This window comes from Mixophyes fleayi, chromosome 5, assembly GCF_038048845.1.
Source record: "Mixophyes fleayi isolate aMixFle1 chromosome 5, aMixFle1.hap1, whole genome shotgun sequence".
Taxonomy (NCBI): Eukaryota; Metazoa; Chordata; class Amphibia; order Anura; family Limnodynastidae; genus Mixophyes; species Mixophyes fleayi.
This window is the reverse complement of record NC_134406.1, coordinates 226,141,129-226,285,307: the sequence shown is the minus strand read 5'-3', so window position 1 is coordinate 226,285,307 and position 144,179 is coordinate 226,141,129. Positions and strand designations below refer to the sequence as shown.

General features: G+C 39.3%; 2 protein-coding genes, 1 long non-coding RNA gene and 1 pseudogene across 5 annotated transcripts; 1 reads left to right on the top strand and 3 right to left on the bottom strand.

Moving 5' to 3' along the window:
* Window positions 1-35,091: 35,091 nt before the first annotated feature.
* On the bottom strand, window positions 35,092-35,210 carry LOC142159613 (5S ribosomal RNA; annotated as a pseudogene).
* An 8,192-nt stretch (window positions 35,211-43,402) lies between these two features.
* NSMAF (neutral sphingomyelinase activation associated factor) lies at window positions 43,403-97,159 on the top strand. Its single transcript, XM_075213559.1, has 31 exons — window positions 43,403-43,644; window positions 46,379-46,468; window positions 51,366-51,444; window positions 51,541-51,599; window positions 51,689-51,725; window positions 52,283-52,333; window positions 56,089-56,157; window positions 56,484-56,531; window positions 56,642-56,694; window positions 59,734-59,863; window positions 63,324-63,395; window positions 64,629-64,737; window positions 72,652-72,828; window positions 76,333-76,412; window positions 76,944-77,034; window positions 78,890-78,953; window positions 79,102-79,153; window positions 79,234-79,354; window positions 79,477-79,608; window positions 80,070-80,112; window positions 80,507-80,670; window positions 81,232-81,340; window positions 82,193-82,251; window positions 83,537-83,604; window positions 85,261-85,328; window positions 85,425-85,548; window positions 86,167-86,250; window positions 88,370-88,520; window positions 89,288-89,390; window positions 94,326-94,435; window positions 95,239-97,159. Exons 1-31 carry the CDS (start codon window positions 43,595-43,597, stop codon window positions 95,331-95,333), a joined length of 2,742 nt encoding a protein of 913 aa, XP_075069660.1. The 5' UTR covers window positions 43,403-43,594; the 3' UTR covers window positions 95,334-97,159.
* LOC142159031 (uncharacterized) lies at window positions 65,127-72,572 on the bottom strand. Of its 2 annotated transcripts, none has more exons than XR_012692897.1 (2): window positions 71,081-72,572; window positions 65,127-66,638 (listed from the first exon to the last, which is right to left on the bottom strand). It is a non-coding gene; the product is annotated as an uncharacterized LOC142159031 (long non-coding RNA). The 2 variants fall into 2 exon arrangements; XR_012692896.1 differs by lacking the exon at window positions 65,127-66,638 and adding an exon at window positions 67,905-69,771.
* Window positions 97,160-112,361: 15,202 nt separating the features above from the next.
* SDCBP (syndecan binding protein) lies at window positions 112,362-130,464 on the bottom strand. 2 transcript variants are annotated; one of them, XM_075213557.1, is made up of 10 exons: window positions 130,293-130,464; window positions 127,607-127,717; window positions 124,736-124,797; window positions 123,184-123,268; window positions 121,262-121,362; window positions 119,984-120,139; window positions 119,424-119,599; window positions 118,525-118,696; window positions 117,457-117,548; window positions 112,362-113,036 (listed from the first exon to the last, which is right to left on the bottom strand). In XM_075213557.1, the coding sequence occupies exons 3-10, from the start codon at window positions 124,784-124,786 to the stop codon at window positions 112,982-112,984; spliced, it is 888 nt and encodes a 295-aa protein (XP_075069658.1). In that variant the 5' UTR covers window positions 124,787-124,797; window positions 127,607-127,717; window positions 130,293-130,464; the 3' UTR covers window positions 112,362-112,981. The 2 variants fall into 2 exon arrangements, with proteins under 2 accessions (XP_075069658.1, XP_075069657.1); XM_075213556.1 differs by lacking the exon at window positions 127,607-127,717.
* Between the last annotated feature and the right edge of the window lie 13,715 nt (window positions 130,465-144,179).

Below are 144,179 nucleotides of genomic sequence, written 5' to 3'. Positions count from 1 at the left end.
AGGGTAGCTCTTATTGGTGGACAGTGGATTAGACGGTCAGAACAGCTAACCGCCATCAGAAACCGTGAGCAGCGTCCTCATTGCTAAGCAGCGATAGTCCGCACATGCGCCCAGACGCCTAGCCGCAGGAAGAAGAAGTGCCGTTGCCTAGCAATGGGACAAGTGGCTCAGGGAATGCAACCATTCCTGGTAGCCAGAGAGTGAGCAGAGACGGTGCCTGACAGAGGAGCACTGGTAGTGGGTGTCAGAGGCAAAGAGGTTGACTGTTCAGTTTCATTTAACAGATGGCATCAGTTGCACTCATAGAGGGAGTTCCCAGCTTGAACAATAGAGCTGCTTGGTTTGTTGTATTCAGTTTGGGCGTTAGCCAACATTTCATACTTGCAAGTAGTCTGCCTTTGAACAGTTTGGCCAGTAATGCAGACTTGTTTAACATGCTTTACCAGACAGCTTTTTGAGTGAGTGTTGTTTCCATTTGTGTTTTAACTTTTTGTTTTAGTAACTGCTTTGTCATGGGTATGAGTGTTATTGCTCATCATAAGAGCAGTCTTTGGGAAGAGGATAGTAGGCCATTCCTTGGTGTGTTACCCAGGTTGAGTAGTGCTGTAAATATGTCTGTGCCATCGCATAAAAGGTGTATGGCTAAGCACATTGGATTTAGGTAGTGGGGGCTGCTGGTGCCATATTTAAAGTCCTATGTGTTGGCAAAGTTTTTGAATTCCCTGCTCATGAAGTGCATAGTGTTATCAGTGATAAGTTGCATGGGATGCTATATACAATAAAATGTCTCTTCGGTTTAAAAATGACCATTGTGTTTGTGAGGTGGAGAAGGTGGTCAATTTCAAACCAGCCAGAGCACGAGTCCACCAAGAGCAGGTGTGCCTTCCCTCTCGAATCAAACATGTTGACGGCAAGAGTGGATCAGGGCAGGTCAGGAATGTCATGTAGATGCATTGGTTCCTTAACTTGATGAACCCTGAAAGCACTACACAACACACACACACACACACACAGACTTTGCATTCAATATCACCATAGATAGACAACTAGAAGCGGGCCTCTCTTGCTCTGTGATTTGTGGCCTCCATGCCAGGGTGACTGTGATCAGTTGTGTGTGATATATCTGTAGGACATAAATAGTCATGAATTGCTGACCTCGTAGTACGATTCCAGCAGACAGCATGAGTTCATCTCTCATGGCAAAGTAGAGGTGTAAATCCTGTGGAAGCTCACTAGAGGAGGAGCATGTTACACAGATCGTCTGCTAGAGATGCATGCTTGAGTTCCTCTATCCATTGCGATGATAGCACTTTTACGGACATAACTTCATATTCATTTGCACTGGAAGCACGGATGAATTTGGACATGCTGTGTTTCACCTTTGTCGATGAGGAGGTGGCCTACATAGGATACTTCTGAATCTCTGAATTGGCACTTATCAGGATTGAGCTTGAGGTTAATTTGTTTGTACCCTGTCATCATCTATAGGCGTAGATGTTGTTGTGCTTGTGCATGGTGAGGCCCCATATTAGGATATCATCCACTATCATTTCACATGAGTATCCTATGAAGTGTTGCCCCATGCAATGCCTCTATAGTACATCAACTGGTGCCCAGGGCTGGTGCTACCACTAGGTAAACATAGATGCTAATATTTAGGGGTGGCCTAAAATACTGAATGAGTCACACAATGTCACCGATCCAGTGGTTTTCTTATCCCCACAGCGCTCCCATATGGACTGCCGGCCACTGACATGAAGGATACTGGCTGCTGCTCCTCCAAGTCAGTGTTATGCTAGAAGCAGTGTCGGACTGGGGCATGAAGGGCCCACCAGGGGACAGCAACGCTAGCGGCCCACCAGAGGGGGTGTGGCCAACCATCAAAGAGGCGAGACCAGACACTAGAGGGGGAGTGGTCAGCCCACAAAGGACAGCTAGCACAATAGTGTAGTATATAAAGAATGCAGTGTGTATAAAGAGTACACAGTCTTGAACTGCACCTTAGATTGGGCAGAACAGTCACCAAAAATCGGGATTATCCCACTAGACCAGGCTTGACTAACCTGTGGCACTCCAGGTGTTGTGAAACTACAAGCCTCAGCATGCTTTACCAATATATAGCAGCCTATTGCTGGAAGGGTATGCTGGGACTTGTAGTTTTACAAAACCTGGAGTGCCACAGGTTAGCCAAGCCTGCACTAGACTCAGAACATTTGACAGATTGTCCTACCTGTTCTTGTCACCACCTGTGGCTGCTGGTTTCTTTAGCTGCGGCTTGTCTGGATCCTGGAATGTTGAGGGGTCCTATTTGGAAAAAATAATGGGTACATTTAGAAAATTCCAACCAGCCCCGGCGTTAAATCAATAGGACCCACATTTAATACTTAGGACTTCCTCCAGCCCCAACATAAAAGTAATAGTATTCCCATTTAATAAACCTATTTCCCTCCCAACAGACAGCGCCTGCAATAAATTAATCACATTTACATATAATAAATATACCTATTTCCTGCAACCGTCACTGCCATTAAATAATTCATATTCACATTTAATAAATATACCTCATGCTCCTCAAACTCAGCCCCACATTCAATTAATAGCGCCCAAACCACCCCATCTTAAATTAATAGTCCCCACTATAAAATTAAATTGCCTCATCTTCACCCTACAAAGAAAATAGCACCCATTATTTAGCCACCACCTACCACACACACATTACATTGCCACAAGCCCGTTGTGCCATCACACACACATTACTGCGCCCCTTCATCACCATGATGTGCCTCCTTATAATCACACTGCACCCTCCATGCTGCTTTTGCTCCCCCCTTCTCCTGGCTCCCCTTCACACACTGCCATACTGTCTATGCTCCCCCTTCACACTGCCATGCTCCCCCTTCACTCTGCCATGCTCTCCCTTCTTTGTTCCATGTTCCCCCTTCTCTGTTCCATGTTCCCCCTTCTCTGTTCCATACTTCTATTTCTGTTCCATGCTCCCCCTTCTCTGTTCCATGTTCCCCCTTCTCTGTTCCATACTCCTATTTCTGTTCCATGCTCCCCCTTCTCTGTTCCATGCTCCCCCTTCTCTGTTCCATACTCCTATTTCTGTTCCATGCTCCCCCTTCTCTGTTCCATACTCCTATTTCTGTTCCATACTCCTATTTCTGTTCCATGCTCCTATTTCTGTTCCATGCTCCCCCTTCTCTGTTCCATGCTCCCCCTTCTCTGTTCTATGCTCCTATTTCTGTTCCATGCTCCCCCTTCTCTGTTCCATGCTCCTATTTCTGTTCCATACTCCCCCTTCTTTGTTCCATGCTCCTATTTCTGTTCCATGCTCCCTCTTCTCTGTTCCATGCTCCCCCTTCTCTGTTCCATGCTCCCCCTTTTCTGTTCCATGCTCCCCCTTCTCTGTTCCATGCTCCCCCTTATCTGTTCCATACTCCTATTTCTGTTCCATGCTCCCCCTTCTCTGTTCCATGTTCCCCATTCTCTGTTCCATACTTCTATTTCTGTTCCATGCTCCCCCTTCTCTGTTCCATGTTCCCCCTTCTCTGTTCCATACTCCTATTTCTGTTCCATGCTCCCCTATCACTTACCTTTTCTATCTGCTTCTTCCTTTTCTTCTCCTCTGTCTTGCCGGCGCTCCTCACTGAACGTCGGGCGTGATGACGTCACGCCCGGCATTCAGTGCGAACGGAGCCAGCGCTGCGGTCACGTGAGTTGTTTTTTTTTCTATTAAAGTTTCTAGCTCCCCCCATAAACGAAGAGGGGAGCGATTCAGGGTCGGGGCCTACCGGTGGATAGTCCGGTCCACCGGCGGGCCAGTCCGACCCTGGCTAGAAGTATAGTGCTATAGTGCTAGTCACAGCCAAACAGCACACTCCCAGTCTGAGGAGCTGCGGATGGAAGGTCGGTGCCGCTTCTGATCCCGCACACGAGAGGGGTGGGGGTGCACTGCCTAGTCACTGGCTCTGTTGGTGCTATAAGGCTACTCTAAGTAATGAGTCCTAGCTATGTCAGTATCATATACATGCTATAACATGTGTCTGCAATCAGGAGCAACTGTAAAAAGGTCTTATGTACAGTAGACATTAAGGCCTAATAAATGTTTTTTTCAAGGGAAAAGAAATATATAATTATTTTTTTTTACTTTCCATGTAAAAATTACTATATTATTGAAAGGTAACATTATTTCATCATCATCATCATTTATTTATTTATATAGCGCCACTAATTCTGCAGCACTGTACAGAGAATACACTCACATCAGTCCCTGCCCCAATAGAGCTTGCAGTCTAAATTCCCTAACATACATAGACAAACTAGGGTCAATTTGATAGCAGCCAATTAACCCAACTGTATGTTTTTGGTTTTTGGGAGGAAACCAGAGCACCCAGAGGAAACCTATGCAAACACGAGGAGAACAAACAAACTCCACACAGATAAGGCCATGGTCGGGAATCGAACTCATGACTCCAGTGCTTTGAGGCTATGGCTTAATCATTTTTACTGTGAGTTCTTTTGAGATTTTATATTCCACATAGATATTGTACATAGTGGCGGACTGGCCACGATGTCAGCTTGCCCGATGGCAAGTAGGCCCTGTGGGTCCCTGATGAAGTGGGCCCCTTTAACATTAGACAATATATTAAAAATATTAATGAAAATATCTTGCAAATGTAATCAGGGCCGGATTAAGGGAATGGAGAAACCTGGGCTAAGGGGGACTCCATGCCCCCGTGAGGGCCCCCCCTCCCCCCGTGATCCGAGCTGCCCCCCCCCCCATGATCCGAGCTGCCCGCGCCCCCCTCCCCCCCCGGAACTTACCTCCTTCTGAGGAGATCTCGTGAGAGTGAGACTCACGAGATCGCCTCACTAAGGAGACTACAGCGCGCCGGAGAAGGACCGCAGTGAAAGTGCTCAGCAGCACTGATTGCGCCGGGGGCTCCCCCACCCCCGACCGATCAATACTGCTGCTGAGTACTTTCAAGGGCCTCCTGGATGCCATAGGCCCCTGGGCTGTAGCCCAGTTAGCCCTATGGTTAATTCAGCCCTGAATATAATAGAAGTTCCAATATTATTACTGTATGAAACTAATATTGTATTACTAGTTTAATAAAATAATTTTTCGAGGATACTATACATTTAAGAATATAATAAATAATTCTAAAAATATAATTCTGATTCGAATTATGCGAGGCTGACGCATACGTTATATAGGCTCGGATCTTTACTATTGCAACTGTGCAATAAAGCTTAGCTGGGAATCCCAGCCTTGGATCGTGACGTGCAGGTGGGGTCAACTTTGTATTGAGCTATTGCATACATTGCAAAGACAGCAAATATTTTTCATTGCCTCAGTTTGAGCGTGCTTCGACTGTTCAAGTTGACTCAACACAAGATAATTCATCCATCAATCATCATCCATCAATCATCATCCATCAATCAGTTTAGCATTATTATTCGGTATGTGCTTAAAGGTGTTATCTGGGAGCGACTACTTTCAATTGTGCCAAGTAATGATGATACAGGACAGGGATTTTTTGACCCATTAACTGAAACATTACAGCATCTTAAAATTGATCCCAAAAATGTTTATCTGATTGTATAGATGGAGCCGCAAGCTACCATGGCCAGTATAATGGTTTACAAAGTAAAATTACTGATGTGGCTGATCAACATGCTCATATATAGTGCTATGTTCATGAATTGAATTTGTTGATAACTGAAGGAACAAACTGCTGCGTGCCTGCAGTTTCTTCTTTCAAGTTGCTTCAGAATTTAGCAACATTTGTGAAAACATCATACAAGAGGATGGCTGTAGGGAAAGAAGTTGTTGGAAAACATCTAGGACAAGACATTGTTGATGATGCCACTGTCAGTACTTTTGAATCTATTGACATGCTAATGATTCAAGATTTAGAAAAGTTTGATTCAAAAACAAAACAAGAAGCAAATGTTTTATTTCAAAGTCTTCTAAAGTGTGAAACAATATTGACAGCACTTAGCTACTTGTATATATTTGAAACTACAGCCCTGTTATCAAGTTATTTACAGACAAGTGGAATATAATTGTTTACTGCATGGAGTTTAGTAGATTCAGCTACAACAAAGTTGAAGGAACAGACAGGAACATTTGATAATGTTCACAGCAAGGCATTGGAATTTGCAGATAAACATAATGACAAGATTTCACAGTTGAATATGGATAAAAATCAAACATTGGAAATTGAATTTTTGGAAACAACATTGCCAGTTAAGAGGCAAGGGAAGAAAAGACTGGCAGATAAGCTTATAGATGATGAAGGAAATTCCTCAGATTCTCTAGCTGATTTTCGAGTTAATGTGTTTAACCTAATAAAGGACCGCATTGTCCAGTCACTATACACTATACTTACGCTCTGTACAACCACAAAAAGATATATTAAGATTTATCCTGCTTGAACCCAGCAAGGTTTAATTATTGCAGAGAAGGGCCTTGAAGATGAAGCATTGGAAGGTATTATTAAGCTGTCTCTGCAAATCAGCAAAGATCAAGTAATAGTGGAATTGTTTTCTTTTGCTTCGAACTTTGATGTATTAAAGCTATTGCTTAATGATGGTGAGAATATGGATTCCAGTTGCAACAAGTGTAAAATTTTTAGCACTTGCCCATTGTGTGTTCTTTAAATTCTGCCACCCAACAGACTTCATGGCAAGGCATATGATAACCTTTATAAACTTTTTAAATAATTTGTACACTATCAGTTACTCAAGTCCAATGTGAGAAGACATTTTCAAAGCTAAAGATCATAAAGACAAGACTAAGAAATTCACTGTCTAAGGAGAACTTGGAATCATACTTGTTGTTATCCATTGATAAGCAATTGTTAGATTAATTGGATGCAGAAGCATTTAGTGACAGATTTGCACAATCATCTAGTGATATCAAACGATTGCTCTTAATATAGTGGATTGCATGAAATATGCTTTTAAACTACCTGTTAATATGTAAAATGTTCAGTACAAGCAAACTATTAAAACAAAATCCCACATATTTAAAATAAAAATTAAAATTAAAAATGAAATTATAACACTCTGTATTTACATTCAGTATCTACCGCCAGTATTATGTACAATATATGTACACTGTAATTACTAAAAAATATACATTTATTTTACAAAAAGTTTAATTGTACCTTTTTTAAACTTAGTTTTATGCCTGGATTGTTAAGAAAAAAACAATAAAATTACATTTCAAGCTGTTACAAAACAACTAAGGGAAAAAAAACACAAGTGAAATAATAATAATAATAATAATAATAATAATAATAATAACAATAGAGATTGTTAAACTCCCTATTTTTTGGAAAATGTGCGTCTGTTGATAATCATTATGCTTTGTTTTGCTTATATAATAGAATGCACACTTTGTATACAAATATGATTGCTGTGATACCAGTGTTCTGTTTACCTAGGAGAAGCTTGTTTTGTTACATATTCATTCTCCTCCTGACAAATGGTAAAATATAAAAATGAAGCTAGCCTAATAGGATATGTGATACTAATATGTGCTGACAAACAGAAGCCCAAACTTTCATTAAGGGCCAGAGGGATGGCTGTAACCGAACTCATAGTTATTCTGGTGTGATCTAATGAAAGAACAAAGCTGTATTGGAAGCAGTTTGAGGGTGCATTTTGCTTACACAGTTTAGAGCTCCCCAGACAGAAGCCCTAAAGAAAGAGACACAAAGTAACAAATCTAGTAAACAAGTTCAAAGGAGGTATGTGGTTTCAAGTCAGATATTGTATATATGCAGAATCATTTATAAAACAATCTATTACCATATTGTCTCATTTGAGGACACTGAGGGCATGAAAATCATGGCTCAACTTTCACATTGTTGAAGTCTAGTGTATAACTATGCTCAGCGTAAAAGTCAGTTCTTATATAAATATAAAAAGTTGAATATCCCACAACACAAGAAAATAGTACACACATTTAAAGTGCAATGATACCTAAGAAGCAATTTTTAATCAGTATCTCCTTTTACATAGCTTGAGGGCTGCCATTCCCAGGAACTTTGTAGCTCTCACCTCCAGCAAGACTCTTTGAAGCATCAACAGGGAAACAGAAATCCCAACTTAGCTCATGCAAAGCTGGGTAGGCGACAGGGCCTTGTAAAGGCTGCATACAGGTGAGGTCTCAGTCCTGTTTTTTTTTTTTTTCTTTCAGCAGAAGTGCTGAGTCTACAGTGTTATATAAGAGTGTTGCTGTTGATAGTGCATGCCACTGGCGTTCTTGCAATAGCTTTATACAAACACAGTTATTGGCCTTTAGTTCTCCAGCACCATACAGAAGAACGAGACACAGGAATGTGGTCAATAAGAAGGTTAAAATTTTTAAAACTGTTACTTGAAATATCATCTTTAATTAGCACTTATGGTTTTTAGTTGCTGCAAGTTAGTTAAATATCTACTGTAATGATTGTCTCATTACAACACGCAATAGTAGCAATAAACTGTTCAACATGTGCCCCTCTTACCTCAGGAGACAACTCTCACTTGGGGATCTCAGTCTCCCTCATTCTCAGCTCCTTCTAAACCTTGTCCTCTACTCTAATGGCTTCCTCACTCACAGTCTATGATGCTTCATTGCTTTGTCATAACCTCTGGCTGCCTCTCTGAGTGAGCACACATTTCCTCAAACATTTGGCTGTGGCGGCCAATGCCACCACCACTTGTGGGATCCCTCACTCTAAAAGCTGCCACCAGCCTTGGCATAGCCCATCAGTTATTAAGCATACTTGAAACTTCACAGAAATGTCATACTCACACCCTCATACCTCTTGAGATGTTAAACTTAGTTTTCATCAATTATCCCAGCAGAAGCATAATGAGTTTCACTGTCAGGAAGCTACAGGCCATGGCATCAAGAAAGCTAAAGAACAGATAGGAAACATAACAAAACTAGTAAACAGCCCCATGACTAGGCAAAGAAACAAAGTAAAAACAAGTAAACTATAATGTGAAACAAAGTATTAAAATCATACAAAATAGGCTACCAGTAAACTTAAAAATGTACAAACCAAACAAACCTTGGTAATAGCTTGAAAAATTAAAAGCAAACATATACGTAAATGCAGTAATACCAGCATACAGGGCGCATGGTGTAATCAGAGTTTTATAGTAGTATTGAATTGGCAGAGAGTATGCAGGTTATTGGGAGCATATGTCAGGATCACATGGCGATATGGAGTCCTAATTGTGTATGCTAGTGGTTTGGCACTGACAGATAATCTAGACCCCAAGCAGGAGCATACTATACTTAGATTGTACGCTCCTTTGAGCAGGATATTCTCTCCTCCTGTCTTCACCACTGTTAACTCTGCTCTCCAGCTACTTAGCCCTCCTCCTTGAGGACCCTCTTTCCCCCGTCCCCTCTCACTCCCTCCTCTCCCCTTGGGGGTCTCCCTGTCATCCGTGCCTTCCCTCTTGGACTCCGTCGTTGGCGGACCTTCCCCTCTCCCCTCCCCCGCCCCTCTAGCTGTGCTTTGAGCTCACTGAGTTACTGTGATTATTGTTTACTGTAATGTGCTGTCTCACCTCATATTGTAATTTTGTTTGTCCCTGTACGGCGCTGCGGACACCTAGTGGCGCCCTATAAATAAAAATTAATAATAATACGCCGAGAACCACGTGATTACATAAGTTCGACCAAGTCTGACTTTGACGTCCCTACACGGAAACGCCTTCATTATGAATTGACTACGGCACCAAGCCCTGTCACCACCCTTTTTTCGTCCCAAAAACGCAGACCGACGTAAGTGGCGATTGCGTTTGCAAGCGTGGAGGTTCTGCGTTCATGGCCGGTCGATCGCTTCTTTTCTGGGCATGCGCACAAGATTTTTGCGTACGATTCGCACAGGAAAAAAAAATATATCCCTTAATGACTCAGGCCCTTTGATGAAAACATTAACATACCTTGCTGGTCAGGTATCTTCTCTTCAAACAGCTAATCATATTCTACCTGAGGATGTCCAGAATTAGATACAATTTTACAGATTCAGCGTTGGATGCTAAATGGGATTATCTCCTAAAAAAAGAGCATGGAAAATGAGCGTACTTCTGAGTATTTCTGCCCATATCCAGAGCCTCGAAATGCATATTTCCCATATTTCCCATATCCATCTCAAAATGCGTCCACCTCTGCATCAGCAGCATATGTGTCTGGTTAATGATAAGTCATCATCATTATCACATACTTACACCTGTCCTATAGCAGGTGCAAAACATACTCCCGACAGGTATATATGCATGTTTCTGCAGGTCTGCATGAGCCACATTTTTGTGAATCATCATCATCATCATATCTTTAGTGTGTTTGGGATGCATTTGTCATGCCTCTGCCTTCCCCTGTCCTGCCATTCAAGGCGCAGCTGGGTGTAAGTGCCAGAAACACGCAAGTCTGCATAGGAGCATTTATAGGTGTCCACTTTATGTCCGACAATGAATCAGTCCCCATGTGATATACTTGGGGGACATGCCTGTAGTTTGTAAATTGTGTAAGAAAGTAATATGCTTGATAAAGAAAGCGCTGCAAGTTATGCTCATAGGCAATAAAGCCACAAGAGATCAAAATCCAACTCACTGCTCAATTTAAAATACCTACCTTGTGGCACCGATACATATAGCCATTTTTATTTGTATCCTTCTCAGTGTAGGTCTGTTAAGAGTGACAACATTTTTAAAGCGTAATACCTAAACCTGAATTAATAGATTTACATATGGTACATGGGTGACATCTTCTCAGGTAAAGCATATACTGTACACAGTTGTAAAGTTAAAAAAAATCTAAGGAAATCTATAAGATAACATCAGCATTGCTGAGATTTGTTTTGGTTTTTTTCAACACTTCAACATACTAAAGATAACGTAATTAGCATTATCCCTAACCTTCAACTCAATGTTTTTTAAGAATCATGTCTATGAGATTGCACCTATGTTGGCCCTTGACCTGCACTTTAATAGTGCCTTTAAATAATTGTATATTACATACTATTTATGATTTATGAAGTGTAAGCTGAATATCATACTGGAATTCTTTTTTTATAAGAATAAGTCTTATGCAGCTAAACAAGAATAACAATTCTCCCAATTCTGTTTAAAAAAAAATGTTTGCCTTTTGTTCCCGATACTAATAATAAAATAGTAATAAAACATTTTCATAATTTAATCGTTTTTAAATACCCTGTACATAAAAACATACCTACCAACATTAATGCTTCAAAGTCCAGAACAGTCATGCTAGACAGGGGTGCGCCATGTCACATTGGGATATAAAGCACTACGGAATTTTCTGGCGCTATATAAATAAATGTTGATGTGCCGCGGTCCCCTTCCCCAAAAATACCCTTTAAATGCCACAAACACCTGCAACTGGTAAATGCAAAAGTGAAGGGGTATCACACAGGGGGACATATTTCCCAACAGTCCCCGAATTCAGGCAAAATTGCTGATAGTCAGGTGGGACAGTCTCCTCAAATCGGGACAGTTGGGATGTAAGTAAAAACATTTTTACAAAGTTAGCTCCCATCCCCAACATTCCGTCTACTTTCTCTGTCTAGTTTAACTGAGCTGGGTGTGTCACAATCTGGCCCCTCCCTTTGTGTAAGGGCCAAATACTGTGAGTACACAATACACAAGACTAGGGCTGCTACACACTGAAGCTTTTCCATCCAAATTTAATCAGCCGACATACGACCGGTCAGATATCGCATTAGTGTGTATAAATACACGATGGTCGAAAGTCGTGCCCATCGTCGATTCTTTTGGTTGGTCATACCGTTTAATAATCTCGTTCCAATCACCAATCTATGACAAACTGACGATCGTTCCTCAAACTGTGACTCCTGTCGGGGTGCGCGTATGTAAATTTCTGATGTCTGCAGCTGTCCCACGTGGTGCGGTGTCCTCACGTCAGTCAATTGCCAATCATGTGCTTCTAATGGAAAAGCAATTGTAGCTGCCTGTTGCATTTATGTGTATAGCATATGTCTACTTGCCTAATTATACACCTTTATCTGCACAGTCTACAAGAAAAGTAAGTAGCTATGTTTTCTATAGATGTGTATTGGATATGTCTGCTTCCATAGTTATGTACCTTTGTCCATCTAGTATAGAATAAAGGCAAATACCTTTGAAATACTAAAGGTGTGTATTTGGTTTGTCTGCTAGCATTATTATACAGTTATAGGTTTATTGTATTACATAGTGTATAACATATTCATCACAATCAAGTGTACACAAATAGCATGCTTCTGTACATACATTACACAATGTCATTCTGCCATGGCACAGCACTCAGACCGCTAAAATATTGTAGGTATGTCTCCCTGTTTAATGTGGCCATGTAACTTGCATTTTTAAGCTGCCCTGAATCCAGTGGTGTCAACCCCGCAACTTCTGCTAGTTCAACATTGTTGTCCATATTGGAATGCGTACTGCGTACACAGGAGATTTTAGTTATGTAGTACACAAGAAACCATCACCACTTTGTCTACCTTGTCAAAAAAAACATTGATTTATTGATGAATGAAAGATTGTAAATCTGTTACTTAGAATTCCAAAAGCGTTTTTGCACAACACGCCTAGCTTGTTACAGCCTATAATTAAATATTGCCTCTCATTATTGTGTAAAGCAAAGCCTTCATCTGCCACAAATACAAATTTAAGTCCATATTTTTGTCACTTCCTGGCGGTAGAGTAAGTTAATTGTTTTTTAGTTTATCATGGAAGCGAGTCTGCGCCAATGCGTTTCCATTTGACACCATCCCATTTTTCCCAATGTCCACAAGCAGGAATTCATAGTTGGGTTCCACTATGGTCTTTAGAACGATGCTGAAAAAGCCTTTTAATTGTAATAACAAGATCCACTTTTAGAAGGTGGCATAATTCAAACATGTTTCCCATCAATGGCACCACCACAGTTCAGAAAATTCCATTGCCTTTCAAAATCTTCAACAATATTTTGCCGTTGCTCTATTGTTGCAGGGAACTGAAAGATACATAAGTTTGAAATTGTTAAATTGGTACATGCATAAAATGTTATACTAATTTATTTATTTTTTATTATACAGCCTGCTGTCAGGAGAAGTAATGTGTGATGTGGCAGCAGGAGATAACTCCAACTACAATGATAGAAGGAAGCCAGCTAACAGTTGACAGCCAAGGCGTAACAGAAGTTGCAACACAGCAACAAAGTGTGCAGAAGAAGAGAAAGAAAAGGCTCCATGAACTTGATCAAAGTGATACCATAAATGAAAAGATGGTGGAATGCGCAAACAATTTGATAGAAAAAAAAACACCACAAGACTCATTTGATCAGCTTGCTATAACACTAGTAAGCAAAATGAAAAGTGCATGTAGACCTATACAAATCCAAATGGAACGTTTGGTGTGTGATCTCATTTTTAGGTCCACTGCAGAGGATTTGTGGCCAGACAATTTTAACGCCATCCAACCACAGGCAGGCACCATCATACACATTCAGCATTCAAATATGGGAGGACAATGTCTTATGCCAAACCCTACATGACTTTAACACCCTTGCCCAGCACAAGTATGCAACACTTCACTGGGACTCCATCCCCAATGGATAACAGTGAACTGTTGCATGACGAACAGCTGTGAGCCCTTTATTTGGCTTTATTTATTGTATTGCACATTTTTTATATAATGTACAGTTTCTATTTTAATAAAATAATATATATATTTTTTTAAAAGAGTATTTGTTTAACCACCCTACATATACTGTTCATGCAGAACTTCAATTATAGCATCACAGGTCTCAGGTATGATCAAACCCAGAGCTTAAGGGTGAAATTCCTGTGCTGTATTTGAGGTCAGCCAGTGTCCTTCATGTGGCCAAAAATAATAGGGTAGCAACCAGTCTCTGCTCTACATATATGGGTCTCCTTACACGGGTGTCCTCCTTCTGGATGATAGGGGTGACTAGTTGGAGCAGTTCTTGGAATGTGGGTTCATCCATTCTCAGGATATTCCTGAAGTCATCGGGGTGGCTGTCCCGTATCTCCTGTAGCAGAGGCATATGAAAGAATGAGTCTCTTCTCTGGAACCATTCTTTGGTTCAACAAGACCGATTCTTACTCCTTCTTTCCCTCCGGGGCTGTACTTGCAGTCTTCTGGCCAGAGTGAGTAGCAAAAGACCAGTAGTTTGCTGTTCTTCAACAGTATCCATAATATTAGAATAAACGTTGCTGTGCAGTTGCAAATGAACATACACTGTACACAATGATGTGTTATAGCATAAATTAAGAAGATGTACTTCCTTTTCCTTTTAAGAGTTTTTGGGTGGTTATTAATGGAGATGTTCTGTTCTTTATTTAAATTTCTTGGGTATATCACTGCAGGGACCTCATATGTCCTTTCAGTGTGTATGAAATCAAAATCTTTTAACACGACAGTTGTCATCGCTTATCCTTTACACTGCATATCTGTGTGTATCTAGCAAAATGAAAACATGAGGTATTAGTTCATATTTTGATCAAAACATTTAAGCCTGCATCCCAGCATCAAGAGCACCTCATTATATGCAGGTCCTACACTGACTTATATGCTTTAAACACCATTAAAATGCAGTTAAAACCAGATGCACTCACCTCCCAGGTATAGGGGTTTACATCTAGTAAGGGCTGGCTTGTGAGCCACACCCAAATGTGCCTTAAATAGGCTTGATGGACACGACAATATGGCTTTGAAAAGTCGCTGCTCGGACAGTTGGTCTTTCGTTAATCATTTAGAACGTGTCTAGTGTGTACGCATGAATCTCCAAACGATTGGACCTTCAGTCATAGGTACAATCATTGTAGATAACACGTCGGTCAGAAAATTCTTTACTGTGTACCTAGCCTAACACATCCTCTAGACACTCTCTTATTAGAACAGAGCCTGGTGAGACATTTCCATATATTGCAATATATGTTAAGCTGACCAACTCACGCCAAAGTCTTCCCAATCTAGCCAGTCCTCACATTAGTGACAGAGAAGCTGCACAAATACATGGCATTTTAATAAAAGATACAATCATCATTTCTGCTTTCATTTTCTTCTAATTCAATTCCATATCTCACAGGTTAACATTTCAGTCCTACATTTGGACCTTTGTCAAGACAACCACATAGAACCACATAGAACAACAGAAAAGACAGATATAAACAAACACATGTTTTGCAATGTTCTGATATTGTCATTGTCTAGCTACATACTCTAAGGTATATGTCAGAGGATATATTTTTATATGCATTTTATGCTTTCTATGTAGCTTTGTATCCATTTTGTTGATTTTGTACTCAGACACTTTTCTCTCTAAAAAAAGAATTTATATTAAAAAAAACTAAAAAAAACACATGTATTTACCTGTTGTCTTATGCAATCCAAAATTGTCTTCAGCTGAACTCATGAGTCATCAAAAGTCTACTGGCCTGATTTAGTAAGGATCTTAATGAAGAGGATCCTTATTTCAATCTCCTGGACAAAACCATGTTACAATGCAGGGGGTGCAAATTAGTATTCTGTTTTGCATATTAGTTAAATACTGACTGTTTTTTCATGTAACACACAAATACTTGATAGTTTATTTGTACACTGAAACTTAAAGTTGATATGTGTGTGCTACATGAAAAAACAGTCAGTATTTAACTTATGTGCAAAACAGAACACTCATTTCTACCCCTTGCATTGTAACATGGTTTTATCCAGTAGACTGAAATAAGGATCCTCTTCACTTAAGATCCTTAATGAATCAGGCCCTACATATCAATGCAAAATATATGAGGCAATGACTCCCTTGCATTCTCTATGAGGCACGCCAAACACTGTGCATTCCACCCTGGAAAGCATAAACTGGAAGTACACAAACAGGTTTTTCACTATAACAACCAAACTCAGCGATTCTTAGGTGAGTTACTGGGGCATCTGCCTAGCAGTTGTGTATTCCCCATGAGTACCTAAGACATGTACCAAGGAGGTGTAATAACGCACCTCCACTATCAAATGCACACTTCATCAGTATGCGTTTCAGCTTGGAATGCACTTCATGTATAACAAGCGTTTGGGTTACATATTTTGATTTTGGCGCAAAGAATCAAGTCATGTTTTGCATCTACTCAAATCTGTCGGATTTCTCCTAATCAGGAACGCCCATCATATATATGTACACCTTTAAGGGAGAGACAGTCTGCAGGCTCCTGCTGCAGAGATAAGTCTCCACAATTTTCTACACACAGAGCACAGGATCACATGTAGACCACATGCGTGTAATTAATTAATGCTTCAGCTAGTTAGTGCTACGGAGGAAGCATAAATAGCTGGACCTGTCTTGTGGGCAGGGCGACCAATGCAAGCCAGTGGCCGGTGACTAGTGAGGGGACCATGTCTCTAGCTAGAAGCAGGGTCGCATGGAATTGTAAATACTTCTGTTTGTGCGATTGCCGGAACTACAAGGGTTGCTGTCTGTACCATCCTGACATCCCTGAATAAAACCAGTAAAGGGGTTCAGCAAACCTGTGTCAGCAGCATTTGTTTGATGGGCATATATATCATTTTTTTAACTGTATAAAATTTGTTTAAATTCTGGCTAATGACTGAAGATATAATAAAATGGTATAACATTTTACAAAAATATCAATGTTCCGTTTATCTATTGCACTGTTCAAGATATCAGTCACAGTTTACAAACAGTGTTATTTGTAGTTTTTCATATTCCCTGTCTGACAGATTTCTAACTTTTTTTCTTTGTCAAGTAAATATTAAATTACATTAAAACTAGTATGTGTATGTTCTGACATTTCTTTACCTAGATTAAGAATGTGATGATAGTGCCCTCTGCTGACTAAATCTATTACTGATAATTTTATAAATGGGAAAGATGACAATATAGCTAAATAAAATAAAAAAAAGAAAATGTATGCTAATTAGATAATGTATGAGTGGAAATAAAGTTATTATCGAGAGAGGGCCTCCAGAATTCTATACAGTACTTAAGGTGAAGTGACTTATAAAGTTGCAATGTAAACTCACTGTTTGTTTTACAAATAAAGTGCTAATACATCTTCCTGTGCAATCAAGTATTCTAATGGCTCCTCCCACTGATTGCCTACCTACTATTATTATTATCAACCATTATTTATATGGCACCGCAAATGGTCTGCAGTGCCATAGAGAGAGCATAGAACAAAAAAGTACTTAGCATTACAGTACAAAACAATAAAGACATGGCAGTACAATACACAACACAGCTACAAATAGCTGTACAGGGCAATGCGGGGTATAGCAACTCTGGATAGCTAGAAGAAGGAAGCAGGAGAGGTGGGAACTGGATAGGAGGCAAATAAGCACTAGCTGAACTTGTGCTAAGGATCAGAGCCACTTATTGAGGTAAGCAGAAAAGCGCTACGTAGAGACTAAAGGCAGATAGCTCAGGAAGGTGGTATAAAACAAAGCTGCTCTTCAGAAGGCATAGGTAATAAAAGAAGGAGGACATGAGGGAAGAGGGCCCTGCTCACGAGAGCATAAAATCTAGAGGAGAAGGGGCAGACAAATAGGGTGACACATTGGGTGAATCAGTGTCAGGGAAACTAGAAATCAAATAGGCTTGATTGAAACAAACGTGGGTGAGACAAAGAAGGGAAGGTGAGTTATATTTTGTGTGTGGCTTTTTTCAGGAGTGTTTGAAGAGTTACAATCTTGGGGATATTCTGATGGAACAAGGGATAGAACAAGGATGATTATTCCAGGGGTTGGGTAGCAGCATAGGAGAAATCTTGGATTTGGAAGTGAAATGTAGATACCAGAGGGCAAATGAGATGCTGGTCAATGGCCAAACAAAGAGGGCGAGAGGAAGTATCTATGGAGATGAGATTAGAGATGTAGGCAGCACAGGAGTTGAGGATAGATTGAAGAGGAGTAAGGCAGGCAAGGGGTAGACCTGTCAGAAGAAGGTTGCTTCACAGTGTCAAAGTCTGGAGAGAGTACCAGAAGAATATGAAGGGATAAGTGTCCCCGGACTTAGCAGATGTAAGGTCATTAGTGAGTTTGGTTAGGACACTTTGGGTGTCGAGGAGGGAGCAAAACCCACACTGGAAAGGATCGAGGAGGAAATTGTCAGTGAGGTAGCTGGTAAGGCAGTTGTCAAGTATTTCATAAGCAAAGGGGAGGAAAGGGATCGGGCTGTAGTTAGACAGGGAGGTGGGGTCAAGATTGTTTTTTTTGAGATTGGGTAAGACGAGTACATGTTTGAAGGATGAAGGGAACATTCCAGCATGTTCAAGATGTGGGCAAGGTGGTGGCAGGCATTGGGGAAGAGGGAGTGAAGGAGGTGAGTGCAGATGGGATCCAGGAGTCAAGTTGAAAGGGGGAAGGACAATAGAAAAGCATGGACTTCATTGTCCATGGTTGGGTGGAAAGAGCAGAAGGAGAGGGGTGGTGGTAAGGAGGCTGAACAGAGATAGAGATTTGTTGTCTGATGGTGTTAATTTTGAACGTGATAAAGGAGTCAAAGTCAGTGGCAGAGAGAAAGAAGGGTTGGAGGGGAGGGAAGAGGAGGGATTTGAATGGAGTGGAAGGTGGTAAAGAGGTGGCAGGGGTTGTATGACTTTTGAGATTTGAAGAAAGATTGTTTGGCAAGAGAGAGGATGAACTTCAAATGTAGGAATTCTGCCATTAATTGAGATTTTCCTCCAGTGGTGTAAATTACCATTTTTGAAGGAACTTTGTAAACTTTGTAAAGTGCCATGGTTGGGTTATGGAATGTGTAAACAGAGGTAGCGAGGTTAGCAGAGGCGACAGTGTGATTGTAGAGGGTGACCGCATGGTTGGGAGAGGCCAGAGTGGTCATAGGTGATAATAGAGATTCAAATAAGGAGGAGAAGATTTCAAGAATATGCCTAGTGACGGAGGATTTGTGTGAAGGCAATGGTGCAGAAGACAAGAAGAGTGTGAAGGAGAAGAGATGGTGGCCACAGACTGGTAATGGAGAGTTGGAGAATTCAGAAAGAGAGCAGAGGTGGGGCAAGACTACGGTAATGGAGTGACCATGACAGTTGGCGGGGGAAGCGGGCCATTGTGAGAGGCCCAAGGAGGAAGAAAAGGGTGAGAAGTTTAATGAATGCCAGTCAGAGGGATTATCAATTGGGATGTTAAAGGTGCCCAGGATGATGGATATAAGGTCTGAGGTGAGGTAGTGGGGCAGCCAAGCTATAAAATTATCAATGAATTGGGAAGTAGGGCAAGGGGGACGTAGATGACTGAGACACAGTTGGATATGGTAGAAGGGACGGATGGGGTAGACCTCAAAGGAGGAGTTTGTAAGGGAGGGCTCAAGGACAGATGACATGGAAGGCGTAATTGGGGAAAGGAAGGATGCCCACACCGCTGCTCAGAGGGTCACCAAGTCTGACTGAGTGGGTGATGCAGAGGTTTCCATAGAAGATAGCAGTGGAGGAAGAGGTGTCAATGGAGGAAAGCCAGGTTTAGGTGATGGCAAGTAGGTTAACATAGTTTGAGATAAAGAGATAATGCATAGAGGTTAGTTTATTGCAAATGGATCTGGCATTCCAGAGAGCTCAGGAGAGAGGTTGCGCAATGGGGTCTGGGTCTGTGACGTGAGTGAGTGAGGGCAGAAACTGAGGGTAGGTATAGGATGGAAGCAAGGGGACATATTGCGAGAATAAGGGAGGAGGGTGTAGAGAGAAAGAAGGGCAGAGAAAGTAGGTATAGAACCAAAAGTGGTAGGTACCGGAATAGGGATTTCTGGGTCTGTGGGTGGTGGACGCTGGGACTTAGCAGCACAATAGATCCAGGAAGACTAGACCGAAGTTAATAGTTGTAGGTCGGGACCTAGGGCAAAGTGAAAACCGGAGCAGGCTTACACAAGTTTTGCAGGTTGGTGGATAGTAGAGCAGGTAGAGAAGGCCCTGAGCTATTCAAGATGATTACAGGACCTAGAGACTGATAGATAATGGGCTACAATGGAGAGCTTGCCAGACAGGAGAACCCTGTATTTCAGTGGCAGGTGCCAGGAGAATAGTTGTGGAGGGCCCAGAGTGCTGAACAGCAGTATAAGTGAGGAATCAGTCCTCAGAGGAGAGGAGATCAGCTGGAGAGAAGGAGGGCAGAGCAAGAGCGGCCCACAGGGATGCTGGGACTTTAAGTAAGAGAAGGCATGGAGGATGCCAGGATACCAGTAGTTCAGCACAGAAGAAGGGTGCAAGGGCAGCACAGAGGGTACAGCTAGTTAATTTGGAGTAAGCATTGGGTCAGTGTAGATGGAAATCCAGAGCTTTAACTCCAAGGTCCCTTTACTCTGTTGTTATTGGCATTACATTACCATTCACTCTATATTCATGCATTATTTAACATTTTCATTAATACATTGAAGATTCCCAATTTAGTCCATTCCTCTATATTCTCTATATTGGATTTAATTTGCCCCTTTTTAGGTATCAAACCTGTTAAAATTATTCATCTTAAAAAAAATCATAGCTTCTCTTGTAGACCACAATGAATACATTAAATAAAAGAGGACCAAAGACTGATTCCTGAGTTATTCGACTGGTTACCAGCCCTTCCTCTGAGCATTCCCCATTGAGTACAACACTCTGTCTCCTGTTCTTTAGCCAAACCTTTACCTATTAAACTATCTTTAAAACATATCCAAGGATTTTCAGTTGCTAAATTAACAGTGGCATACCGTATTAAACGCATTGCTCAAATCTAAATAAGCTATATCCACTTATCAACCTCCATCTAGTTTTTGACTACAGAGTCAAAAACTACACTTGTTTGACATGATCTCCCAGCAGCATAGATATTGTAATTTATTTGACACTGAGGACCTGATTATTTCAGGAGCGTAAATGCCAATACATGCCATATTTTGCGTAAAATTGCTTTACACATGCCCAGAACCAGACCATACCAAAGTGAATGCAAGAACATCCAAGTCATTTTAGAGGACCCATACGAGAGCCTTCGAATTCAGGGGGAGAATGGGATAGGGAATGGGCATATGCACCTAGTCAATGTACAGTAAGGACGTTCCAAGCTTGATTGCATGCAACAGCAGACAGTTCAAGCTTTGGGCATCTGAAAGGTACGTGTTTTTCTGTTGTATCACTTGTACCAGCTACAGGGCAGGTGTGTGCCAGTGATAGTCATGACGGTCACGGAGAACATGTGTTTAAAATCAGCAGCAACTGTAAAAATGCATTTTATGTAGACATTAATAAAATGTTTTTTTTTTTTAATTAATTCAATAAATTGAATACTTTTCATCCTCTGTGCATTCTGCTGGGACGTCTGTATGGCAAATTACCTGCGTTTTCACAAAAATGCAATTTACATTTGTTTTTTTGTGCCTTAATAAATCAGGCCCTAAGTAGTCAACAATTATTTTCTTTTTCAAATGAGTTCATTAATTTTCCTATAGAATTAATAGTTCTATAGTAGGGATATTTTCTCTATCTTTTGTAGCGTGTGAAAATACATTTGCCGTACTCCAATCAATTGGAATCAGATCCGTTAGCAGAGATAGGTTAGTTTGCATGGGCAAGAGCTACTTTATATACTCTTGAATGTATATCATCTGAAACCCATTGACTTAACCACTTTTAATGTGGAGAGTTCAAATAACAACTCTTCTGTAGTAATTTTATGTGTGTCTTTAGTGCAGTAGGGTATATCTTTCCCCTTTATTGTAGGTGAGGCCTTTGAATTTCAAGAGTAAATATTTAATAATTATTTATGACATCTGCAATTTCTCTGTTTGGTTCAACATATCCACTCCCTTTCCTTTTTACCTTTCACTAGTGCATTTACAGAACATTATATCACCCTTTATTAATGTCTGTGCAGTTTTAAATTATAATACTAATAGTACTGAAGACTTATTATTATATACATTTAGGACTGAAATGTAAGATTTATGCAGGATTGTTTTATTAAATTATCAAAAGAATAGTTTACATTTGGGCCATAAAAACAACAGTCTTATGTAAAAAAAAAAAAAAGCCCAAATGTCCTGTTATTCTCCCCTCCAAGCAGTTAGGAATAAAATATAGGCCTGATACATCAAAGCAAGTATCTGTTGATTTTGAGCGTATCGTACGCAAAATCACTCTGCAGACCATAAGCCGGTAAATGCAGCCATGTCTGCTCCGTCTTCGTGCGCAAAGGGCACTTACTATAGCCTACAATTTAGGGGAGTGAACGGTGTGGGTAAGGGGTGTTTTTCCATAATCAATATACAGTAAGGGCATTCCAAGCTCAAGCGCATATAGCGCACATAGCAGACATAGCCATGTCCAAATCAGGCTCTGGACATTACAAAGTTACTTATTAGAGCACAGCAGACCTACACCCAAATTCATCAGCACACATATCTCCATATCCATTCCCTGTTGAATTCAGGAGTATGCATTTACGTGCATTTTTAAACAAACGCAGTTGCACACAGAACGCGTGCCTTGATGAATCAGACCCTATGTGCTTATTTGAAAAAAAAGTATTTTTTCAACTATGTATCCACTGAGTAGCTTCAATTAGGTCAATCTATGCTATGGCTATCCAAAGGGCCATTTGTGTCCCCTGCGCACCACTCGTCCAATTTCTTGGAAGCGGAACTTTGCCTAAAGAAGTCTTAGAGGGACATTTACTAAAATAAAACCCTTCCCTTGTGTAATAGCCCAGTGCTACTCAGCACTGGGTCCAGTTCTCTAGGACAGGGGGACCTAGAGATGCCCAGCGCAATGCTAAGTTGCTCTGGGCTCCTCCTTGTACTCCTGGACAGTGGGTTTTGTTAAAAGGTGACCAAAATAATAAATAAATAAATAAAACATAGTGCCTCAATTAATAAATAGATCTGTAATGTTGCCATTATTGAAGAAAGAAATCATAGTGCCCCTGAATAATAAGTAATGCCCTGGTATAATAATAATTAAATAATTATATAATGCCCCCTATTTAAAAATAATGAAATAAATAAATATTGCCCCCGTTTAATGAATAAATAAATATTGCCCCCGTTTACTACCACATGGGGAATGCATGGCTTGTAGCAGCTGTAGCGGTCAGAAGTGCAGCTGTAGCATTCTGACTTCTTTCTGCACTAAGTCCATACAGGTGCAGTACTGCATTTATACATAGATTTCCATTTACAACCATTTCTAGGAATAAAATTATTTTTGATAGACATCACAGACTTGATAAATAAATTAAAGAACATTAAGTGAGTAATTTTTAGTCACGCAGTTGTGAGTTCCCTGTACACTATTATAGGCCAAGAATCAGGATTGAAAGCCACAGACTATTTCCTGATTCAAAGATCATATGACACTGACCTTAAGGGATTTTTGCTGGAGGGAATTTGTTTTATACTTATCAATAATTACGTCCATTTTAGAGATATGTATTATGTGCAGCATGTCAGAACAGCAATAGGCACAAGATTCACTCCGAGTTATGCCAATATATTCATGGGTCACTGGGAGGATTCCTTTATCTGGGGTGACCATGAACTCTAGCTGAACCTGGCGTCCTAGTCCCATTACCATGTTGAAAATATTTTCATTTGAAGAGAGACAATAGAAGAAACTGATTATTTCTTTAGTTTTCTGAATAATAATTTGGTCAATATCCATTTAACCTACTAAATCACAAATGGATTATTTGGATATAAAAATATATAGAGAGGGAAATAACATCCATATGAAACACTTCATGTGTGAGCCATACCAACTGGGGAGTGTCAGGCGCCGTCCCCGCACACACACTAGGTGCCAGGCACAGTCGCTTCCGCTGCGGCCGGAGCTTCCCGTTGCTAAGGACGCTACTTCCAGCTCTCAGACGGAATTTCGGGCCCATGTATCCGAACGTCACGGCAGAGTATCTAGGCCCTTAGACTCCAGCACTTGTTTCCTGAGCATACCTGATTCCTTGGATTTTGACCCTGTTCTGTTGACTACTCTTTTGGATATCCCTTTGAACCTCTCTGATTCCCTGGTTTGAACTTTTGGCTTGCTGACTCTTCTTTTGCCTATTCTATCGGTGATTGATTTGCCCGCTCAATTTGACCTTTGGATTCCACAACTATGCTACTTCACCTATACCTCACTGGTAGCTAACTGGGACGGCTGCGACCTGCTCTTCTCTGCAGCGAACTCCAAACCCCCTTGCGGGGGTCCTTGGTGAAGACCTGAGGCGTGTTTAGAAGTTGCGCCTCCTAGCTTAGCAGCGCCAATACCGGCAGGCAAGACCATCAGAGCAAGTCTGTTCATGACAGGGAGTTAGTTAAAAAAGGTCAAAAGAAACTGTACCAATGAAGATATCTTTTAATGTAGGCCAATGAAATGAAAAAACAATATCTAACAAAATGTTATTCTGCTATGAAAGTAGATAAAGTGCTTTAGGATGTAAAAGCTTTAGATAAAGAAATGTTATTAACTTCAAAAAAGAAGAAAAATTAAAAAAGTAAATATTAATGACGTTTCTTAACTGAATATAAATACAACATAAACAAATTGAAAATAATTTTAAAAAAAAAACATTATTGAACAAAGATCCCATCTAATATAATTCCTGGAACACCAAGATTTTTATACCGAACAGCTCAAAATCTAAAAAGTCAATTGGCTAAAAGTGCCTTTTATGTTTGGGTATGTAGGAGAGGATAAAATAAACCAATGGGGAAGAAATAAGCATATCAATTCTATTTTATTAACTAGATGACAAAAGTATATTAATTTGATTAAAGCACTTGACATTAATTACCTAAAAATTAAAGAACAAGTATAATTTAAGGACAAATATAGCCCTGTTAATATGAGAGGTATTAGTTAATTCGGCAATACATTATTAGACATTTTAATATTTGTTCATTATCTAAGAAAAACAGGTAATGCCACCCCTGCGTGTTAATCATTGGTGCTTGCGACTTTTTAAGGGAGTGAAGGGAAAGGTTTAACGTGGTCATCTATAATAAAAAAAATGCTTTGGCATACATTTGTATTGCATTACACAACCTTCTATTTTATAATATCTACTGTAACAAAAGGAGGCATTTAGATGGCAATATGCAGAGAAAGCAGGGAAGTAAAACATTTGTGCAGCAATGCACCTAGATTGAATGTAAAGACCTATGTGTAACAAACAATAGTTTAAGTTTGGTTAACTTACATGCAGAGAAATCCTTCCTCTCAGCAAACAGACAGGGTGTGTCTCTTTAGTGCAAACAGAGCCAGTGATGGGGCGTTTCCTTTTAAAGAGAAGGTGGGTGTGTCACCTGTCCATCAAGCTAATGCTGGGGGAGGAGTATCAGGTATAAAAGCTTGTTTGTATCATTTGTGCACTGAGATCAATGCTGGGGAAGCTGGCTGGTCTTGAGAGAGCTGAGCTATGTCTAGCTAGCGTTTGGGGTCTCCAAGTATTGCTGTGAAATCTGTACGGTGTCAAAACATTTACCATCCTGACAATAAAACTACATAAAAAGGAAGAAGTTGTTCGCGTGTGCTTCAGCAGTAGTGGGCTCTTGCCACACTACATACAGTACTTTTTTTTAACTATACTTTTTATTTTACTTTTTTTTACTATACAATTATCTATACCATGACAAAACACATTAGTACATACATACTAGTACATACATACATACATACATACTAGTACATACATACATACATACATATATTAATTAGTGATTATTGTGTTTATTAATTTTATTAAAAAGAAAATTTTACATGCTTTTTGAAAAAAAATCACCTTTTCCATGTTATGCATTACTAAGAAACATATTTTTTTCTTTTTTTTTTACATAATTACATGATTTCAATAGTTTTCTTAAGTTTTTAATTTTCTGCACAGCCATGAGAGGTGTGAGATAAAACTGCCGATTTGACAGTTTACGTTAGCGTTAAAAAAGAATTGAATAGCTTATAACTTTTCTAACTCCCTCCCTATACTTTCAATGGATCATCTACTTGTCCGCGATGGTACCGTTTTCGCATTGCATTGCTTGTTAAAGGTACAATGGCTATGTAGAAACCAATTGTACAACAATAAGAAAGAAAGAAAGGAAAACTGAAGCACTGTGTATATCTCTCTTCACATAAAACATAAAAATGAAACTAATGTTGTTTGTAGATTTTCTGTTTTTCCAACAAATTTCTCAAGTGTGATATATGGAAAAAAAAAAAGAAAAAACAATAATAACGCAACACTGTTTTTACAATTAGTGTCCAAAATCCTTGACAAAGTGACTTTCGCTACAAAAAGTTCCTCATTTGAGATCCAACTTTCCAAACGTGATGTTCCCCTTAAGTGTTCGAAAACTAATTACAAGTTTTCTGTTTTTTCAGTGATAATCTTTGTGAGAACACTGTCCACATGTGCTCTGTTAGGAAATTCTCCTTTACTGTGACTTCTGTATAATGCTTTTTTATCCACTAAAGTTTTCTTAGTGGACTCCTTCTTTAAGGGTCAAAACCCCCTAGTCCCTCATCATCCAACATTCATATGAAATGCAAAAAAAAGCACCTGGTATAATATAGTTTTTAAAAACTGCAAAAGATTTTAATCATGCAAAAAATACACTCACATCTTATCAATCAGTAAGAAAGCAAATAAAATTAATATGTGCATGCACTCCTATCGGAATAGATGGGTAAACAGACACAGTGTATTCAGATCTGTCCAAATTTGCCCGAGGAAATAAATACACTGGAAGGTACTTCCAATCTTAGATGTTGTTTAAAGCCAGTAGGAAAATCTATTCCAAACGAAAACACTCAGAACTCTACTCCACGCGTTTTGACTGGGATACAATTTTTTTTCCCAAAGTGGATGGGAGCTAAGTGTTCAGAATCCTTTTTACAGTTCCATTGTCCAATCAAAAAATAATATCCAACATCCCATATAATGAAAGAATAGAGATAACAAATACCCAAATTGGTCCTGAAATCATTACCTATCTAATCAGCAAGCTCCTCTAAAGATATTTGCACTTAAAAATGTTTTAAATAAATAAACAAACAAAACACCAATAGTAGAAAATGCCGATAGCAGAAGTTGATGGTATCTTATCAGCATATTCCCAAACTCTGTGCAGCGGAACACACAAACTTCCGTCTGTGTGGTCTATATCTCATGTGGGAACTGCCTTTTGTTAAACCAAGCCTCACTTTCAACACAAAGGAGATCCTAAATACAATGGGATGCAAACAGACTTCCAGTCTTCCTGTTTGTGTGATTCATGTCTCTTATGGAGACATCCTGTTTCTAAATCCAAACCTCTCTTTCACTGCAGGGATGAGCGGACTCGGATTATCGCAATCCGAGCCCACCCGAACAGTGCGGATCCGAGGGCGATCCGAGCACTGTTCGGGTATTTCCGGCCCTGGGAAAAACTGAAAACGAGGCTATGAGTCCAAGGAGTCCAAGGAGTAGGAGTGAAAAAAAAAAAAAAAAAAACTGGTTTTTAGCACTTTTTATGCTTTTTTAAAATTGAGTGGAGTGTTTTGGCAAAACCAATCAGAACCCAAAACCTCAAGCTAATCAGAACCCAAAACCCAAAACACTAAAAGTGGCCGGTGCACACCCCTAGTAAGAATCACATAGTCACTGCAAGTGATGCAATCCGTGGACTATAAGGAATAATTGTATTGCGAATCCCAGTAATCAGTTGTCAATGGCTAGCAATTTATGTTCGTTCTGTGGAGATTGAAAAATAGTCTGTCTGGCCAGTATGGCTGTCAGGCCACGCCCCCTCTTGAGTTTTATTTTTCAAGTGTGTTCAGGGTGAAGTAAATAACACAAAGTCATTGATTAAAATTCACTGTAGAAGCACAAGGTATAGTGTTGAAAATAGCCACTAGGTGGCAGCAGTGTCAAACTGTAATAATAATAGCAATGAGCATCATGCAGCCAAGATATGGGATGGTGAAAAATCTGACAGAGTACAGAGCATGGAGAAAAAAAAGCATGGGCATACAGGTAACTGAAGTTGTAGCACAGACCTGATAAACTGTGGTGTAATGTATGGAACTCCAGCGATATCCCAGTCTGTCCTGAGGTGCAGAAGCGTTTAATCACACGATTATTGGTGTGCTTTATGTGGAAGAATATTGGAGCTGGCTGTCTTCTTCAGCAGCAGCAGCTGACTGTAGCTGCCCCTTGGAGCCAGAGAGAACCCCGATGAATATAATATCAATTTCTAATGCGTTTTGATGTGACCTTATATACATATGCCTGTACTGCAATCTGTTCTATCTGTTAACATACAGCAAGTAACGTATATGCAGAGCACACATACACCTAGATTCAAATTTAAACACATTTTGAGATCCTTACATGCAAGCTGCGTTCTGATTTCAATCAGGACCAGAATACACATCCAGTTTACTTGTTAAATATAGGCTTATTCTTCCCTTATTGAGCACATAGCTATTTAATTTGTGTATCTAACATTTCCCTAATATACTGTACTCTTAAATAATTGGACTGACCGCTAAGCTCCATTAAAAACTAAGTAATATTAACAGAATAAAGTAATGTTTTGTTGTATTTGCTTGTATTAAATTACTCGATTGTGCATATCTTTTATTTCATTAATGTTATATAGGAGGCACATAAAATGCACAGTATGGGCCAGATACATCAACAACTTGCGTTTCTTTTAAAACGTATGGAATTCTGCATGTGTATGTCCAAGTTCAACAAGGAGCAGATCTGAATCTGATTCTGTTAATAATATAGGGTCTGATTCATTAAGGAAAGTTAAGCAAAAAATTAAGTAAGTTTTCTTACTCAAACTTTCTGGACAAAACCATGTTGCAATGCAAGGGGTGAAAATTAGTTTATTATTTTGCACATAAGGAAAATATTGGCTGTTTTTCATGTAGCACACAAATACTTGTTTGTACATAGAAATGTAAAGTTGATTTAGGACATTCCCTACCCCCAATATAAATCTGCCATCACATTTTAAATTTACGTCCCCATGCCTGGCTTTGCCTTACTTACTTACCTTTGCTTAACTTTCCTTAATGAATCAGGCCCATAGACAATAATGATAAAACTGTTAAAAAAAAGTGTTTTTTTATATATTGTTTTCTATGAAATACATTAGGATGATCTTAATGTCTACTGAACATAAATATATTTTTACAGTTGCTCCTAATTGCAAACACATATTATAGCATGCATACGTGACTGTCATCACTAGTAATCGGGACTTAGACTAGCCCTGTAGCTGGAGCAAGAGATATGGTAGAAATTCAAGTACCTTTGAGATGCTCAAAGCTTGAATCGGTCATGGAGGCGTTTGGCTGTGTGCGCTTGAATTTGGCACCTTACTGTACAGTGACTACGGGCGAATGCCCCTTCCCCGCTCCGTTCCCTCCCAGGATTCGACATCTGCAGCAGTTGTTCTTTGCTGCGTTTAGTTGAGTATGGTTCTGTACTGGGCATGCGCAAAGCAAATTTGCGGATTATTTGCACAAAATCGACAATTACATTCCTTTATGAATCAGGCCCTGTATTCACAATCATAAGTAATTAAAGTTGTTGTCAGTGTATATGAAAATAACAATTTTAGCAATATTATTTTGATTTTTTTTTTTATTTATTCTAATTTGTGTGCCAGAAATTAAATTTGTATTAAAATTATATTTGACTAACAATGTTTTTTTATCTTCATTAAACTCATCCCATTTATTTAGTGGTGATTTGTATTTGTTATATTTGTATTTAAAACTTTTTTCCTTTAGATGTGGCTGACGGAGAAACATGTGAAATATTTCCATGATTTTAACACTCTTTAATTACCAAGGTTAATCTTTGCCGATGAGTGGTGAGATACAGAGCTGGATTAAGGCTCTGGGGGGCCCGGGGCACTTTAGGCAGGGGGGCCCCTATGATGTAACATGGTTATCATTTTAGGCAAATACACAGGCAATGCTGTGTGCACTACTGTTAGGTGCATGCAGCTCTGCCTTTACAAGCAGTACAGTGTGGAGGGGGACATACCTCCCAACTGTCCTTGATGTCGGCCCCAATCCTGACTATGTGAGACAGTCACCCAAATTCAGGACTGCCCGACCAGATTCAGGACAGTTGGCAGTCACTACCTGTGGCTGCTGGTTTCTTTAGTTGCTGCTTGTCTGGATCCTGGAATGTTGGGGGCCCTATTTGGAAAAAAACATGAGTAAATGAAATTTAGAAAATTTCAACCAACCCCAGCATTAAATCAATAGTATTCCCATTTAATATATAAACATATTTCCCTCCCTCGAAACAGCCCTATCAATAAATTAAATGGCATTTACATTTAAAAAATATAATCATTTTCCACAACCATCCACGGCATTAAATAATTCATATTTCACATTTAAGAAAAATATCTAATTTTCCCCAAACAGCCCCACATTCATTTATGAGCTTCCAAACCACCCCAGCATTAAATTTAAAGGTCCAATCACCCCATCTTAAACTGATAGCCCCCACTATTAAATTAAATTGCCCCACCATCACCCCACAAATAAAATAGCATCTATTAAATAATTAGCATCCACCTGCAATCCAAGATTAAATTAAGAACCCCCTTCCCTCACCCATTATATTAACATACTACCCCCCTCACACACACACACATTATATTAACATACTACCCCCCTCACACACACACACATTATATTAACATACTACCCCCCTCACACACACATTCTATTAACATACTAACCCCACTAACTTTGTTCTATCCGCTCGCTGTATGACCTTGTTTCTCTTCACACATGGGACGGCACCTGTCATGTGGTGCACGTCCCATGTAACACCAATAGCAGGCTACACATAGGGGAAGGGGAGGATGGATCATAAGAATCCGCTACCAATGATAGAAGGTGGCTGGTCTCAGAGGAGGGGCCAGCCACCAAGTAATAGAGATTTGGACCAGTGCAGGAACCGGACCAAAATAGTAATTTTTTCCTGCCCTGCCCAACGGGCATATGCCCCACAGCTCCCCGTCCCAGCCCGCCCCAGAAAATAGCATTGATACTGCACATTAAAATAAAAAAGAAACACTGATAAAATGACATCAGTCTTAACATATATATATATATATATATATATATATATATATATATATATATTTATTTATTTTTTTGACATGTTATCACTGTTTCTTTCTTTTTAATGTGCGGTATCATTGCCATATATGTGTGTGTGTGTGTGTGTGTGTGTGTGTGTATATATATATATATATATATATATATAATATAATATATATGTATATACATATACACACACACACAACAACTATGTTACGGGATCCTCTATTTTATTAGTAATTATTGAGGCCTGCCTCTTCTATTAAATATTAAAGGTTTAATTAGGATACACACATATACATACACACATACATATATATATATATATATATATATATAGATATATATATATATATATATATATATATATATATATATAATGATTAATATTTATTAATAAAATAGAGGTTTCTATAACTTATAAGTTATATGATCCTCTATTTTATTAAGGTAATTACTCAAGCCAATATATATATATATATATATTTTGCATCTAATATTCCATTATTCGTGAAAATGTAAAATGTCACATAAAAAAGATAAGATCCTGGTAAAAAAAAAAGTGGTAACACAAATAAAACAACTGTGATAGGTGAAGTCAGACTAAATAAATTACAAATTACCATGCAGTTTGTCTGCTCCTCTATTAAACTCCTGTTGCAAGTGTATATCTAAAATAAATCATAAGAAAAGGCCAAAGCACCAAACATGGTGTAGTATGCACATAAAATTTTTATACAGTAAATGGTGTCATTTCAAGCCACGTACCAAACTAAATATAGATGTGTAGCTTATCTGGGTATTAAAGGATTCCAAACGTCCTCTCCAGAAACAAGTACTTGATCTTCCAAAAAATCAAAAAACACAATAATATATGATAGTGGGTTGGGTACGTTTTTCCCAACTGTAATAAACACGACAGCAAGTATGCCTATAAACTAACATATATATACATATATAGATACATACATATACACACACACACACACATATATACATACATACATACATACATATACACACATAATACACACACACACTCCAAGTGACAATGTGACTTACATTGGAAGCCACATTCTGCACTGCAACCCCAGTCTCTTTTAGTATGGGAGGAGCTGCGCATGCGCAGCAGCTTAATTTCCGGCATCTTGGAATGGCCTGATGTATAGCAGCACCGCGGCTGCTGTACTTCAGGCCAGCTGTCAAATTTTGTTTGGGGGCGGAGCGTCTGTGTCAGGGGGGCCCCACAGCCGGAGAAGCACTCTAGAATCGGATCACCAACTGACAGGTGATCCGATCAGCGTGTAGCCGGCGGCGGGTGGTCGGCGGCGGGGGCCCTCAGAGAGAGGGGGGCCCGGGGCAGGTGCCCCCTGTGCCCCCTCCTTAATCCGGCCATGGTGAGATACATAACTTAATGGATATAAAACTGCTTTATATCAAGCTGTTATGGAGGGACTGTCTTTGCTCCATAACATATTCTCATCAGGCTCCGCACTATAACACACTAGCTCTCTCCTAAAAAGAACTGTCAGCATTTGCACCTTGTGACAATACTCCATATTGAGCTGATTGGGACATAACTAGCAAACCTAATATATGACCAGATTTAACTTAAGGACTGTTGTCTGGTAATGGCTTAAACTTCGGTGATAATTCAGAGATGTCTGTTGAAAACAAATCTGTTCTCATTATTCTGATCCCCTCCAAACTTCTCGAGAGAATTAAATACAAATAAAAAAGTGTCCAAATTCACCTGCGCACCTACCACATGCAGCAGAATGCTGTATAGAAATGTTACCCTAAAACATTGAATAGAAAACTCAACAATAACCAATAATAGTGCAAATCTGCGCTTGTGAAATTCCAATAGTATCAAAATATAATAATAAACTCATATGTGAATACCAATCGATAACTATTACAATATTAAAAGTACAGCAAAATAAATAATATCTTTGAAATAAAGTGTTGTCTCTGCAGGGGCGGGCTGGACCGGGGGGGGCACCCGGGTCGCTCAGTCTAACGGCTGTTCGGGCCGGCCACCCCCTCCCATCCCCCCCCCCCCCCTTCCTGGCCCGTGGATGGAATAATTTCTCAATATTGACGTGCAGTTGACGGTAATAGTCACCTGATACGGCCTCGCACAGGCGGCCGCATCATGTGATACACGCCGAAACCTGCCAGCCCGCGCCTGTGTCTCTGCATGTTGAAAATGTGATATTTGTCTTCTTTATGTCTCCATGATTAACATGTGGAAAAAAAAAAAAAAAAAAACATCATAGTGTAATCTGTATACCAAACACACGCATATCAGATGTGTTGACAATAGTAGTTTGGAAACAGAAGAATGTTCTCGTCCCCACCGATATTTAATCTGGGGGGATGATACAGCTCTGATATACATTATGTCTTAGGTGCTATATATTATGTTTTAATAAATTATTAATTTATTTCCAATTAACCACAATTACTATCCCAAATTGTATTTATTAATAATGTATGTGTTCAATTCTAATGACATATGTGAGAGTTAATTAAAGATCCGTTTTTTGATTGAATGCAATCTGTTTAAAAGGAAGTCCGGACTTTGAGAATAGTATCTCTGATGAAACCACATTTGTTGTGGAGAAACGCGTCAGAATATTATTATAAGGACCAGCGTGCTGTATATTATCTGTGATCATTTGGAGAAAGCAGTTAACATTTGAGGCTGTGGATCCGTTAATTACATATCTTTCACTTCGGAACAATCAACTTTACGTGAGTAAACGAAATAGCTTTTCTATCTGGAGATTGTAGTAGAGTGGATCATAAGGAGACAGAAGCACTTTTAGCTGATGAAGAGCTAGGTCATGGACTCAGTATGCCAAGTTCCCTCCATAAACCCTTCCCCTAGAAGCGGAATACTTATGTATAGCTTCAGCAATATACAGTTCCGGTTTGAGGCATTAAGTGGAATCTCGTGAAATTCCTGCTCATTTGCAATTGCTAATATGATCATGGTTTGATTTACTTGGATTATATGAATAATTCGCCCCCTACAAGTGCAATGTAGGTGAGCTGACAATTGAGCCACATTAGCACGCTGTGCCCTTGTTATTGGAGTAAATTGGACTTTTTTCTTTATATATATTTTATATATTTTTAGTTATATAATGTTTCAAATGTTTTTATTTTTTGGTGTGTATCCATTAAAAATTAATTTATATTAATCAGATCAATTTGTGATGGTATGATTCACTTGCTATAGGAGATTTGCGCCTCTCTTTATTATTTATATTCTCTTTATCTTGTCATTTGGGATTGATACACAATCCCACAGAGAGGCTGCAATCACTGTTATCAAGTTCATTATAAAGTGTTTTTTTCGACATACTGTTTTTACATAGTTTTATTTAATTCCCTATTGAGGTTTTACAGAAGTGCCCAATTTCTTATTCTTTCTGAGGATAAGATTTAGAAAATATATTTTAATATATATTATGTCCTTTCACTAAAAATACAAACAACATTAATATTTCACCAATGTTCATTCAACATGAATGATTCGAGGGCTCTGATGTATGCCTTAGGTGATATATAGTATATCCTTTTGCTTATACTACAAAAAACATTAGCATTTCACCAATGTTCATTCAGCATAAATAATTCATAGGCCATAAATATAGCTACTCTGATTCTAATACAAACATATTCTTTATTACCAGACTTTAGCTGGCTTGAAGCGTCTCAAAGATAACACTTGGATTTCCTTGTAAGTTGTGCGCTTACCCTGTACAGTTCGAAATATGAGCATGTATATTCTGACAGGTCTTAGTAGAGTATTATGTTAAGATGCCAGCATACAGTTTCTACAGCCCACAGATCTGAGTAGCACAGACAGTCTTGGATCCCCACTATTACCAACGCGTTTCAAATTAAATCTTTTTCAGGGTGTGGCATACAGCATCTGGTACTCCCAGGTGGTCTCCCATCCAAGTACTAACCAGGCCCGACCATACATGGCTTCCAAGATCAGATGAGATTGGGCTTGGTCAGGGTGGTGTGGCTGTAGACTCTTGAGAGAATTGCCTACACTCATCTCACACACATTCTTATAGAAAACAACCAATTGGATTCTCTGCAGTCAGGCTTTCACTCTCAGCACTCCACAAAGACTGCGCTGACCAAGGTTGTCAATGATTTGATCACAGCTAAAACTAAAGGTCTGTACTCTTTTCTAATTCTACTGGATCTCTCCTGCATTTGACATTGTTGACCACTCTCTTCTCATACAAACGCTACAATCCCTAGGTCTTCAAGACAATGTTCTATCCTGGTTCTCATCCTACCTATCTAATCACTCATTCAGTGTTTCTTTCTCTGGATCCACTTCCAGTCCACTTCCTTTATCAGTCAGAGTACCACAAGGCTCAGTCCTAGGTCCTCTGCTATTCTCTATCTACACCACTTCTCTTGGAAAACTAATAAGCTCCTTTGGATTTCAGTATCATCTCTTTACAGATGATACACAAATTTATCTATCCTCTCCTGATCTCTCACCATTTTTGTTGTCTCGCGTTACTGACTGTCTTTCTGCCATTTCATCTTGAATTTCCTCTTGCCAACTCAAATTCAATCTTTCAAAAACAGAATTAATTGACATTTCTATTTCTGTTGACAACAAGACCATAAATTCCACCCCACAATCTTGCTGCCAAGGTGTAATCCTTGACTCACAACTATCCTTTGTTCCCCACATCAACTCTATATCTAAATCATGTTACATACATCTAAAAAACATTTCCAGAATACATATATATCTCACACAAGACACTGCAAAAACTTTAATTCAAGCATTCATCATCTCCCGCATTGGCTATTGTAATTGCCTCCTTACCAGCCTTCCCAAAATCAGACTGTTACCCCTACAATCTATTTGCATGTAGCAGCTAGATTGATTTTCCTTGCAAATCATTCTTCCTCTGCTGAGTCACTCTGTCTCTATATTGGTTGCCTGTTTTTCATCGAATCCAATGTAAAATTCTCCTAACATACAGGGCCATCAACAAAATTGCACCAACATACATCTCCTCACTTGTCTCAGAATATATCCAAACTCGACACCTCCGTTCTGCACAAGATCTGCGTCTCTGCATCTCTCATCACATCTAACCTTTCCCAGTTAAAGGACTTTTTTGGGCTGCACCTACTCTGTGGAATTCCCTTCCTCACAGAATAAGACTCTGAAAACCCACCTATTTAGGGAAGCTTATAATATTCCTCAACCACGCTCTTAATCTCCCTGTTACCCTATACAACCCTCTACAGAGCTAAAACAAGACAACAACTCTCTGACCAACATAGTTGTGTGACTGAGCATACAGCCCACTAAATACTTTTTACCTTTGTATTCTAGCCAGACCAATATGAAATATGATGTAGCACTTACCTTTGTTTATCAAACTCCCATTGTCCCATAGATTGTAAGCTTGCGAGCAAGGCCCTTTTACCTTACTGTATGTATGTATGTATGTATGTATGTATGTATGTATTAGCCAGTATTGTTTTATCACTGTTTGTTTCCAATTGTAAAGCACTACGGAATTTGCTGGAGCTATATAAATAAATGTTGATGATGATGATGATGATGATTTAAAAGCCCTAGATTGGGAAGTGGGTACATGTAACCATATAAACTTCAGTTAGATTTTGTGTTTGTTTTTGTTAGATACTTTTCACTTTTACATATTATAGGTATAATTGCATATTTTTAATTTGTTCTTTCTCCTTTAAGAACTGAAATGCTGTATATTCTTTTGAATAACAGATTGTCTCATATTCAAACAATGCTTTGAGATAACAGTCAGCTTGCAGGTGTCTCGTTTAGTTTTAATTGCTTGGTGGTGACTAGCCCTGAAACGCCTTCTTGATTATTCTTGCTTTTCACCTCTACATATATGCTACATTATAATATTCTTATATATGTTAGATATTGTTAGATATGGCTGAAGCCATGCCTGCTTTTGTCTTCTTTTTATACATGCATTATTAATGCATTATTGTGGGAAAAGCCTGTGTTCTTTGAGAAATCTTCAGAACAACAATAACCACATGAACTGTGTAATTCCTTATTCTCACCAATTGATTAAATAGACTTTTTTATATTTTTCTATCCAGTTTCTACTCTCTTTGTAAATTAAAATGATGTAATCCTCCGTCATTAGGAAGAATAATATGCTATATTTTTATTGCTAGAATATTAGTAAATGTGGATTATGTGGACACACATAAATTAGCGCTGTCATATATATGTCTATTGCTTGTATATAGGATATTTATATTATAAATATTATGGTATATTTCTATTTGACCAAGTTTTTGAAAAATTTACTTTTTTAGAAACTTTTCAAATATTGTCCAATGTAATCTTGAAACAGTTTATGAAAAATAAAAATGTATCCTTAGAGGAAAGATAGATTGTAAAAGAATCTTATGGACATTTTTGATTTAGTCATTAAATCTGCCGATAAAGCAGGGGCGATGGTAATTATAGATATGGAGAAATATTCAAAAGAACAAATATTCTAATCTATAACACAATGTATAAGAGCCTTTTTACTGGATACTACAAAAAAAAAAATGCTGAAAGTTTTAATGATGCATTTTAAATAAAGTTTTTAAAATTAATTTTAATTTCTAAACATACTATATACCCAAGAATTTTGTTTATTGTTTTTTTTTACCTAAAATACAGAAATATCTGGAAAATCAATAATTTCAGACATTAATTCACTTGCCTCAGGAATTTCCAGATATGTATATAATTTCCTTTCTATAGGGAGTAGGGCAAATACCATGCTATTTAAAAGACTCAAGACAAATGTCTGAAATTTGCAGACTTGTGTCTGCAGTACTAGAGGCTGCCATCTGGTTGAGACATTTGCTTAACATCCTGCTGAGTCTGAACACCTGATTTCATCCTCCAATTGACTTCCTCTGAAGACTATGAGTCTCCTCCTACACTCAACAAATTGCCAGTGCAACACTTTCCTAGTTCCAGACTACCACAGTTGCTGTTGGTTGCTGCTTCAATCCAGTCTGCTGTATACAGATCTCAACCATCATCCTTTGTGTGAATTCAGCTTCACCTTGTTTGTTGTTCTATGGATTTCTGCCATTAACTCTATGGGGCATATTCAATTGTCGGCGGAAACGCCGAAAATCTTGCGCTCGTCGCACTATTACCGTTAATATTGTGTGTAAAAAGTTAATACAGTAATTTTCTCGCTGGATTTCAGCCCGCAGCTCTCTGAGCCGCGAGCTGCAATCCAGCTACATATTACCGTATTAACGGTACTAGTTTTTCCGCGGCGCGGAAAACTAACAATTGAATATGCCCCTCTGAGTGAGTTGAGCTACATTGTGTATGTTGTTATATGGACTTTTACCATTAATCCTCTGAGTGAATTCAGCTTTATTGTGTATGCTGTTATATGAACTGCAAACCATTAACCCTCTGTGTGCATTCAGCTTCATCTTGTGGCTGTTATGAACTGCAACCATTAACCCTTTGTGTGCATTCAGCTTCATCTTGTGGCTGTTATGAACTGAAAACCATTAACCCTTCGTGTGAGCCAGCTTCATTCTGCCTGCCGAAATAAATACTTTAGTTGTTTATTCCTCATGTGGATTCACCTTCATTCTATCTGCTTGTGTACAGATCCCAGCTGTTATCTTCTGTGTGGATCCTCCTCTCATCAATCTACTCCTGTCTCTCCTACTGGCTATCTGGGGTAGTAGGTTGTTGTTCTGAGTCATCCACCTTCTGGAGCCATTTCTGTGTCTCTGGGTACTGACTTCCAGTTCCAGGCCTAAAACAGGTTGTGAGTTGTCCAGGGCCAGTTCCAGGCTTTGTCTGTTCAGGAGGTTGCCACTCCTGTATATCCTTTGCCTGAGTTCTGAGTCTTCCCAGTCCCAGTTGTGGTACTATATTTGAGTCTCTTAGTTCTTGGAGGTACTGAGTCTCTGGTCATGGGTTCAGGTCCCACCTGTTCCTTTGTTCAGGTTCCAGTCCATCAGCTCCAAATTCCAGGCAGTTATTTCAGTTCGGAGTCCAGTTTAGCATTCCTCCTCCTAACTTCCAGTATACGGAATTAGAGCAAGCTCTATAAGCAAGACATTCATCCGGCCTCCCAGTGTCCACTACACTCTTGCCACAGCTAGCCCCAGGGGTCCCAAGACAGATCCCAAAAACCCTATTGCCATGACACTTGGCTAATGAAGAATAAACAAAGGCTGTTTTCTTAGAATACATTGCAAAGCATGTAAATTTGGTATTTAATGGAAATATTTTACGTCTATACTTGAAAATAAAGAACATAAAATGTAAGCCAACAATTTGCAACCACAATTTTGAGACTTGTCTCCTAGAGTGTTTGCTCTGAGATAGAGTGCAGTGTTCAATATATTAAAAAGACGACAAGATCTTCGAAAATTAAAATAAGAGAATACATTCTCAAAAAAACTAGTTACGCATACACTTTTAAAACATATTCAGAAAAATATTTAATGTTTGCCAGCAGCATATCAATAAAGCTATAGAACCATGCAAGGTAAGATACACCTACATCAGCCCATATTCCCCATAGAGCTTTATGTACTCACTGGTACTCATTTGCCCCAGGTCTTATGTACAACAGTATAGGTTTATACATGGATGGATGCAAATAGAGAGTATAAGAGAATAACTCCACAACATGCAAATTAATATAATAACCTAGGCCTACTATGAGTAGGAACAATACCATAAACAGGGAACAGTAAACATATAAAACAGAAAATTGGAGCAGGCGGCTAACAGAATCGCAAGATTCACAAGTCGAAGTCTGGGCAAGCAGCAGTCAAGGAAAAACAGTCAGTATGGGCAGGAGACAGGATAACTGGTAACAAGCAAATGTTGAGGCAGGTGGCACACAGCAATGGTCAAGACAAGCAGGATCTATAATAGGCAGACAATATTGCGCTACAGAGCAGGCTTACACTATTACCTGCAACGAGTGAATGGCGCTGACAGCCTGATAAATTCACAATGGACCAATCAAAGGAGCACATCAGTTCAGCCCTCAGAGCATTAATTAGCAAGGTAAAGCACCTGACTAAGAGAATATCAAAGCAACCTACACACAGTTCAAATAGGCTGAGAGGCAGTCTAACGACCTCAGTATACCATTGTTTCTATCCTAGCCTCTGTCCACAATCCTGATAAAAGCTTAATAAAGATACCACAGGCCTAAGATTATTAGACATTGAATGATTCACTCTTGATGGAAGAAAAAACATTTTCCAAAAGTAGGCCTGTAGTGGAGACAGATATCTTGCACAGATCAACTCATAGCATCTAAAGGATCTGCATCCCTGGAGCAAAGTTCAGGGAGTGAATGTATCAAGGTCTGTTTTTTTCAGCGAGTTAAAATCTAATCGAGGAAACATTTGCGTGGGGTCCCTCTCATTTTTAAGCAACCAGCATTAGGCAAACCAGCCCGGGTGGGTGGAACTATAGCAGGGGGACAAACGGCAGGGGTCCCCCTGCGATAATGACAACCAACCCAGGCTGTTCAGCACCTAATTACAGCGTGGGCAAATCCATTATAGTGCAAATAGACCTTGCGGCTGTGCTAAGTTCATTGCGTATCGGAGCTTGTACACTGTACAAGCTGTTCCTGCGTTGTGTGTCTTTTTTTTATTTTTTTTAACCAAGCATGTTCCGGATTTGGATTACAAATATGGGGCCCCTCATGGGCTGAAGAAAAGAAAACTGCTAGCAACAAGGCGGCCTTTTTGGCCAAGAAGAACAGAAGATATTTACAAGCAGGGTCTTTGGAATTATAAATTATTTGGGACTTTTACAAGCATTTTTAGATTAAAAGATGCTGACAACAGATGAAAACATCAAATTGGTGAGTATTTTGGGGTTTATTATTTTTAATAAAGGTATGTGGTATGAATGAGGGTGTTTAGCAGGGCCGGACTGGGACTAAAAATCAGCCCTGACATTTAAGGTAGACAGGCCCACCCCAGTTCCAGCAGGAAAGAAAACATTTGCCGCCGTGCAGCGGCAGCGCAAAACAGGGCGTGACCTTATTGTGTTTTGGGTGTGGTCAACATGGGGCATTTATACATACATTATAAAGATACATTACATTTATCATTTTAGACAAATACACAGGCACTACTGTTAGAAGCACACAGCTTTGCCTTCACAAGCAGTACGTTGTGAAGCGGGACATACCTCCCAACTGTCCTTGCAGTTGGACCAAATCCTGACTAAGGGAGACATACACCCAAATTCAGGACTGCCCCATCAGATTCAGGACATTTGGTAGACTGTCCTGCTCTCTCCTACCTGTCACTTTCACCACCTGTAGCAGCTGGTTTCTTTAGCTCAGTCTTGATCCTGGAATATTGGATGCCCTATTTTGAAAAAAAAATGGGTACATGAGATTTCGAAAACTCCCCGGTGTTAAAATAATAGCACTCACATTTTATAATTAGGCCTCCCTCCAGTCCCCACAATAATAATATTCACATTTAATAAGTAGACCTATTTCCCTCCAACCAGCCCCAACATTAAATTAACAGTATACCCATTTACTCAAAACATATTTCCCTCCCTCCAAACAGCCCCAGCAATAAATTAAATAGCATTAAAGTTTAATAAATATAGCCATTTTCCACAACCATCCCCGACAATAATTAATTCATATTCACATTTAATAAATAGCCCTCCTCCCCAAAATCAGCCCCTTATTTAACTAATAGCCCTAAACCACCCCAGCATTAAATTAAAAGTTCCTTCACCTCACCTTAAATAATTAGCCCCCACCTACACTCCACCATTAAATAGCATACCTCCCCACACTATATTAAGTTCCTCCCTTCCCTCACATATTATATTAAAATACTGCACACACACGCACACTATGTGAACATGGCCAAATGCACACTATAGTAACATGGGGCCACACAGAAACACTATTAGCCACAAAGCCCCACTATTAGCCACACTATTAGCCACACAGACACGCTATTAGCCACACACACAATTTACCACACAGACACACTATTAGCCACACACATTATTTGCCACACACACACTATTAGCCACACACACTATTTGCTACACAGCCACACTAATAGCCCCACACACACTATTTGCCACACAGACACACTATTAGCCACACAATAGCCACAGCCACAGCCACTATTTGCTACACAGCCACACTAATAGCCCCACACACACTATTTGCCACACAGACACACTATTAGCCACACAATAGCCACAGCCACAAACACTAATAGCCCCCACACACACTAATTGCCACACAGACATAATACACAAACACTTATCTTACTTCCAGCAGCAGCACTCAGCGTGCTGCCCGGCAGAAGGAGAATCAGTGACAGCCGCCTATGCGAGAAATCACATGGGACAGCACCACGTGACAGGTGCCGTCCCAAGTGATTTCTCGCATAGGCGGCTGACACTGTTTCTCCATCCAGATTTTAACACGCTGAAAAAAAATGGACCTTGATACATTTACCCCATATCATACTCCGGTTTCTTCAAGTCGCTGGAAATCGGTGAGTTGACAGCTAAAATTTAAAGCAGCGCTGCCTTGTAAAGGGAAACTTACATTTACATGCCAGCGCTGCTTTACATATTAGCTATCAACTCGCCGATTTCCGGCGACTTGTACAAACCGGAGTATGATACATTCTATCCCCTGGTGTTACTTTGAGCAATATTAATAACCAGAGTATAGAATAGTGCAAAAACACACTGAAAGCTGTAACCAGCTAAAAGACGTTAGTTAATTTGGGTAGTTACTTTATATTACAAACAGGGATATTATGAACATTCTCACACACACATTTAAAGCAACATACAACTGACAACCGCGATTATACAGGAAAAAAGCCCACAAGTATGCAGCACTAAGGGCAGTATAAAACATATGGCGTAAAAGGAGAAAAAATGTTTTAACAGTATCCAGAAAACCCTCTGAACTGCTCTGTATGGAGCGAACATCAGCAGATGAGGCAGCGACTTAGCAGCTGCGTAGTTTATACCGGCACTGGTCCTGTTGACCAATCATATCAAGTCCTTCACTAAGGAAGTAATGCAGCAGCCAATCCATCGCTACTTATTATTGACATGTACTCGTCCAATGAGGACAAGGCATACGCCATTGCACTGGTAACTTCCAGCCAATAAGATGGTTGCTTTTATTACTCAACTCTTCAGCAGTTCCAGTAGCAGCAGCAGCAGCAGCAGAAGCTATACAGCCGGGACCTGGGTGCTGTGTGTGGGTGAGAGCTGCCTATTACTGCAGGATACATATTAGCGGCATAGGCTTCCTGGAAGAGAGCGGCGCTGCCAACCAGGGCACAGCTTGCCTATGGCTTTCTGGAACACACCAAACTCTCTGCAGCATTCCTCTAAGGAGAGGTGAGTGACTTTCTCCTGGTAATCAACCCATCATGTAGTCACATTGGGGCTCATCGTACGGTCATGGGGTTGGGGATCAGTGTCACAATGTATAGATTGTATTCAGTTGTGTTTCTTGTCATGTGCCCTTCATCTCACAAGAGTGTTGACTATGATTATCTGCATGCTACATCATTACTTTAGTGAGACCTCCCTGGGCTGTAGTCTGCTTAATGGCAGAAGGGAATGAACTGATTGATCAAAACAGGTGTTCTGGACAATTTATTTATATATATATATATATATATATATATATATCTATATATATAATTATATTATATTAATGGGAGTGTTTCTCTCATACCATGTCTTGTGACATGCTGAGTTTAGGACAATGGTTTGATGGTTTCTCATAAGTTTAATATAATATGGTGATTTAAAATACCTATATTGGCAATCCTCAGAGAATATAAATATATATTCTATAAGGGAACACTATTGTTTGTAACAAATTGTTTATTGTGATATGATCTGCAAATGTTTTCTCAATAAACATGAAGTAAAATACACTAAACAATAGAAGATTATTTGTCAATGTACATGGAAAGGTCCTAGTGCTACCGATATACATGGAATATTTGTGTATTACATTGAAGTCATTTTCTCAGAGTACTTTTATTTTTTCATATCCAGTTAATTTAGTACTGCAGAACAAAATGCATTCAAATAATTTATTCTCATAGCAAACATTGTGATGGGCAATCTGATCTTCTTTAAAAGAAGCATCAACCTTCAAAGGCACATAAACCTTAATTTCAAGAATGAATAAAAGAACCCAAATATGATCAAATATCACTCATCCCAAAATCGCTCCATTGTCCTCATGTGCTCCAAAATAGCCCACATGCGCACAGATGCCCACTTGCCACAAAATGCACCCACAAGCCCTCATATCCCGCATGTACTCCAAAAATCCACCACATGAGGGTTATGTGAAATAAAGTAGGTATAGTACAACATAATTACCACCTATTGGTGCAGAATAAACTGTCTCGTACACTTCAATCCTTTTACAGAGTTTTGTGGCATCTACATATATGGTACTTTATATGCCTTGGTTATGTATATTGTGGTCACTACTTGGGGAGGGGGGCTTGCCCAAATCTGTCCAATCCCTCTAGGTTTATCATGGTATTGTATGCTAGGCTTAGACCTACATAAGCTTGTTTTTCACTGGCATAGGGGCCTGATTCATTAAGGAATGTAAAGCAAAAAAAAAGTAACTTTTCACCTTGGCAAAACCATGCTTTTTACATAAATGTGCCAGCTCATTCATTTTACCAGTGGAGAGGACAGGGCTGTGGGGGATGCTTGTGTTTTTGTTTTGTTTGGGTTTTTTTCCCCCCCTTCCTGACTTATACTATGATATGTATTGTTGGTGAGTCTGTGTAGTTGTGTATTGAAGTAATCTACAATATGTTCTCATTTGGTAGGTCATATATAATAATGGCAGTCAGAATTGTAGGTTTCTATGCCTGTCGCATGATCTTGCTGTTGCTGTTTAAAATATAATAAGCAGTTTCTATTTCCCACACAGAATTCATGATGACCATTATTCTCCCACTTGTCATCCAACGCATGATATGTGAAAGTTATGTGCAAATAAAGGAAAACTCAGTGAAAATAAACCCATCCAAATTGCATCACACTGATAGCTAGCAAATAATGAGAACTGCTTTTAGAGACTAAAACATGCAGTAAGCCAAAAACTAGTTTTGCACAATTAGCATTGCTGCCTCACAGTGAAGGTTGGAGCCCTGAGTTTAATTTCAGTCAGTGAGCGCTCTCCAATGAGTTTTTATGTTCTCCCCAAGTTCATGTTTTTGTTTCCTCCAGTTCCTTTTCACTGCCCAAAAACTTTTAGCTTCCGACTAAATTGGCCTTTGTGTGCTTGTGTATATCTGCTGTAGGGGAAAGTGGATTTTAAGCTCCTAAGGGGCAGGTACTGATGTGAATGAGTAAAACACTGCATATGTACCTAAATGTAGGAAAATATTATAATGTAATCTAACTCTCAAATGTTACTTTTGGGATTGTACTTTTTATCCTACCAGAGTGTATAGGGGCAGCATGGTGGCTTATTGGTTCGCACTTCTGCCGCAGAGCAGTGGGGTCATGAGTTCGATTCCTGACGATGTCCTTATCTGTGAGGAGTTTGTATGTTATCTCTGTGTTTGCGTGGGTTTCCTCCCACACTCCAAAAACACACTGGTAGGTTAATTGGCTGCTATTAAATTGCACTGTCTGTGTATGTTAGGGGATTTAGATTGTAAGCTCCAATGGGGCAGGGACTGATGTGAATGAGTTCTCTGTACAGCGCTGCGGAATTAGTGGTGCTATATAAATAAATAGATGATGATGATAGGATGACTGCCTTACTGACATTCCAGCACAAAACTGCCATGTTTGTCTGTCTGAAAGTGAGACACCTACAGTTATGGCAAAGTCAAACGTTCGTAAAGTACTTTACACCATGAAGTTATATTACCTACTGTAATGCAATAATTTTTCTGTAACTACTCTCCTCTGTTCACTGCTGTACCAATCATTTTACTTTGATTTTTAGATGCTTAAATATAAAGCAAGACCATTTTTTTCCCCATTATTCTTTATTTATTTGAGCAATAAAATAATAACCTGAACTTTGAAGCCTAATGTAGTTTATGAATTAATCACACTTTCTCTTTAAATGTAGATTTTCGCTGTTGCTTTTGGACCAGGAGGAATATTTTTTTGATCATCATATAGCCAGTCTTGTATCCAAAGGAAGCACTGCTTCTGAAAGGTAAATATGTATTTCTTTTTAAAAACTGTCGGAAAAAGCCTGAACAAGCACAAAGCTTTGTAACTTGTTCAACTGTGACTAGAAGCTTGTAAGATGCTGTCATATGCTCTTTCTATGCAACATCAAAACCCTTGTTTGTTACACCCTCCAGGTAAGCTAGCCTTTAACAGTTGAAGCAAATGGCCAAAATATATTTAAACACCCTGGCATTTTTTTTTGATTGGCATATCCATTGTTAGATTATTTTTTTATTTTCATCAAAAAAGGTTGCATTGGGAAAAACATTTGCATAATTTTAAAATAATTTACCAGATAATACTATTAGCTGATTGTAGTTGGTGAAAATATTATGCTTTGAGCACTGATGATGACAGTTGTCACTCCATGAGTTCCAATACCCCCTTTCTCCGCTCCCCACAAGACACCCTGAGAAGACCACAAGCAATTTATTTGTCCAGTTGCCGCTATAGTATAGGATATTATTTTACAATTCATATTGTTGCACGAGGGTGTGCAGACTCTCAAAGCAACAAAACATCAGACAATTGCCGTTTGTAAATTTGCTTGCGGTGATAGAAATTGATCCCCCTATCAATCTTCCTCTCAACGCGTCTTTTATGTTGCTCTTTGCACATAACTTAACAAATTCCTGTGATATATGATGGCTTCATGTACTTATGAATTTGTGTTTTCTTTTAGAATGCTGTCGCAAGTGTTAGTGGAAACTTGTTCAGGAAGTGATATGACACTGTAGTGTGTCCTAACAGTCTATATCTAGAATCAGAGGAAGTAATATTTATCAACTCAGACAACTGATTTTTAACTCAAACACATTTAATATGCTGCCAAATGACAAAGGGGAGAGAGGGGGGGGGGGATTTGTAACTTTACATTGTGTATAAAGTTGTCAAATGTAACCTTTTGTGTCCAGCTATTTTATTTTCATTTAATATCCAATTTCCATCCATCAATTGGCCAGTCAGGGGTGGGACCCAGTAGAAATGAGAGAGGTAGTTCCCGTTCCACCAGCCTGAAAGCTACCTTGGCACACCTACATCACATATACCAAAATGCCCCATATGCTCTTCACTTGCTCCAAAATAGCCCTACATGCCATTAGACTCCTGCAGGCACTCAGGTTCCACATGTATTCCAAATCTCCCCCACATGCCCATCAGGCCTCCCCAGAGCATTACTACCCTGGCAAGGGGTCACCATATGCTATTACACCGTTCCTTAAGATAGGTTCATACAGTAATAATGTACTGTTTTCTTGACTTTACAGTATGGGGGCAGGGGTAGTTACAAGCAAGCTGACAACACATTGACTTGATTTCACTGGCCTACCCGCGCCCTATACTCCTTAGGATTTCTCCGGCATGGAACAGAACGCTTTGTATACACAGTGATATGGCAGGAGGCTGCTGCTTATACACTACTCTGTCAGCCATTGTAACACTACACAAACATCCCTGTTTACACACAGTATCATGTGAACACCAGTAAAATAAAGTGGTGGTCATTGCAGAATGCTGTGATAGGTAAAATTACTATATTAGATATTCCAAAAGACATCATACTAATAAGCATAAAACCAGGCAGAATTCATCAAAAAAAGTGGCCCAAATATGCATAGAAAAATAATGAAAAAACACTATTGAAGGTTTTTTTTTAAAAAAAAACTATGTAAAATTGCAGGTTAACATACACTCATAACAAATGGAAATTAATCAATATATACTAATCATGCTTATATCATCATGTAAGCTGATATTGACATTCACAAAGCGCTTCTCCAGCATAAAGGATAAATGTCTTCACTATAAAGTATCTCTGTTCTCAGAGGTATAGGGAATAAAATGTTTTGTTTGTACTCCCCCCATCCTCAATCATATACTCCAACCGGAAAAGGTTTTAGTGGACCTCTTCTTTTTTTTTTTTTTTTAGAATACATAATTGTTTTTTGTTTTTTAATTAATACTTTTTATGTGTTTTGAAGTCACCCACCCTTCCCTATGCCTCTTCTCTTTTATTAATAAACTTTATTATGCAATTATTGGGCAAAATACATTCATATAGCCTCACAGGGGCAAACGCAAGATTTTTAAGGGGGGGTTTCCAAATAGTTGAATTCGAAACAAAGCCAAAATAAGACATTAAAAATAAAGTGCCACAAGAAGCAAAGTATCATCGCTAACACGCATTAAAAAAACGACCAACAAAAATATACAAAACATTGATACTATGACACAAGTTTGGACTATATTGCATACATATATGCAGCACTATATATCCTAGATAGCCTCACATATCACTAGATAACCAATATAAAACTATTTGAGACCATGTAACATCATAGTGGTTGCAGGCATACCCAAGTATGAAGAGGGTGGTGGGGGAATTTGAAAGAAGCTAGTAGACAAGTTTCAGAGGCAATGGGGGACCCAGAAATTATGGAGTTTCACCCAATGCCTCTTGAGCCCCATGTCTTTCCAAGAGAATTGGAGAAAACATTATAGTTCTGCAGCATGCAGATTCTAGTGCAGTAGAACAAAGTTGGAAAGAAAAAAATCCCCATGTATGGCATAAATAATAAAATACTAATTGGGGAAATTTAATTGGCCGCAGAGTGTTTTGCGGACATTCTGGAGACCCTTCGCACTGGGGATTTTGAGAGAAATCTCCACTCCTTTTATTGCTTGCCCCATAGAGGTGTGAGGGGAAAAATGAGCGGTGGTTTCTACCGTAGTATCTGAAAAAATGCACAGCCATGATGTTCCTCGGAATTGAATTTGCCCCGGAAAGCGTTACTTTGTCCTTTCTTCCTCTCTTGCTGCTTGACGTGATGTAAAGACTCAATGAGAGCACACTGCAGGGTAATGAGGTCAAAGCACAACGCGTTCCCAGCCCCTTTGTATTACAGTAATAGGGAGTTAAAAAGAAAAAGGTTCTATCGCACTAGTTTGTCATCTAGAAATATAACCCCAATCAGTATGTTATCATATTATTATATTTTTATATATCAACCTGGGGGTGCCACCTAAACTTTAAATATTAACATTATAGAGAAAGAAAGAGAGAAAGTTATATTGTAGGTGCACTAATACTTTCTAATGATCGTGTTTTATTATAAGATATAACTTTTATTAGTGTTGGTTAAAATGGAGCGAAATATATATTAAAAGGAATAAAAATACTCGCTATCTGTTTATATATTCTCTGTTGATGTTTGGACTTATGCTGATCAAAATGGTAGTAGCATAACGATAATTAATTTAGCAGATATGCTTATTGTTCATGGCCACTCCTTAATAGCATTCCCCTGGTATTAAGCTAAGCTGTGGCGCTGCTAATAAATGCCAAATGTAATAATTAGCAAATAGGATTTGATAATCTTAGAGGAAATGCATAATACGGGGAGTGGATTGCTAACTAGCTCTGGGTATATCGGGGTATAGTTTCAGCTGCCAGTTTAAGAGAAATCAGATGGACAGATAGCGAGGACGCCGACGCGCGTTTCGCTGTGGTCTGCTTTGTCCAAGGCAAGATCAGGCAATGATCTGACATCTCTTTTATACACTGAGAAAAGTTCCTACCTGATCACGTGATCGGAACTTTGTCCAATCCAACTGCATTATTTTGGAGGTGTGTGTTCTCCAGATACGCTGTCTTATATTTCAACTATTAACACTCGTTTTTTATATATCTTCTTCTTGGAATCAGTCTCTATCTTTGTTTATCACAAAGTATATTGTGAAACTTCTCCTCTTTCCCTTTATAAATGAGTATTTCAAGTTTCATCACTTTGGCGATCTTAGTATATTTAAGGGGTCATGTCTCCCCGTGGTGGATCCAGTCTGGCTATATATCTTTTTAAGAGTATGTCAAATTTATTACATGTTGTTTTTTCTCTGTTTATCCCGTCTTTCCTTTGGATTATGTTGTGTAGGTGCATATCTCTCTATTATGTATGGTACTTATTTGCATATATTTAATTTTTGTTAATTCTGATTTACCCATTTAGTGTTTCTTTATCAGTTATAATAAAACACGATCATTAGAAAGTATTAGTGCACCTACAGTAATAGGGAGTTCCCAGACACAGCCAGTGGTTTTGCTGCCTGGAGAGGCCTTTAGCTCCGATAGACTTTATGGTAACCAGAGCTCATGTCCATTCAGGAAGCACATTCACTATTTACAGTGAAAGTCTTACACTCCCACCACATTCTTGCTACCTGTGAACAGCTGTAACTGATAATAATGGGATCTGGAATCGGAGAATCCTCACTGAAGGGTTACTTGAGTTGAGGAAAGTGTCTAACTGGAAGGGTAGGGCAGTGGTGTGCAACCACTTGTAGACTTTTCACAGAAATAATTACCCTGGACAATCCTATAATATAATTGTAATAACTGTATATGCTATGTATAAAGTAAATGGCATAGTCTGTACATAATCTTAGTAATGGCAAATTATGTAGGCACTTGTTCATTCTATGAGGGTTAAAGAATGTTAGGACATCTTCTTTAGGTCTAGTTTACCTTTCAATTGGATGTGAATATCAAGTTAGGCATGCAGGAGGTGAAAATGACAACTGATTAAACCACACAAAATAACGACACTAATAGGGGTATAAAGGGGTAATATTCTATTGTGGCTGATTTCCTATGACTCTATTCCAAGTTGCAACACTAAATGAGAGATGGATCTGGTTTACCTTATTTGTCCCTATTTTTCTATCTGGAATCTTGGCTGGTATGTTCCATGTGTTAATGCCAGTGTCATGACTGGTGACTGGGATGTGTTTCTCTCACTGATGCAATTTGTTTCTAGTAAGGCAACGTGGCAAAATACACGATGGTCATTCTTTTATTCTGTCATTGTTTTTTTTCTCTTCAGAAAAATTAGTGGCTCCCTTAAAATATGTTCAAAATCCCTTATTTTTGAACCTGATTCAATTGAAGTACCTCTATTTAAGGTAAGTATTTTTAGATAAACTCTATTTATTTTCGATAAAATGTTGTTGTGTAGCCGGCGGGTAAACTAATAATTGTGACTTTTGTGTCTGTTACAGATTGCATTGCGGGATTGTACAAAAATTGAAGTGGCAGATGATGAGAACCTCTACAGAAAGTATGTCATTTGATACAATTACTAATTCTGCTTTTATTCTGTTTGTAGATGACTCGCGTGACTGTCAAATAATTATTTTGTCTTTTTAGCAATACCCGCAGACTATTTTACGTTGCATTCAATCAGGTAAGAATTGTGTGTTAAAATAATTATGAAAGAGTTCCAAAGAAGTCCTTTCCACAGCTCTTCTTTAAAAAAAAAAAAAAAAAGTGAGGGGTGTTGAAACATTCAGAGCCTTATGTAGAGTTGGATGCAATCTATGTAGGCGTTAAGCCATCACCCCCCCCCCCCCCCCCCTTCCCCTCAGAAAACAAACAGAGATGACCCTAGTGCTGGTATTGGCAAGATCGGGTGGACAAGAAACACTACACACTAAGATGTCACAGAAGATGGAAAAAATAAAATAGAAGCCAGTGTATTATGTAGAGTGATTCTGTGCACGATTACATCTGCAGACACTCGTGGCTTGTGACTGTACTGCGTAGTCCATCTGTTATGGTTCTATACAAACAGGTAGTGCTTTTGTGTTTTGTAACTAGATCTTTGTTTTTAGAAGTTGGCAGTGCAATTAATAATTAATGCAGAAGTTGTCCAAGGCTACATTTCAGTTGGAGAGACAAATAAAGACACTTTATTTTTAGTTTGTATATATTTTAATAATGCAATTTATTTTTCCTTTTTAGGTGTACCTTATCAAGGAGCAAAACATAGTTGCAGCTTATAGAATTCAGCGTGTAAGTAGTGTTATGTAAGCTTAGTCATGCCAATATATGTATCGCATTCCCCTTGATGTTCCTGTATCTGACTTCACAATGGGGCACTGGAAATAGTCCATAAACAGAAAACTAGCTGTTCAACTGAGCTATTCTTTAGGTTATCCCCTTTTATGTAACCCATTTGGAAATGATGTTGGTTTTGATTACTAATAATAACAATAATAATAAAAAAAATTTGGATGCATGAACTTGGTTTCACATAGAGATGTGAATAACGCCACAACTTTGTGCTGTTAACATTTAGTTGCTCAGATTGGCTGCATGTTGATCTACTCCAGGCTCGGCCAACCTGTGGCTCTTCAGGTGTTGTGAACTACAAGTCCCAACACAGCTGTATTTCTACTGGCAAAACATGCTGGGAATTGTAGCTTTACTACTCAGAACTGACCTAGTCTGTCCTACTTCAAGCACAGAGTAGCATGATTTGTCTGATGTAAAATACTCTTCTGCTGTTAATATTCTAATCCTGTGATTCCCTCCACATTATTATACCTCTGTCTGCAAAATAGAGGACACTGGTGTAGGTGATGAAGTAGAGTTCTATTTTGGTTCTAGGAAAATTTGTCTAAGCGTAAGTGGCCACGATATGATTCTTATACCTGCTTAAACTCTCCTCTACGTAGACAGTTTATGAAGCCAACATAACAGAAGTTTTTGTTGAAAGCTGTGGATATAAGGGCAGTGTCAGACAAGCAGTTTAGAATGCTGCAATTTTATGAGCACCAAACTACAGTGTAGTAAAGCAATGATACACTTAGTCTGGATTCACTGATAGTTACTTTATTTTGAGGTTAGAAAATCTTGGCGTTACACAAAAATAAGATTTCTTTATTTTGCCAAAAGTTTTTGCTACCAGTTATAGTACTCGCTGTGTCCCTTTAAATGGAGCTCTACAGGTTGCCGACTAGTACCTGAGACTATGTTCTACTTTCTACCTGATTAGATCAGAGTATCAAATAATATCTGGCGTTTGCTAGCAGTTCCTAATGCCTGTAAAAGTACTACTGCAGAGGGCCTGAGGTGCTATTATTTTGTGTATGTACATGGTCATATCTCAAATTCCAATATAGACAGGTAATAGAACAGAATTTTATGACAGAGATATGAAAACAACCAGGGTAAGGGTATACAGTGTCTAGTATGTCTTCCCTTGTACTAGGCACAATTAAGCTAAGGAAAATCTGCATATCTATTTAGACTGAAAAAATCATTGGTTATTTATTGAGCTTTCCAGACATGTAAGAGAATATACATTGTAGTACTGTTTAAACTTTACAATTTCTGGAGAACCTTTGTTTAATGTAACTATTACAAAATACTATAAATGCTTAGTTACTATAAAAATTGTGGGGAAGTAGAAGGCATGATGGTTCTCAGTGCTAAAAATAAGTATTAAGTGGGTTGACCACTTTTTGACAAACCCATCACTTTAACTCGTCCCTTTAATGTACCAAGTGCTACATTGACATAGATTAAAATTGGGGTGGGGGGGCATAAGTGGACAACTTCTACTTTTTAAGCAAATATAAAAGATTTTAAATTCTATTTTAAATATCCAGAGCCATGATGCTCATGTTACCCTGTTTTAATGTTCATTTGTTAAAAATGTGTTTCATTTGTTCGAAGCGTAATTTATCACATTTATACTAACGTGTGCCACTTACTATCTTGTGTCCACGGAACACTACTCCACTAATGGCTGTTTGGATTATCCAGGTGTCTTTGGCAAACCTGAGACTAATGGCAACTCTATTTAAAGAAAAGTGGTTTTCTGCTTTCTACAATGCACAGCACTCTTATACATGCTGTGCCTGATCATGGTGTCTGTCTAGTATTGTTTTTGTAATCCTATTACACCCCCCCCCCCCTCCCTCTGTTTATATGGTGTCATGGTTCACTTCCATGAACCTGAATACTTCCCTACATTTTAGCTGAGTTACAATAATCTGCTCCTATTTTACTACAGTATATACCCCTATTGTGTTATAGTCTACCTGGAATTCCACTTTACTTATACATATCCTGTCCTCTGGAACTGTCAACACCATTGGCTTATAAAAAGCTTGCAGTTGATGGTGTATATAAATGTTTCACCTTTGGTCGTCACAGCTTGCAAAAAGGTTTTACTTCTGTTTTGTCATCTGCTTGGTTGTCTGACAGTCAGATTCATATTCTGATAAATTAGTTATCGTCTCCTTTATGCTTCTATTGCTTCCTGCTGCACTTGCTTAGCTATGCATTTATATTCTCAGACAGAGGTCTTTATTTTCTTTGCCCTGGGTTATGACAAAGATCTTCTGCGATATCTGCATTGGATACAATTGCATCCAGTAAGCTGCCTTTGTGTCATACATCAGGGCAACAAAACAAATAGTCGTGTCCGTCAATCACACACATTTTAAGTGAAACTTCTCTGCTTTTTGTTGTTGAAAATTGTATTTTCGTTTGCATAGCATGAAAGACTTTTTAGACATGGTCTTTTTTTATTTTTACAAAGCAATTTCCATAATTCAGTAGGAATACTTGATACTCCGTTATCCTAAGTCATTTGTAAGATGCATATATTTTTACTCTATAGAACCTATGCCTGACACTACACTAATGGGTTTCATGCTTTCTCAAGCAGACCTACAATAGTAAGTTCCCAATCTGCTTGTAGCATTTGTTTTCTGCCACAAGAGGCAGCTGATCCTACTTCTATACCTAGCCAGACATACAATGGGGGAGTCTTGTTCCCACTAACAGGTACAGGTATACGTGACAATAACAAAACTTTCTGTAATCACGATGGAGCTGATGTGGTTCATGTTTGGTTGCAGAGAGCACCATGAGACGGCTGTAGATTGTGGAGTGTCCCCCAAAATATCTACAAATGTCATATGTTTGAGACTCATTTAAGGTGTCGCTATGTAAAAATACATTGCACTGACTGGATCGCTAATGTGCAGTGTAACATTGTAGCTGCAGACTCTACATTGTTCTTAGTTAGACAGGTGATTGGAAGAGGAACTGTAAAATTGATTTTAAGAAATGTGAATGTGGTTTGTCAGGGGATTCAAATGGAGCGCTGGGGAAGAACATGACGTACCTTCTGTTACACATTTTCAGCTCCATGAAAGTTTTTCACTAGGTGCCAACAAAGAAGTTTTACTTCAATAAAGAACACTGCTTTGTGTTATAAACACATGCTAAGCCAATAATGAAAGTATACTGTAGCTTGTGACCCCTACTGACACGTTGTATATGGAGGATTTATATTTTATGGCATGGTTCTAAAATCAAATTCTAAAAATGTCTAGAGGTGATGAACATAAATAAAAATATGGAGCATGGTGTTGGGATAAGTGTATGTATCGTTAGTGATTTAACTTCTGCATGTTTTCACCCGTGTGTACAAATGAGAACCACAAAGTGAGCTCTGTATAATATTTCATAACTCTTAAATGTGATCTTTGTTGTGGCATCCTTAAAGTACGCCCATTGCCTACACACAGTGCACGCAGCATTTTGAGAATACGTCAATCAATTCCCTGGTGAAGTCTTGTTATAGTGCCTTGGTAGGCTGCATTGCTATGCATATTGTTTTGACCAAAAAAATGATTGCCTTTGTCGTAACACATACACTTTAAGAACTGAAAGTTTCAATTGACTGCCTAACAAATGCTTTAGTGTTTCTGCAGTTATGAAATATAATCTAATATTTATTTTTTTAGGTTGCAGATCAATTTTTCTTTCAGCTGGAGGATTCTAAGGTTGATGATGTTGTACAGACTGTTCTTCAGGTATGTATAACAATTTTCTCCCGAAGTCAAATGCTACCTCTAACAACATATACTAGTTTAAGAAATATGATAATGTGACCAAATATATTATCTACAGTATAACAGTTGTGTAAGATTTATTTCATTGTCTTGTCTCGTACCAGTTAGTAGTTGACTCTGTTAATTATTGCTAGGTGAAACCAAACCAAATCATTGTTGAGTATTAGATCATAACATCTAGTGAGACTGTTTGTTTGGTTTGTCTTTTCATCTTTAGCAAAATAGCCTTATGTGTTTGTTTGTTTTTTTTGTTGTAAGATGATTAAAATAGGTTTACCTTTTTACAGCTCCAAAGAGCTTCTCGTCTGGAAAAACTTGGTGATCAGACAGCAATGGTAATAACTAAACCGTCTTGTTGCAAGACAAATTGGTTGTGGGTTTTTTTTTTGTTTGTTTGTTTTTGTTTTTTTCTAATCTAAAATGTAAAATATTTGTTTATGATTAGATAATTGCTATTCTGCAATCACGTTTGGCAAGGACTTCATTCGATAAAAACAGGTTAGTCAAAATGTTTAGTGTGAACTTATTTTGAATTTAAATTTTTGTTATGGTTTTCACTTATAAATTATTTGTCAGTTGTCTGAGATTTAAGTTTAGACATTGCTGTGTGTTTTGGAATTCTGATTGCCTGCTAGTAGGAACTGGGAGACTAAGAAGGTCATATGGTGGTCCAGAGCTAACCAACACCAGGTAGTAGCCAATGCTCCTAAGAATTAACTCCAATATATTGTGTGCTCCTCCATTGATTCAACGCTTCCATCTCTCCCTCAAAAATCGCCTGTTCTTCCCAGCTCTCCTTCTCCTAAGTCGTCCTCCCTCTGTTTCTCCCTTGTTCCCCCTTCTAGATTGTAAGATCTCCTCACTGTTTTCTCGTCTGCTTCCACCTTGACCATCTGTGACCTTGCCCCCACCGCCTGCATATTATCTCACTACCTATTATACACTCTGAATGCACTAGATGATGCCTTTGTCCCTCTAGTTCTCATGTTGTACCAGCTGTTTCACTTCCAGTATGTTGTCTCCTTGTCTGCTGTTCTTTATATCTGTCAGTGGTCTACTTCCCTTTGTATGGTGCTGCGGATCTTGTAGCACCTTTATAAATAAACAATAATAGTAGAATTGTTTTTGGGTTTTTTTCTTTCTGTTTTTGGGTTGTTGGACTGACTCGTGTTGGCATCAAGCATGCTGCAATATGGGGCCTGTTGCCTGATATTGCTGCTGATTATGATTGCATGTGTGGCTTGGCTTGGAGACGACATTCTCTGGGCTGACACCAGCTCGCCCTACATAAGGTTGTAAATATACAGGACATTTAGAGAGCTTCAGTAAAAGGCGGCGGTGTGGGGTAAATCCCTCATGCACTGACCATATGTTGGAGGAACAAGTGTTCCCTTAACAGCCAAGAGGAAGAAATCTCCAATCCCAAACTTATTACAGTTGAACAAGGTGACTGTAACTGGAAAAGGAGAGTGGTATAGTGGGATTCACAAACATTATTTGTAAGTGTCACGACAATACCCACCTGGGCATATGTGACACATAGGTGTGAAGGGGTTCATCAGAGCTGCTTGGTCTGGCAACAAATGCTATTCAGACACTCACTATTTACTTTTTTTATTTATTTTTAAAAAAAAAAAAAAAAAAATTTACAGCCACAACCTGATTTTAGTCAGTTACTATAAACCAAACCACTCCCTGCATAAATGTAATGAGATATAGACTATTTGACTTGAGTCCTTTAAAAACAAACTGTTATTAAATGTTTAATATAAGAAATAGCATCATGCTTATTGCTGAAAAGGTTACGAGAGTACAATCAGAAATTTAAATGTAAAGTACTTTTGTTTTAAATACAGCAAAAATTGACAGAGAAAATGCAGAATTAGAATTGCGTCATTTGTGGTTTAAAAAAAAAAAAAAAAAAAGACAGGCTACAAGTTAACATTGTTTACAGAAAGATAGCAATAAAACCAACCATTCACAATATAATTTCATTGCTTTTTAAACCTTTCCCACAAGTGTTTTTTTTTTTTTTTTGCACATATAAATGATTAGGATGATTCATAAGACGGCTACATCATTCTATAGAATGTGTATATCATCATTGACTACTTTCAGGGGATGTATATTAAGAGATCTTCACAAACATGTTTTATGTGATGTATTCTATTTATCAATTCTATTGCTCATGGTGATTATATGCTGAACTTTGACCCACGGGTTTTTACCAAAACTTCTCTGTCCAAAAGGGCCAGTAAACTATGTTTGATGCTCCATTATCTGACATCAGCATCAGGGAAAGTAGCAAGCGGTGGTGATTGTTTTCACGATTATCACAAATCCGACAACGAGGAGGCCTACAAATAAAACCCTAATTTAGCAAAACCCGATTTCAATATAAACAGACTTGCCTTGAAACCGACGCTGCAGATCTCCGATGGCACCAGCAGGGTACAGGGACAGATATTTAGGCTATAGCACAAGTAACCCTTTGCTCTGTGGCAGAACATAATATGTTTAGGAATCTTTAATGGAATATTATTTTCATAATTACACTGTGGGTTATAAGCGTGACATTAAGCAATTCAATTTGATATCCTTTAAATAGCTGTGTAAAATTATCTTAAGTTAATTTTAAAAAGATGTCAGGAATTGTGTGGTTTTACTGTCTTGTAAATGCTCTTCTGCACTTTCTTGCTTAATAAATCTGTAAAGTTATTTGTACCCACCATCGCTTAGAAACATTACAAATCAAATAAACATAGCACCTGTTAGACTGCATTTTATTGGCCAAAATACATATTCCCTGCACCTCTATTAGCCAAAATTCCTGTTAAATATAAAACCATTTGTATTTATTTTTTTTGTTGGCCAAACATAGTCTAGTACAAACTATGTTTTTAACCCAACTAGGAGAGAAAAAAAATGGACAGAACCCCTTCTCTCCCAGGAAGAACAGAAAAACTAATTGCGTAATGTTTCTGAATTTCTAATACACAAAAAGACAAACCCATTGATTTCAACTGCTTTGATTTGTCATGTGTGGCTATTTCACTGGTATCCAATGCATATTGTTCCCTACTGATGCAACTATAAGTGACATTAATTCTAATTGATTTCTAGCAGCCATGTAGTGAGATGCTTCGGTGAACTAGACAGGGAATGAGTGAAAAGATAACTACCGGTAGCTATTACGTGGGACACTCAATGGTGATTACTAACTCATATATACTAGAGCAGGCCTGTCCAACCTGCGGCCCTCCAGATGTTGTGAAACTACGAGTCCCAGCATTCCCTTCCAGCTATCAACAGGTTGTCTACTGGCAAAGCATGCTGGGGCTTGTAGTTTAAAAACACCTGGAGGGCCGCAGGTTGGACAGGCCTGTACTAGAGGTTGTAGGCTCTCACAAGCAGGGTCCTCCCTAGCCTCTTTCCACGTCCGCACTTCTTTTGGCTGCCCGTAATATGTATTCTCTGTTTTCTTCACTGTCTGGCACTCTGCATTTAATATTATGATGTATTACTCAAATCCCTCAGCTTTCAAAGTGTGTCTGAAACAACAAACATGGAATGTGAAGCAGAAATGGTAACACCACTGATCTCCAATCCTGGCCATGTGTGCATCACAGATAAATACCTCTATTTCCAGCCTTTAAATGGCTATCCAGTAAGTAGTAAAACAGCTTATTTATATTTGATCTACTTAACACTCTGCATTTCTAGATATTTTTTCCAAAGTCAGGAATCTTCTGTTATGGTCACCATATTTTGACTGGAATATATTTGAAAGCGAACTCCACTTTAGCATTAATTCTCCTATTGTATGAAATTTATGATACAAGCCCAACGTCTTTCTCCTTTTACTTCTCAAGTTACTAGTATTTATAGTTTTAGACCAGTGGCTCACAAACTTTCTTCGTTCAAGGCACGCTTAGGCTCTCCATCGTTTTTTGGTTTTTTTTCCAAGGCACCCCTATGCCAAAATGTGACAGACTGGACCTTCTATGCCACCCTGTCTGTTGTGTTGGGGACCGGCTAGGCTTGCCTTGCCACAGTCGCCTCTCTTTATCCCAAATGCACCCCTCCTGTTGCTGCCACCACTTGGCTCCTGCACCAGCACCTAGAACCGCTTCCTTCTGGGTAGCTTTCGCTGCTGGTGTACCCCCTCACTGGGCACCCTCTTCCTTTAGTTCAGGAATGCTGTGGATGGGTTCCCCCTGGTCTATCACACTGACCAGAGCTGCAATGTAGCAGACAGAAAGTTGCTACTGGAATGCTGGGTCCCAACTTCAGAACAGCTGGATAACGGATTAGATTAGCCTAATCTGTAGGTCACAATAATTACAGCAGGTTAGTAGTCCTCAAAGTACAGGGTCTTGAAGCGGTGATGTTTTATTGACTCGTGTCCTAATAAGGACAATTACAGTTTGTGGTACTAGCAATCTTTCCAGAACTTAAAGATGTTATGATACTATATGGTCACAGTTCTCACTTTTATTCAGTTCTGGACACAACCTAGCAGGGGGTAAACCTGCCCCCTTCTCTGACAAACCCCCAAAAAGTGTGAAATATTTAATTTAAAGATTAAGATCAGGTTATGAGATAGATGTTCTTTAAACTTAGATTTTAAATGTAATTTATAGTTAACAAAATTTACACTAATCTGATTTCCCATATCGTGCTGTTTATTGTTCAGATATGTTCTAACATACAGGATGAAAGGCCGCACGGGAAAGAAAGGGAATGGCCACCTACTGTGCTTTCAGGCTAAAAAGAAGTGTGACACTCGCACATCAAAAGGCTTAATTAACTAAAACGAGGATTTCCTCTCGAAGTTACACAACAGATATCCTCAAATATATGCCTACTGCATCAGATATCAGTACGTTTCTAATGCATAGTATCAAAAATCAGTACATTTGCAATTCTATAAATTGGCACATTGCGCTAATAATTTTAAATATATTTATACGGCAAGTTATTTATAAATGATCCAGCCACACAAATTAATTGGCAAGTAGTCACCTGCCTTGCTTACCACCAGCCCTAGCCGGGGCACACCTATGAGATCACCACAGCACCCAGTTAGGTACCTGTAACAGTCTAAACCAGTGGTTCCCAGTCATCCGCTTGTACCTTTTTTAGCAAGCACTAAAGGTAGACAGAAGTGGAGTTAACCTTTAAAACTTATTGAGAGCAGGTGGGGCCTTTTTTATTAGTTAAAACTGTTCAACAGTTTCTGGCAAAACATCTAAACACTTACTGTAAGAAGTGGAAAAAGGCTAAGGCACAGGACAAACCTAGCTTTGCACCTCGACTTCCATCAAAGTGCATAGGTTTATGGAGCCAGATGGTGACCGTTGCAGAGAAGCAGGAGTTTGCACTGGCTGAAGGGAGAAGTTTGGTCGAGTGAGTGTGCCCCTTGCACTGTACTAAGTAGGCAGACTGGTGCTTTTAGTTTTGCATTTTTGAAAAGGAGCTTGGTCTTTGCACCAGCTCTTAGCTGGCCGTCTTCAGACCTTGTCCTATACTATTAATAGGACACATTTTACACTTCCATGTTGCACTTCTGAGACCACGGTTCTAGACGCATCCTGAGAAATGTAATGGGGTTCACACACAAGTGACGCCTTTATATAGGCAGCCCTGATATTCCCCCTCATTATTAATTTCAGTCATAAGTAGGGCTAAAGTGAGCACTATACTAGGAGAACCGGGAAAAGTTTAATTTTAAAGAAAATAAATTTTAAAAAAAAGGTAATTTCAATGGAAGAAAAATACTTTTACTATTTTATTATAATAATCCCCAATCAGTGGTTAAAATGGTTTAGTATAGCCACTTCTACTGATTTCATTTTAAATCTATCAAATACCATTCACTCATTTTCCATACCACCACTTCAATATTCCACTGGCGCCAATTCTATTATGCAGTGCTGTATGAAGAATATGCAATCCTTCACGTCAGCCACTGTTAGATTGGAGCTCATATTATAAATTCCCTACCTCACACGCACACACTCTAACTGACTTATGACAAAATGTACCTTAATATACCAGTATGTCTTGGGGTATGGGAGAAAACTCAGATCGCCCAGACTAGACACACACGAACACAGGGAGAACATACAAATTCCACACCGATGGGTTTACAGTACACTTGGATGACTGCTTTTTTTTTGTTAGTGTCCTAAATATTTTATGTATAATTTTCCTTTTATGGAGGTAATGAAAGCTACGCCAATGTATAAACTTGGTTGTGATTACAGTAATGTCCTTCATTATCACTAAGCATCACTTTCTTTCTAAGCAATATGAAAAAGTTGGCGTTACTCATTCTAACCTAAGGTATTCAAAATAATTTTTTTCCCCTTATAAATGTACTGACCTGAAGTGTAATTGTGGTGATTACAGTTTTGGTTTTGTTTATTTTTCAATTGGACACTTGGTATATATTAAAGTGACTTACGAGGATGAAAATGGAACAAGAAGTAGGGAATGTATATTTCGCATAAGTAACAGTTCTGTTCTTACCCAAGAACCTGTGGACCTTCTGATTCCTTTTGGTAGGTCCCAAACCAGTCCCTGGTTCAGCTTCTAATGTATTTGGCATGTCTCGTATGCTACTTCTACAGCTGTTTATAACTAATACATAGAATTGAATTACAGGTTTTGATGGTGTATTGGATTACTACTTGTAACATGAGTTGCAAGTACTAAGCCCAACCTTTCATGACCTAGGGGTATATTTACTAAACGGAGGGTTTGAAAAAGTGGAGGTGTTGCCTATAGCAACCAATCAGATTCTAGTTATCATTTATTTAGTGCATTCTACAGAATGACAGCTAGAATCTGATTGGTTGCTATAGGCAACATCTCCACTTTTTCAAACCCGCAGTTTAGTAAATCTAGCCCCTAATGTATATGGTTATTCTATTAGTAAGCGGCATAAATCATTCTTTTTGGCCGTTTATTTTCTTACCCCAGTTATGGAATATATTTCTCCATTTTTACACACTTTTTAAAACTTACCACAACTTGGATTGGGAATTGTCATTGTTTTGAATGTTATTGTAGAAACACTTGCCGCGAAAGGGGATTTTTATATTTGTCATTTGTTTTTCTAGAAACCTGTAGTTCATATCTGCTTGGGTGATATTCGGCGAATATATAAAAGAAGACACATGCTGATGCCTGTGGTAAGCTATGTTATAAGTAAGGCTTAAATAAGTGAATTAAATTAAATGGGATCTTTTGCTATACTATCCCAGTAAGCTTCATGAATGTATAGTGATGCGATGAAGACAGCTGTTTATTCAAAAAGAGGATTCTACATACATCATCTGATTTCTCCTAAACTCTAGAAAGGGGGAATCCTGAAATTAACGAAATTTTGGGAGTTCATCTCCTAAAACAGGCACTGGCCATACTTGGATGTCTGTTAATTAGAGATAATATGGGTCATTTACAAACCACAAATGTGTTAATGCAGCAACGCATATTCCCTTCTGCGGTACCATGCACCTAGTGTCTTCGAGAAGCTCATGGATTTCTGGAGGGGAAAGATTGTGGCATCTGCAGTAGTGTAGAAGTTTGAACCCCCCCCCCCCCCCCCCCCCCCCCCCCACACACACACACACACACACACACACACACACACACACACACACACACTATAGAATTTGGAAGGATCAAGGGCATTTCATGCCAAATACGGACTAGGTACAAGACATCTCGTTTCAATAACTACTTCAGTACAATTGTATGTGCTAAGGGATGGAGAGGGTGCATTATTGGGCATATTTCTTACTTTTACAAGATTGCGCTCAGCTGTTTCTCTCTGCCAAAGACATTGCCAAAAGACATTTGCTTATCTGCCACCCTTTAAATTCCTGGAGATCCGGTGTTCTGCAGAAAAGCCAAATTGTAATAAAAAAAAAAAAATCCTGAATGGCATTAGAATTGGTACATCTAATAAAGACAGATCTCCCTTTCATCATTAATAGAAGCTATAAATGAGGCTAAAACACAGTATGTTTGGTGAAAATCTTGAAAGTTGAAATAAAGAAAGGGGGTGGTTGTAGAATGTACTTAGATGTGACATTTTTTAAGGTCATATCCATGTTCGCTCACCTGCACAACTAGTCGCTTTCGTTTTATAGGGGACATGTACCTTGAAATGCTCTTGGTGGACAAATTAGCTCTTTGACTGACAGCATTGCCAGTCCACAGATTTCTTGCCCTTAATATGTACCATTTCTAAAATCGGTGTTTTGTTTTTGACTAGTTGGCATCATGAGAACTGTAGAACAATTCGCTATCCATTATAAATAAATTCTGAATAAATATTTTATTTTTGAATGATTATTGCTACATTAATGTAATGCTACATTAACTCATTCATTTTTTTTTTTTATTTATTATGTTTTTAGGGACTTGAAGTGTTTTGTACAGAAAACGACTTGTGCTCTGATATATACCTTAAATTTTACAATTCCAAAGATCGTGATGGACTATACTACTACATTGCAGCTTATCTAGGTTCGAGTTTTGATGCTACATATTTATTTTCATATTTTTTATTTTGCTTCTATGCATGTAAATCGTGTATGTTGTGTATATAGAGAGAGATATAATATATATATATATATATAATATATATATATCTTATTGGTCATGCTTTTTAATAACATACTGTATTATAGGGCATCTGTACCACATACACGGAGAATAGCTGCTTTTAGGGGTTTGAACTAGGTTTATGTAAATACAGGAAACCAGTTTGCTAGAAACAAATGACATCCCTGAGATACTGAGTTAAAAAAAAAAGTTGTTCCTGTTAGATCTAAAATTCTGACCCAAGTCTGCCTGTGGTGTCAAGTATATCTGGAAGCGCTTCAATCAGCTGGAGAGAATTGACACAGACCAAGTTCTGTATACAAGGAATATTCTCTAGTTTATTGATACAAAGATACAGGTTTTTATAGGCTACTGAATAAATGAATCCTACGTCATATGCATACAATAGTTTATACCACTAGTTTATGAGAAGCGCTACTGATTAACTTTCTCACGTATTCTTGAGGTGTTTACTTTTCTCCCCCTTCTAAGGACAGATGAGCCTATTATTTCTTATCTCAAGGGGAGTTGGAGATATACTATGTGTAACACCATGGATACAGCTCCCATACTACCAGCTGGATATGAAGCTCATTATTGTTTTCATAACTGGTTACATTCTTCAGGTGTTCTCTATTAGTTCAACTTCAAGGCCATAGGCTCACATATTGCAAAACTGCAAGTTAACAGAAAAATGAATAATCTCTTCTAGCAAATAATATTTCTATACAAGTTACAATAAAATGGCTGAACAAAGGCCTTATGAGGCCTTAACAAAAAATCATATTTAACATTTCCCATCTTTTATTCAATTTTCGACCCTTTCTCCTCCTACCTACCTAATCCTATCTATAGAACCACATTCTTAATAAGCAGGTACTTATACACATGTAGGAGGCCACATGCATAGAGTTGGTCCCCTTAGGAATCTGTCAACTCATCCCCCACTAATAAGCCTGTGATCCTCCCTGTCCTAACTTGATTTATGAGGAGATGCATTTTGGCAAATGTCCATGTCTAGAAAAGATGGTTTCTTAGAAGATGGTTTCTTAAAAGATGGTTTCTTAGTAGGTAGTTAATGAGTCTATTGTAGTTCTGCAGGCCTTGCATGTCCTTTGTTCAATCTTTAGTAGTTTCTTGTTGCAAACTCTGCAGTTCTTTGGCTTTGCTAGTCCAAATAATTCATGACACTCATAGTCTGGTCAGGTTTCAGAAGTAATTTCTGTGATCATCAGAGGTTCGGGATTTTCAGTGGTTCCCTTTTTGGAGAGACAACAATCAAGTGTCAGTAACTTCTTAATCAGCCATATATTTAGTTTCATTATCACCTATACGATCAACAGGATTGCAAAACCATTTGCTACTAATGCCAATATTTCCAATATCCAACATGAATCATTACTGACAACTTTACCAATGAGGTTATGCATCTGCACAAAGACATTTTCAGAGTTTACTCTACTATGAGTGCAAATTGTTGAGCACTCCTTCCCATATGTTTCTCACAGTGGCATAGGCAATATGTCACTTAACTGTCTGTTTCATACTGGGTTAGGGAGGCCTTAATCCCTACTTCAGTCACAATTATTCTGGCAAGACATATCAATACAATGAGACAGTCATTTCTATTTATCAGAACAAGACTCCCCTGATTTGAAGACTTTGCAGTGTTATGCGTGAATCCAGGTGTCTCTTTCCTGTACTTTCACAGCCATGGGAGTCGTCAACAGGACTTGATAAGGACCCTTGTATCTGGGTTCAAGACTTCTCCTGATGTGCTTTCTCACGACCACCCAGCCCCCCAGGGTGCAGTTTATGGGTACCTGTATCAAAATTAGGGTTTGCAATGGAGGAGAATATTTGACCATGTATTTCAGTTAGTTGTTTCTATAATAAGGCAACATAATTCAACAAATCACTATATACATGGTGTAGTTGCTATGGAAAATAACAGCCTGTTCTGTTTGCTGTGCCAAACAATATCTCATATGGTGTTAAACCTGTGTCTTTCCTAGCAGTATTTTTTACTGAGTGCAGGTAAACATGAGATCCATGGCAGACCTGTTTCAGCCATTATTTTCTGCATTTTCAATTTCAGTGTACCATTAAGGCGCTCCATACATCCTGAACTTTGGGATCTGTAGGGGGTGTGATAGTTTCTGGAATCCTTGCCCCGTAAAGTGTATCCCTCTGTCACTTACAATGACCTCTGGTACACCATATCATCAAATTACCTCATTCGCAATTTTCTTGGCTAATGCTTTAGCATTTGCTTTTCTATACAGCCATGTCTCCAGCCAGTGACTAAAGAAGTTGACACAGACAAGCACATTCTCAAAGCCCGAGCATTTGGGAAGTTATAAAGTCTATCTGTATCCTCTTATAGGGATATTATGTCTGGGGTGTGCTTTTCCATAGGACAGACTTACTCGGGTTACTTTGTGCACAGACTAGGCATTCTGCCACTAACGACTGTGCTGCTTGGGCGAACCCTGGTACTATCCATAAGCTGCTAGTGAGTACAACCATAGCATCTTTTCCCAGATGCACTTTCTCGTGTGCTATATTGGCCATAATGGGATAAACTACTTTTGGCAGACACAAACGCTGACCTTTACACCACTCCTTGCACTTCTAGTGCTCCATGTATTGCCCAAGTCTTTTTCTTATTTTCTGTTGCTTGTCTTTCCATAAGTTGGAGTGTGCTCTGGTCAAACAGGGGTCAGGGGGTCACCATGTAAATAGACTCCCCTTGGGGTACTGGGGCTATGGCGGCTTCTCGTGCGGCCTGGTCTATTTCACTTAGCTTCGGGGGTAGTATCTCTGTGTGTGTCTTCACCTTCATCACTGTTTGGAGGACAGCTGGAATGCAGTGAACAGTGCCCTGGTATGTTCATCATATTGACTGGTTTGCATGCTGAACCCATAAGGTCCCTACTTTTCCATACAGGGCCATAATCATGCGCAATTACAAATGCATAACTTGAATCAGTGTAAATATTTACTCTTTGTCCTTTTTCATATATGCATGCAAGTGTCAGGGCCTTTAGTTCAGCTTCTTGTGCTGACATGTGACTCGGTAGAGTCTGTTGAATCACTATTTCTGTGTGTGTGGTTACAGCACACCCTGTATACGGGACAGGATCTATGTGATAGTGTGAACCATCTACAAAAAGAGTGATGTCTGCATCTGGTAATGGTTTATCTTTAATGTGAGATAAAACCAAAGATTCTTGTTTCATTAGTTCTATGCAATCATGTTCAGAAAAATTTTGTTTGCATTTTTTTTTTTCTTTCTTTCTGTTCAAGCTGGAATGGAATTCCCCCAAATCCCTAGGGTAACCCCAATATATACAGGTACTTCTCCCATCTTTTGAAACTTGCTGCAATAAGGCAGCAGGATTCAACATTGTGCACTGCTTAAGTGTAACGTTACTGGGAGTAAGCAGTGCTACTTCATTAGGATAGGCTTCAGTAAGGAGCATGTGGAATCCAAGGAAAAGGTTCTTGGTTTCTGAGTTCCACAAAGTTTACACTCATTAGATGGAGTGTACAGTACAACGGTTAAGACAGATGTGGTAACTTTAATTCTTCTGGAAGAGAAACACTTAGCTTAAATAACCTGTTAATAAGCCACATCATCAGTTCTATTAGTGTATATAATAATGTGTTGGGCCACAATACTCACAAACACATTCCTGCATTGGGTATAAACCCCTGTAGTCATGGGTTGCTCTTTTCTTTATTTGGTTGGGTTAAACTTTCATATTAGAATTTTCTAATTATGTATAATGATCTATACATTACTATGGGCCTGAGTCTGGTTCTTCCAAACTTGAGTTTCCTTTCTAGTCTAGTACACATCTACAGCGCACAGCAAAGGAAAATAACGTGCAATCTATATTCCTCCTGCTAATATCAATGAACTCCCCTCTCTGGTCTCCCTTGGACCTTTAAAAAACTTAAAATACAGTTTACTCAGATTCCCCTTGTCTGAAGGTCTTAACATATATCTGTGAACATGAGAGGCTCTGGGGCCTCTTGTGCTTCCTTTTTTTTTTTTTTTTTTGTCTTCTAATAAAAAAGGAAAGGGAGGAAGAAAATACACAGTGCGCTCGGCAAGTGTTATATGTCACTCATTTCACAATAGGAGGGAATGTCCTTTGTGCTGTATATCTTCATACTTAGTAAATCTGGCCGGTAACAAATGTTTTGCTTGTGCTTGGTTTCTGTCACAACGTACGATACCGTTAAGGTAACTGGGTGTCCTAGCACAATATCTATACTCTTTTCAAGCACTAAAGCAGAGTAGTATGCAAGTGACCTTAGCTTGCGACCATGTATTTGTGTCAGTACTCCTTGTACATGTGCACTGACTTCATAACAAAATAATGTGAAAGGCTTGTCATAATCTGGCAAAGCCAGTGCTGGCGCTGAAGTTATTTCAGCTTAAAATTGGTTAAACATTTGGTTCTGCTCAGAGGAGAGTATAAATGGCTTGCTATGATCCAGAAGTGCTAATGCAGGAGCACATACAATTGCTCTTAAAGTCTTAAATCTTTTTCATTTCTGTAAAAATATAGAATTCCCATCAATGCATTACCATACCCACAATAAAAAGAATTATTTACAGTATATGACAATTATAGCACAGTAAATAAGGGCAGTAAATGTCTTTACAAACACTGATTTACTCAAAACTGTAATGAGGATACAAATAAAAACCTTTTGCTTTCTGCACATACAGAAAAACCACCTAGTTCATGCATTTGCTATGCGAATAGCACATAAACTCTAATATCTCTTTCCAAAACAAGGTAATCATTACTCAGAAGAGTTTACGTTATTTAAATCCTTCATTAGTTTATACTTATGTTTGTTGTGGTGCAAAGATGGTGCATTGGAAGTTAAATCAATGCAATCTGGATTGCCTAATGGGTCTTTGCAGCTGGAGACCTGTGAATAAAAAACTTTTGCATAGAGATTAACATTTATTTACTAGGAATTACTGTAACTGTAACATGCGTGTATACTGTTATCAGGTAACCAGTGAACAGCTGCTGAAAGCTTAACTGTGACGCTATGCGTTCCATGCCTTGATTTCCTCAAAGGGGCAGTCCCTAATTTCACAAATAGAGAATGTCAAAGTGACGAGACCTGGGCGAGTGTTCAAAGCCACTCCTTTCTTATCATCTCTTAGTACAGCCCTTTTAAATGACACTAATTAAATTTCCGGGTTTAGAAACATTCAATCTGGAATCTTGGTTCCAAGTATTCAACCATTTTAAAAGCAGCACTGTCTCATAAATCAGAGTACTCTCGTTAGACACAATACATTGTGTCTGTAAATCATTCAACATTTTCTCAACAAAATCTCTCTCCCGTGACCAAATATTCACACATATTTCTAGATTCTGTGATTTTCGTGTTCAAAGTAAAAATATATTCACTTAAGTCTCGCTCACAGACGACATTTTATCTCGTAACATTTCTTTAAAGGCATAACAAACCCTCCTGATTTCTGAGAACATTCATCAGCGCCATTTTAACACAGATAAAAACAGATTTTAATGTCTGCATGTAAGCTCACTCCCACAATTCTCAACTTCATTAAAGAGAAAGCTATTTTTCTCAACTTCAAAAACAAAATTACTTTGTTTAAATACAGAAACGGCTTGTTGGATCCCAGCCAACTTTGTTCTGACACTAGTAATTATAGTGATAATGTACATTATTTACAATCTTGTCCGTGCAATCGGACCAAACATTTTAAAACTTCTTTTGTATCTTTTTAAAAGCTTATCATTAAGCAATGAATGTACAACTTTTTCAACCTTGAAACATGTCTCTTGTAAAAAACGGACAAGACAGACAAACATTGTGATTTAAAGTAAATCAAACATCTCCCTTATAGAGCACTAAGACAGAGAACAAACAATGTGAATTATCACGGATCTCTCTCACACGCAGTAAGACGGAGACAAAACTCACATACAGAGAAAGAAAACTTAACTGACATCTTCCAGCCTACTGCTGTGGAACTACAAGTCCCAGCATTACACTAAATACAAGTTAGCTTCAACATGTTATCATCAATCAGCACTCCGGACACATTTTTTCCAATTTTTCATACATTGTCAAAAAACAAAAAACAGTGTGCTTCTTATCTCAACACACTGAAATCATTTACACAGAATAAGGGAGGGGCACATTTCACTTATTCAGCTGCACAGGATCAAACATACATTTATAATATACAACCTACTTGATTCATTATTCAGCTTCCGATGCATTTAGCATATCCACATATATTTCGACTTTTCAGATCTCTTAACTTTCCTGTGCCACCTCAAACAATCTCTTGGGGTTTGATCTCAATACCCCTTTGTTCTTGTCACATTACCACTTGCAACACCTTTGTTTCTCCATCCACACATATCTTTGGCTATCCCCGCTTTCTTGAAAAATTCCCTGCAGACCTTCTACTCCCCCATTTCCTTAAGTCTTTGTGCATCATATCTATGAGGGAGCTGCTGTCATTTGTTTACTATCTATATTACTCGTATTGACAGTATTCTGTTGAGTCCAAATCGGGACTCTTATCTAGTTTCTGTGGGTTGTCCTTGCACTGGACGTCCCGTTCTGTGGACTCCTTGTACTGGATGTCCGTGCTAAATAGCTTCTTTGACAGTATCTGGGACGAAGGTCTTTTGGAAATCTCTCTTACACAATTTGGGCAGATTACAGAATCTCCCTTCTTTGATATACCTCTGGGGATGGTGTCTAAAATGTTCACTCAATGTTCAAAACAATAACTCTCTAAATCCCTCTATTCCATTACATGCTTCTTTGATCAATGTCTTATGTGACTTTTATGCTTTATACATCATACATAGGTACAAACACATGCACTCAAAATTCAATCATCTTTCAAAAATCTAATCAACAATACAATTACAGTAAACAAATTGGGTTAATACTGTATTATATTAATCAGATGATACTTGAGACTCACAAATTCGCGTGTCAGGTGCCTCAGACAGACATGAGGTGACCCAGACTAGGAAGACCAACGAGTAGAAATCTACTGACCGCGGATGTTGGGGTTCAATGTGCTGGGAAACCTCCGTTGTCTGTCTTGTAGCCTGCTGGACAGCGAATCTCTGTGGCGACCTCCAAGTTGTTAGATCTAAAATTCTGACCCAAGTCTGCCTGTGGTGTCAAGTATATCTGGAAGCGCTTCAATCAGCTGGAGAGAATTGACACAGACCAAGTTCTGTATACAAGGAATATTCTCTAGTTTATTGATACAAAGATACAGGTTTTTATAGGCTACTGAATAAATGAATCCTACGTCATATGCATACAATAGTTTATACCACTAGTTTATGAGAAGCGCTACTGATTAACTTTCTCACGTATTCTTGAGGTGTTTACTTTTCTCCCCCTTCTAAGGACAGATGAGCCTATTATTTCTTATCTCAAGGGGAGTTGGAGATATACTATGTGTAACACCATGGATACAGCTCCCATACTACCAGCTGGATATGAAGCTCATTATTGTTTTCATAACTGGTTACATTCTTCAGGTGTTCTCTATTAGTTCAACTTCAAGGCCATAGGCTCACATATTGCAAAACTGCAAGTTAACAGAAAAATGAATAATCTCTTCTAGCAAATAATATTTCTATACAAGTTACAATAAAATGGCTGAACAAAGGCCTTATGAGGCCTTAACAAAAAATCATATTTAACATTCCTATTGTCTGCATTTTCATGAATACTGTTCGTCCCAGAAATTGGCAGGTAATAATAATTTTCTCTTGTTTCCTACAGAGAACCATGTGACTGAACACACAGCAGACAGCTACATGCTTCAGTGGCAGATGGGCCATATCTCCAATTACCAGTATCTGTTACATCTGAATAACCTTGCAGATCGGAGCTGCAATGATCTTTCCCAATATCCTGTATTTCCTTGGATCATTGCAGACTACACTAGTTCTGACCTGGGTATAACACTGTCGTACCTTGAATTGTATACGTGTTAAAGAGCCCTTAGCCAGTGGTTGAACTACATACACTCTTTCCTGCCGTGGGGGGTACACACTGTGACAATGGGCTTTAGTAGTTGGATCGGGAGTAAAGACACTTTAACACTCAAGCAATTTGAGTGGATAGCTCCTTCCCAACTATGCCCCTCCCATCTGGCATCATTCTCCGCTTTCATAAAGTGCCCTCTGGAGCAGGGTGTTTTTTCTGTGGGCTCTTACCCTGTGTGTTTAAAACAAAACAAAAAAAGCTTTTTTTTTTTTTTTTTTTGTTTTATGGCTGTTGCAAATGATTGGGGGTGTCACCTTGGGGGGCGGGATGCCTGTGGGCCACCTTCACCCAGGGTCCCTGAACGGAGGTAAGTAACCATTCAGACTTCCCTCTCCCCTATAGTCTGCCAGCTCCTCTCAAGTTCCAGCAGATCTCCTTAGAGGAGAGTACAGCTTTGGTGGCTACATATATGTAGCCACCAAAGCTGCCCTCTATGGTTCCCATAGAGGGCAGGGCTCTAGTAGTGGTGGGGATACCAATCTGTCAGACAATACCAACGCATGACGGGATAACCTGCCACAATTCTGTGGTGGGGCCCTGCCTGTTGCAATTTCAGGATCCGTGGCGAACTTCGGGTGCCTGGGTTTGAAGGATTGTGATTCAAGGCTATGTCCAGACATTGTAAACTTCCACCAGAGCAGGTTCTTCACCACAGGTCTGTCCTCATGCTTTCTCAAGAGGCTGGCACTCCAGGAGGCTATCCAGAAGCTTCTAGACTTGGGCGTAATCAATCAAATCCCACCTTTAGAAAGAGGTTTGCGACTTTGCTACAACCTCTTTCTGATCCCAAAGCTGGATGGTTTGTTTCGCCTGATATCGAATCAATCTTAAAGCTTTCAACAAGCAGGTTCAGGTTCTGGAGTTTCTGATGGAGTCGTGAGATGAAGCAAGGAATTTCTGGCATCCTTCGACATAAAGGATGTTTACCTGCACATCTCCAAAAAGAAAGGACATCGGTGTCTTCTTCGCTTTGCAGTCTGCAAGGTGCATTATTTGTTCCAGGCTTTACTATTTGGTCTTGCCCGAGGGTTTTTACCAAAATTTTGGCTATTGTGGCCGTTCTCCTGTGGTTTCGGGTATCGCTTTTGTCCCTTATTTGGATGATTTGTTAAAGGCGCAGTCCGAATGTGTTCTCTTACAGCTAATTTAACTGACTATTCAGTTCTCTGGAATCTCATGGCTGGATTCTAAATCTACACAAGTCGTCTTTGATTCCTGCTCAACGGATGCAGTTTCTTGTCCTAGACTTTGGCACAGTGTCACGGTCTTGTTTTGAAATGAAAGAACCATGCCCTCCAAGTCCCTTCTGGCCAAACGAGAAGTGCTTCTTTGCTGCATGAAACTGCTATGAACCATGGTATTCGTGTTCAAAGTTGTGCCCTTCTCCCAGTTTCATTCACAGTCTCTCCAGTGGGAGCTTCAGATGATAGGAGGTTTTGGACCATATCTTGAGAAGAGTCAGGTTATCGCTGTCCACAGTCATGCATCGCTCCCTCATGTGATTGTTGACCAGATCAAATCTGGTCAAAGGTCAGTGGGAGTGGACCTTTGGTTACCTGGTTGGGATGTGGTCATCGGTCATGTCCGGTTCCAGGGTTCTGGTCTACCCAGGCATCCTCCTTGCCCATCAGTGTTCTAGAACTCTCTGCAATCTACAGGGCGCTCATTTCAAGTCAAGGAGTTCTAGACGACTGGCTCTTGATGGTCCAGTTGAACAATGCTACAGCAGTAGTCTACTGGAACCATCAGGGGAAATAACATGCAGTGCCATGTCAGTGCGGGAAACAATGTGGCTCATGTACTGGGCGGAATACTATGTTCCAGTGATCTCTGCCATATTCATTCCCAGGGATGGAGAACTGGGAGGCTGATTCCCTCTGCTGCAACAGGATCCACTTGGGAGAATGGTCCCTTCACAAAGAGATCTTTGCTCTTTTGATTTAATATTGAGGTCTGCCAGAGATCGATCTAATGGCATCCCGACTGAACTTCAAGGTCCCTCTCTCCTGTGCAAAGTCCAAGGATCCAACTGCATGGTACACAGATGGCATGACTATTTCATGACCGTTTTGTCTGGTATACCCGTTTCCTATGATTTTCATGCTCCAGAAGCTAAAAACAGAACGCCTACCTCCATTCTGTTTGGCTGCACAGGATGGTGGTACAAGGCCTTCCTCGCTGCCGCTCTTGTGGTCGTCTGGCTTTAACAGCATGGCTACTGAAAACCATCTTCTGCAGAGTGTGTGTGTGTGTGTGTGTGTACATGTTGCATTCAGTGGTGTGCAGGTCAGGTTTCACACTTCAGTCTTTCCTGCTTTCTATCCTTTCTGCAGGACTGTTTTGACAAAGGTCTCGGAGACCACCGGAAACGTGCAGTTTCTGGGAAGAGACTATTTTCTTTCACCGCAAGTTGGTGGTCATAAACGATATGCAAACGTTTCTGCGAGGGGTTCTTTGTGCATCCCATAGAGCTGTGAGATCTAAATATGGTGCTCGGAGCTCTTACGAATGGCTTTCTTTGTCCTAGATCACAGCCTTTTAAAGCATCCTTGCACCTTCTAGATGTTGCCCTCAGGTGCTATATGGACCATACAGTTTCCGTTCGTAAGACTAAAGACTTTTGCACGGCCACAAAGTGCGGTTTTACTGACATCTAAGCAACCTATTGCTCTTTGGCTTACATTCAGTTTGACTCCTGTTCAAGCGGCTAGACTAGTGCTGTTGGGGGGGGGTTTTGTTCGAGTTGCAGTGCTTCAGTCAAACAGTTGTGCCAGGCTGCTACGTGGTCATCTGTCCAAACCTTTTCACAATTTTACAAGTTGCAGAGCTTTGTGTTTCAGGATACTAGCTTTGGGCGAAAAGTTTAGGGGCTGCTTTGGTATGTCTTGTCGCAGTGTTTCCCCAATGGCATGAAAGAGAGAAGAGGATTTTGTTATTTTATTTTTTTAAAATCCATTTGTGTGACTCCATTGGGGAGCACTGCTTTCCCTCCCCTTGCTCTTGCATTGTTTACATTATAAGTTGTTTATTGTTACGCCTAGTTAGGCGCTCTCTTCTGGGATTTGTTGTATGAAAACTGAGGAGGGCTCCATATGGGACGGTTGTAGTAGGAGCTATCCACTTGAATTGTTTGCATTAAAGTGCCTTTACTCCAGATTCACATTCTATACCCCATTATTGCAGTGTCCCCCATAAATAATTTTTTTTATTTTTATTTTTTCTTTATGCATCGTAAAATCCATTTCTTTAATTTAAAAAAATATGCATAGGCAACTCTGGAGTTCTTTTGCAATTTGTTCATAAATTTAGTTCTTAAATATGATTTTTAGAACAAAACAGATGGTCTAAATTTGTGTCGCCTCATCACATAGAAACGTGTTTACTTAGTTGTAATGTTTCATACCTTCTTCAAAGATTTAACCGTTCCTGAAACTTTCCGGGACCTGAGTAAACCTGTTGGTGCTCTAAATAAGGAAAGGCTTCAACAATTACTGGTATGTATTTACTGTGAGATATAAATTTACTATATACTGCATTTACATTAGTTGCTTTAAAATTCCAACCTTCATACACACATGTGCTTTGTAAAATGCTTTGTACAGGATAACTTAACATGTTCTTTTAACAAGCCTGTCACCATTAGATATCGTCAGTACTTTAATTCTGTCTATATTTGATAAAACTCAAGGCTTATTATAGTATTTAAATACACACAGTTTAATCTTGCAATGTTAACAGTAGAATAACATTCTTTTAAGGTAAAATGTTGTATCAATTAATACTCCCTATAGATAAGAAGAATATTGCCTAAAATTTCATGTAAATTGATTTATTTTTTTTGTACAGTATCTTAGATTACTTCTAATACTAAAGTCTTAATTATCCATTGGGAGATTCTTTTTGTAATAAAATATTATTACATTATTCTTACACTTTTTTTTTTTTTCTTCCCTTTCTGCAAATTTAGTAGATGAGTACTTCATTTCTACTTTCTAATTCATTCTTTTCAAATAACTTTCTTGTAGAAACGTTATCACGAAATGCCGGAGCCAAAATTTATATACGGAGGACACTATTCTTCCCCAGGATATGTTCTCTTCTACTTAGCCAGAGTTGGTAAGGCACCATCGTGTTTTAAAAGATCTACTGTAAATGTTAAGTTCTCATTAGTAAAGATTACTGCATATGGAAAGCACATTAGTGTTTATTAAACAAATGCCAAGACGCTATTTTGTCAAGGTCAACATTCATGGGTGGTCATGACACACTGGGGGAGATCGATGAAAATTGGGCAACCAATTGGATTCTGTAATTGGTTTAGTACAGTTTAGAGAAAGAAAATTGTGTTTTTTGCCAACAGCAACCAATTAAATATTTTGTTTTCAAACTATTCTGTATTGTGCAGCTCCTAGGATGAACCAGGTGTTGGAGGACATGGCCTAGGTGGCAACATGAGTACACAAGTAAAGGAAACTGTCCCTGCACTGTGTTTATATACAGAATTTAAAATGATTATGGCAACAGCCATGTGACAAAACATTGCATTCGTTGGGGAGGCTGGATGTAACCATTGACTCTTCATTTGTAATGGAAAGCACAGGAAATATAACTAAATATCCACTGACCCTGAGCCTACACTTATTCAATGCTAACAGGACATGCTCAAGTGCAACATGATCCATATTTTATGGGTTGTTTTTTTTTGGTTTTTTTTTTTTATTTATTTGTGTTTTTTTGTTTTTATCCCATTGTAATCTGTCACAAAACATGCAAAAGATCACAGATTACACCATTGTTCTAGTTTAAAAATGTCTTGCAATCTTTAAAATGAATTGGTGAAAACCTGGCACTTGGTACTATCCACCAAGAATTGATATTGAGTCCCTTCTAGAACACTTTGCCAGGAAGCTGCTGGTGTTCATGCATCAAGCCAGGTGGCAATTAGAGGTCGAGGGCAACATCTTTGTCTAGCCACTGCAAGTGAGCTAAAGATAGAGTGCTGTATTAATAGAAGCCAGGAGAGCTCATCAGTTTATTACAGTACTCTGCTTTTGATGCTGTTACAAAGCTCCAAGTATCATGTCGGTCGGTGCCAGCAGATACATATGTGCAACAGTTGTCTACAGTAATTTACTGTAATTTAAATTTAATTTTCACTGAGACTTTCAGTGTGTATGTGTGTGTGTATATATGTGTGTGTGTGTGTGTGTGTGTGTGTGTGTGTGTGTGTGTGTATATGTATTACTCTTTTTTAACCTTCTTGCCATTACGGAAATCTGGCTCCCCCGCCGGCCTCTCCTTCACCCACTCCGCCAGACCCAGAGCCCGTCCAGGCAGTGGTGTGGGCTTCCTCCTCTCCCCCGCCTGTACTTTTCGTGTCATCCCCCCTGAACCCTCACTTTCCTTCTCCTCTTTTGAAGCCCACTCTATCCGTCTCTTCTACCCCATTCACCTCCGTGTCACTGTCATCTACCGCCCCCCTGGTCCCACCTCCCTCTTCATCAACAACTTCGCCGCCTGGCTTCCTCACCACCTCTCCTCTGACCTCCCCTCCATCATCCTCGGCGACTTTAACTTCCCTATCGACAACCCCACTGACCCTGCGTCCATTAAACTGCTCACCCTCTCCTCCTCCCTTGGCCTCCCACAATGGACCTCCTTCTCTACCCACTGCCTTGGTCACTCCCTCGACCTAGTCTTCTCCTACCTCTGTAATCTCTCTGACTTCTCCATCTCTCCCTTTCCTCTATCTCTACCCGACCACCACCTTCTCTCTTTCTCTCTCTCCTCCATAATTGTTAAATTGTTTTTTTAAATTATGGCTAACATTCTGTATGTCATGATGGAAGCTCCCGTTTTCCATAACAGCAGCTGGTTATTTTGTAAGTGCAATTCATAATGCTGGTTTAATTCACTGGGAGATTCTGTCTGCGTTCTCGTTAGTCAATAAAAATTATCATTCTTTTTGCAGCCCCTGAGCACATGCTCTGCATCCAAAATGGGAAGTTTGACCATGCAGATAGGATGTTCAATAGGTTGGTAATATATTATTATTTATTTTTATTTTTTTTTATGAAGGTTTCGGCCTATAGTTGGTTATAGAAAGCTTGCATGCATTGTATGATCTACAGTGAAGATTTAGAGAAATTTGTATTGAAACAAGTTTTTTGTTTTATATACTAGTATTGCTGAAACATGGAGAAACTGCTTAGATGGGGTGACTGACTTCAAAGAGGTGATCTAATTGTACAGTCTTCATATATATATTTCCTTAGTCAATTTTTTTCTTTTTCTTAACCTCACTCTTATTTTTAGTTAATTCCAGAGTTTTATGGAAATGACAGCAGTTTCTTGCTAAACCATTTGAACCTGGAGCTGGGGAAGAGACAAGGGGGAAAATTGGTTGATGATGTGGACATTCCTCCATGGGCATCAGGTAATGGAAACCTGTTTTGGCACTTAGGATATGTACTATTTGTATTTATTGGGGTAGTCTGTACCATGTTCTTCTGTGGTTTTGGTTTTTTGTTTTTTATTTGTATTTGTCATTTTAATTAGATCCTGATGATTTCCTGCAAAGAAACAGAGAGGCGTTAGAAAGTCAATATGTGTCTGACCATCTTCAAGAATGGATTGATTTGATATTTGGCTGCAAGCAGAGAGGAAGTGAAGCTGTTGCTGCCAGTAATGGTAAGGGCTGAATAAATGTTTGCAGGAACAGCATCAATTTGTGAAGGAAAGGCCACAATAGGGTAACTGTTCTGAGAGTATGTAGACAATTGTTTTGCAAAATGGCGAGCAATATGTATCTGCAGCTATTCTATATTATGACCACAGCTGCTCAAGAGGTTGCATTCCAGTTTTATCGTAAGGACTTTGCTGGTTGCTGTATCTGCAACAACTCCCGCAGTGACTTCTGCTGATATCTGGGCCTCGAGAGGGTGAAAAGGGGGTGTAGTTAGGGTGTGGGCAGCAGGGAGACCATAAGGTTAGACTGCAAGAGAGGTTATGGTTAGATTGTGGTGGAGCTGCAGGGTGCAAAGTTATGAAGACCTGCGCATCTAGCAGTTACTCCTCAAGGAGTTTTCCTTAATCTTATTAATTTATTTTTTTTTCACTTGCATTATTTAAAATGTCCTTGTCTTCCCTAGTGTTTCATCCAGTCACGTATGAAGGTGAAATTGACTTAAAAGGGTAATGCTTTGATCTTTATTTTCTTGATATACATTTTATATTGCTGTAATCATAATTTAGATCTATGTTTCAATAGCAGTGTTGCACTCCACCGTCTCTTATCTGCAAGGTTTGATGTTTCAATGTTATGCTCCTAGTGCAGGAAAATGATTTTTAGTACATAATGCTCATTGTGTCTTCAAATAGCCTCCTATTCTAAGGCTCCACACATGGTGCCTCTGTAAACAGGAGTTCACCAAATTTTATTTAATTTCTTTTTATGCTCTGTTTAAAATTAATTATATCTGACACTATATATGTGTGTTAGCCTTTAATCCCAGAAAAATGTATTTGTTTTTCTGCGGTTTCAATAAAGTAATATTTTTTTATTTTATTTTTTTTATGTTCTTTACAGTATTGAGGATCCCGATCAGAAGATTGCTATGTTGACTCAAATTTTGGAATTTGGTCAGACACCAAAACAACTGTTTATGAAACCTCATCCAAAGAGAATTTTTTCAAAGCCTAAATGTTTTTCACGGTGTTCCAGTCAGAATATGTCCACAGCAGAATCCCCAGGTATGATTGAGACCCCTTGTCACTGAGGGTGTTGCTTGAGCTGTAATTGATATTTTTTCATATGATCTACCATTCAAGAACAGCTTATGAATGAGCCAACTGATACAACAAGTAAGAGCAAGTAATATTGTTTTGCCTGAAAGAAAAATGTTAAAAGGATAATAAAATCAATATTCTTTTTAAGTTTGGGAGTTAATCAACTCCGTGACCCCCGCAATTATCGTTCCCTCCACCTGTTTAGGTACCCAGCACCATAATGTGCTATCAACAACACTATGGGATGATGAATAAATGGTTGGAGGAGGGAGATCTTTTTATTTTTTTATTTTAAAACCCCTTTTAAATATACTGTAATGTTTTGTAAAGTGCAATGAATTTTCAGAAATACAGAGAACTTTAACTAAATGAGTCCCTTGTTATAGTATATACCTGCAAATGGCTTCATATCTCTGTGAGATCTTTAATGTGTTTGGTAAGTAAGAGGATTAATCCCAAATATCTTCAATTGACTTCAAATTTCCATGTATCCACAAAAAGTAAACATCTAATAAATCTCAACAGTGTCCCCCAGCGAGGATTCGTTTGAAGACCTAACAGAAGAAAGTAAGACACTTTCCTGGAGCAACATTACCAAATTCCAGATAGATGGCGGGTACAAGATTCACAAAGAGTGAGTTAAATAATGATGTAAACTTCAACTTTACTGAGAATAGGAGAAACTGACTTTATTTTCTGTATTGTAACTTTTTTAATTGAACCTGGTTAAAAAGAGTTAACAATCTAGGAAGACCACTACAAAAAAAAGTACCTAATTATATTAATCGAACATTAAGAAAGGTTTTACAAACTTTCTTCAAACTAGGTCATGTCAGGTGTCTCAGAAATGTTGTTGTTTTTTGTGAGTTTTATCCAACTTTAGCGGAGAAGTCCATTTAGTTTTTTTATTGATTTTATATATGCATATGCACATTAGGAAAGAAACTTTACATGTTGAAAATACTTTTACTAAAATCAGCCTCTTAAAAACAAATGATGCATATTGGACGTATAGTGTGTAGGACCTGCTTAACACAATGTACTGCCTCCAAACAGCCCAGTTAGCCCTCCAGATGAGGTACAGGCACAGAGACTGTGTTAAGCAGTTCCTCCACCACTGGTATGCATAATATTTTTTTAAAGGCTTTTTTTTTTTTTTATATTTTCAACATGAAGTGCCCCCTTTCTTTCCCTGCAGATCTAATTGGTTAATTAAAGGGGATTCCAAAGATCAATTCTGGATCTTGGTGAATACACTGCAGGATCATCTTATTAGAATTATGAGGTTTTCCTAGATAATTCAGCCAGTATATTGAATTTATTATCTAGAACAGTGATGTCCAAGTTCAGTCCTCAAGGACTACCAACAGTTCATGTTTTCAGGATTTTTCTGATTCATACATATCCACCTGGAGAAATCAAAGTGGGTGAGAGAATATTAATTTAATTGTTTTCCTAGAGACTGATAATTACTTATAACTTGCAGGGCTGTTACTGGCATAGCTGTATCTTCTAATGGATCTTCAGTCTTTACAACATCACAAGGTTAGTCTAAAGGTTAACTTTTGATGTACAACATATGAAATATCTCCGGTTCTTGTCCCAGAGATCCGGTATGAGCAGAACATTCTTCAAATACGGGAGTATGCATATTGTCTGCAAATATCGGCGGCAGACATTATTTGTGGGTCGAAGAAAAATTTGAGTGTAGCCTATGAATTCACTAGGAAACAGTGACTTCACTGGGGACCTTCATGACCAGTACGCCACTAATTCTGGAGCGCTGTACAGAGAACTCTCGCACATCTGTCCCCAGTTCTGTAAGGCAGAAGTGCTAACCACCGTGCTCCCCATGGCTACTATTCACGAGAGACTGGTTCCTAATAAACGGATAGGGTGCATTCTCACAAATATTAGTTACCAGTGTGGGTTGAAGACAACACCTCAAAGTTCGGTGGAAGTGTGTTTATTTTGGGACAAAGTGGAGTGAGTAAATATTTTTTACTGAGGCTTTAGTGGCTGTTTAAGATTATCAGTGAACATACTCACAACTGTGTTTTTACTTTCAGTGTATTCACAAGGCTAGGGGGTATATTTGCTAAACTGTGTGTTTGAAAAAGTGGAGATGTTACCTATTGCAATCAGATTCTGGTTATTTAGTACATTCTACAATCTGATGTTGCTATAGGAAGCATCTCCACTTTTTTAAACCCGCAGTTTAGTAAATCTACCCCCTAGTATCTGTGTCACACACTCCGCCCAGTTTACTGATGTAAGAAATGGAGTCTAAAGGTGGTCTGTGGAAAGGCTATGTAGGCCAAGCAGAGTTACCACGACAGTCTTGCTCAATTTTATTTGAATTATTTAGCTGTGGCTCAATTAGAGCTAAATCCTTTCCATTTATGTATTTACGCAGACAGGATGCAGTGGGGTTTGGAACACAAAGTTAGTTGTATCATTGTAGTATTTCTTTCTAAAGTAACGTAAACTTGTCTTCTCTATTGGGTCGTAAAATGGAGTCTGCCTCCGTTCAGGAAATAAGGTATTCCACTAAAAGAATTGTAACAAATAAATATTGTCTTCACTAGAAAAAGGACATATTTGAAACTCCACATCTGGTATATTGCCCTAAACATAGGAAGTAATGTTCTTATTGCATTAGATGAGACTGTGTAATTCATCTCTAGTTCAAAACAAGCCCCAATTATCAGTCATTTCATATCTCCTTACTACACTTAAAATTACCCTTTGTTTCCCATAATTGCTGTATGCCAATGCAAAGGATGGTTTCCGCTTCAGAAATGAGTGAATAAAGTGTGATTTGTTGCAGATTCAACAATGAAGATGTTCTCTACAAATCAGAAAACTCTGCAAAGAAGTGTTTCATTCTCAAATATGGTAAGGATGAGTTTGTCAGGAAATATGAGCCGTGTACAGTAGGCTTAGGCCCTGTGGCTGACAGCTGTGTGGAACTACAAGTGTCAGCATGCTCTGACCAGCTACAGGTTGCAATCTCTGAGAGAGCACAGGATGAGAACAGAGAATAACATTCATGATTATGTGGTTTTTATGGATACAGTTTTTACTATAGTGCTCATGCAGGACACGCATACATATAAATGTTTGAAAAACAAAAAGTGCTTAATAATGCAACATTTTAAATATATCGAATACCCCAAAATGTGCTACAAAAGTAAAATGTGAATTGGCCTCTAACCAATGTGCACAGCAAAATCAGGTTTATCAGACTGTCTGGGGAATGATTTCTATGTGTTCCTTTCTTGTGGATACTACAGATCCAAGTTTTTAAATGGAAGAAGAGGACACAAAGTGGGGAAATTCAATTAGCTGAAAAGTGTCTCGCATACATTCTGGGGACACTTTGCTGTGGCGATGTTAACAGAAATATCTGCTAACTTTTCCTTGCGCCCCATAGAGGTGCGAGGAAGAGATTTTTACCTTGGTAACAGTAAAAGTATATAGCCGCGATGTTCCAATGCAAGTAGTACACATACAAAAATTTAAAAACATGTCTTCCCTGATGGTATGCTGGATCCAGTACACAGTCCTTTCCACAGGAAGCACTTCAATCTCAGAATTTGACCAGCCTTGAAATAATGAGTGGAGGTGCCAGAAAAACATAGAGATGATCCTCAATGCATTTTGCCTGGTGGCTTATTGGCAACTGTGATTCCCTCCGGGAATATAACTTACAATTAATGTATTCAGAACATCTGTGTGATGTCTATTTCTGACATGTCCCAAACCGAATATTCAGTAACCTAAAATCGCCCTATTTGCGCTAGTACGAAAGTAACTCCTTAAATTAAAGCAGAGTATACTGATATTGGACTTCCGGTTATATGAATAAACTGCTTTATACCCATCCATCATAGAGTGATGCTAAACGTAAATTACCAACATAGTTGAGACACTTGGCTGTAAAAATATAAATGTTTCTTTGATCCAGACCCCTTTGAAACATTGTTTGTACAAATATCTGCAGAACAGTTTTGTAATTCTCTTCTCCTGTAGATGGCAATAGCTGCCCCTCCTTTAAATAACTGGAGAGCAGTGAAATCGGAAAACCATTTATAGTATAACAAACAGAAAAGCTTGTTCATACAAGTAATGTATTTTCAAATAAAGATAGTTTCACTGGTTGCATCTGTTTCCATTGTGTGGGGGAAACGGCTTTGAAAGATGGGAGTGAGACTTCCGGACATCCAGTCTCATCTTACTTTCACATATTTACTTAAACTTTATCCCAGTAAAGGGTCATATTCCACTTCTGTATTAGTTCTGTTAGTCATTGGGCAGGGCTGGAGAAGCAGTAAGAAGCTGCTGGGACCAGGCAAGAGATAAACCAACAGAATAATTAACTGTCTCCTGGTGAGGTCTGAGCACACTTTTAAGTTTGCTTTCATGTATGTGTTTTCAGGGTTTGTTTTTTTTTTTTATTTTAGTGCCCCTTTTCTTCTGAAACTGCTGTAATTGTATTTAAATTATTTTTGCACTGAAAACTTTGAATAACTATATTTTCTTTCTTCCCAGGCATTGTCGTCTTGCATTCTTTTACCAGGGGATACCACCGTGTTGTGCTCCTCATGGGACAATAATGTGTGCGTATTTCACACCACCTAATTAATTTGCACTCCTAATAATGACAGGTGTTACAAATTTTTATGTGACTTAATTGTAACTGCTCTTTTATCTAGATATTTTTATTCTATTGCTTTTGGAAGAAGACAAGATACACTGATGGGACATGATGATGCTGTTAGTAAGATCCACTGGTGTAACAACAGGCTGTACACCGCCTCCTGGGATTCTACAGTAAAGGTCTGTACGTTCTTGTTTTATGGTGTTTTCTTACTTCCAATGATGGGGCAACATCATTTACTTGCATCAAAGCTATTCTATATCCTTCATAGAGTATAGTTCTTATGAGAGTCTTAGTGTAATATCCAACTTGTTTCAACAGTTACTAAAACGTAACTTAATTTTAACACAGGCCTGTTTTATATTATGTGGTTTTGTAAAACTGCCTGGTAATCTCACATGAGCAATTTATCAAGAGAACTTTCTTTGTGTCACTCAATCTAGGGCTCATCATTCACAGACTGCATTTAATTTATACAAACTTGTACTTAACTTGGTTTAACTGATGTCCTTCTGTTGCCTACATGCACAATAAACTGCCATCTTATGGGCTGAACCAGTAGTCCTGAATGTAGCCTATCCATTCATTAGGAACCAGTTTTCTTTTATTAATGGGATATGGTGTGCAAACTAACACTCAATTCTGCTTCAATAAAAGAAGACTATTTTCCTTAATATGTATTTATTTCACATTTATCTAATGTGACCAATATGATATACTTTGGAAATCTTGACTTTTGCCTGTACTGGAGGAAGAGTGGATACTGCTAGAATACCCTTATGTCCGTTCTGATCCAGGTATGGAGCTGTGTGCCTGCTGATGTATGTGGAACCAGAAGAAACAACTTTGAATTGCTGGCAGAATTGGAGCACGATGCTGGTGTAAGTTTAATGTGGTTTTACCACATTTCTCAACTTTACTGTACAAAGGGAGGGAATTCAGTTGACCACATTACTGTAAAAAGTAACGCAGCCTGCGAACTATTAGTGTTATTACGGTAATAGTGCGCTCAAATACTGTTCTCGCGTTAGTTCAATGCCGGCTCACTGAGCTGCGAGCAGAAAGCCGGGTGAAATCAACGGTAATAATGGGAATAGGTTTAGCGTGGTGATGCTCTTGGGGGGCATCACCACGCTAAATCTATTCTCGTTATTATGGTAGATTTCACCTGGGTTTCAAAGGGGTCTGGATCAAAGAAAAATTTATATGTTTACAGCCAAGTGTCTCAACTATGTTGGTAATTTATGCTTTCACCCCCCCCCCCCCCCCTCCCCCTCCCCCCAAAAAACCCATCCCCCCCCCCCTCAAATGTGTAGATCATTGCTGTGTTTCACTATCATTGCTGATATTTCAGATGGACGGAGATGGGAGTTTTTACATGACATGACCAAGCTCTGTAGACCTAGGGAAAATGTTCATCATATGTAATATAGCTGGAACCTCTTATCTTGCTGAGGGTAATGCTCAAAATGTGTAAAATTACACTTTTACTCTATTGAGTAACTGTTGTGTTTCTTTGTGCTTACATACTGACTTTAGACTTGTCCTCCAGAACAAGGGATAAGTGGTTTCCCATTACTGACGCAGCTTTGGCCTCATTGTTTGCTTTTATGTATTAAGTAAACGCTAGATGATGGGATTCTCTCCTCCAGCTTTCTCCGAATACAAGAAAACAAAATGGAAGTAGAGCAGACACTTTTTCCACTCGCTGGTTAGTTTGGTCACCAAATTAGTTGTTCTCGGTGATATTGGCCTGAAAACACTTTGTGTGACATGCTGACTTCCAACAATCATTTTGCATAAGCAAAATCTAACTGAATATAGTACAAAATTGCTTACCAATTTCAAGCAGAGCTGCTGGCTCTCAAAATATATATTGCTATTATATTTTCATAAAGTAAAGTCATGACGTTATAGAAAACATGCATTCATATGTTAAAGGATATTTCCACCAAAATCCCCACTCCTCAAAAGGTTACTTATCTCAGGTTTCGGGCTCATCAGCATGCAAGCCCTCACTGTGCAGAACACTCCCACTGATTATATCTTTGCTCCTGCCCACTTCTGCCAGTTATGCATAGATTATATAAAGGATAATTCCATCTTATGGTTGCATTAAGTCAACCATTTAGGGGCAAAAGCTTTGAATCCTGTTTAAGCATATTGTCCAAGAATTGCCCAGGGTTTTGCTTCAAGTGCATTTTGTTTATTGATTTTTAATAATCCATATATGTTTGCTGCTTTGTTGTGGAGGGCAAGCAGGCCTGACGCACTGCGTGTATCATCTCAATAGAAGTTGCTTTAATTGCATTTTAATGTGCATAAAGAGAATTTGTTCGCATGTTGCACAATGATACCACTCACAACTTACTTTAATTCTGGTAACTGCCTTTAGCCCTAGATGAAACGAAGCACTAAAGCTGCATAGGGTGAACCGCAACATTTTTGTTTGCTTAATTTTAAAGAGGATCTATAAAAATATTTGTGCACTAATGCATTTCAAATGTTTGTCTTTTCTGTCTTGGTACAGTAGTCTTTATATATAAAAAAAACATTTATAGAGGTCTTGCTGGTCTCGGAGGAAAGATATGCTCAGTTAATAATGCTAGATTTCAATGACCCTAGCACTGAGCTCTCTATGAATATTCATGGTCCCAGCATTTTACTATTAGTGCTGGGTTAGGTTATTTAGACAGTTGTATATGTAGGCATTTGTTTTAGATTGATTAATCAGAATACATTTGGCCCTGGTTTTGTTATGAATGGCCCGGATTTTGGATGTTTAAAGGGTTCACACTATTGAAAAGTGTGTGGTGTCCTGAGCAGGGCTGCTTATGTATGTATGTATGTATGTATGTATGTATGTATGTATGTATGAGGTCTACTTTGTCTTTATTTCTGATTTTGCTACTTTGCTTCATTACAGTTCATATGCTAGATGAACACATTTGTTTCAGTCTACATTAAAATCATTGTAACTGTAACCTTCAATGTGTATAGGTTAACACAATCAATGTGAGCTCTGATGGATCATTACTGGTATCGGGCACTAAAGAAGGCACTGTGAGCATTTGGGACATTGCAGAATCCTCTATGATACATCAGCTTCCTTGTCACAATGGACCAGTTCATGATGTTGCTTTGAGTCCTGGTAGGTATCCAGTTACTAGGCTTGCAGGAAAGGATTCATTTATAATAATAATTTCAAAATGCTTATGTCCAGAAAGTCTCATTTAAACCTATATTAATTGGGTTAAAATCTCATTATAAAGTCCCATTCTAGAACAAGAGGTGTTTTAGGAGAGAGCTGTGTAACAATAGATGAGCTATAAATGTTCATGGTATAGGCACAGGAGAGCTACTGCCGACTGAATAGTCAATGAACAGGATCATAATTTTATATGGTCATTCACATGGGTGTCCAAATTGGACATTCAGCTTTCAGGCAGAGCAGCGAGATCACTTCTGGTTCCACAGGGGCATGTTAGTGTGTGTAAGATGGCACCACACTTATATATACTTTTTTTTTTTTCACCCTGGAATGTCAAATTATGATCCTATTGATATTTTTCATTGGATTATTTTCTGGCATGCATTCGTTTTGGAGCCCCACATGCTGCAATATCAGAGTTAGCAGAACCAATTGCTTCTATTCAATTTCATAGGAAATCATTGGCTATTATCTTTTGTGACTAATTTGTATGAAATGGTTTTAATCCTATATTCCAAAACTTTTCCTTAGCAGTATGGTCTTACACCCAAACAGGATTACCTATGTGTAATCTCAAATATACATGCTGCATGGTATGATAGTTGTTCCTTCAATGTAGTCAGGTTTCTGTGGCCCCCATACGAGTTTGTAGAGTATCAAATCTTTTTTGCAAAAGCAGAAATCAACCAATACCATCTATATTGCAGATACCAGACATGTCCTTTCTGCTGGAGAAGATGGCTGCCTAAAAATAATTGATGTTCAAACAGGAATGCTAATCTCCTCTCTGCCTTCAGGAGAGGTTCAAAGGTAAAAGGTCACCCACCCTAAAAAATAAATATATATCCAATATTGTTTTCTGTCAGTACTATAACACTAATAATCACAGTTTAGTTACCTTGGCTTGTTTTTCTACCTCCATAAATAACACTTCATATTCTGGTCAATAGAACAAGAAGTCTTTCTTAATACAGTTATTATGCATAAGTATGCAATCGGTAAAACATGGCTTTGCTGTTTTTGTTTTGTATGGTTTTTTTATGTTCTTAACCTTCCTTCAACCTGGGGTCAAGATTAAATGAGGGCCAACTTCTATACCCACAGTTCAGTTGTGTTTTGGTTTTTTTTGTGGTTCTCCGTCTATTAGTTTTGTCCAAATCCCACAAGCTATTGGCATAGTTTATACATAATGCATTTCAGCCTTATTTACCTGGTAACGTCTGCATCGCTTCTGAGTCTTGGCTATAAGCGGTTGCACCATATATTGAAATCTAGCAGTTCCTTTGGCACTTTCCTGAAAAGAGGATTTTTGTCCCCATATTGGGCCTGCCACCATCCTTAGAACGACTGCATACCAGACTCTTTGAGGCTAGTCTTGAGCCACACTGATGACTAGAACTCCTTCTCTCTTGGTCTTCTTGAGGATGCAAGAGAGCATTTGAATTGGAGGGAAGAGAGACAAACCTGAAGTTCCAAGGTACCATCATAGCATCCATGATACCCAACAAAGGATTCCTGGCCCTGGAGTAGAACGTGGACCCCTTGTTGTTGTGGCAGGAGACTATCATGTCCACCTCTGATTAAGGCCAACTCAGCACTAGCAGACCACTCTCCCAGGAGAATGGAGTGGCTGCTAAGGAAATCTGCCTCCCAATTCTCGAACCTCAAAATGTACACAGCAGAGATCGTTGACAGAAAGTGTTTCACCCATTACAGGATTTGGAAAGATGTAGTTATACAATTGAATTGATTGCTACTTGCATATACAGGGAGTTTCCCTGCAAAGAAATTTAGTCCTAGTGATTCCTTAAGAAGGCATAAATTAGGAACTTTTAAAGTGTATACTTGGAATATTGGAGAAACTAAATTTCTCCAAAAAGATGGATATATTTAAAGGGCAGAGTTCTTGTGTACATATGAATGATTTACAAACAATTGAGTTTGAATAGTAGTTAGTACAATTTTGAGCTGATTTTTTATGTATACCTGTCACACTTAGTGTGTGTTCTATGCTATAATTTATGTGTGATTTTAATATTTAAGTTTTATAAAAAATACCATTTATAGACCCCATTCCAACCAGTGTACACCTGTCTGCTTGCTTGTTCCCTATGATACCTGTTACCCACAGATTTTGAAGAGGCTTTCCACTCATCCCAGAACAGTGCTTCCACTGTAGTGGGGAGCAAACCTGTTGGACTATTTCTTAGAGGGCTTAGGGCCTGGACATAACTTCTTCTCTGCTGTCCCTTGCACACTGAAAGGAGGTGACCCATGGAAGAATAGATTTTGGACAAAAGGAGGCCCAAATGGACCAGAACCTCTTGCCCTTAGGCTACTGGTGGAAAAAGCCCTTATCCCATCCAAGTCTGACAGATAAGTTTGTCAAACTTGCCCTATCGTACGAAAGTTCCGTTCTTTTTGGACCAAAGATTTCTTTAGCTCCATATGCTCATCCCAGGACCAGAGCAAAAGTGCTCGCCTTGCAACTACAGGTAAGGCAGAGATCATAGAGCTGGTAGAATCTACTTCCAGAGCCATGTAACCAAGTTATTCGGACGAGTTTCTGATATGCATCACCGACAGGAGCAATTCTTACTTAAGACGGTCAGACTGTACAATCTCCAAAAGCTGATCAGACCATTTTCCATTGTTTTACCATCACTAACAAAAGGCTGAGTGTTATACCTGCAGCCACAGATGGAATTTATAATTTATTTATTTTTCACATTTTCTGTCCATTTCATCTTTGAAAGAAGCTGCCCCAGGAATGAGTTGCTGACTTAGTAAAGCAAACTACGGTGAAGTGGATATATGTCACTTTTTGATATGGAACTAAGGAAGATGGGTTTTTGTTAATGGAAATACTAATTTGATATCCATTTATTCTTTCTCCCAAATTTCCACGGACCATAACATTTGGAGAGTTTTATAAAAGACAAAATTAAGCTCTTCCATGTGACATTTGCTTCTTGATATCACCTGTAAAGAAGATTACATAAATTGGACCTATAAGAAGCGTTCTGATTTGTGTGAACATTTATGGACTTTTCTATTCTGTGGTGAACTTGTTATATGCGCCTTTATACCTTTGTTGTATTATCTGCAAACTACTGGAGTATCCACCTTTTTGTGGCTGTTCTCACCTGTTCATCTCCTCAGCATACAAATGATATGCCACTGAAAAATTGCATGGAAAAAGTTTCTTATTACGTCTTAGCCCAGGCGTCTTCCCCAACATAGATAAGCGCGAAGGTGAAGGAAAAATTAAAAAAAAAGCAGCCTGAAGATCATTCATATCCAACGTGTCTAAAGTCTGACTGATTGCCATAACAATTTTGTCAATGCCCTGACCTCCAAAGGATTCACCCTCGAATCGTCTAACTGGGTCTTTTTGGTCTGGGTCACCCAGAAGCTTCCCTTCTTCCTGCGAAGAGAATTCAGTCTGAATTCTCACCTAAGGGAACCTGAGAAAACTGTTTGGCATTTTCGCAGTCTCAGAACTTTGAAAGCCTGAAGGAGCTTATCCAAAGAAGTAGAAATTTCCAGCATCTTAGTACACGCTGATTCAGCCTATGGCAGAGCCTGGAAGACAGTGTCCATTGGGAGTGTCCCTGATCCAGACGCAGCTGCTGAAGGAGGAGGATTTGCGCTTGCTTCCCTAGGAAGTGTATCAAGTCTAGTCTGCTCAGCAATGTACTGAGCCAGGGGGTCTTTCACACAATCAGATTCTGCCATCTCAGCTGCACCCTCCCTCCCCCCCCCCCCTTCCCTCTTGTGGTACTCCCCAGCAGGCCGCACACTGGGCATTCAAATCCAGCTGTCTAATTGGTAATTTTAGTTTTGCACTTGGAAAAGTTGAAATGCATAACAGATGTTCCTCCTCCAGATTTAGCCTTCAAACTAGTTTCTTTTTCATGTATGGTCAAAAAAAAAAAAAGGTACAATGATGCCAAACAAAGCAAATTAGACTTCTCTATTAAGAAAATGGGTACTTGGCCCCTAGGCTTACAGACAGCAGCAGGAGCCCTTGAGGAGAACACCCGAAAGAGAGTACATTCTAGCTTCTGAAATAAAGTTAGACACAGGTAAGTTCTGATCAGCAGCAGCTCTTCCAGTGGTAGTCTTCTGGAGGCCTTTCACCAGTAGGGAAGACCACCAAGAGTAGAGGAGCCATGTGCACAGGGGTGTTACTCCCCCCTGTGACCCATTGCAATGGGGACCATCTGTCAATTGGCATGTACCCAAGAGCTCCCATGCTGGTGGATAATGGAATGGGCCGCTAGTGGCGGCATCTTTTAAAATCCCCTGCCCAGCTAAATGGGGGGTTGCCGACGCAGGGACTTTTGTGGCGATGAAATCTCCAAAGAGCCTGAGTGCCCTGTGTGGGGACCAGTGGAGAGAGTTGGAATGCCTGCAGGCACCACATCCTCCTTCACGCACTGCCGCAGAGAAGTGTGAGAATAGGAGTACTGCCTGCAACACTGAAAAAAGTGTATAAAGGAAACTCTAACTAGGCTGCCATTGATAACCCCATAAAAACCTTGCCCAACTGCTTGGGCACTTAAGTTTAAAATGAGGGTCAGTGAGGTTGGGAGAGGGGAGGGTCTTCACTCTTTAAAATGTTTAACTCTGAAGTGACCAGCTCCTGCACCCTCACCTAAACCCCAAGGTAGTTCCCCTGTTAGGAATACAAAAGAATTTCCCCTTCAAACAAGCGATGTGAAATCATAAAGAGGTATACAGAATGAAATAGGATGGAGGAAGAAATAAAAACTTTCCTTTCCATGGATAGAGCCAGGATGAAGGTCTGATGGTCATTCCCATCACCAATCTGGTTTTCAGCTGCAGAGGTGAGGTTTTCACTCTGCCCATTCCTACTGAATCCTTCTCCCACCATTCCCCTTCCTTTCATATTCGCCAAATTCAGGAGGGAGCATAGTGTGGCACAAATCTGTACTTGCTTGTAGTTATTCTACAAGTTGTCACCGGCTGTACTTCTATCCCTCTTACTATATCTTATGCAGTGACTGCAGGAGGAAGCACAGATGACTTGTCAGTCTGCTTTTCCTGCAATTCGGAGCACTCTCTGTCAGTGGGGAAATAGGTTCTGCAGCTTAGACAAATTGAACACTTCATTATTATTGGCATGTGAGCGTTTTGTCTATGGGGCATTAGCCATTGATGTCACCACTTGTTTTGCTTTGGGATAACTCTAGGGGGCATATTCAATTCTTTAAATATCCCGCGGCAGGGCCATCCTAACAACATTATGGGCCCCGGGCAAAGCAGTGCACCGGGGCCCCTAGATATAGATATACAGATGTATACAGATACAGTTATAGATATATAGAGCTAGATAGATGTACTTGCTCAGTGACCCTTGTGGGGGTTTTTTTGCAGGTTTTTTTCTTTTGCAGGATTATTTATTCTCATTAAGAGCCCTGCCTATGGGGCCCCCTTGTCCGTGGGGCCCCCGGGCAGCTGCCCATCGTGCCCAATGGAAAAGATGGCCCTGTTCCCGCGGCGTTAAAACGATTACCGCTATTACGGTAATAGTAAGCTAGATTTCAGCTCGCGGCTCAGGGAGCTGCGAGCTGAAATCCAGCGAGAAAACTACCGTAATAACGGTAATGGTGCGCGGAGCGCAAGCTTTTCGGCGTTTCCGCCAAGAATTGAATATGCTCCTAGGAATATGTTTTTACACTGAGCTGTTGAGATGTCTTTGCTATTCATTTCATGTAGGTGCTTCTGTTGGAATGGGCACTCTGTTCTGTCTGGAAATGACACTGGAGAACTGCTGGTCTGGGATCTTCTTGGGGGAAGGGTCCTTAAAAGAATTGCAGGACACGCAGGTACCATACACCACTTCTTTTTTTTTTTATATGTACTATGATTGACAGTAGATTTGTACTCTTTCCTCAAGCTCTAACCATGGCAAAGTGAAAACCTTTAAGTAGACTCATGGACACATGCTTGGTGGACATTTCACCAGCAATCTAAATGTTCTTAATAATCCTCTTTCCCTTACCATAGGCTAGCAAAAAATTGCCAACTATGATATATACAGTTTATATTTTGGTAGCAATTACAGTATAATATGTAGTAATATACTGCAGTCAATCATACACCAGTTCTTTGTATAAAGTAATATACATATAATGTATGGGTTGGTATTTCTAGGTGAAAATGAACATAAACATTGTAATGTTATGTTTGCACAGTAAACTTGGTATAATTTGCATCTGGGATTACTTGTCCCACACTTAATTTAATATGCGAATGCAAGAAGAGCTCACTTGCTTTTTTTAAAGGAGGGTGTTCCAGAGTCTGTAGTGCCCTCATCTGTCTCCAGGCAATGCAATTTATTTTTTTTGCTGTAGTACAGTAGCTGAGCATTGTGTGCTCAGTGATGTCCTAACGCATTAATTATCACATGAAGCAATGCTACCTGTAGTAGAGGCTGTAATGTTCAAGCCACTAAGAGCATCAATACATTGAATTCAATCAAATCAATGCATTTTTTTGTAAATTTATATTTGACCCAATCAAGATATGATTTGTATAAAGGTCAATTTATTTACATTCTAGTTATACCATTTTTTGCTTTTTGAAATCATTCATTAATTACCGATGGGTTGTTTGTTTTTTCCATCAGATGCTGTGACGTGTATGTGGATGAATGAGTCATGCAACACAATTATCACAGGATCTGTCGACAGACAACTTTTATTCTGGAAACTGCAATTCTAAGCTTTTACTTTAACTGCGGTAAACTTGAAGATTTTAAACCAATGTTTGTTTTTATGTAATTAGCACAATACCACTTTAAGGATCTTGCCTTAACTCCACCCTTCTAAACTGTCCCTCATTTTACACTTGTACAGTTTGTACTATAAAAATACCTTTTGTGCCTAAGCTTGCACACTGTGTGACTAGAAATCCGTTGCGGTCTTATGCTTTAGACTTTTGGGTATTGGGCAGAGATTTACACTCTCTTCTACCACTAAAGTTTTAAGAACAGTCCTGTGTTTTGTTTCTTCCCCTCACTCCATGTACATAAGAAATATGCATTTGCTGTAATTTCCTTCCTGTCTGAATCTGTGTAATCAGGTGTGTAGACTGTTATCCAGCTCTACATAACATAGAGCCTGACATAGAAATTCATAAGAATTCATCAATTTTGGGTGATCTCGCAAAACAAAAAATGGTGTCTCATTGATTGTATGTCATTTCAATAAAATTATTTTTTTAAATGCTTTTTCCAGTGGTAGCACTAAACTGGGAAAGACAATCACATATATCAATGCAGTGTCCATTTTTCCTATTTGATGGCAAGGGAACATATTTTATGAATATTACTACTATTATATAGTTGGAATATTAGTACTGTTAGTTGTAGTGGAAGTTATATGCTCCACCCTCTTGACAAAATCCTTTTGCAATCAAATCATTCTTTGCCAAATTAGAACTGTAGGAACAGACATTAATAATGTAATTTTACACATTGAGGGTCACATAGGAAAACAAATTAAAATGTATATTTGCACATTAGATTTAAAAGGGACTTTTGGGGTTGTTTTTTTTTTTTTTTGTTTTGTTTTTTTTAAACACATTTTGTCCATTAAATGCATTGATCACATGCAGATGCGACAATACAAAATAGTTTTTCAAATTTTAGGACTTTGGTTTAAGACTTTGGCTACATGGTATTGTTCTGGTATTCTATGACAGAAGGGCAGGCTCTTCTACAGTGCTGTTCGTTAACTTTGTTTTAAAGAAATGTATTCAAATCTGCGATGCCAAATTATCTAAAAGGCTACATTACTATAAAGAATGTAGTTGGCTACATTTAGTTAGCTAAAGTAAACCTGTAAGTACCTTTTATGACGTATGCATAAGTGTAGCTCATGGTCATAACTTATATAGGGTACTTTTACATACTGGGGCATTTAGCTGCATGTATGGTCCCAAAGCAACCGCCACGTTCTATAATCCAATCGAAATCAGCCAGCTCACAGTTGTATGTTCATAAGTGGTGCGTTACAGCTATTGGCCAGTGTGCTCCGTCATCTTCTAACCACACTAATGGGCCCAAGTGAAGCCAGGAGAGATCAGGCTGCTTGGTCTGAATGCCAAACAGATGCATCTCAATAAAATTTATCAAACTACATGTGGAGGATTGAACTGGGCAGGGATGGCATTAACTTAACCAGTAGGTATCCCCTTTGGACTCCCTCAATGAGTCAACTGATTTGAATGTAGGACTCACGATATCAACATCTGTATCTTTATTAACTTTTGAGCCTTGGTTTTACTTACATAGCCCCTTTTCCAAAATCTTTGACAATTTTGTTGGGTATCTGTTAGAAAAAAAACAGCTGTGACCAGGTCCACTTTATGAAACAAAAATTCTGTAATGTTTTATTACAATTTGGCATAACAAACCACACTGTATTTCATCACCGATACCTAGATTTCTCTTCCTGTAAGATGTAATGTAATGTGATGTATTCCAGCTCTTATAGAGCAACATATGTATCCTGCATTCATAAAAACTTCAATAAAACTTTTTTTTTTCCAGTAGGCTTCTGTATTTTATGTTAAGCATAATGTTTTGTGCATATTCAAAGCCATAAGGTTAATAAAAGGTGTAAATATTTGCATTATTAAAGGGAAAATAGATCATTTGTTTAGTTCTTCAATAAATCATGCATTGCTGTTAAAATTGCATACATTTATTTTTAGCTGATGCAAAACTAATTTTGTTGGTCAGGAACTTGTTGTTGTTTTTCCTTAACACTTGTGATCAAGGAACTGATTACCAATGTGATATTTTAAATAGACATCACATGGTTTCACCAATATCCACATTCCATGTTGAAAGCATTTAAAAGGACCACTAAACCCCAAAATTGAAGTGTTAAGACATGAACAATAGGAGGTTAAAAAAAATAAGTTTAACAGAGCTGCAATGACTATATATATATATATATATATATATATATATATATATATATATATATATATATATATATATATATATATATATATATATATATAATGTGTGTGTGTTTATAATACACATACATATCTCCTAACTAGACAAGAATAAACCCAGAGTTGTAATCTGCAACACAATTTTGTGTTAATACATGTCAGGAATAGCCACCTCTAGCCACTCCGTGATTTAATATCTTCTCATACACACAGTCGCACAATATATTATACCCTTCACTTGTATAATGTAATCTAGGTGTCTGGTCTAGACATTGCCGACAATCCCACTCTGGTCAGTGTAACTGACATTATTTCTTGCTGGATACATTTTAGAACTTGTATTTGACATATGATGCCAATTAACCGTGTAGGGAAAGTTCTATGTCTATTATATGGCAAGTCTCTCAATCCTCCGTGTTGGCCTTATAGTAATCGCAATATTTATGTTGGGCTAACTGCTGTCTGCATTATTGCAGCTTAAAAAAAAGGTACCTCACCCATTCTGCCATAAGCCAGAGCCAAATTTAAAAATATGACAGTCCTACTCCCAAATCCTATATATTTTATTATTAGGGGTGGGGGTTCTTGCAGGGCCTGATTTTCCAATAGGTTGACTAGGCTGGAACCTAGGGTGAAAAAATTGTGACAGAGAGGTATAAACTGAAACTCCCTTTAAAATATAAGGGAATATGTGTTCTCCAAAGTAAAAAAAATACATCAAAGAAAAACATATAAATTTTTAGGGCCTGATTCATTAAGGATCTTAACTTCAGAAACTTCTTTCAGTCTCAGTGTGCTACATGAAAAAACAGTCAGTATTTAACTTATGTGCAAAACAGAATACTAATTTGCACCCCTTGCATTGTAACATGGTTTTGTCCAGGAGACTGAAATAAGAAGTTTCTCACGTTAAGATCCTTATTGAATCAGGCCCTTCAGGCTTTACCATGGGAATACGTCAAGATTAAGACAATGTGTCATTCTTGGGCAGGCACTTGAGAATAAACAAGTAAGAGAGATGGTGACAGGCTGACAGCCCCCTCACATCACAGCACTACTAGTATATTAGCCTAGATCGACCTCAACCCTTATTCAAGCCCTGGGTTCTGGCATAAGCCAATGCACTAATGGAAAAAAAAAGTTATACTCCTAAATGCTATATATACTATTATTGGGGGTGGGTTCTGGCACAAGCCAGTGAACTAATCTAAAATAATTATGTCCTAAATACTATATACTATTATTGGGGGGGGGGGGTGCATTCATACAGTAATATCTTTATTACACATTTGCTTTGCGAAGTGCGGTGACCACATGAGCTTGACCATAAAAACTGCACAAATGGAATCCCTTTATTGTATATAAATGTTTTACTTGGGGCGTCATGCCGTTTTAAGTTACGAGCTTTTATATTTTTGGTAATCAATTACCACATTCTGGGGCATGATTATACTGTGCTGTCGTGGTAGTGCAATTTCATTTATTATTTTTTCAACTAATACAAGAGTTGTTAATAAATAAAGTAAGCGCAAACATAAAAAAGGTATTCAAAGTACTGAAGTTTTCTCAGTTATCAGTTAAAACTCTAGGCAGCTTCTATACAAGTCAAATGACTCTTGTCAAAGAGTCCAAGAAGTGGTGTTTTATAAGCATGAAACCCATAAATACATAGCTCAATGAGACCAAGAATTGTTCAATAAAATAATAGATTATTTTGCACAAATGTCTTTACCCCGGAATCCTAATAATAAAAATACAACACAAAATAAAAAAAATGATGAGAGATTCGGGCATTATTTACAGGTAGGAAAACATTTCTTTATACTAATATTTTTACTGTTTCTAAAGATTTCATTTTTAGTAAGCCAAACAGAAAATGTATAAGTTTGCATGACATGATTAAAGCGGCTTTGTAAATGGAATATCATTATTATGAGATTATGTTCATAATTATGTGATCATTGGATAGAATTAAAATATTTTGAGGGAATGGCATCTTGGAGGGCATGGCATGATTATAACAAAGTACTATGGCATGTATATGGTTGATATAATAGGATTGCATGATTATATTGAGCTGAGGTGGCAGGGCCATGTATTTGGTCTTCCTAGGGTGGCATGATAATATTGAAGTAAGACTGCCTCCGGCGCCACTGTGTGAAGTCAGTGCACCCTTCATGCCTTTAAATTTAAAGCGGCAATGTCGGGACCACGCAGGGACACTGTTTAAACGGGGTCCTGACATTGCCACTTTAAATTTAAAGGCATGAAGGGCATCTTTCTGCTGGCATCGGAGATCTGCACAATCGTTTTTCAGGTAAGTGTGTCATTCTAGCTGTCGTTTTTTTCATTCATTTCATTTTTTATTGTAGGTGTCCTCTGTGTCGGTGTTATCGTAATCGTTGAAACGATTACCACCATACCATGTTGGCATCATTTTATATATATATATATATATATATATGAGGTTGCTTATAATGAAGAGATCATAGGACAGCATGATACGGAAAAGATATAAGAAATTGCATGACTAAGGAAAACAGAGTTGGAACTATCTGCAGACAGGGCATAAAGTAATCTTCAGTGGGCATCACTGATGTCAAAAATATTGTTTGTGTTATTGCTAAGCACTATAAAATGTCTTTTTTGAAAAAGGTTTAGCTCCAGGAGCTAAAAGTCAGGTGGAATTTCCTAAAACGAAGCAATAAAAAAAAAAAATTGCCTCCAGTAAAGAGATTGCAGGTGTCACAGAAGAGTCTGAGAAAAGCAGGAAGTCTAAGAATGTTACTGTACAACCAAAGGACTTAAGCCTTCAACATGTTTATGAAAGCACAGTACAGAAGGATGCTGCAGCATCATTATCTAGTGCAGGCGAAGGGACGTCTGTTGTATTAAATGAACAGGAATGTTCAGGAGAAAACGTTTGTGGGGTCATCACTGAGACACATGGTCAAGATACAGACAGTTCTGCAGAAAGTGAGATCTTGTTTTCACCTCTTCCTTCTGTATGTGGAAGTGCCATTCAGGGGAAATGGCTGTCTTATTGTGTTGAAAGTTAAAAAATGTTTTGTTCAACCTGTATGGCATTTTGTAGCAATCGTAAAAGTAATTTTAATTTTGGATGGCAGGTTAATAAAGACCATGTGTATGACAGAGTAAGAGAACATGAATAATCTAGCCAACATCAAGTAGCTGTAAATGCATATTTAGCTGTAAAAAGGAAAAGTGATATAGAAATTTTATTCAGTGTAAATTTAGCAAACAAACAGAGAAGTGCAGCACAATCGAATGGTAATCAGTCGACTGATTGCTCTTATACCATACATTGAAATAAATAAAAATATATAATAAAACGGCATATAAACACAGAAAGAACAGTTCAAAGAATTAAAAAAACAATTATTTGATAATACTAATATTGTTAATAGAAAGACAAAAAAATAGATTCAATTGGTTTTAAACATCACATTTGATTCTCATACATATCTATGAATCTGTTTTTTCAAGTGTTTCTGTTAACAATTTTAGTATTATCAATTTTATTATTTATTATATATTTTTATTTGTTTCAATGTATGGCAGAAACAAATGCAAATTCGTCATGTAGAACACCCTATATGCAAAATCTTTGTACGCACTGAGAGAGAGGATTGGTTACTGAAAGTATTTGAACACACCGCCTGAATACCAAGGAATACCCTGATGAAGTCAGCCAATGACAAAACGCATAGGAAATGGCGTCAGCTGTATCCAAGAAATACTAGATCGTTGAGTGAATTGTTGAACACAGCCGGGACTCTGAGAACAGCTGGAGCGCATAGGAGCTTGCTGCGCAGCGGACTGCTGTACGTATACGAGCACGAGACAGAACTCTTTGGGAGTGGACCATATTCATTGTTATACCTTTGCTTTTTACTCTCTAAACTTTCCTTATGCGCTTTTTCTCTTGATTGTTTTTGATTCTATTTACCTTGGGGAATTGAGACAACCCCAATAGGGTCTGTGGCAGCATCCCAACTCCCTCCCCCATTCTGTCCCGAGGAGTGCCCTATGGGTTTTTATTTTTATGTATTTATTTAATGCACAATTTAACCTACTTTGAACCAAGTCAGTTTAACCAAATGAAGAAGGATCAGTGTGAAATACCGACAGACAGGGCCGGTGCTAGGGTCCGTGGCGCCCTAGGCACATTTTCAAAAATCGGCGCCCCCCCCCCCGGCACATTTTCAAAATAGGCGCCCCCCCGCGGCACATTTTCAAAATAGGCGCCCCTACCCTGCACACTTACAAAATAGTGTGTAAGTGTGCAGGGTGGGGGCGCCGATTTTGAAAATGTGCGTCTTTTCTTACCTTAACTTGCCTCCTCTCTGCTCCGTCTGCTCCCCTCCACTCACTGACACTGTCGGGCCGTGATGATGATGATGTCACGCCCAACAGTCAGTAAGTAAGTAGAGGGGAGCAGAGAGGCGGAGGTGGTGAGCAATAGTCCATCCCCCCCCTCCCTGTGGATGTATTTGAAGCTGTGCGGCGGCCGTGAAAGGTATGGTCAGCGGTCGCCGCACAGTTTTAAAGGAATTTTTAATCTGTGGCGCCCTCCAGAGCCCGGCGCCCTAGGCAAGTGCCTAACCTTGCCTAATGGGAGCGCCGGGCCTGCCAACAGAGGCTCTGAGAACTGTTGCGGATTTGGCCGAGATAGACATTATTCAGCTTAAAGCAGAGCTTCTAAATTTTGTGCAGAATTATTCAGTGCTTAAAAATCCATATTTTCCTCAGACCACAAGTGTTAGTGTAGAAGAAACAAATGTCGAAGAAACAATGCCCAGTCATATATAAAAAAAAATAAAGCCTGTGAACACTGCCTGACCTGTTGCTACTGGTTCCTATATGATCACAATTTACACTCTGCTGCATATACCAACCTGTTTGCTGTGTACAAAACTTCTTACTTTAGCTTGTACTCAGGTATCTTGTGAAAGTTTTTTCAAAGCTTAAAATAGTAAAAAATCAATTGATATCAACTATTGGCCAAGAAGTGTTGGAACCATTTGTGCTTCTTAATATTTAAAAGGATATTGTTGGAAATGTCATATTCGATGACATGATTGATACATATGCGCATTCATCTTCTCATCCAAAAATTGCTTCTGTAACAGCTTAATTGCTGTTACCTAGAATGCTTCAGCAATACCACTCCAAAAAGTGAAGGAGGTAATATATGCAGGTATATTGTACTGTGATAAGCAGATTATAAACACATTTATTTAAAGTTATTTGAAACTCATTTACTGTGCTGCTTGAAAATTAAGGAATGTTAATTATATTTTTTTGGTGTTGTGTCAAATGTTCTCAGTGTTTAACTAAATTGTTGTTGTGTTAACGTTTTCAGTCTTAAACAATACCACTCCAAAAAATTAAGGCGGTAATATATGCTGATATTTTGTACTGTCTGTGATAAGCAGTTTATAAATATGTTTATTTAAAATTATTCTACGCTCAAACTGTGTGTGTTGTTTGAATGTTAAGGTACTAGATTTATATATTTTGTTTGCATGATACCTTCTCAGTATTAAAATAAATTTAAGATGTCCATAATTGTGTGATGGTTAATTTATATGCTTTCATTAAAAAGCTGCTGTTTAATTTTCTAGTTCTAACTTATATTTTTGTATTTATTCACACATGTGTTTATCAGTATAAAGGTTATTTATTGATTGCTACATATTTCATCTCTAGTTTTTTTTTTAAATCATCATCATTTATTTATATAGCGCCAACATATTCCGTAGCGCTTTACAATTGGTAACAAACATAGTAAACTAATAAACAAACTGGGTAAAACAGACAAAGAGGTGAGAAGGCCCTGCTCGCAAGCTTACAATCTATTGGACAATGGGAGTTTGACACATGTGGTTAAGTCTACATTTGCAGTCGGCCCAGCCAGACTGCAAAGGTAAAAGTGACTCATAAGCTAAATGATCCTGTCACGCAACAAGGTTGGTCAAGGGGTAGTTGTATAACAGGTGGTAATAGGGTAGTGTAGTGAGGTTAAGAGGGTGGTTGAGGAATATTATAAGCTTGCCTGAAGAGGTCAGTTTTCAGAGAACGCTTGAAAGCGTGTAGACTAGAGGAAAGTCTTATTGTGTGAGGGAGAGAATTCCATAGAGTGGGTGCAGCCCGGAAAAATTCCTGTAACCGGGAATGGGAGGATGTAATGAGTGTGGATGAGAGACGCAGATCTTGTGCAGAACGGCGTTGCCGAGTTGGGAGATATTTTGTGACGAGAGGATATATATGTTTGTGCAGCTATGTTGATGTTTAAATGTGAAATTGGTCTTATTTGCAATTTCCACTTTTTCTTTATGGACCACACTATGGTGCTATAAGTTGTCCTCCAGAGGCTGACCAGATTCCCTCTTACAGTTGGACACACCCCAATGTAGTGGTCCCCTACCCCTGCATTTCTCCGCTGGGCCCTTCATATGCCAGTCTGACACTGCATAACAGAATAATACTCAAAATAGAAAGACTCTCAACAGTAAGACTATCTATGAAGGAATTAGTAAAAGTATGTAAATATTCTACAGATATCTATTTGTACAGATATGTGTAAGACAAAACTGATGTAAGGTACTCATCCCTCCAGAACCATGTCTAGGGCAGAGTACCCACAGATATAGAGCAGCCTGTCAGTCACACAGTATATACTGCTGATCAGTAGCAGCCTGTCAGTCAGACACAGTATATACTGCTGATCAGTCAGTCACAGTATATACTGCTGATCAGTAGCAGCCTGTCAGACACAGTATATACTGCTGATCAGTAGCAGCCTGTCGGTCAGTCACAGTATATACTGCTGATCAGTAGCAGCAGATAGAGAGCAGCCTGTAAGGCAGTATACTGTTGATCAGTAGCAGCCTGTCAGTCAGACACAGTATATACTGCTGATCAGTAGCAGCCTGTCGGTCAGTCACAGTATATACTGCTGATCAGTAGCAGCAGATAGAGAGCAGCCTGTAAGGCAGTATACTGTTGATCAGTAGCAGCCTGTCAGTCACACACATTGTACTGCTGCTCAGTAGCAATGTCTGTGAGGTAAAAAAAACTCCTCAGGAGCTTCAACTGTTTCCAACAGTCACTTCTGAATTGGCTCAAAAAGAACCTACCAACATGTGAAGGGGGAGCAGTCCTATATGAAAATGACATGCTCCTCGTCAGTCTTTAACTACTATGTGTGTGTAATAGTACTTGAATCTGTCAAGTTATAAAAACTACTGTGTAAATACTGTTTGATATATGAATACATACAGTCAAATACAGTTTACACCAGTAGACAGTAATAAGAATTCATCTATCCTAGCGGGATAAGTACACTGTTGAAGTCCAGTCAGGAGAGATTCCTGCCAGCAAGGATAAGTGCAGTATACACACCTTAATAATCCTCACAGGAGTGTACTGCCGATAGTCGCTTGCTTTCCCGCTGTCCTCCAGGCACGTTGTCTGCGATGGCTATTTTTAAGCCAGCAAAATGGCTCCCCTTGTCTCCTTAGTGGCTGTTTAATTCTTCTGTTTACTGAATGCTCCTCTCCTATTTTGAGGCGGGGAACTTAGTAGGAGCGCAGATATGGCTGCTCCATCTTGACAACGCAGTGCTCTATGCCACCAACAGCAGCGCCAGATAGTCAGTTTAATAATAGTTTACAGCACTGACAGCCACTGTAACATTTCTATTTCTCCCCATGCAGTTTTGTGAAGGTGAAGCTAGCCTTAATGCATTATTAGAGGGCGCTGCAAATCAAAAATGTAAACAGAGTATTAGGATTAAAGAGAAGGTATTCCCAAATAATGACAAAGTTATTGCTATTGTGTCCCCATTTCACCTGGGACACAATCTACTCCCACTTAAAACACTTTACAAACCATCTTTATTATCACCTAATGCCGTAAGAAAACCAGGGCTTGTGGTGCAGTTATTTTACACAAAACTGAAAGCATAAAAAAAAATAATTTATATATAAATAAAGATGAAGACCAACTATTCAATGGAAACTCTTAATTCAGTAATCAAAGTTAACCCTATTCATACAACACACTACTACAGTATCAAGTTTGCTATTTTAGGCTGGGTACATACTACTGTTTTCAGCCGATTGCCAGGTCAATCAAATGATAAATGACAAATAGGCCCGATATCACAATAGTGTGTACACTGCAGTGAGGAACGATTATTGTTCCAAAGCACATAATATTGTTGAACAACATTTTTAAAGTGAACTAAAAAGCTTTTTCAATGATGGAACAATGTTGTTCCTATGCTGCAGTGTGTATGCACTCTAGCTAAACAGTCGTTCCAATTCTGCTTTTACCTCACATTTGACAGCTGATGGTCAGAGCCTGCTCATGCTTCGCGAGCTGCAGGTTGGGTTGAATCAGTCTCCACATACAGTGCTGTAGAAAGTCCAGTCTGTCCAGCTGGCTGCTGGAAGCGTTAATGCTGCCCTGTGTGCTGGTTCTGTAGTTGCCATTGTAATAGTGCTATCATGCTGTGTGGGTTGCACCACTTTTCAGAGGGAAGTCTAACCTTGACTTTACTGCTAAAACTTGCACATTACTGCTTGTATGAGAGGCTCCCACTAGCAACAATCACCAGTCTAAGTTCATGGAACGTACATTTATAAAATTATTCTGAGGTGCAAACATTGACACCATTGTCTTTTTACTGTGTTTGACCATGAAATGTATCTATTAGTCCTGCTCTGCAGCACAATAATCCTTTCTGTCAGGGCTGGAGTCTCCCCTCAAACCCCCTCTTCCAATGACAGAAACTCAACAGCATAGAGGGAAAAGGGAGCAGGAAGAGACAGGTCAATGCAGGGAAACCTCTCACTGAAACATTGCCTGTCAACCTTAACCCAAAAGGAAAGGTGTACTGAAGTTAAAACTTGTAATTACCCTGCCCGGATAACGTGTATATCAACCTGGTATTATTCTATACTGACCTTCCTTCTGTATGTGTCCTATACAATAATTTTGCTTAGTAAATGTAGAGCTTGGTCATTGCTTGCAACAACTTAGCCTATATTTTCTACTTTAAAACTGAATATACAATTTCACACTGTGTAGAATTGGGAGCTCTCCAGGCAACAGCAATCACTATTCAGTTCAGAAATACTGCCTTCTGCCTTGAAACAAAAAGTGTGAGAACAAGAGGGAGCTGTGAGGGGCATGGCCAGGAACTGATGGGCAGAAAAGCAATGAGGGTCTCTGTAGGACACAAGAGGACAGGGAATGAAAAAAAAAAGGACATGCAAATCACTGGGACTTACAATTAAAAAGTGTCTTCAGCCGATAGTTATGACAGATGAAAAGCACAGATCTGAAAGTAATCATGTCTACTAGGGATGTGCACCGGCCACTTTTCGCATTTTGGGTTCTGGGTTCTGATTACCTTCAGGTTTTGGGTTCTAATGGGTTTTGCCAAAACACCCCCCTCAAAGTTTTGGGTTCTGTTTTTTTTTTTAAAAAGCATAAAAACTGCTAAAATCCAGATTTTTGGTTTTTTTTCCACTCCTACGCTATTATTAACCTCAATAACATTCATTTCCACTCATTTCCAGTCTATTCTGAACACCTCACAATATATTGTTTTTAGGCCAAAAGGTTGCACCGAGGTAGCTGGATGACGAAGCTAAGCAACACAAGTGGGCGGCGCAAACACGTGGTCCATCTAGGAGTGGCACTTCAGTGGCAGACAGGATGGCAGTTTGAAAAACTAGGCCCCATAGAGCACAATGCCAAAAAAAGAGGTGCAAGATGGAATTGTCCATGGGCCCTCCCACCCATCCTTATGTTGTTAAAATAGGACATGCACACTTTAACTAACCAATCATTTCAGCGACAGGGCCTACCAAACTACTGTGGCTGAAATGATTGGTTTGTTTGGGCCCCCACACAAAAAAAAAGTAATTCATCTCTCCCTGTACAAAGTAAACTGGCTCTACTGAGGCAAGATGTCGTCCTCATCCTCGGATTCCTCGCCCCCTTCAGTGTGTACTTCCTCATCCTCACACATTATCAATTCGTCCCCGCTGGACTCCACAATCACAGGTCCCTCTGTAGTCTCTGGAGGCTATTGCTGGTCTTCATTGAAGAATTGATAATTCATTTTGATGAACATCATCTCTCCACATTTTGCGGAAGCAACCTCCTTCGCCGCTCACTGACCAGGTTCCCCGCTGCACTAAAAACTCTTTCCGAGTACACACTGGAGGGGGAACAACTCAGGTAAAATAGAGCCAGTTTGTACAGGGGCTTCCAAACTGCCTTTTTTTCCTGCCAGTACAAGTAAGGACTGTCTGACATGTCTACTTGGATGCTGTCACCAAAGTGATCCTCCACCATTTTTTCAATGATGACAGCATCCAATGCAGCGACAGTAGACATGTCAGCAATCGTTGGCAGGTCCTTCAGCCCGGACCAGATGTTCAAATTCGCTCCTGCCTGCTTTAGGAAATCTCAGCTGTTTCCTCGCAGCCACAGGTGTGGAAGAAAATGAAGGCGGAACTGTTGCCATGTCACGGTCCTCTTCAGATGACAATCTCCTGATCAGCAGGTCTTTGCACCGCTGTAGACTTGTGTCCGCCGGAAACAGACACAGCATACGCTTTAAACCGAGGATCGAGCACGGTGGCCAGAATGTATTCCTCTGACTTTAAAAGACTGACCACCCTCGGATCCTGGCAAAGCGTACGAAGGGCTTCTTCCACAAGAGCTACATGCTTTGTGGAATCGTAATGCATTAGCAGCTCCTCCCTCACTTTCTCCAGCTGCTTCTGCAACAGCCTGATCAGGGGAATCACCTGACTCAAGCCGGCAGTGTTGGAACAGACTTCTCGTGTGGCAAGTTCCAATGGCTGGAGAACCTTGCACAACACGGAAACCAGTCTCCACTGCGCTTGACTCAGGCGCATCCCCGCTCCTTTGCCTATGTCGTAGGTGGCTGTGTAGGCTTGAATGGCCTTTTTGCTGCTCCTCCATCCTCTGCAGCATATAGAGGGTGGAGTTCCAGTGCGTCACAACCTCTTGTTTGAGGTGATGGCAGGGCAGGTTCAGGCGTTTTTGATGGTGCTCCAGTCTTCGGTAGGCAGTGGCAGAATGGCGAAAGTGTCCCGCAATTTTGCGGTCCACCACAAGCATATCCTGCACACCCCTGTCACTTTTAAGATAATGCTGCACCACCAAATTTATTGTGTGGGCAAAACATGGCACATGCTGGAAATTGCCCATATGTAATGCCTGCACAATGTTACTGGCGTTGTCCACCACCACAAATCCCCAGGAGAGTCTAAGTGGGGTAAGCCACTGCGAGATGATTTCCCTCAGTTTCTCTAAGAGGTTGTCGGCGCTGTGCCTCTTACTGAAACTGGTGATACACAACGTTCCCTGCCTTGGAACGAGCAGGCGTTTCGGAGATGCTGCTGTGGAAGGCGATGCATCTACCCAGTGGACTGTCACAGTCATATAGTCCTTAGTTTGCCCTGAACCACTTGTCCACATGTCCGTGGTTAAGTGGACAGTGGGTACAACCGCATTTTTCAGAGCACTGAGGACACTTTTTCGTACTTCTCTGTACATCCCGGATATCGCCTGCCTAGTGAAGTGGAATCTAGACGGGATTTGGTATCGGGGATACAATACCTCCATCAACCGTCTAAATCCCACTCCATTGATGGCGGACACCGGACGCACGTCTAACACCAACATAGCTGTCAAGGCCGCAGTTATCCGCTTTGCCATAGGATGACTGCTGTCGTACTTCGTGCTCATGGCAAATGTCTGTTGTACGGTCAATTGCTTAGTGAAAGACGTAGCGGTCATACGACTTCCCCTCTGGGAAGATGACCGACTCCCAGCAGCAACAGCAGCAGCGGCAGTAGTAGGCGTACCGCTGCAGGATCCTCCGGAATAATCCCGGATTGAAGAGGACTCAGTCATGCCGGTGACATTGCCTGCAGGACTATCTCCGATCCAGATCGAGGAGGAAATTGACGAGGAGGGTGTTGCTGGTGTGGATACAACGGCACCAAGGGATTTAGGTGTCCCTGGACTGCTGACGGTTCTAGCCACAGTTCCTGAACTAAACACAGAATTATGAAGGGTCTTCAGGTGACATATAAGGCAGGATGTCCCTAGGTGGCCAAGATCCTTACCCCTGCTTATTGCAGCTTTACACAAGCTACATATGGCAATACATTTGTTGTCCGGATTGGGATAGAAATAATTCCAGACCGAAGAGGTGGATTTATTGGTCTTCTGCCCAGGCATGACGATGGGCTTTTTCATCCCATGGACAACAACTGTTTCCCCCCCCCCCCCCCCCCGGTGCCTCATTTAAGAAAACCACATCAGCATCCTCCTCATCAACTTCCTCCTCAGCGTCAGCTACATTAATATCCTCCTCCTGGTGTACAACATTGACACCTTCGTTATCAAGATCTGGAACTGCACTGTGGGTGATCCTTCCAGCATATGCAGAGGGCGTGCTGCAAATGGTAGAAGGAGCCACCTCTTCCCGTACAGTGATGTGAAGGTCAGGCATCGCAACCACCAACACACTTGGACTCTCCTTGGGGATTTGTGATACCATGTCTTTAGAAAATTTAAGAGTTAAGCTGTCATCAAAAACACAGCAAACAACTCTGCCTTCTAGAGGTAGGGGGGGGGGGGAGGTGGGAGGGCTTAGATCGTTGTGTGAAGCTGAACCACTAGTCATGAACACGGGCCAGGGCCTAAGCCGTTCCTTGCCACTACGTGTCGTAAATGGCATATTGCCAACTTTGGATTTTACATGCCCTCTACTATGACATTGGGCATCAGCCTTGGCAGACAACGTTGATGGCATTTCATCGTCTATGTCATGACTAGTGGCAGCAGCTTCAGCATTAGGAGGAAGTGGTTCTTGATCTTTCCCTACTTTATCCTCCACATTTTTGTTCTCCATTATATGCAGCACAAGAGAGTGTACCCCTAAACCACACACACTCGGCAAAGCCGTTAAAAATTATATGCAGCACAGGACACCACCACTGGACTGTTCAGGACAGAGCACAGGACACCACCACTGGACTGTTCAGGACAGAGCACAGGACACCACCACTGGACTGATCAGGACAGAGCACAGGACACCACCACTGGACTGATCAGGACAGAGCACAGGACACCACCACTGGACTGATCAGGACAGAGCACAGGACACCACCACTGGACTGATCAGGACAGAGCACAGGACACCACCACTGGACTGATCAGGACAGAGCACAGGACACCACCACTGGACTGATCAGGACAGAGCACAGGACACCACCACTGGACTGATCAGGACAGAGCACAGGACACCACCACTGGACTGTTCAGGACAGAGCACAGGACACCACCACTGGACTGATCAGGACAGAGGACACCACAAAAACACCGTCCCTCTTCCCTCTCCAATGCCCGAGTGAAGATGGCGGTGGGAAGCAGGGGAATAATATGAATCCGGATCTTGCGAGATCCGACGGCGGGGTGATGACGTTTTGCCTCGTTCTGAGTTTTGCGTCGGGCGGGAATCCCCGAACAGTGCTCGGATCGGCACTGTTCGGATTTCAAAAATCCGAACCCGCTCACCCCTAGTGTCTACACAAGAAGCGGCATGCTGATCCGGACTCCCCGCTTTGTTTGTAAAATTGCTAAAACTATCACATCATTAGAATTTTCTTATAGTGTATATCCAGCCTTATTGCTATCTCCATTTGGGGGATAGTGCAAAATAGACAATCCCTCAAGCCTTGGGACCACAATTTAACTAAATAGGGGATAATGGAGAAATCTTATTTTAGTGACAAATGAAATAATTTGGCGTTTAATAGGTCTGTTCAATATTCAAGGCTCAATCTGCACAAAGTTAAATTGTTTGCGTTGTTAAAGGCCCTCTTAAATAAACATTTTTTGTTGCTTACAATTTGTCTAATACAGGAGAAAATATTACACAGAAAGTTTTATACTACAGATCTGTACATTCTATGATGCAACTAGGGGCTGGTGAAAAAAAAGTTCAAACAATTCTGGACCTGGCTACACCAACGATATCAGAACCATCCATCCCTAAGCAGTTGTATTTCAGGAGGATTCTTACACATTAAAACAAGACAGCAGGGCTTTGGGTGTTGAGACAAAAATCATAGCTCTTGCAGATTTAGCTTTTCTACCATTAGTAACTCATTTGTACAATGTAATCAGACAAAAAATTGCTCAACTCTTAAATGTTACAGGAGTAGAGAGCCTTTTTCAAATGTTATTTTGGAAACCCCTATACGTGGATGCTGTGAAGTTCCTTTAAAACACAAATCTTAAAATCATCTTGCCAGAAACAGGTGACTTGATCTATAATTGTATACAGGCTTGCAGCAATGCTAACCACTTACTCTTTCCCCACCATTACATACATATTGACAGAGTATAACTTTTTAACGTATTTATTTGCTCCTAGCACATTTAAATTGAAGCGACGCCCCATTATGAAAAGATTTTATTTTATTTTTTTTGACATCCTACAACACACTTTATGACCAGGACATGTATATGAATAGTATGGGTTAGAATAACCATTGTAAGACATGTTTTATGGAGCCTCGTTAACTCAAAAGTGGGGAAACAATGTACAGAGCAGGGATTCAAAAGATTATATAGTCTCTACTACTGACATAGTGGTATAAAAGGCTAATAAAAAGGCAACACACTATCAACTCAATATTTGACCAATGATTTAATACGGATTTGTAAACTTAGAATATTTAACAATGTCATGTATATATTTCGTCTATGAATACTGAAGCTTTTGTGCAACTATTTTAGGACTAATCATTTTGCAACATAGATCGCATATATATAGCAAAAACAAAATATGGCATGCGAGTTAAACGTGATCCATACTTAGGAAAATAGTTCTCACCTGGAATATAAAATACAGCATTTTGTCAAGACACATTTACTTCTTCCTTAAAAGAATAGTGCATTTTTCTGGCTGATTCAACAGATGTATATTTATAAGGACAGACAGCTAGAATCAAAGCAGAACATTTCACTTGTGGCTATAGATAGTAATCAAAATATATTTTCCAACTCATTCAGATATGACTGCTTGTAAACAGGTTTTTGATTAATTAAAAGATGCACAGCTTTCTACTTAATAAGTTAGTATATACTGTATAGAATTGACAGCAATAAGGTCTTGATGTTTTATACAATGCCGATGTTAACATGCAGTAGTAAAACGCTTGCTCTCAATAAAGATAACCTGCTGTACGTTTATTGTAAAAGTCATCCTAGCTCTGCCAAGGTTTTAAGTCAGGACACAGACATTTCACTTAAACCTCAGGAACAGAATGATCCATTAAGCTCTTCAACACACTGGAAGCCATTCTGTTGGAGGAAACAGACATGTCATTAAGTAAATAGGTAATTCAGTAGCACTACTTGACAAAAATGAAATTAAAATCTTCCACAAATATCAGACTAATGCAGAGTTAAACAAGAGTCTTTCCGGCTATTGAATGACACTTCCCACCATGCCCTACCAGCCAGTTCATGTCCAATGCAAATGGAACTATGTGCACATTGGTGAGCACCAATTAGATTCATCTGATAGTTTACGCAGATGAAGACGCAATTGGCTAGCAGAACATACCAACGTAACCTGTGTAGTACAGAGGAGAACTGAAAGTAGTCTACGTTTCTAACAGAATTTATTATGTAAACAGTGAGCAAATGTTACATAACAAAACAATGGGTAAGGGTGAAATCAGATGAGCGCTTTCAAGCAATGCAGCTTTCTACTTCTAGATTCTGTGTCGGGAGCTTTCACAAAGGCAGATTGATTGTATATGCAAGTAATGGAGATAAAGTTGACTTTTGAAATAATTTATCAAGATGTGTAGCAAAAAAAATATTTTAAAAATTATTGCAGTACCGTGTTAGCCAGAAAAATCTATGTAATGTTAAATACTTTTGTGTCAAAAAAGACAAAAAGTATTATAGGAGTGATAGCTTTATTGGCTAACCCAAAAAATTATTACTACATTTGCTAACTTTCAGTATTTAAGTATTTAGCATCACATGGACTAGATTTATGAAAGGGTGACAAAAGTTCAGGTGCATTAGCAGATTTTGAAAATGTTGAACAGAAATGAATTTATATTCATTTATTAGAAGACACTGAAGAAATGTGAATTTTATACTCATGATAAATCCTTTTCTCCGATTTAATCTGGGGGACACTGCTACCACGGGTTGTAGTGGGGAGTGAGGGAGTTAGCACTTAACTAGCTAACTTGTGACCTGCCGACAGGCCCCTCCCCTCTGCAACCTCCCTGTAGCTCCTCAGTGTAATTCTAAAGCTCCAAGGAAGGGGAGAAAAAACAACCAAAGACCAAACAGCAGAAGAGCAGAAGGGAGGGAACGCAGTGTCCCCCAGATGGAATCAGAGAAAAAAGGATTTATCGAGAGTATAAAAAAAATAATTAAAATAAATAAATCACATTTTCTTTTTCATCCTTCTGGGGGACACTGCTAGCATGGGGACTTACAAAAGCAGCCCCCCTAAGGGAGGGACTGCTCTGACTGCCCGGCCTGTAGAACACTACGGCCAAAGCTAGCATCAGAAGATACAAACATATTGAACTGGTAAAATTTAGTAAATGTGTGTACCGAGGACCAGGTGGCCGCTCGGCATTGCTGCTCCGCCGAGACCCCATTTCGTGCAGCCCAAGCAGCTCCCACTGACCGGGTGAAATGGGTAGTAATGCGACTGGGCACAGATCGGTTCGCACTGATGCAAACATACTTAATAGTTAAAATAAGCCATCAGGAAATGCTCTGCTTAGAAGCAGGCCATCCCCGTTTATGGGGATCATATATTACAAACTGAGAACCTGAACGTCTAATGCGTGCAGTCCTATGAACATATATGCGTAATGCCCTGATGGCATCCAAAAGCTCTGTCTGGTTATCTCCGGAAGGAGTAGAAGGTTCTTGAAAAACTGAAGTACAATTTCTTGGTTTAAGTGAAACCCCGATACCACCTTAGGTTGAAAAGATCATCATGGAAAATCAGATATGGTTCCCTGCATGAAAGAGCCCCAAGTTCCGATGCTCTACGAGCCGAGGCTATTGCCAGCAGAAAAACCACCTGCCATGTTAATAATGTCAGATCCGTTGACTGTAAAGGTTCAAAAGGTGGAGACTTAAGCACTGAAAAGTACCAAATTAAGATCCCATGGAGCATTCCTCTGCTTCAGCCATCTCCCTCTTAGCCCTAATGTGCGCCACTTCCATCAATTAAGTGCACCATCGGGCCTGCTGCCATACATTGATAATGGATGGTAGTTATTTAACTAAATCCCCCGCCCCTTCTGAGGGGGAAACTTGGTAGTGGCCATAAGATGGCGGCCACCATCACTCCAAATGGCTTTAGGTACCACCATGTGCAACAACGGCTAATGAGCCGCCTGTCACACTCTCTGAGAGTGAAAGCCTGTCAGCTCTCACCAGCCCCCCCCCCCCCCCCTGCCTTGCACAGCCTGCTGCTTCTCAATTTTTTTAATCTCAGTGTGCAGATTGTAATTGCACACTAAGCAGGCTATGATTTATCTGTATAAAACAAGAAGAAGAGAAAGATAAGAAAAGGTTTATTTTCCTTTACTACATTATGCCAGCAGTAATGAAGTAACCACAACTCCTTGGGCACTTAATCTACACTGATGAGTTACAGGGGGGTTGCAGAGGGGAGGGGTCTGTCAGCAGGTCACAAGTAACAAGTTAACTAGTTAAGTGCTAACTCCCTCACTCCCCACTACAACCCATGGTAGCAGTGTCCCCCAGAAGGATGAAAGAACAAGGGTTATACAGTATGAAGTTGGTGAGAAAAACGAACTATATTTAATTATTTTACCCATATTTAGTAACCTTTTACAAAAGATCTCAAACATTAAAATGGAAGCTTTTCCGTTTTGGATAACCCCATTACATGAGTTAGGCAGGTTACAGTAAATGGGGAACCCCAGCCAAACTTGCATTATACTATTGAAGAGGGCTGGATAGGTTACATCCTTTAACACTATTGAAAAAGGACTTAATGGATTGTAATAGAAAGCTGTGAGCTATAGTAAAAGTGAGCAACTCCTTTAGTGTAACGAGGGGGGTCTAAATGTGAACAATCCCTTTAAAGTATAACATGTGAAACTTTACTATTGCAATGCCACAAGTGCTGCAGTAAATGGGAATGCTAAATTAAAAAAAAAACAAAAAAAAAAACAGTAATATTTTAGCCATAAGAGAAAAAAAAAAAAACCGTTTAGCATATATCAATAGCTGATAGCACTTGCATTCATAGAGAAGTTTAAGCGCAGGGCTAGAGGTGCAATTGTGCATGAATGTTCCGATGTGCTGGATTTTATTATACTATATTGTAAATGGTATTGTAATATTGAATAAATTGAGGACACTTACAACCCAAGCTCCGCCAAATCCTAAAATGTTATAAATCCATTTCATGTGATAAACAGGTTTTACTTGGTTATGTATGAAACCTAAAATAAGCCATCAGGAAGAAGGCATGTGTACACCACATCATCCATTATTTTGTAGAACCACCTTTAGCAACAAATAACTTTGAAAATCGTTCAGAAAACAATTACTGCAGTCTCTACATTGTATTTGAGGAATTATGGCCCACTTCTTCAGTTATGATGTTTATGGTACAGCTCTCTTTAAAGGCCTGCATCCAAATCTCAATGGGGTTTTCCTTTCTATTTCAGTCATTTGGTTGCCAATGCGCTTGTGTGCCTAGGATCATTGTACTGCTGCATAATCCAATTTCAGCCATGCTTCAGTTGTGGAATAGATGACCTCACATTTTCATCTCTGGTATTAAGAGAAATTCAAAGTGGGCTCAATGATTTTGATGTGTACAAGTCTAGTGTCCGCATAGCAACCCCAAATCACCCCTCCACCACCACACTCGATAAATGTTATGACGTTCTTGTGGTAAGTTACAGTTTGGTTGCTTGTTGAGTGAAGGGGCATTCTCCTAGCTACCCTTCCATGTGAGATCTCTCATAGCAGAGTCATGACCTTTACCACTTTGACAGAGGCCTTTGTGGCTTGGGTTCTTTGTAATTATTCAGAGCATCATACAGTCTGATCTTTGACTAATTTTGTGTGAAGATTGACATCTGTGTTCCTTTTCTCCATTTGTAAAAGATCTTTCTTGGTCTCTCAGTGTAGAATGATGGGCTTCAAATTGTTTGGAAATGGCAATATAACCCTCTCTAGACTGATGATCATTGCAGAAGGAATCTCTCATTGGCACGGTGTTAATACAAACCTGAATGCTTCTAAGCAAAGTGCTAAAGGTTCTGCTTTTAGAGGTTGTATCACTTCATGATGATCAAAAAATGAAATGCAGCACCTGGTTATGGATATAGAAGCAGTATATGCTTCTTAGTTTTGTCTTTTTGACAGTAAGAGCCGTTTATCACATGATTAGATGATTGGCAAGGACTAGATAATTTTTAGTTTTGTCCCGATATATAAACACACAGGGAGTACATTTTGCACAAGACTGGATTACATTTCAGAGAATAAAATACATACAATGCATGATTGTAAAATCCCTGCATCCAAAATGTTCTAGAGTGTATCATGCCCAGAAAAAAATACAAAAAAAAAAAAAAAACTGACAACTTCAGACTAGTACCCACATTTTTTTATTTTTTCCTACATATTTGTAGTTATGTCATCGAGAGGGTATGGTCAGCTTATATAAATGTAGGATTGAACTCACCTTTTCACCATATGGTCAAAAATATAGGCGGGCATTACAGTGAGTGTGACTATGTTTGCAGAGCCTGAAAGTATGTCAGCAACCTGAGAATCCTGTTCAAAAAGAGCAACACAAACATGTTTACATTTGACATGCTGAGAAATCTATTACAGCCATCTTAAAAATGTGTTTAAACATTCATGAAGAAAAATGAAGAATGTATTTCATGTGATCGAGCTGGATATATCTCACACACACACACACAATGTACAAAGCCCCATACTCATTTGGCCAATACTTCCTGCATCTAAATCTTTCTGTAATCACTTCTCAGAGGCACCCTGCTATACATACACGAGGGTCCATAGGGACCATTTTAGTGTATCAATATATTAAATAGCAATCATTTGTATACAACCATCAACAAAAAAAGAATCTAATGATTCAAAGACAAAAGAATTGAGAACAGTAGGGTGTCAGATCTATGAACGGAGAATACTGACTGCAAAACAAACAAAAACACTGTGGCTGCCCCAGTAGTAGCTTACAAGACCAAAGGGCTCATACAGACGAGCACAAAATCCGAAGAGCCAGGTGAACCCCAACAGGAACTTAGGACCAACCAAATCAGCAAAAAAAAAAAAAAAAAAAAAAAAAAAAAAAAGGGGGGGGGGGGGGGGGAACGAACTAGGTAATTCAGGTACGTACATAGTACCTTCTTATCCATCATTGTTTTAATTTAGACCTTTAATGGTGCCATAGACTGACATTTACTCAAAAACATATCACATTAAATTGCCCGTATGTTTACTCATAATGAGTATAAGCAAAAGGGGCTTAAGACAAACCACACTTTACAATTAAGTTTGAACCATTAGATCCTTTATACAAATATTTGTCCATATCTCTGTATCGAGTCGGATCGGAGAGGAGGAGAGGAGAGGGAGATACACAAGCACTTAAATATATGTTGTTCTGGCAGGTATACAGTTCAAAATAACATCAGTTGGCTGGAAAGGACTGCAAAACGTTTCTTTACAATATAAAGCATTCTTATTATACAATATATATATATATAAACCAACATACCTTTATTCCAATGACATTCTGGCCATTAATCTCACAGAGATTGTGTTCTGTAAGAAGCCCATTCCTTGCAGCAGAGCTGTCCTTGACAATGGAAGTTATTTTCCCGTTTTTGAAAATAAAACCGACATGTCCACTGCTGTCTTTGTGCAATGTGATTGTGCGCTCAAATGGTCTGGAATAAAACATATGCATAGTCTAGAATGTAGAATTGTTTTTTGCAAATTATATGGTAATTCTACATACAAAATGAACTCAAAGACACCAGTCATCTGTGCAAACAGTGCGCAAAAGTGCCAGTGACCAGTTTGCCTGGGACTTTATGGCATGGTGTGTCATGCCTGTGCAGATGTGCACAAGCAGAGATTCATTAGTCATAATAAAAGTTGACATCTAGACTGGTGAGAGGCTAGACATCCAAGGACTGTGGAATTATGAAGTCTCACTGCTATATTTGGCAATCTTATGGAAGTACAAGTGCGGCAAATGCTAGAGGAACCCTTCCAACCCATGAGTGTTGCCAACTAGAGATTCATGGGCACGGAATCATTGTGCAGGGGTGTTTATCAAGGTTTGGTTTGGGTCTCCTTATTCCAATTTCTGGAACCCTCACTACAGCTATATTTATTGAGAAAGTCAAAAGTTGTGTAGTGCAGTGTTCCATTTGGATTAACTATTTGAAATCCACAAATAAACGGCTGCTCTCATATCCTTCTATTCCTCTTAGGATTCGTTCAGCTGAGTTTTTGGAGGGTTTTCACAAGAAAAAAAAAACAACACTTTTTTCTAGGATAACTTACAAAGGCTAGACAGTGACAATGGCACTTTTGCATTTTATTCAATTAAATCCTGCTGAGCAAAGGACACAGTACATGTTTAGAGAAAATGAACACTGTACAAACCTGTCTCTAACGACCATAGAAATTTTGTCTCCAGAAACTTGCTTGAGAAATTTATGAGACTTGTCAGAGCTCCAGCCAGCGCAATTCTCACCGTTGATCTGCAGAACTTGATCTCCAAATTTGAGACCAACCAAAGATGCCGGGGAGTTGGCTTGCACAAGCTGCACAAATATACCCTGAAATGTAAAATAAAAACACTGTCTAGAAGAACGGCAACAGTTGATGAATAACACATGCAGGACTATACACATCTGCAATTCATATCTTATTAAACAAAATTAAATATATGGTAGATCATTGTACTTTTATGGAGCTATAGATTAAAAATCCATAATTAAAATATAATGAAAGATCAACAAAGCTTTGCACAAATTAACTTGGATCCCCCCCCCCCCCCCCAATACATTTAAAAACAGAAACCATGTCATAAATTCAATACAAAGAACCAGATATTTTCTGGCAATGAAACAGCCTTTTGTATTAACTATATCTTTTGTGCCTGTAAATTATATTGGCGTTACTACATGAGGCATTCCAAGGACTAAACCAAATAAACTTACATTGTCAATAGACTTAAGGCGGAGGCCAATCTTTCCATCCTGATCTTTACACAATATCAGTTCACGTGCTCCTTGTTTTATTTCTGCTCTGCGGATTCCAAGATCACTCCCACTTATCGGTGCTACCATGTTATTTATGGCTGATGGTCTTGCCACCTGGAGCAGGTACAGAGATATAGTGTAATGCAGTGTTATACTTGAGATTGCAAATATCGCTAAGCAAAAATAATATTCCCAAAGGATGGGAGAGGAATAGCTGGTATGTAATTATATCCTAGCTGTAGACTACTTATATTGTTCTAAAACTTATTTATCATTTAAAAAATACTGGGACAAAGGGTTCAATAAGGCTCAGTGCTCCCAATATAATCTTACTTTATAGTGATGCTCACCACACTATTTAGCCGTTTGTGTGCATAGACACTAAGTATAATTAAGACTATAACTTTAGTGAACTATACGTAATATACTTTAACCATTTTTTTGTTACTGAAATTGATCTACCAGCTCCTTTTGGTTTGAACGTGGCCTCAAGTAGTCAGTGGTGCTTATTAACAAATATTGTATTCAAGTACAAATTTGCAGCCAATTAGTGTTCATTCGTCTAGTGCAAGCAATTTGTTACTACAGTTTATTGCAAAGTTTGCACCGAAATACAAGAGGGTTCAGTTAATATTGTATCCAGTAGTAGCTGCCAAGTGCAACCTTTTCAGACTCAGAGGATGCAGAACTAAAGATATTGGAGGTAAAATAGTAAATGTGGATATAGATATTTCCCTATGTATTGAAGATATCTTCATAGTAATCCTATTGAAGGACATTGAAGACAGCCGCACTCTGCTACACAGCAAATGTTAATTGTATTAGTAGCTTTCATATAAGGCAACTAGTAGCCTAGGTATATCGATCCTTTAAGCCGCACAGGAAAGTCACTTTTACAATGTTATGAAAACCATTGTAGGGTCTAAAACTAGGCTGTAAGCTTCTACTTTTGAACAGTCCAAGTGCAGGCATGCATGTTTTTAAGCACCGATCGGGACATTCATTTCAATGAAAATGGAAAAATACAAAAAGCTCATTTAAAAGTAAACATGAGCTTTTGAGGCGATTTGTTCTAACAGCCAAACTTCACAGCATGCTACCTTGTTAGCTCCACTTACACTATAGGTGAAAATTGTCCATTAGAAAGTCAAACTGCTAAATGGTTATTTAACAATATAAGCATCCAACCAAGAGCAGACATTAATAAAATAAAGAAACTACAACCATGCAACTTACCCCATCTGTAGGCACCAGAGACATATTTCTTTGTATTTCATCTTCATTAAGACTTAAACCCATGTACTGGGAAAGCTCTGGATACAATTTAGGATATAAGCCTGGACCAAAAGAAACAATTTGTTTCTATTCATTCAAATCAAAAACACATCATCATCATCATCATCATCATCATTTATTTATATAGCGCCACTAATTCCGCAGCGCTGTACAGAGAACTCATTCACATCAGTCCCTGCCCCATTGGAGCTTACAGTCTAAATTCCCTAATATATACACACACTCACACAAAGACAGACAGAGAGGGAGACAGACAGAGACTAGGGTCAACACATCTTATGAAAAGCAATCTGTACAGAGTGTTTACATTACACAATCTTTTAAGAGTCATAAATGGAGTTGCATTTTAAACCCTTTGATGCAGACCACATCTTGGCACCTTTTGGGTTGGTCACATTCAAACATCAATATCAGTCATCTGCTTAGCGGTACCTACACTAATTATACCCTGTTTTATCAGAATCTTAGAATTTTCAGAAAACACCATTAGTTTGCTTATACCTCATCAATGCAAGCAAAAGCTACCCAAAAAAATGAAAACTGTTTGTTTTTAATTTGTTTTCGTTGCTTCTGGTATTTTATTTTTATTTAGTTTTTGCGATATGTGCCCTACACATCCATCACTGGACTTCTAATTACTTCTGTAGTCTAGTGTATTTCCCCCCCATCACCAAATAACTATTAAGTGGGTACCTCATTCAAAAGAGGAAACCCCCCCCCCCCCCCCCTCTTTCAAAAAAGAGTTTCTAGGTGCCAGGATCCAATGCAGTGGCTCTTAATTATTTTACTGTAGGCAGAAAAATAGGATTTTTATACCCAAGTAAAATCCGTTTCGCCTAGTCCATTGGGGGACATCGGGACATTGAGGTATAGTGTAGGCGAGATAGCGTGTGGCACTTTAAGTTGTTAGCTAGCACTAACTCCTTCACCTCTATACTACACTTACTGCTTAAGAAAGCCTCAAAAAAAAAAAAAAAAAAAAAAAAAAAAAAGGGAAACAAAACGAGAGAGAAGAATTGGAGCGTCAACGGTGGGCGCCCGGTGTCCACCAATGGACTAGGAGAAATGGATTTTACGCAAGAATAAAAATCCTATTTTCTCTCACATCCAATTGGGGGACATTGGGGACACCCCAAAGCAGAGGTTACGGGTGGGGATGCTCAGAATAAACAGCGCGAAGCACCGCTCTGCCAAAACTGGCATCCCCAGATGCAAGCACATGAAACCAAAAAACGAGTAACCTGTGAAAGAGGACCATTGGCTACCAGACACAGCTGCTTCGAGGAGGCACTATGTCATGCCGCGGAGGGAGCACATACAGACCCCTTCCCCCCCCCCCCCTCCCCCTCCCCCTCATCAACCACCAAAAGATGTTAACTGTGGAGCAACTGTCCAGTTGTTCACTACTTTTTAAAAACATAATCCAACTGAACATGGGCGAGAAAGACCTGTATTTATTATACATGCTACGTTTCTATATCCAATTAAGTATATCATTAACTCTAGGGGGATATTCTACAAAGGAAATGGAATGGAAACATTGTCTAAACCTGTCCTTTTTGTACTACATACCACTTTCTCCTCTTAAACTGGCACACAATGTGTAGCCTATGAAAGTGAATATTTATTGTGACGTTAAGTAAACCATGTACACTTTTTACTCCGTGGCATGTGTTTTTCTGACTGAATCAGTACGCCACACCATATGAACATTTACAACCTATGTCTGTAGCTTATATAAACTTCATGCAATCTTCTTTATCAGGGTTGCCAAACCAAGGGCTGAGGTGACTGCAAAAGACTTCCCAACATTGAAAATTGCACAACACTGTTTATATACATATAGTAAAACCAGTCAATACCTCCATATTGAGATGCAGATGAAGATGCTGAAGCCTCATTTAAAATTGCTGGAATAGGTGGGTTTGATGCAAACACAGTCTGAGCCTGGCAAACAAATACAATACTTTAAGAAAACATGCAAAATCCACAAGGTACATTATCAGGACTCCCACATTCATGTGCTTTTACCATCTGGTTTGATATGACAGGTTTGCAGATTAGGGAGCACAATTTTTTCTTTTAGGCGATAGTTTGTACAAATTGATACGCAAGGTAAAATATTTCTCACATTTACATGAAACACCATTTTATCCTGAACAACTTGTGAAGGTACACCCAGTACAAATACAACAAAGAGTAGGAGTAGAGCTACATTTCTGAGCAATAGGGGAAGAATAATACTATGTGGGAGGAATATGTTTACCAGACAGAATTTAAGTTAGTCAGAGTAACAGGGGTTAAACCAACAAAAGGAGGCAACAGCAGAGGACAATATCATTGTCAAGCATTAACCATGATTAGAAAAAAAAAAAAAAAAAAAAAGCTCTGACAAGGCTGTACATTACTAATGCAAAACCAATTGATCCAATGGAATGGGCACATATAAGTGACTAATGGTCCATTTTACAATTCCCAAGGGACCACAGGAATACAAACATTTTAAGTTTGTGTTCATGAAGATCATATTTAATTCATATCAGGCTTTGGCTTAATTCCACCTTTTTTATAACATTAATACACACCATTTTATGGATGCTCCATTTCATGATAAACAAAAATGCATTGTTCTAGCGTGTGTTATCTGGTGTGATAGACATGTTAAATAATCGTTTACTACAGCAATACAGAAGAGGGCTTATTAGCAAGTGACAAGCTCACATGTAAGATGTTGCTTGATGACATTCTATTTTATTGGTGGGTAGCAGAAAATATGTTCCAATTACAAGTAACAAATACACTTAGGCACTTTAAGTAGACTTCCACAATAAATACTAGCCTCTCCTAGTACCCTATTGTTTGTTTTATTTAGCGGAGTCCCAGCACTCACTTATATAGCTGGGACCTCTACCAACCATCTTCGACACTGCTCAGGTCGTTCCATAGCATGGAATTACTAGACATCAGCTCTGTGTCGGCTGCATCGGATCTTTCCCCTCTCCCTCTATGGAGAGAGCCAAGGAGCTCTGGAGACGTCCTTGCAGTAAGTGAGCACTGGGAGCCAGCTAAAAAGATCAAAATCTGTGGGGATTCCAAGAGAAGGACCTCACCAGGGACATTATTGGGAAAGGAAGTAATTTAGTACACTGATCATTTAAAACCCTTTCGGACAGGTAATGCACTCAAGAGTGAAAAATGGCACCCAAATCAACTTTCATGTTCCTAAATTTAAAAAAAAAAAAAAAAGGCATGGGAAACGGTTTTATCCTTTAAATCAACCATGTAGACGACACTTTAGTTTACCAGCGACACAATGAATCCCTCTTATCGACTAATAACTTTTTTGCAAGATAAAATCTTGGTCAAATCAGATTTCAGAAATATAGAGTATGCGGTATATTTAGTATAACATACATGGATGAGCTTGTCAACTTTCAGGTCCTCAACCGACGGATATAAAGACATTGTAATTGCGCCTGTTTAAAAACAAAAACATATAGAAAGCCATTACTGCAAAGTGAAATATTTACATAGAAAGCTTCTTAGCAGCACCATAAATTTACTTTACAAATATAAACATTGGGATGGAGGCAGCCAACATGAAGCTATTTTCCAAATATTGGCGCATTTATTAATAATATAAATGTACACACACATACATGACCATTAAGTATGTGTATTTTGTCATCTCCTTTACTAAGAATGTAGAATATATTTTGGGAAATCTAGTTTATTTGTCTAGTTATGCATCACTGTTATGTTATTTTTAGTATTTAAAGTTAATTTGACACACTGTACCATGTGCTATTATTCAAGCTACAAATCTGCATGAAAAGCACTTTGATTGGATATATCTACATACATAAACCATACTTTCTATAATATTTTTATATTTACAATTATGAACTTAATCATGAAAAAGAAAAAGGTCTTTGTTTAAAAAAAAAAAAAAAAAAAGAAAAAATCTACAAGACTTGTTAATCAGCTGATCACAGGCAGATGACAGTCATATGATACACATTAACAAAAAAGTCAAGCAAATTGCATCACAGCTATTTACCAAATGTGGGAATTTTTCCACTAGCCCAAATAAAGGAAATAACATAACCTCTTACGTTTATTATATAAGCAGACAAATGACTACTTGATCATTTTAAGTGTTTTCTTGCACATTTCTAAACTTTGCTTAGTGACCTTCTATTCTTACATATTGTTTTCTATGTTAAACCATTTTGTAATTTAACACAAACTATAGCAAACTACCTGTGGGTAATGTATGAAATAACTAAAAGTCATTATTTCACCAGCCTTATCTAACAAAGTAAAGCTGGAAAATTACTGCAGATGCAATTTCTGTAACAATTTTACCAACGACAAAGTCTTGATGCACATACAGATCTATGTGTACACACCTACACCATTCACCTACAGATCTGTGCTCGTCATCTTTCATAACCATCTGCTGAAACTGCACACTACAGATATCTGCCTGCACCGCTGGTCACGAGTGCATACACACTTCCACATTTGGCCGACATCGCTGATAATGATTTGCAGGAAGTTTAGAAAACCAAACTATACGATGTGCTTTGGTGCGATAAAACGTGATCGTGGAAGCACACACACTTAAACAACCGTTTGTTCAGATATTGCATAAGTGTGTGTGCACAATAATTGCATAAAATTACTGTAGTGTGTACCCAGCTTAATATTTACGTGCTCAATTTATGCAGAATAGTGAGTGGTTAGAAGGGATATGGATAATGATTACACAAAATCCCTAATGTGGTGCTATGGTATGTGTGGTATCAGGACTGCTAATCCATCTGCCTATGCAGACAGGAATCCTGGTAACATAAAAAATTTTTGCCTGTCATTCACCGTTCACATCTGTCTGAAATAAGTACTCAAGTCTTTCGATAATGTATTCCCCCTTGAAATCAACAGATATGTATTGTTTTTCTTCAAACAAAAGTACAGTGAATGATAAACACAAACATTATCAATAGATATTTAAACAACAAGACATGTTCCTTGAGTTACTTCCAATTAGTAAAAGGTTCATTATAAAGCCACCAAACAAACAAAAAAACTCAAAAAAAAAAAAAGATAACCAGAAGAGGAGGAAAAAAAAAAGGAAAGATTAGTAGGTCATGTTTACCAGTTATTTACACAGGTGTATTGAGGAGGATCAGCTGAGAAGCATGTGGGAGGTGAATATGACAGAATCTATGATAGTGAAAACTAATCCAAAATAGTTGGCATTGAGACAAGTCTCCCAGATATGAAATGGTGCGCCCTCTAATCCACACCAATGGAAACACAAAGAATTATACCCAGAGATATTCGTGATCCTGGAATGGACAAAGTACCCCTGCATCAGCACTTTCTAGGAAGTTTGTACAACTACTGTAGTAACTGAGCGAAAAAACGTGTCATAAGAGTGGAAGGAGTGTATTTAGAAGGCCAGAAAACCTCTATAAAGACCACCATTGAAAAGAGACGGTCTCTTCTGCAATTTAAAAACTAGGATTTTTTTATTTTTATATCACCATCTTTAAATGGAGGCAGAGGAAGGAAGGACGCAAGCGTTGTGACCAATCACAAGCCTTAGTAGCAGCACACAGTAAGCCCCATATGATTTTCGTTCAGGACTGTCAAACAAACAGGGGTGTTTGGGCAAAACAGTACCTGTCTGCGATTGTGAGTGAGGAGAGTATGGCAGAAGAGTGGGAGGTGTAAGGAAAAAAACAGGAAAGTCAATGGGGGCAATATGTTTATATACAAACTATAATTTCTACTAAAAAAACAAACAAAGAGATACCTCAAACAAACCTCAATGACTTGTTCACACAATTTTTCAATGTAAATTACAGGTGGTTCATCACAGTGCTGACCACATGTAAAGCATTTGGGGTACCTTACAAAATGTACTTCTAAGGTCACTGCGTCTGACCTCTCACATCTGACTGTATCAGATATAAAGTGCATTACCAAAAAAAAAAAAAAGTGTGGACAAGCACTCAAACATATGTTTTATGGGTGAACAACAATCCAATACCACACACACCACCACCCGAAGTACTTCTAGAGTTGATGAAATGGGGGCAATGGGGTCCCCCCAAACACCTTTTGCTAAACCACTGATAAGATATTAGATGCAATGCTCCAGAAACTATCAATTTATAATTGAATATATATTTTAATATATAAACATCATGTTGAATACAATACAATTCTTTCTTCACCTATAGGTGAAGAAACATGATGTGATGTGGTAAATACCTTCTTGTATCAGGCTGCTTTCAAATGTTGACTATTGTTAAAACTTCTCAGGCAGTGGGTTGATTTTTAAATCTCTCCGATTAGGCAGAGGTAGCTCAATCAATCATTGACCTGGTAATTAAAGAACAATTAAATTTTGATTACACTTTTTATAAACTGGAACCATCTTTTTTTTAGTAGATTGGAGACGGCTGATGAAACGGTAGTAGGCTGCATGATGTTGAAAGAGATATACGGACATGTGGAAGTTTAGCTGAAGTCTCATATCAGCCACCTGAAGGGTTATGAACTGGCGTGATGGTGGAGCGGATCTGACATTCTACGCTTACTCAGATCTCTATTCTAGAGACTATTTCATTAAAGGTCCCCTGCAGCAAAATTGGAATGGAGACACCTACTAAAGGGTTTTATGTCAATTTTACAAAAATGTTTACAAGAAGTGGAAGTGTAATTTAAAAGGGTTGTCCACATTTGGTATTTTTCCCTATTGAACCCATCTGTGGGGAATCCCATGAAACACAGATCGCTACCTGTATGAGCAGCATGTTTAGCTACTCCAACAGTAAAGAGTGAATTGCTGCCAGTGTGGAATGCCTGATACTTCAATCATTTTCACAAATTATGTGTGTAGCACATGCACCACCTGACAGGAGCCATGGCCATTTCAATCATGCGTCACAAAGTGGACTCCCACTTCCTTATCAGTTTTTAAAAGACAATAGCGTACACAACTCCCCATAGCATGATAACTAAATATATTTCATGATTGCTCTTGAAATGCTTAAGAGATGGAACTAGCACCCGGCCAACTATTAGCATGATGGCAACTAGCTGCCAGCCCATATCACTTCTCAGACACTGGCTGGTTTGTCAGTGTTGGACATGGGATGCAGAGACCACAGCGAAACACTAGGTCTTCTCCCTCATCCTCAGCACAGTTTACACAACAGAGCAAGACACGGATATCACTTCCCTTTCAGAGCTCCACTGACATTAAAAGCTGCATTACAGAGTTATTCTCTCCCTGACCACACAGCACCGTCAGGGACTAACAGACACTAGAAACAGAACAAGCTGCAATAATTAACACGTTTTAAAAAACAAGACCTTTGATTATAAATTCTCAGTGACCAGGGTGAGATGCACTCACGTAATGAGGTTTAGTACAATATGCTTTTATCTTCTAAATCAGAGCTGAAGCACATATTCATTTACTTTCTATATAAGGTGTATAATATAAATATTATAGCAGGAGGTCATTTATGAAGTACAAAGGATATCAGAGAGTGAAGTGTACAGGAGTAAAAAAAGAGCAATGAGGGGTTTTATGCTGGCTCCTTCGTATGTCAGATTCTTGTCCACATATTTGATAGGTAGTACAAAAAAAAAAACTGCTTAAGGCCAATTTCTAGGTAATGGATTGCACAATAATCGAGAAGTTAAACAATGCACAGATAACGTATAGAAACTATCATTTCCATCATTTTAGTATACATAATATGAACTCCGACTGGCCACCCTGATTGACTCACTCACAGCCAAATCCTGTGTCTAAACACAACTGTCGCTCTGTCCACTTGCAGTTTGATCAAAATGAGCAAATGATATCAAAAAAGTCAGCTTTTGTAAGCCTCTAAAATCATGAATGAACTTCAATTTACTGTACATAAAAGTTTTACTTAAAGCTTCTAGAAGCGTTTGGTTTGGGGAGGGTGCAAATGTATCTGCTTCACACAAGGAGGCCAAAATGTGAGGAAGGTTTTCCCTTTAAACCTTACCTCAACTTGTATTTAAACATTTATGTTTATGCACAAAATATCACCTTCAATGTAAAACTTGATTCCAGGATTAGAAAGACAATTCTAAACTTATACACTATATTAATTCATTACATAAATTGTAAGCTTGGAGGTAAGAGGGCCATGCTCACATCTGTATTATCCAGTATTGTTTTATTACTGTATTTGTTTCCAATTGTAAATCGCTACAGAAGTTGCCAAAATAAATAAATGTTTGATGATGAAAGACACATATCGAACACTTCCACCAATGCATGACCAGTAAACATGCAGTGAGAAACGAAACTGAGAATTACAGCACCATCCAGTTGCCACTAAAACATTGGATATTTTTTCCAATAAACGTATTGCTACAGCATAAAGTATTTATGTGAGCACATATGTAACTTCTGGGACATACTTTCTGTACTTTAACAGATGTCTTGAAACACAAAGATGACAAAGGCCATCTAAGGCCATAAGATGTATAAGTAGAACTACAGCACAATAAATGTCAGGTTGCTTAAGAGGTAATAAAACATTGCATGAGCTGTATTTCCCTTCTCCTAGTGTTATGAGGGAGCCCATGGTAAGTCTGGCAGAACTGAAGGGGCCCCATAAATACACATACAGCGCAGATGGGACACAGAAATAGGCACAAGTAGTGATGTTATCATTTCCGGAGCTGCAAGGAGTCAGCTGTCTCCAGTGGGAAGAAGGAATGAACAACAGAGCCCCACCTGGACTGCGCTGTAAGGCCTATAACCCCAGGACATTGTGTTATGTAGCACAGTGTACCATAAAGAGTTAATACACCACTGCCACGGCCAGACACACAGCACCGCCAGGTACAGCGGAGACGATGGCAGCTGAGCGCTGTCGGACGGAGGGAGAGACGACAGACATACCTTGGTCAGAGATCAGGGAATGGAGAGACACCGAGACCGTTACTCCTGGCAGGAATGGCCGCACTACGCCTGGCTGCGGTTATACTGGAAGACAAAGCGACAACCGGGGCGGGCCCAGGAGAGGGGAAGTGGGAGACGTCACTCAAGAACACGGACTCGTGATTGTTGCTAGGGGCGACGAGAAGTGGTGGAGACTAGTGAGGGGGTGTGGGAGGAGTCTAAGGTTTCAGTCTAAACACATATTAGTCACAGCCAGGGTCTCACGTCATGTATGTGTCTACACTCAACAGTGTAATTAGAGGGAGTGAGATCGAGTTACAGCAATAAATCCTTTAATAACGTGTCCAGATACGTTTTTCCCTATTTACTTTCCTATTTATTGATCTGACCTGAATTATTTTTAACAAAAAATAAGTAGAAGTAGCCATTGCAACACCACATTCCTGACTTTTATCAGTTAGATAATACTCAGCTTTTCACGCTTAATTTAGCGATTTTAATAGTTTTTGGTTTTTGTTAACGGTTAAAAAGTGCCTTTGATTCTAGATTTACCTGGTAGAATTAACTCATTCCAGTTAAATGCATTTGAAAAATTATTATCTTTTATTTATGGTCTGCAGCACCATACAAAGCAGGTGAACAGAGTACACAGCTACGAAAAATATACATTACACTATACATAATACAAAGAGCAGAGTACAAACAAATCATAGTATTGCAGATCAAATTGTAGTTATGCAGTCAGGCGCGGGCTGGCAAAATAGAACCCATTAGTTAGCCACCACCTACCACACACATATTACATTGTCACAAGCCCGCTGTCCCATCACTCACACATTACTGTGCCCCTTCATCACCATCCTCTGCCCCCTTATGATCACACTGCACCCTCCATGCTGCTTCTGACCCCCCCTTCATCACCCTGTGCCATGCTGCTCTGGCCCCTCTCTCTCATACCCCTATTGCCCCTCATCATCTCATGCCCTTTTTGCCCCTCATCTCTCATGCCCTTAATGCCCCTCATCATCTCTCATGCCATATTGCCCCTCAGCATCTCTCATGCCCTTATTGCCCCTCAGCATCTCTCATGCCCTTATTGCCCCTCAGCATCTCTCATGCCCTTATTGCCCCTCAGCATGTCATGCCCTTATTGCCCCTCATCATCTCTCATGCCCTTTTTGCCCCTCATCTCTCATGCCCTTAATGCCCCTCATCATCTCTTATGCCATATTGCCCCTCAGCATCTCTCATGCCCTTATTGCCCCTCAGCATCTCTCATGTCCTTATTGCCCCTCAGCATCTCTCATGCCCTTATTGCCCCTCAGCATGTCATGCCCTTATTGCCCCTCAGCATCTCTCATGCCCTTATTGCCCCTTAGCATCTCTCATGCCCTTATTGCCCCTCAGCATCTCTCATGCCCTTATTGCCCCTAAGCATCTCTCATGTCCTTATTGCCCCTCAGCATCTCTCATGTCCTTATTGCCCCTCAGCATCTCTCATGTCCTTATTGCCCCTCAGCATCTCTCATGTCCTTATTGCCCCTCAGCATCTCTCATGTCCTTATTGCCCCTCAGCATCTCTCATGTCCTTATTGCCTCTCAGCATCTCTCATGTCCTTATTGCCTCTCAGCATCTCTCATGTCCTTATTGCCCCTCAGCATCTCTCATGCCCTTATTGCCCCTCAGCATCTCTCATGCCCTTATTGCCCCTCAGCATCTCGCATGTTCTTATTGCCCATCGCTCTCATGTCCTTATTGCCCATCGCTCTCATGCCCTCATTGCCCCTCATCTTTTATGTCACATTTGTTTCTCTTCCCTCTCCTTCAAAATGACAGGCTGCTCGCTGCTGCGCGCTTTACTAACCTACTGCTTGCTCCTGCATTCTGCGTGAAGCTCCTCTGGGCAGCAGGACGTCCTCTTCTTCCGGTTCTTCTTCCAAGATGAGTCATGTGATGACTCATCTGTACTGCGCATGTGCAGAGAGCCGCAGTCGCGTCTGGGCTTTCTGCACTTAAAGCACATATTCACCTGTTCGGAACCACGGACCAGGCGGGGGCGTGGCTAACCAGCGTCGGGGCCTACCGGTCTATCGACCGGCTCACCGGCAGGCCAGTCCGACGCTGCTCATGCTCCAATTACAAAGCACTTAAACAGAAGCATTTTCTTCTTTCTGGGTGTCACCAGCCCTCAATGGCGCCCCAAAAGCTGGTTGCCAGAAGCAGCTGTTGAATAGTCGCTCCAGGCCTGTATAAATTTTAAACAAGGGTTTCAGAGACTTTTATTCAAAAACAACAATCTCACATAGTTGTTTTTTTTTGTTTTTTTCCTTTAAACAGTAAGTCAAGTAACTTTTAAGCATGCATAGGAATCTTTCTTAGCTGTCCTCTACAAATCATCTCTTTTTCAAAATATCACTGGCTGCCAGCCACACACACCCACATAGGGGCGGGCTGGGCCGCTCAGCCTGACCGCTGGTTGGGCCGGCCGTCCCCTCTCTGTAGATGCAATATTACCTGAATATTACCGGCTGCCGCACCACAAGACATGCGATGCGACCGCGTTAGCGCACAGCCGGCCGCACCACAAGACATGCGATGCGGCCGCGTTAGCGCACAGCCGGCCGCATCACATGACACGCGATGCGGCCGCATCACATGACACGCGATGCGGCCGCGTCATCAATGACACGGTCGCATCGCGTGTCATGTGATGTGGCCACCTGTGCGCCCTCCGGGCTGAAATTTGCCAGCCCGTGCCTGCACCCACATATACTCAGATTCTCAGCATGTCATGTGATGGCAGAGGGGGAAGGGGGAAGGAGGAGAGGATTTAATAGTGCAGACAGAACTCTGGGGGAGAATCCCTCTCTGCTCTGCACTGCATCACGTGCAATGTGACTTTGGTTGCCACAGTTGTCACATGACACTGAAAACCGTGCAGAATTATAAATCAGTAATAGCAGCATGGTGAAATTAGCCAAGGAAAATCGCTAGTAAGCTCCATCTCGGCAGTGATTTATGTTAAAAGAGAAAAACCACACACACCTCATTTTTACATGGGACTGCTGCTTTGAAGCTTTTTTTATTAAATTGTGTATTCACTAATTTATGGTCTTTAGTTAGAATGGGAAGGGGACTTATGGACACCTGTGTCCATTAAAATGAGTGGACTCCAATGAGGAGATGTGAGCAAAAATGAGAGAAATTGAGCCCTATTTCCATGCACAATGAACATTGCGGGTCTAGGAACTGAATTGCTCCCATTCAGCGTGGATAATTTACGACTAAGAAAACTTTGCTCAGATCTGAATCTCCCCTTTGATCTGGATAATCAATTCACACAAATGAAAGTTGAATTAAAGTTATGGACTAGTAGTAGGACGCATAAGAGTTAACAAAGCTACAGTGCATATATGTATTGACAAATTAAGTTGTTGCTGCTTCTTAGACAGTGTTGCTCAATGTATATGGGGAAACCTGTATAAAAGTTATATAGCGTAACTTATATAAACTAAAAAGTGCCCTCCATTGTTCATGATGGGAAACGGGGAAGTTATGGTTTTAGAAGTCTACACCAGATAAGATGTGGCAAGGTCTACTTTGATTTACGCCTGTATCTGGGGGATGTTGAGTGGTTCTGTCTTATGGAGTGATATTATTGGTCTAAGGTCTTATATGATCTTTTATCTAGACTGTGTTTATAGAGATTTCACACAATACCAAGCGTTTGGTGCAACTGGCTTTGGACAGTTTTACTAAGCAGAAAAGTAAAAAAAAAACCTTCAAAATAAACACTGACACTCACTAAAAATATGTCATTCCTGACTAACAAATCTAGACGCAATATGAGAAGGATCAGCATGGTTTACTCACAGGCAGCTATCAGGCTTTCTCTTGTAGCCCCTGTGCCCAGGCAGTGAGAGACTGACTGAGCTGCCTTGCAGCCTTTTACCAGCGTTACTCAGGTGCAGCTCCTGATTACCAGTTTTTCAATGAGGCCTACAACCCTCCAGCAAGCAGCTTACACAAATACACATTTTTGTGGGGTTTCAATGTACACAAGGCAGAAAGCCTAGGACATATACTTCTGCTATTCAGCACTAATCCAGGCGCATAGGTCATAGTCCAAGTCAGTGTTTCCCAAACTCAGTCCTCAGGGACCCCTAGCAGTGCTTGTTTTCCATATCTCCTTGCTGGAGCACAGGTGTAATCATTACTGACTGACACATTGTAACAGATCCACAGGTGATATAATTGCAATGTGCCAGTCAGTAATGGATACACCTGTGCTCCAGCAAGGAGATATGGAAAACATGCACTGTTAGGGTTCCCTGAGGACTCAGTTTGGGAACACTGGTCCAAGTGGTACACCGACTACCATAGAACAGGAAACACCAATACCCACTGTCTGGAAACACATCTGCCCTCAAATCATGGAAGAAACTTAGAATGATAAAGTGCAATTTGTTTATTCCCCCATATAGAATGAAGGCAACGTTACAATAACACATACCTCTCTCAAGCCCTGGTGTTACAGCATTACCACAATGTGCAAATAGTAAAACTTATCAATACTAATTAGTGAACATAAAAAGGTGACAGATTTAAATACAAAAAAAACCTGTAAAAATATTAAATTGAAGGTCTTAGTTACCCAGTTTGGATAAATATTGGAATATATAGCTAAATAAAAATATAATTATTGTTACCTGGATCAGGTGGTTTATGGACAACGGATTCTGGCTCATGGTCTTCTTTAGTTGTCATACATTTTTCTTTGAACTGTAAGCTGAATTTCAAAATAATGAGAAACCGTCAGTTTATAATAATGTGCACAACACAGCAGACAGCTAATGTAGATGGTAATGTGTAGTAACCCACCAGGGCAGGAATAAGCCAGAGCCCCTTAACCTTACTAATTAACACCAATTGGATTATTTTTTTATCGGCAAAATTGGGTAAAAAAAAACCCTCTGCATTGCCATTATTAAACAGATTTCCAGATGAGTGAAATAAGCCAAGAAGTGGTGAGATTCCAAGAATCTCAGGGATTCAAAGATTATCAATAATTTCACAGAAAACAGATTTTGAAAAAAGGAATCATTTAGTACAGAGATCTTAAAATTTAAGTTCCTACAAAAGTCAGTGTTTTGAGGTTTGCTGGCTATCCAACCCACAATCAGATCTGCCCAATCCATTTTCATGTTGGTTGAGATCCCCATTTTCACTGGCTCATCCCTTTCGGCAAGCAAAATTTTGTGAGTTCCAGTAAAATCAGGACTGTCGGCAAGTATATCCCTACTTTTTAAAAAGAAAATAAAGTTACAATTGTGTCTTGTGTAAAGGTGAAGTCATAGTAGCCAAAACTAATTTTACACCAACCTCTGTTTATTCCTGTACATGCCCACCAGGGTCACAGCATCCATGGGTGCAAGGCATATGACCACTACTGGACCCAACCTTAGGGGCCCAAATGATGCTACGCTCCCTCTCACCTTATACCACAATGTACAGCTTTATGGTACCATAGGCTGCCCTGCGATGTCTTACACTGTAATTGCGCTTCATATAATTAGGATTCCCATAATTTACAAATTAAAAACTGGGACACCCATGTTATGATCTGAACATTGCTCAGATCATAATTTCCTTCCCATAATAACTCTCAGACATGGTAATACGATTATAGGAACCTATTCCCACATCCTGGTAACTTGGGTGATTCAGGAATTATAGGAGCGTAAGCATTGCGTGTTAAGGATTTTAGTTAGAGCAACAGGCACTTTCCTGGAAATATAGGATCTTATATATAATACCACAGGTTGTGATGTCCTTTACTTTTGTCTACTACTGTGTACTGCCATGTGCACAGGTTTAGGGGGGCACAATGGTGAGTATTGCACTAAAATCACAATAATTATATAGATTATTATATTCTTGTAAATATTAGGAGATAAATATATGTTAATATTGACTCTTTTACATGGCTTCTTTAAGTTACTTATAAGTCAAATTTTATTGGGGGGTCATTAAGAACCATAAAACTGCAAAGGCACAGCGCATATCTGTATGTAGAATGCATCTATGTGTCTGCCCATTGTATACATTCCCCAATTCCTCTTTTTGGTCTCTGAGGTGGTGTTAATATCTGTCTGTTTTGTACAACTAGAAAGGCTCAGTAAGCATTCACTAAAACTGAAAGCCTCTAAACATATTCACTCCCCCCCCATGACATTTATTGGAATATTTGGTGCTGATAAAGGAAATCTTGCTATTGCATTTGTGTGCAGACGTAGGGGCATATCTGCCATAACGACACATGTAACCTCTTGCTCTCCCCATAATTGTCCAGTACCTCTCATCATAAACACCAAAAATGTACTCCGCTCCCACATGACTTCATTAAATAATACTAACCCATAGGTGTGTCTTATAAAGAGGCGCTACTGGGAGAAACCAGGGAGAGGTTGTTGCAAAAGAAATGGGAATGGCCTTTGTGCGGCACCTAGGAACTTTTTGTCCAGTTTGAGGATGACCACATTGTTTGTTTTACCCGAGATGCCCTGATTTTCTCCCAAAGCCCTCCTGTCATTATTATTAATGTGTGACAACCTGCCCATTGTATGCATGATGTGACATCAGAGAGCAGGCAAAAGGGAAGCAGTCATAAGCTCCCAATTTCACCGGAGCGATGACACAAATCTTAGTCTAGCAAATGTGTTTTAATCACAATCAGAGCAGCCGTGCAGTACACTGTCACTGCCGAACGGACCTGCACGTAGTGTGCAGCCGTAGATGTCAAAAATGGCCGGGGCCTAAATCGCCCCCCTCTAAATCGCCCCGGGTAGAACTATTTTCTAGATCCGACCCTGCATCATGCGGGCACGGCAACGCGTTAATATTTATGAAGCAATGTTTCCTAGTGAATTGGGAGGCCGCATTCTTATGAGAACTTGTTAAGCCCTCCACACAAGGAATTATTGCATCCCTGAGCCAGTGGCGGATTCAGGGGGGGGGGGGGGGGGGCGATCGGGGCAATCGCCCCCCCTAGCAGGGGCTAGCTGTTGATTGTGTTTTAAACACAATCAGAGTAGCCGGGCAGCACACTGTCACTGCCGAGCGGACCTTCACATACTGTGCAGCCGCCGGCAGCCTTAGAAAATTGAAAGGGGGCGGAGCCTAAATCCCCCCCCCCTAAAATCGCCCCGGGTAGAGCAGTTGCCCAGATCCGCCCCTGCCCTGAGCCTTATACTTTAAAGATCCATTCTTCTATTAGGGAGCTATTCCTTTGCGATTCCCTCTTTAATAGGTTCCTGTTCTAATCAATTGAAGTATAAAAATGGCAGTGTCAGATGTGGCTATCGATATAACATATTTATCCGTCTTTCTCATTGATAAAATGTATTCTCACACACCTGTGTAACTAGTACTCCTGCCTAGACCGGCAGATTCTAATTCCTATCTGCTAAATTTGTATCAAAATACACAGTCATTCATCAATACTATCTGTAATATAAGGAGCTGGAAAGAGTAGCAGAGCATAATGTCGAGACGCGTTTCACTAGTATTAGCTTTGTCAAGGCACCATGTTTAGGATTCAAGTGTACTTTAAATACACAAGATATTTGAGGTCATTATGCCTTTAAAATGTAATATATGTAGACACTAGTATTAGCTTTGTCAAGGCACCATGTTTAGGATTCAAGTGTACTTTAAGTACACAAGATATTTGAGGTCATTATGCCTTTAAAATGTAATATAATATGTAACTTACCAGATACATATGAGAAGTCCAAATCCGGCGACTGCCAGTGCAATCAATAAACAGGTTGTAGCCATCATGATGTTGAACAAGACTAGCTGATGTGGAGTCTCTGTTCAGGAAAGAAAGAGTATCCCGGATGAGAGAAGAACATGAAAAACTTCCAGATGTGTATGGAGAAAATAGATATCATCATCACCATCATCATCATTTATTTATATAGCACCAACATATTCCGTAGCGCTTTACAATTGGGGACAAACATAGTAAACTAATAAACAAACTGGGTAAAACAGACAAAGAGGTGAGAAGGCCCTGCTCGCAAGCTTACAATCTATGGGACAATGGGAGTTTGACACATGAGGCTAAGACTAAGTTTACATTTTGCATTTCGGCCCAGCCAGGCTGCAAAGGTAAAAGTGACCCATAGGCTAAATGATCCTGTCACACAACAATGTTGGTCAGGCGGTAGTTGTCTTGTGTGAAATTGTGTAATGGGTGGTAATAAAGTAAGGTAGTGAGGTTAAGAGGGTGGTTGAGGAATATTATAAGCTTGTCTGAAGAGGTAGGTTTTCAGAGAACGCTTATGGGAAAATATAACAATTCTAGAGACAATTCTTATCTGTGAGGTTGGTATTTGTGCAAGTGTGAAGGTCCCTGCATATGCTGTGATATTGCAGCCAATACCGGGCCTGATATTGGGTCTGATACCACAGCATGTGTAGGCTGAAAACAGCTGAGATTCCTGGTAATGATCCTATCGATATCGCATCAGAAGAAATTTTCTGTATTACCCAGCCTTACCCTTTGCTTGCAGGAAATCCATATTGGGCATTTTATTATTCGAAAATAAAAATGCATTTAATTTAAACACTATTAAGTACATGTATTTTATGTATTAAGAAAAATGGAAAGGTCTAAATGAATGCAGTGTATGGTTGGAAATATTAGTGGGCAGGACTTTAAAGTGTTTTGAAGTGCAGTTTCTTATTTTTTCCACCATGTGAATTTCCATTTTCATCCCACAGTCCCAAAAGTAATTGCACAGAGCATTTACATGGTGGCGTATTCCACTTCCCAAAACAGAAGGCAGAATTGGGCATGTCCCTTGTCATGTGCTCAGTGGAACCAAAGTAGAAAGTAGGTGTGTACCTGGTCACGCTCAGTAGACACCAAGTAGAAAGTGGGTGTGTCCCTTGCATAGTACTCACAGACAACAATGTGATACATTCTAGAATATAGTATAGAATATAATATGTAATAATGACCTACATTATGTAGCTGGCTAGCTTGAATTAGGTTCAACATGTTTGATTGTTCCGTTTTTTTTTTTTAAACCAACATTATTGAATTTTTGCAAGATAACAATAACAGGAATAAAAAAAAATGAACAGGAAAGGAGCAAAGGGAGACAACAACTAGGGGAAATAAGCTACATGCTACCATAAAAGTACATCAGAGAGTACAAATGTAATATACGTGGCCATAACAAAAACTCAGTACTACAGTCACAGTGGAGAGGTGGAAAGTGACAGGGTTAAGTGTTCAGTATAGTAAGTGCTCCTATCAAACCATTTAATCAAGGGAAATGAAGCAGAAGACATGTATTGAAAGCCTATGTCCAGGGCCTGATTAAGGGTCCCAGTCGCCCCAGGTTAAAACAGTGGTTGCCGCCTCCCACCCCAACCAATCTATATTTCTATATTTATACACAATGTTCAAAGTGGGAACTTAGAACAGTTTTACAATTAAGGCAGTAGAAGTGGAGGTAAGGAATACCACAGTCTACCAGCCCACTTCACCACTGTGTGTGTGTGTGTGCATATATATATATATATATATATATATATATATATATATATATGTACATGTGTATTATTATAGACATCAATAAACGCAAATCCTTCACTGCTGCTGTTCACAGAAGCCTTGCATATTTCTCCATACACTATACAAAAGAGACCACTAGAAAGAACAGTGCTGTGAAACTACTCGAGATGATTCATAACACAACTACAGTATATATATCTACATATATATATATATATATATATATATATACACACACACACACACAACATTTTAAAATATTAATTGATACATAAAAACACAAAGAATAGTAACTTTGCACGTTGGCAAAACCATGTTGCATTGGAGGGGGATGTAAATTAAAATGTGGGGTCAGGTTCATAGTTAGGGTAGGGCAAGTCCTACTTTAAATTGCAGTGTAAACATAAAGCTTACAGGTATTCGTGTGCCACATGAAAAAAACAGCCAGTATTTAACTTATGTGCAAAATAATAAACTAATATGCATCCCTTGCATTGTAACATGGGGCCTGATTCATTAAGGATACTTGATTGCTTATTTGTACACTGAAATTTAAAATTGATATTTGTGTGCTACATGAAAAAACAGTCAGTATTTAACTTATGTGCAAAACAGAATACTAATTTGAACCGCTCCCTTGCATTGTAACATGGTTTTGTCCAGGAGACTTAAATAAGACATTTCTTAAGTTAAGATCCTTAATGAATCAGGCCTATGGTTTTGTCCGGGAGAAAACGTACTCATTTTTTTTACTTACTTTCCTTAATGAATCTCTGCAAACACATTAAAATGTCACTACAGTAAAATTACACATTCAAAGTTAGACAAATTGTGCCGTTCTCTCTTACCTGACCTTGCAGCGTAGACTACCTGATGCTCTCTCTTGCTTGTTCTTGAAGCGTTGTTATCAGTTGGCTTTTGGAACCTTGGGGTCCTGTATTGAAAATGTGCAAAAATTTTATTAAAATGCAAAATGTTAACTAAGAGTGAATGATTCAAACACAACACTCTATTATGCCGAAATAAAACAACCCCCTAGTACAGGCACATATAGGCAATAAAATATATGAAAATGATTTATATAGTCATATACTGACATCTACCAACCCCTGACAGTCAGCTAATTAAGCCCCCCCAACCAATTAATCATTTTGATGCCCCTGCAGCCTATCCCCCCCCCTTGAGTCATGATCTCACCCCCTCCTAGACAATTAATTATATTGTTGCCCCTGTAGTCTATTTTCCACCCCAACATGAGTCATGATCTCCCCCCCCTCATAGACATATAATAATAATGATGCCCCCGCAGCCTATTACCTCCCCCCCCCGAGTGTCATGATCCCCCCAACCACATAGACAATAATAACGATGCCCTGCAGCCTATCCTCCCACCCTGAGTCATGATCTTCACCCCCCCTCAATAGAAAATTAATAATAACGATGACCCCACAGCCTATCCCTCCCCTTGGAGAATTAATAATAATTATGTCACAGCAGCCTACTTTTGACTTTAACTTACTTTGTGGACTGTCGGACTGGACCTCTTCTGTCCCATACAACGGTACGGTGCTTCTTCCTTCTTTAAGTGCGGGCGCGGTCTGTCTGTTTAGTGTGGTCACGTGAGATGTTAAAATCTCACGTGATCACAGGTGCTATTTCTGTCCATTACAAACTTTTACAAACAATATTTGACTTCACGAAAATCTGTTCGGGATTGTCTTATTGGAGAAATTTTTTTCCTCAAGTGACCTTGAATATGATTTTTAAAACAACTTTATTTTCTATTAAAACTCTACCCGCAAGTACATATAGGGAAATGTTTTACAAGATTTTTCATAGTGGATATTTATCTCCACACCGAGCATGCATTATGGGTTTATCTGAATCTAATCTATGTCCGAAATGTCATAGTTCAGGGACTACATCTTTTCATTGTATGTGGGAATGTTTCTACATTAAGCGTTTTTTGGAGACAGGTCCATCACTATGCATTGATGTATCTTTTGAACTATGTTCCTTGGTCTTCAGAATGGGCGGTATTGGGAATTGTGATGGTATCCTCTCGTATAACGAGGGGAAGTACAAAACTACTTCTGTTTATTTCGGCAATGGTTTGGAAGAGTGTTTTGCAAATGTGGACACAGGAACAACCAGGGGCGGATCCAGAAGTTAATTGTACCGGGGGCGATTTAGGGGGGGCGATTTAGCCCCGCCCCCTTTTTGACACCTAAGGCTGCTGACGGCTGCACACTATGTGCCGATCCGTTCAGCAGAGAGAGTTAGGGAGAGAGTCCTGCCCGGCTGCTCTGATTGTGTCAATCAGAACAGTTGGGCAGGACTCTCTCCCTAACTCTCTCTGCTGAACGGATCTGCACACACACAGCCGCCGGCAGCAAGCCCCTGTTAGGGGGGCCCTGGATCCACCACTGGGAACAACCGCAAACCTTAGATCTATTTCAAGAAAAAAAATAATTTGCATTTAGAATGGATTGGCTTGAGGCCGCTTTGCTTAAGGAAAGCAGAGTAGGCTCTTTTTTCGAAATATGGGAGCATTTTATTGATTCATTACCTAGCACATTAAAACTACAGAATTCTTCAAGTTTTAAATTTACAAGCTGGTATGAGGAAAGGACAGTTTTAAATAATCCTCCTATTCAAATACTAAATATAGTAGATTTCTTGTCAAACGCAGGGTTGGTGGAGTAGATTTAAACTCCATTTAGATAAATTAACCGCACCTGGAAGCTGTAATTAAGATTGTGTAAATATGGTACATTGATCATGTATGAAATTAAATTATATATATTTTTTTCCTTTAATTATCATATTAAGTTGTATATGTATTGTACAATTATGTTGTGTGACAAATTTGTTATTTATATTTATATTATATTTTTTAAAGAATTTTTTTTATTTTTATAATAGGATGCCTCAGAATATTCCTAAAGGATGAGGTTTGAAGCTGGTAACGAGTTGGGGTTCAGCACATACAATAGTGCATCGTCAGCAAAAGACATAGTTTATAAGTTGTGTTCCCAATGATTGTACCTGTGATCAGAAGAGACTTCCTTATTCTTTCTGCTAGAGAGAACATTTAGAGAGAACAGAGGACATATATCCCCAGTGAAGCCTATCAAAGGCCTTCTCAGCATCAATAGAAAGCAGTAGCAGGGATTGTTGTCTAGAGGAGTGTTATTCGAAGGGTATGGAAGAAGTATTATAGAGAGTCAGTGGAGTAAGGGTAGAGTTATAGGTAGAGCCAAGTGCCCAGATTTGATGGAATTTATCTTCCTGCAAATGGTGGATAATAAACCAGATAGAACTCTTCAGGGCAGAGATGCAAGGAGGGTCACTCTGTTCCCATGTTTTGGCAATTAAGCATCTCGCGGCAGCAAGAATGTGGGAGGCCAATTTCGCTGAGTGCTTATCAGCATCTTGAGGAGCATAGCAAAGGAGGACCATGGATCCTTGCAGACGGGACACGGAAGGAGCAAACCTTTTTGAATTTTTATATGTACCTTTATTATTTACCTCATTATAAACTATTATCCTGTACTGGTTAATGGGACAGGGAGCTGAATTATCTCTTTCTAACGTGTGTGGAAAAGTGTATATAAGAATGCCACATGTAAGTATATAATATGTTCACTTGCTTTAGGTGTTGGTATGTGCGGAACAGCTTTTGAGCAACAAACATCTATATTACTAAGAATCCTGCTTTTGTGACCTGCAGATAAGAGCTAACACTGTAATCCATTCTGTGTTGAAGCCACCCAGCAGTCTTGATCTAAATTAACCTACAACACCTTCACACTCTCCCTAGAAGCAAGTGGTCCTGGGTACCATTGAAGGACCCTGGTGGTGACATCAACTATTCTCCTACAACTGAGGGCAACATGTTGGTACACACTTGACACAGTTAGTGAGTGTCTGGACCAGTCTGGATTTGCCTCTCGTATCAGGATGCAAAATAGATTTGTTGTTCTTCCCATGGACAGACCTTCTGCATCCATATGCCTTCCCACCTCTAGTGATTTTGGGGAGAATATTACAGAAGTACTAATTTTGGCAGTTGCTCCTTATTGCAAATTAAAATACCTCATTAACGCTCATTTCTACTTTTATTATAGTACAGAAGCAAACAAACAGGGAAAACCCTCTAGTCTCCAATAGGACAGGAGACAAATAAGCCCAAGAAGAAGATAGAAGAGACCTTAAATCCACACCAGGATCCTAAAGTTTTATGTCATGCAGTTACCACTTACTTAATTTGGACAAACAGTTTACTTCTGCT

What these genes read in the sequence shown, in the direction of transcription:
- SDCBP (XM_075213557.1), bottom strand. Translation starts at nt 124,786, where the DNA reads ATGTCTTTATATCCGTCGGTTGAGGACCTGAAAGTTGACAAGCTCATC. An exon ending in TCTATGGTCGTTAGAGACAG is followed by an intron (nt 118,697 to 119,423) that starts GTTTGTACAGTG and finishes GTTTTATTCCAG; the next exon opens with ACCATTTGAGCGCACAATCA. An exon ending in TTTGACCATATGGTGAAAAG is followed by an intron (nt 113,037 to 117,456) that starts GTGAGTTCAATC and finishes TTCCTCCAACAG; the next exon opens with AATGGCTTCCAGTGTGTTGA.
- NSMAF (XM_075213559.1), top strand. Translation starts at nt 43,595, where the DNA reads ATGGCTTTCTGGAACACACCAAACTCTCTGCAGCATTCCTCTAAGGAG. An exon ending in AGCTGTTGCTGCCAGTAATG is followed by an intron (nt 79,609 to 80,069) that starts GTAAGGGCTGAA and finishes TGTCTTCCCTAG; the next exon opens with TGTTTCATCCAGTCACGTAT. An exon ending in GGGTACAAGATTCACAAAGA is followed by an intron (nt 81,341 to 82,192) that starts GTGAGTTAAATA and finishes TATAACTTGCAG; the next exon opens with GGCTGTTACTGGCATAGCTG.